This window comes from Lactuca serriola, chromosome 4 (genome assembly GCF_051521515.1).
Source record: "Lactuca serriola cultivar US96UC23 chromosome 4, Lser_US96UC23_V15, whole genome shotgun sequence".
Taxonomy (NCBI): domain Eukaryota; kingdom Viridiplantae; phylum Streptophyta; class Magnoliopsida; order Asterales; family Asteraceae; genus Lactuca; species Lactuca serriola.
Genome location: NC_136411.1, coordinates 238,370,624 through 238,514,802, shown reverse-complemented (window position 1 = coordinate 238,514,802; position 144,179 = coordinate 238,370,624).

Here is a 144,179-nt window from a genome sequence, read left to right as displayed (position 1 = left end):
CTAAATAATAAGTTAAAATCCCAAAGTAAATAAGTATCTATTTCTTATGGGAGTTTGCCCCACTATTACCGATATCAGGCATAACTTTTCTTATTACACTACCTATTGGAGACTCACTAATATACCTTTACAACAAATGGTTTTAAATGAAGATAAGTACATGCAACTTAAAGGCTTTCACTTACAAGGTATTTTCGGGAAAATATAGGATTTTCTAGGGTTTTCTACTACTTACGAATGTAAACTGCAGCTTTTCACACTATCTACACTAATACATTTTATACTAAAATTTACATTGAACTCTTATGAACTCACCAGCCTTATGTTGATACTCGTTTTCAAAATAACTTGTATCCTCAGGTCAAAGATAGACAGGTACAGGTGCAACATTTTGTAGAAGGTGGAGCATACAAGATCCATCTCTTATTTTTGTATTACTTTTGGTGTTTGATGAACATTACAGAACATACTTGTAATTAAACTCACTATGTAAATGAAATGGTTGCATGTTTCTTCTTTTTACTATTATACAATTGTGATGATACTGTACATGACGTCCTCCACCCCGAAACGTATTCCGCCGTTACCGGTTTTGGGGTGTGACAGATTGGTATCAGAGCATTGTTTATAGTGAATCAAGTATATCAACCTATAAAAGATATACGAACTATAAACACTTCGGGACTAAAACACTCTGACCAAGAATATATACTGTTAAGCATCTAAAAGATTTAACTAAGTGTATATATATATATATATATATGCACACATCTCTATAAAACACAGAAGTCAGTATCACACTAGAACAAAACAAAAGTATTAAGATTGTTGGACAGCACAATTGGGCTTAGAGACATATAGTCACAGTTAGGGGGATGTAGCCTGATCAACTACGTTTCCCTAGGAGTGAATAGCATGTGCCTAAGCTTGGTTGTGGTGTTGCAACAAGTCTAAAACTTACCAACACTACCACAATAACGTCAGTATAAGAATACTATAGGAGTATTCTGTATATCTAAAACATACATATGTGAGAACTAAAAAGGGTCGTTACTAGTGGAGCAATGGTTGCTAAATGGATACTTTCCGGTTACCTGTGATTAGGGCGTTATAGACTTAGAATTTGTGATATTTGCTTTACTTCCTGTTCCTTGTTTGGTTGTGGATTTAGAGTTAGGGTCACTTATTCGACGGACTATCCTGCCCCGATCGCATGTAATTAGTATGCATTATGCAAATATTGGTCTAACTCGTGACGATCATCTTATAAGTAATTTAGGTTAGTACGTCTATTAATCTTCTTTTCCCCTTTCTCGCATAGATAGCATGGCTGGCTTCCATCATCCCGGTGATCCGTACTATCCAAACCAGGGCAATGGAGGACGGCTCGATGAGGAGTCAGATGATGATCACCCGATCCCTTTGGATGATCATCATGATGAAGGCTTCTCGGATAGCTCCAGCTCCGAACCAGAAGTTAACAACCTACCTCCTGAAGCTCCGAACCCCAACCCTCGTCCGGCATTTCAGGGACCCACTCCTATGTGGGCCATATCCTTGCACCGATGGAGCAAGGAGCAGGGCCAGCCTTTACCTTACAATGGAGACCGAAGCTACTACAACATAAGCGAAGGAGGATCCGCGGACCGAGTTCTGCCCATCATGATCCGAAGGATTGCCAGGAATGTCGAGCAGGGTCAAGCAGCCATTGGTCGAGTTGTAGAAGTGGATGCCAACTCGAATCTCAACACTGTTCGCATCCGCCAACTTGAAGAAGCCATGGACAGGACAAGGAGGACCAACGAGGCTCTGCAGCAACAACTAGCTGCATCCCGAGCTGAAGTTAGGGAACTCCGAGCACGTCAAAGGATTCATGATCGACACCTTCAGGAAGCTATGCGTCGACTAGCGGATCTGAGGGTTCGCCCAACAAGTAACCGTCACTAGTAGAAGACATCTAGTTACCTCACTCTTTTGTCTAAAGGACTAGCCTTTTCTCTCAATGTTCTGTAGATCTTTTGTCTCTAAACTTTCCTAGCCTTAAAAGTACTCTAACTAGACCTCTAAACTGCCAACATTTTCCCTTATGGTTTGATGTAAGACCTACTGTTAGGTCAATTTTCATGAACTTGTATTACATCATCAATACCAGTATATTGGCAGCTAACTACTCTATTACTATGACTCTCATTCTGATCCTTGGATTATGTTGAATTAATCCGTGAAACACTCTATTCTTATTTCGCAATAGACTCTTACTATTGCTATCATTCCTATGATCTTCCAGTAAAAGTTGCCTCCATGAAAGCGTTCAAGCAGAGGAAGACCAACAACTCAAACCCCTCCTCCACCACCTCCTCCTCCGTAGTTCGATCCAGTGCTGTTCCAAACGGCTGTGACCGCGGCTGTGATAGCAGCCATGGCTCAAATGAACTCCAGGGACGCGAGCGGTGGTAACTCTAGATTTGGTGAAGTCCATCAAAGAGTACAGGGATGCACTTATAAGGACTTCATGAACTGTAAACCTACCTTCTTCGATGGTACTGGAGGAATTCTGGCATTATCCCAATGGTTCGAAAGAACCGAAGCTGTATTCGATATGTGCTCTTGCCCCGAAGAGAGCAAAATCAAGTTCGCTACTGTCACCCTCACTAACAGGGCTTTGACATGGTGGAACGGCCATGTCAGTGCACTCTCCTTGGTCACAACCAATGCCATGGGCTGGGACACTTTAAAGGATCTCATGACAAAGGAGTACTGCCCAAGGGGCGAAATTCAGAAACTTGAGGAGGAACTCTAGAACCTCAAGATGGTAGGGACTGACATAATAGCTTACACGGCCAGGTTCTGCGACTTGGCGGCTATGTGTCCCAACATGATCCCATCTGAAAGCAAGAAGATTGAACGATACATCTGGGGTCTAGTGCCCCCATATCGAGGAAATGTTCTAGCCTCACACCCTACCACATTTGACAGTGCCAAGGAATTGGCCCAGAGTCTGATCAACCATGAAGTCTCTTCCACTCCAGCAACAGCAACCACAACTACCATTGCACCACTTGATTCATCTGACAGAAAGAGGAAGTGATGGGATAAGAAGAAAGGCAAGAAAACTGAAACCTCCTCCAAGGACCAACAAATCGTGGCGGTCCATGCTGCTATTACTCCAGCCACTCCTGCACCGCCAAAGGCTTATAGTGGGAATCTGCCCAAGTGTCCCAAGTGCCCTTTCCACCACAACGGCACCTGCCGTGAATTGTAGTGTTCCAACTGCGGTCGGAAGGGCCATACTGTGCGATTCTACAAGGCCCCTCCCAAACCTATCTCACAAGTTTCCGTTTCGGGAGTGACCCCGACGTGTTATGGCTGTGGTGAAGCTGGTCATTTCAAGAAGAACTGTCCGAAGACTGCGAATGCTGGGGGAACTGGTAGGCTACTCGCTATTGGTCACAACGAGGCGGTAGCGGATCCCACAGTAGTCACGGGTACGTTTCTTCTCAATAACTCTTATGCCTGTGTCTTATTCGATAGTGGTGCAGAAAGAAGCTTCATAGATCAAAACTTTAAACACTTACTCAAACAATCCCCTCAACCACTAAAAGAAATATTCGTCGTAGAAATGGCTAACGGGAAAACTGAAAGCTCTAACGATATACATAGGTTGTACCCTCACGTTAGACGATCACTCATTTCCAATCGATCTCATACCAGTCTCTATCAAAAGTTTCGATGTCATTGTCGGTATGGACTGGTTGAGTCTCCACCGTGCCGATATCCAATGCTTCAACAAAGCCATTCGCCTGAATCTTCCAAACCACGAAACTCTATTGATCTATGGAGATAAAACCGGTATGAGCCTTCGTATCATCTCTAGTATTCAGGCTCAGAAATACTTGCGTAAGGAATACCGCGCCTTTCTTGCTCACGTAGTCGACACAAGCCAGAAATCGAAAAATCCAAAAGACATTCCTGTTGTATGCGAATTCCCTGATGTTTTCCCAGAGGATCTTCCAGGTCTACCTCCCAAACGTCAGGTTGAGTTTAGGATCGACCTAGTCCCAGGAGCTACTCCCGTAGCTAAGTTGCCTTATCGTTTAGCGCCTGCAGAGATGCAAGAACTATCCGGTCAACTTAACGAACTGCTCAGCAAGGGCTTTATAAGACCAAGCTTCTCACCCTGGGGAGCTCCGGTCTTGTTCGTAAAGAAGAAAGACGGGTCGTTCCGTATGTGCATCGATTATAGGGAGCTCAACAAACTCACTGTCAAAAATCGCTACCCTCTCCCTTGTATCGACGACCTATTCGACCAACTGCAAGGAGCGAGTTACTTCTCCAAGATTGATCTTAGGTCCGGGTATCACCAGTTACGGGTGCTTGAGGAAGATGTTCCGAAGACAGCTTTCCGAACCCGTTACGGGCACTTCGATTTCGTAGTAATGCCCTTTGGACTGACTAACGCTCCCACAGTATTCATGGACTTAATGAATAGGGTATGTCGTCCGTATCTAGATCAATTCGTCATCGTCTTTATTGATGATATACTCGTCTACTCTCGGAGCGAGGAAGAACATAAGGATCACCTGCGACGAGTCCTGGAAACACTGCGATCAGAGAAGTTATATGCGAAGTTCTCTAAATGCGAGTTTTGGATCCGAAGAGTTGAATTCTTAGGACACGTGGTTAGTGAAGAAGGAATCCACGTGGACCCCTCTAAAATTAAAGCTATTGAGAACTGGTCAGCACCGAAGACGCCTACGGAGATTCGTCAATTTCTAGGCCTCGCTGGCTACTACCGCAGATTGATTCAAAACTTCTCTAGGATTGCGAAGCCTCTCACCATGTTGACCCAGAAGGGCGTATCATTCGACTGGGAAGAGAAACAGGAGAAGACATTCCAGACCCTGAAGCGAGCCCTATGCACCGCACCAATATTATCCCTTCCCGAAGGAACAGAAGGCTTCGTGGTATACTGTGATGCATCGAATCAGGGACTCGGCTGTGTCTTGATGCAACGAGGTAAAGTCATCGCTTATGCCTCAAGACAACTAAAGACGCATGAGGTGAACTACACTACTCACGACCTTGAGCTAGGAGCGGTCGTCTTCGCACTAAAAATTTGGAGACACTACTTGTATGGAACGAAGAGCGTAGTGTACACTGATCATAAAAGCCTCAAATACTTACTGAACCAGAAAGAGCTCAACATGAGACAACGCCGATGGGTCGAACTACTTAACGATTACGACTGCGAAATTCGATATCACCCGGGGAAAGCCAACGTGGTAGCAGACGCCCTGAGTAGGAAAGAGTATTCTGGTCGAAGAACCAAGTCATTAACAATGACTATCCATTCGCATCTATCCGCACAGATCAAGGAGGCTCAGCTTGAAGCCTTAAAGCCTGAGAATGTGATGGGAGAATCCCTGCGCGGAATGGATAAGAGTTTGGAGGTTAAGGGTGATGAAGTTTACTACCTTATGGACCGAATCTGGACTCCACGCCACGGAGGTTTCAGAGAGGTAGTCATGAAGGAAGCTCACAACACTCGATACTCCATCCACCCAGGTTCGGATAAGATGTATCTGGATCTCAAGAAGCTATACTGGTGGCCTAACATGAAAGTAGAGATCGCTACCTTCGTGAGTAAGTGCCTTACATGCGTGAAGGTCAAGGTCGAATATCTAAAGCCATCTGGACTCCTCCAACAACCAGAGATACCGGAATGGAAGTGGGAGCGGATTACAATGGACTTTATAACCAAACTTCCCAAGACAACGGGTGGGTTGGATACCATTTGGGTCATCGTCGACAGATTGACCAAGTCTGCACACTTCCTACCCATCAAGGAAACGGACAAGATGGAGAAGCTCACGAGAACATACCTTAAGGAAATAGTACAGCTACATGGCGTCCCTATATCTATTATCTCAGACAGAGATAGTAGATTTACCTCGAGATTTTGGCAATCACTACAAAAGGCTCTAGGGACGAGGCTGGACATGAGTACAGCTTACCATCCGCAGACAGATGGACAAAGTGAGAGGACGATCCAAACTTTAGAAGACATGCTGCGAGTTTGTGTGATCAACTTTGGTAAATCGTGGGATACACACTTACCTCTTGTGGAATTTTCCTACAATAATAGTTACCATACGAGCATCAAGGCAGCTCCATTCGAAGCCCTTTATGGCCGAAAGTGTAGATCCCCTCTATGCTGGGTGAGGTGGGTGACACTCAGTTGGCTAAAGGACGAGTTCCTGACAGCGTTCTCACTGGTCCGGAGATCATTTGAGAAACGACTGAGAAGATTGTACAGATTCGTGAACGATTAAAACCCGCTAGGGATCGACAGAAAAGCTACGCGGACAAACGAAGAAAACCCTTGGAGTTTTAGGTAGGAGACCGAGTCCTTTTGAAGGTCTCGCCCTGGAAGGGCACGATACGCTTCGGAAAGCGTGGAAAGCTGAACCCAAGGTACATAAGGCCTTTCGAGATTCTTGCTAGAATCGGTCCTGTAGCATACAAACTCAAATTACCCCACGAGCTAAGTAACATACATCCTACCTTCCACGTCTCAAACTTGAAGAAATGCCTGTCCGACGAGACTCTCGTGATTCCCCTCGACGAGATCGAGGTCAATGAGAGCCTCAGCTTCATGGAGGAGCCTGCAGAGATTATGGACCGAGAAGTGAAACGAACGAAAACAAGCCGCATCCCAATTGTGAAGGTTCGGTGGAACGCCAAGCGAGGACCGGAATTCACTTGGGAGCGCGAGGATCAAACGAAACTCAAATATCCCCAACTTTTTGCATAGTAGTTCTGTAATTACCCTCTGTAGGAATTCTAAATTTCGGGACGAAATTCCCTCTAACGGGGGGATAATGTGACAACCCGAAACTTTCATCCTATGTAATTGGTCCGCGTATTGTCTTTAAATCTTGAATTCATCATCCTTTGTAAATCTTGTGGTACCAAATGCGTGTTTTGGACATAATATAGTCTAGTTATGGGTCTTAGGAGGCGTTGGAAAGTGTTTTGCATCATGAAATTGGATCAAACACATCAAAAGAGGTGTGTACGGCCAAACACCCATGTGTGCGGCCGCACACCCAACCGCACACCCTCCAGCCTCACACCCAAACATATATATAGATGGATACCCACTTCATTCATTCATTTGGATGCTCCTTACTCTCTCTCTACTTTCTCTCTCTAAAATCTTCAACCAAGAACACCTTGAAGGCCTCATATTTGTGATCTAGTTCATCTTCAAGCTTATTAGTGGTAAACACTTGAATCCCAAGCTTTAAAACTCATCATGTTCATCATATTCATGGTTCCTTGAAGGTGTACGGCCGCACACCTTCATGAGGGGGCAACACACATTCAAATCTCCTTAGTGTGAAGAGCAAACACTTCATTTGGACTCACAAGAGGAGTGTACGGCCGCACACACACCCTGAACAGCCGCACACACTTGTGTGCAGCCTCATACACCCTTCTGGCCGCACACCTCAGCCGCACACTCAATTTCAAGGCCATGCACTCACTCAAATGCTCACTTTTGGCCCTAAACTTGCATGAATCATTAAGTATGGATCATGAGACACTTGTACTCAGTAATGCCGAGCCCTAAGGATGTTTTTCCATCATGTTTAAGCATGAAACACCCTAGTTCTAACCCAATTATGTGTCATCACATGATTTATAGGGACCATTGGCATTCAGGGCATCCGTTGACACGCGAACCCTACGATAAACTGTGAGTTTATACCCCTTTAATGAACCTTTCAAATGTTTTTAATGTTTTAGGGGGGATACAAGTCAAATATACATGTTTATGAAAATTAATTACATGTGATTCACTATCCGTAGTTCAAATCATATGTGATTTATCACTATTCCTTATAAAAGAACTTTGCGTTTTCAAAACTATTTTGGATAAATAAACTATTTTCTAAATGTTCCCTTTTGACAAGATTTTTATTAAATATATTTTCTTATAAAATGTAACCACACTAATATATTTATATAAGTAAGACTTGAAGGACTTAGGACCGATAGCTCGCCTTATTTCCTGTTCTTGTTTGATTGTGGGCTTAGGGTAGTTGTTATCCGTCCGACTGTCGTTGATTTCTTAATTATATATCATGTATATTGGTGTTGGATACGAGTATTTTAATTACATTCGATGCCTATACTACTAAAATGCCAAGAACCATACACACTAAGTTAACTATAATAGGTATAGTTAAGGTCACTACTACTCGTTACTGCCACTACTTTATATACTATAATACACACTATTACGAGACGACACACTAATAAGAGGACTCACTACGAGCTATACAAAAGACTACTACACTATAATACAAGAGAAAGCACTAATCAGTGGATAACACACTAACTCACTACAAGATACGCTATTCGCTACATACTATGCCCAGAGTTTTCCAACAGGAAGACGACGCTACATGTATAGATCTATACGGGGCAGACACTATTACATCCCGACTGTTAACCTCAGTCCGAGCCGTGCAGGCCCAGGGATGCCGCTACTTCTCTACACTATGCATGACCGGGAAGGTCATGGGGTACTCTATTACTCACACTATCAGTAGCATACAAGGAATACACTACATTCACACTAAAATACTAACACTAAATAATAAGTTAAAATCCCAAAGTAAATAAGTATCTATTTCTTATGGGAGTTTGCCCCACTATTACCGATATCAGGCATAACTTTTCTTATTACACTACCTATTGGAGACTCACTGATATACCTTTACAACAAATGGTTTTAAATGAAGATAAGTACATGCAACTTAAAGGCTTTCACTTACAAGGTATTTTCGGGAAAATATAGGATTTTCTAGGGTTTTCTACTACTTACGAATGTAAACTGCAGCTTTTCACACTATCTGTACTAATACATTTTATACTAAAATTTACACTGAACTCTTATGAACTCACCAGCCTTATGCTGATACTCGTTTTCAAAATAACTTGTATCCTCAGGTCAAAGATAGACAGGTACAGGTGCAACATTTTGTAGAAGGTGGAGCATACAAGATCCATCTCTTATTTTTGTATTACTTTTGGTGTTTGATGAACATTACAGAACACACTTGTAATTAAAATCACTATGTAAATGAAATGGTTGCATGTTTCTTCTTTTTACTATTATAAAATTGTGATGATACTGTACATGACGTCCTCCACCCCGAAACGTATTCCGCCGTTACCGGTTTTGGGGTGTGACAGTGGTCTACGTGGCCACGATAGTGATCCATGCACACCAACCCTGTATCTCGTGGTCGGTCGTGCCCGTTAAGCCTCGTGCTCCGAATAACTGACGAAAACGATGAGCAGGAGAAGAGGAACACAATTAGCCGTGGAACGGCTACATTTTTTAAACAATTTTTTTAACAACTTCTATTTTTACCTATAAGTACCACATTTTTACACTCAATTTTTACATCATTCTTTTCTTTCTCTATACATTTCATATAAATCAAAAATGGATCCCAACCAAACCCCCCCCCCCCACAAACTTTAGAAATCGCAAACCCGATAACGCGTTTGCGTTAGACACAATCCCTCACTAATTCACGATCATAGAATCACCTTAAGGTGGTTTTGTCAGTTTGCTTCAAACTGGTTCCCCTATCGAACAAATAACACTTTTTCAACAACAATATCAACCTTTCCCTGCCTTCCAACAACAACAACTTCAACAACATCAAGCTTTCCAACAATTCCAACCACAACCATCACAACCCCCTCATTCGTCGGATTTTGTTTCGGAAACTCAACCTTCACCACCACTTCAACCTAAAAAGAAAAAAGGAAAAAAATCGGTCTGACACAACGCCACCCAAGAAAGGGTCCCATGGACAAAAGACAAAGAAGAAAATCTAGCCAAAGAATGGATTTCGGCTTCCCAAAACCCGATTGAAGGCGATAGTCAAACGTTCGGTTGTTTTTGGGAGAAAGTTCGCACAGTGTTTTATGAGTTAACGGGAAGTGAAAATCGAAATCCAAATCAAATTTGCTCCAAGTGGCACGGTATTCAACTCAAATGCACCCAATTTGGAGGAATTTACAACAACCTCCTAAACATACAAAAAAGTGGGTGAAATGATTTTGATGTTTTCAAGGCGACTTTGGACCAATTTGAAAAAACGACGACAACTCGCAAAGCTTTTCTGTATGTGAACTACCTTGGCTAAAGTTGAAATATGCTCTGAAATGGAAAGAGCAAACAGAAGGAAGTTCACAATCTTCTAGTGCAAAGCGTTCAAGAAACCCCGATGCAACGTCTCAACAATCGGACGGGCTAATACATTTCGACATCAACGAAGAACCGCTCGATCTTGAAGACGAGCAACCTCTTCGTCGGCCCGTTGGAAGAAATAAAGCAAAAACAGCGACTTTAATGGCTTCGAGATCTAGTCTTATGGATCAATTTGGAGAGAAATTTGATCGTTATGTGTACGTTCAAGAAACGAAGACGAAGATGTTGAGTCGAGTAGAACAAAAAATGATAGAAACACAATCAGTGATTCAAACAAAAACCAATATGGAAAATCTTGAAAATGAAAGCGGATGACCTCGAAGGCAAACATTTGGAGCTATTTTTCACGATGAAGGAGTCCATTCGAGTCCGATGTAGGAATAGGTGATAGTTTTTTAGTTAAGCTTGGTAATTTTAGGTAGTTTTTTTAGTTAAGCTTGATAATTTTAGATTTTTTGTTTTTAATGTTATTTATTATTTTTTTTATTTTAATTAATGTTATTTTTATTTTTTTTATTTTAATCAATGTAGTTTTTATTTCTAATGTTATTTTTATTTTTTTTATTTTAATTAATGTAATTTGGTATTTTAAATTAATGAAAACTAGTATTTAAAAAAAATTATATGATTTTTATGTATTTTTGATTTAAATTTAATTAAAAAAATAAGTTGGAGTGGTGTGTTTAGTGGTGGTATCTTATGGTTAGTGGTAGGTATCTCATGGTTAATGATAAGGAGTGTGATAATGATGTGGCACCCACCACTATAATGATTAATGGTGGATATAACAGATGACCTAACTTAGAAGATCGGTTAAAAAAAACTTATGAAGCCAAATTAAACCCAATAATATAAAGAGTTTTTCTCGAGAAATACATGTGTATAGAAAAATGGAGTGATTATAATTACGAAAGAAACTGTATACTTATATATTTCCTCTCTTTCTTTTAAACAATATATTTATATATTTATTTGTTTTAAGTTAAGTTTTTTATAATTTTTTTTCACATTTGTTACTTTTAAAATATCAAGTATGAATGAAGATTGAATTTAATTTCATTATTATGATATTAAAAAAATAGATCATATATTTTCACCCTACATCTTATACATTTATTATTATTATTTTATAATAGAAGAAAACAAATATATATCATATGACAATATAGTTATTTATAATGTTAAAGATTTTATATAAAATGAAAATGGGTATTAAAGATTTCACCCACTTCGATATCTTTCAACCAGTATTGGGTTTATTTCACCATCTTTGGTATATTTCAACCAATATTGGGTCTATTTCATCCATTCGGTATCTTTCAACCGGTACTAGTTCTATTTCAACCCTTTCAGTATATTTTAACCACTAGCTATCAGGTATACTTCACCCCTACAACTAAGTATGCAATCAAATCAGCAAGAGTCACAAAGACATCAAGCACATGAAGACATAATAATAAGTGTCACAAAGAGAGCTATCATTCTACAAACATAATCCATTGGGTCGGCATTGATGCCTTCGACCCACGAGTATAATGAGGAAAAACTCACCTTAGTCTGAAGATAACAAATCACACTCGGGCCGGCGAATTGTGAAGTCATCTCACTAAATAACAAATAATAGAACCCTAATTAGCAATTAGGTCATTAACCCTACCAGATAGTCTGAATCCTAAACCGCAACTTCAAGGTTAACAGGCTGCTTAGCCCTTCCCTTATTGGGCCTACATACCGAGGCCCAAATCCAAACTAGCCCAAAGTCCAAAAGACATTACATGCCCAATATGGGCCGAAGTCTATAAAGGCCCAACACAGAAAGTCTTGTGGCCTAACAAGGGCCCAAATCCCTAAGCCCAAGGTGACTCAAAACTGAAAGCCCAAAAACTCCTCTGGTGAGTACGCTAAGCATACCATCGGTAGTTCTCGAGTGCTTCACATGATTGGGACCCTAGGCGTATACGCGCAACGTATACTTGCATACGCTCTAGTTGGCCAAACTATCATTGTTAGGTCTTAATCCGTTAAGACGTAATATCCAAATTCAGATCTAGCCTCCTAGGGATGTCCTTTACCATAAAGTTGGCAACTTTATCCCTTTGCATGCCATCATGGGACTCATGTCATAGATTTGGCATTCTACTTCCATTAAGTGGTCACTAATTCATGCATGATTGATCTTAAACTTCCAAGATCCGATTTTTATGATTCCATGCACTCCTAAGTGCTCAAAAGGACAGCTCAAATGGTCTGGAGTAGTCCATACTCCATAAGACCAAAGCCATGGGACCAAAAGCTCCTAAATCTACTCATTAATGAGATCTAATCAAGGAACTATCAAGGTAAGAACTTTCTACCTCCAGAAGATTGCAATGAAGAAGATAGTTCTTGATCTTGAAGCTCCAACTCCAACAATGCACCACCACCAAGTCTCTTCTTCTTCAAAAGCAAGAAAGAACAAAAAAACTCTTAATAAACTCAACAAACACACTAAATATGGCTAGGGTTTCGAGGTATAGCTCACAAGAGGCAATGGAGGCTTATTAGGTGAAAACTTTGGGGACTTAATGTGCTTAAATAGGGTCTAAACCCTAAAAATTAGGGTTTGCCCCTGACTGACGTACGCACTGCGTACGCATGGGTATGTGTGAAGAAAGAATGGGAAAGGTGTGAAGAAAATGAGGGTGGGAGAGGTTCTATTTATAGGGTGAAATATGGCTAAACTTGGTGCCACATGTCACCATCTGGTGGCAAGACTTGAGGAGAAAGCAATGGCCAAGATTGTGCCACGTCACCCATTTTCGCACAACACACTTCTGACTTCTAAAATCCGTAACTTTCGCATACGAGATCCGTTTTCGACGTTCTTTATATCCACGCATAGGTAAAAATAAGATCTATAACTTTCCTTTTGGCTTCGTCGGCTAGTTCTCGACCTATCTTAAATTTAACAGTAAAATGTGACTACACTGTTAAATGTCCGCGTAAAATTCATAACTTCTACATACAGACTTCGATTTTGTCTGTCTTTTTGTCGTTGAGTTCCTATTAATGAGATCTTCAATTCTCATTTAGGTCGCGTTGGCCAAAAACCGCTTGATCTAGAATTCGAGTTTCGAGTCGTGCACTGCTAGACCAAATCTTAGAAAAATCATAACTTCCTCATATAAAGTCAGATTTGGGCGTTCTTTTTATGCACACTCTCGGTTTAACGTATACTATAACTTTTGTTTAGATCACTAAGGCCAAAATTTTCTCTATCGTAAATTCACTATTTACGTCGCGTAGTGTCGTGCCAGTTTTGTCGCGAAACTTCAACATGCCATAACTTCTTCGTTATAACTCGGATTTTGACATTCTTTATATGTACGGAACCCTTGTGACATATTCTAAAACTTGGTTAAGATTAATCCTTCTAAATAATATTCCATCAAAAACTAATTTTTGATGCTCATTGTCTCTAAATTGACTAGCCCGGATCTACGGGCGTTACATTATGCCCAACGTACCAGGGGGATACACCGTCTCATGCATGCTTTAGAGTATGTCTGGCGTACCTTATGTATGCCTAACATACTCAGGTCCTAGTTTCCAAAAGAAAAGAAATCAATTAACAAACATTTACCTATTATATCGGGTGTTACAATTCCATAGAGAGAGTTTGTGAGGGAGTTTTCATCCTTGGAGTTTCGACATGATTAAAGTGAAGTGTGGTGAATTTGGAAGCATTTTTGGTGGATTTTGGAGGTCTTGTGGTGACATCCTTCCTCATCATCTGATTCTTTGAAGTTTTCTAGAGCTTCTAAAGATTGGTACTTCGCCCATAATCCATCCAATTCTTTTTTATTCCATAGGAATTGGTTATTATAGAGGCTAATCTGAACGGAAATGGACAAATCACAAGAGACAAAGAGTTGTAGGAATCAAGTCTAGTTTCTAGGGACTCTAATATCAGTTTGTTTGGAGCTTAAATCTTGATTTATCCTCAAAATACTAGACAAGGTTCAGATTGTGATAATTTAAAAATATGAAAGTTAGATTTTGTTTTCAATTTTGATTGCTCGTTTTTTATAGTGCTTTTGTGCAATTGTTTAAGGTGTTTAGTAGAAGTGTTGGAAGGTTTTTTTGTTTATTGCTCACTAGTATTGGATTTTAGGTGAGTTGGTCTCTTCCAAATTTAATACATTGTCTCGAACTTACAATTCTTGAAAACGAATAGATTGATTCAAATTAGTGTATCTTATATGTGAATTCACATGCTGATAAATGTGACATATGTGTGCTAGTATTGTATTATATTGATGTGGTATGAGTTTTCAGATGTCATAGTATGCTAGATGATATTATGATGATGCAGTATCTTTTGTGTTCTTGAATTCATGCTAGCTGGTAGATGATGGATTAATATATTATTGAGAATGTTTGCATACTAGTTGCTAGAATTACTTTATCTATGATGATGAGGAAAAATACATGCTAGTGATGGAATCTGAATTGTTAAAGTTATGAAATACTATGCATAATAGTTGTGAATGAAATATGTGAAAATGGATTCCCTTGGTATGTAACTAACGATGAATTATAATTAATAATATGGGGATCATACTTAAAGGGGCAATGGTAGAAAACTAAACTAGGTGAGTACCCTATCTAGATTGTAAAATAACCTATAGGTTGAAAGAGGACATGTAGGAAAGAGCTTAAGCAAATAACAAAGTCAGAGTGGTACTCTAGGAATCATTTCGGTGTATAGATCACATGTGGCGTATTGGAGTGATGTTGGCTATTTGATGGAGCCAACATAAGCATCACATTTGGATTCGGAGGTGTTATGGATGTATCAAAACCATTCATATCAATCCGTAATGACATCATGGAATACTTATGTTTCACAAAGTCAGAGTAGCGAATGCAATGAATCGGGCGACAATGCCATAGGTGAGAGTTGTGCCTCAGTTGGAGCATTTGTTGAGCCGACCAAGCTAGTAGTGAATGAGGCTATTCCATGTGGTTAGTGATGAAAGAACACATATAAAAATGGTAAACGATGAAAGATAATAGTAATATTACAATAAGGAATGAGGATAAGTAATTACAATGGTGAATCAAACGAGGAATAATATGTAATATATTATTATAGCGATGAATATTGATAGTATATGATGTTATGTACTATATGAAGTTGAAAACTTGTTATGTGATGATAAATGGTTGACCTATTAGAGGATTAATATAGTTCAATTGGGATCTTTGTCCATCTTACAAATTTAATGCACTACTGGACAATGTCTACTCCAATGTGATTAGAAGTATCCCAATTACATCATATTAGAGGACATAATTCTCTTGGGTCCATTTGTTGAATTAGGTGTTTAAGCCCATAACTATTATTGGTATGCACTTGATCCGAGAGTAGCATGGTCCATTTGGGTTGCATGACATCGGAACAATTTGGATATACTTTTGTGAGAAGAAGATATTTATGATTTGTTAATATATTATAAGTTCTAATATATTATTATCAAATCATATATTTAATTAGTATTGATTAAGAATTAGTTTGGAATTAATTTTGTGATCAAAAGAGGCTAATTAAATAAATGGGGATTGATTTGGTAAATCAATCATTCTTATAAAGTGGGCTTATGATCCATAGTGCTTCACGTTGGGCTAAACCCATGTGGTGACCCATGGATACTCCATGGAGGTTAAAACCCATGGATCATGAGGAATGTGGAAAGTCATGAGTTACATGGTGTAACCTTAATGTGCACACTATATAAGACGCCTCATAGTTCATGAAATTGGCACTTAAGTGATCACCTTTAAGTGACAAGAAGTGAGGGCTAGCCGATTTGTGAAGCAAGTGTTCTTCTCCCAAGTTATTCCAATTGTTGGTGGTGTTGTGTGATTCCATTTGAGGTGCAACACTTGGGGCACTAAGTTCTTAAAGGTCCAAGGCTTCCAATTACAAGAAAAGGTATGTTATCTAACTTGTTTTATTACCCATGTATAAAATTTTGTATGCTAGTTAGGGTAATACCTTGGAAAGTTCAAGTTTGCATGTATAATAGAGAAAACATAGATCCAAGGTATTTAGGGTTGCATGCACACCTTAGGAGTATTAGAATGGTCAAAACCCAACAGTGGTATCAGAGACTAGGCTTGTTTTGAATTATACTTGATGCTACTTGCTTGGAAATGCCTTAAAAATCGATTTTCTGTTGTTCTGGACGAGTCCACTGATGGACTCACTGAGTCCAAGGCCAAAACTGACCAACTCACCGAGTTTGTTCATACACTCGACGCGTTGGTGCTCCAAAATGTAGATTTTTGAGGTTTTTGGCTATAATTGGACTAGGATCATTACCCTAAACTATTTTTGGAGTTATAAACCTGTTTTTGATGTGGTACTGATCATGTTTATCCAATTTAGAAGATAATTGTCAAAGTTTCATGTCTTGTATTAGTTTATATGATTTGGCTAAATACATGAAGTTTGTTTGATATGAATTGTTTAAGTGCATATGAGTTTAATTTAGATAATTTGATTGTTTTGTAAGTTACAATTTTGATCCAAATGTTTTTAGATGAATTCCATAACTTGTCCTCATGTTATGGAAAGTGAAAAGTCTCTTTTAAATGCAATCATAAAATAGTTTTATGTCTTCCATAACTTGTCCTCAAGTTATGGAACTTAAATGGTCATACATAAATATTTTTATGAACTCCATAACTTGTCGTCAAGTTATGGAATGTCAAGAATCTTTTTCATAAAATCTTTATTAAACTCATAAGTTATGGATTCCAAAAGTTTTGAAAGTTACAAAACTTGCCCTCAAGTTTTGGAATTTGTAAATGCGAAGTCTTACTTTGAAACATTTAGTTCCAAACCCTAGAATTTTAAGAGTTTAAAATTCAAAACTTGGGGCACTAAGTTCTTAAAATGGCAGTTTAATGGTAAAGTCAGTATTACCGTTAGTAGGCCTCATTCACGAAGCCGGTCTATAAGGGGGGTATAAGGCTGGTTTCTATAAAATGGCAGTTTAATGGGTGTCCACTCTCACCCACTGCTTCCTTGACTGGTGGAGGGTCGTTAGCCGAACGGGTAGGATAGGACTCTAATTCTCCCTTCATTAAAAGTATAATGATAAATATAAAGTAACTAATTAAACACTTATAAATTCCCAATCTTAGTTACTTTAGGAAAATGTGAATATGGTGCTAACCCATGAAATTGCACTTTGCACCTTGTTAAGCCGTTAGTGGATCGTGTGTGGTTAACCGGCACACTAATATGGACTGACAGTGCATGGCAAAGGGTAGATTGATGCTAATCATAGATCAATGGAGCGTGTGTGGTTAACCAACACATTGATTAGGTGGTTGTAACATTGGGTGTACCAATCTAATTTGCATGGTTATTCACACCTTGTTTGTGATCCTCAACATCCCAGTTACAAACTTGAAGGGAAAAATCGAGATATAAACATGCCATTGAAAGTTTTCAATGAATCCTAAAGGATATAGGAGTTTCAATTCATTTAAAACCTAAAATTCTTTTTTCGTTTTTCGTGGTGGAAATTGGTAAATCATCATTTACCTACCTTCAAATATTTTGCAGTTTGGATTACGACATCCCTCTTCCAAATTGTAAACTTTTGTTTTGGGTCCTAGCCTTAATATTTCATTTGGGTGTTATATTAAGGACTTAAATCAACTAACTTGAATTTCTCCCATTGTAGATGTCTAGTTCAGACAACTATGGTCTTCCCAAATCTCTTGGAACAAGTTTTCATCTTGAAGATGGTGTTCCGCGGTTGGATCGTGGAAGTGATACTTCACTTCCTCCACCTCCTCCAACTATTCTTCCTAACCCACAAGTTCAAAGTCTTGAAAAATTCAAGGTCACTCAAGCCCTACTTGCAATGAAACATCAAGATGGAAGGCCTGTGTGCACTCATGTCTTGGAGATGAAGTCACATAATGACAGGCTGAGGGTATTCGGTGTCGAAGTCTCGAGGAAGTTGGCTATTGACTGGGTTCTTCAATAACTTCCCGAGTCATATGGTGAGTTCATTAAGGACTACTATGTGACAGAGCACGACAGGAGCCTTATTGATCTTACCTATTTGCTTGTTGCTGCTAAATCAACAATGATTTGGCACACAGGAAAAGCAAATTTGATTGGCAGATATGCTCCCCAAACTTCCATGGATGTTGACAATGGAAACATTGGAAGTCCAGAAAAGATTTTTCGTTCCAAGGGAAAGAGAAATGCTAAGTCTGAGATTGTCCCGTGTACCATTCTCAAAGAGTCTATATGTTTCTGTTGCCAAGAAAAGAGGCATTGGTTGCGAAGCTGCCCTGACTACCTGAAAGATCTGAGAAAAGGTCGAATCGAAAAGTTTGACTCTGCTTTAGGTAAGTCTACTATCTAACTCTATTAAGTTCTTAATTGTTGATTCTTAATACATGATGTGACATGGTTGCATTTTGATATTTTGTAGGATCAAAGGAAGCTTAAAGGAAGAGTATGCTGAATCTGATCGCGAAGATGGATTTCAATCGCATGGTTCGAAGGTCGTATTTTTGAGCTGCTGCTTAGGAGTTATGATAGATTGCTAGGAAATATGTAATAACATAGTTTTTATTTGTAATTGCATTGTAAGGAAAAGGTTTTTTCTACATTTTATAAATAAATAAAACTTTGTTTTATTTTATATTATTTCTCCTTACAATGGCATTTATGAAAAATCGATGTTTGTATCTTTCTATGTTAGCAATATGAGTTTGATTCTTTCGTTTGTAGTAGTGTCTAAATTTACCAAATAAGGAAAGATTCTCATCACCCAAGTTTCAGTTGGACAGAAACTTGGAATCATGCAACTTGTATTGTGTGACGAGTAAGAAATTTCATCTTTGGTAAATTAGGACTGATTCCTTGTTCACATGTATATGTGAGTCAAGTGAAGGACTAGGGGATCCGGTACATTGGGTGTGTGCTGGTCAGGTCTACCACAAAGATCGATAAGACTACTCGTCATGATTTACTAAAGTTTAGAAAACATGGTTATGCTTACAAGTTTAAATATAATTCTAAAACATTGGAAAAGTTTCAATGTATGACAGAACGAATGAGAAGAATCAAATTAGGCAGAAAGATAAAGGTTTCTCCAATATGGAAAAATGGGAGAGTACTTTAGTATCATGTTTTATGATCATCTTAATGGTTATGGAAAACCATATCACAATTGATCCTTTAAGGACATCTTAGTGCATTCTTTGACTAAAAAGAGGAATCATAAACTGTTGAAATGGTTAAATTAAGAAGATGAGTCATACTTTATTCCAAATCATGTCTTAGAGTCATACTCCAAGATTGATCCTTGAGTGACATAATCTTAAGAAATGTTTATAACACTTATCAAATGTAGAGTAAAATGATTTCTACTCTTGTACATTTGAAATTGGTAAGTTGTGATGTCTTGGTAAGGAGAAAGACCAACTAAGACTAATTATGTGAAATGTTTATCTTGATAAGAATCCACACTAACTCTTGAATATTTGTTTTATCATGGAATGATTCTTGACAATAGAATTTTATATGTCAAGAGGTGAGTGGGAGTCTTAAATATCTTGACAAGTTTTAAAAACTAATCAAGAATAAAACTTATTGTTTATCACTAGCACATGACTTGAGGTTTGTAACCTATTGTGACAACGTCAATTTCTAGTCAAGTTGAAGTCAAATAAAGTCAACAAGTCAAACCGGTCAACTCAATTAACCCCTGTATATTAAGTTTTACATTATGTTTACTATTGTACAACAAACTATCTTAATGCAAAGTATCACTTTGAGTTTTCATGTGTTTAGAAAAATCTAACCCTGATCAGGGTAAGCGATGGAACTACTCGATAAAACATTATTACATATCTTCCAGGGGCGTATAACACTCATAACGAGGCTTAATGGGGTTTAAAAACCTTGCATTTCGAAGCTAAACACTCGCAAAGGTCACAAACAAAGTCTCTCTTAATCTCTCTCGCTCTCTCTCTCTCTCTCTCCATCTCTCTCCTAAATCTCTCTCAAATGTCTCCCAAATCTATCTCACAACCTCTCCCAAACTTTTTATAATCACTTGGGGCATCCCAACCCTTAACTTATTCAAAAATCACTCGAAACGGGAAGATTTATGGAAAAACAACTTAAAGGGGGCGAAGCCTCTTAGGACCGAAGCTACTCTTAAAGAACTAAAACTAAATTGATGGACTGAAGCCCTAATAGAACCGAACCTCCCTTAAAGAACCGAAGCCTCCTAGATCCAAAACCTCTTAGGAACCGAACCCGCCTAAGAGCCGAACTCACCTTCGGTTCGGATCGTTCACTTCGGTTCAGATCCAGTCCCTTCGGACCGAAGCTCCGTCTGTTCTCGGTTCATTTCGCCTTCGCTTCCCTTACACTTTCACCTACGAGCTTCTCGGACCGAACCTCCCTTTGGTCCTCAGCAGCATAAACCGAACCCTCGCAGGTTCGCTTCCGTCTTCCCGGTTTTCGAGTAGTTTAACGTTTTAGGCCCGTTTTTCATGATTTTAACGTGGGATTTTCACCCAAACCCATATTTTATAATTTTCAACCCTCTAACATCAGGTTTTATCCATATTTTGGAGCTTTCTAAGATAAAATCCATCATATTGATTAGAATAAAGTGCAAGTACAAGAAGGTACTTTTGACCTTCCCCATAAAGCTAGGACAACAAGTCATCCCCATACCCACTCAAGGACAACCTCCAGTCACTATTCACACCTTACCATATCAAATCAATGTCCTTTTTGCACCCTCCAACACTCTATATGATTTTCTAACCAAATCTTAGACAAACCTTAACCCTTCCCCTCTAAGACTTCATTCTTTCATAAAAAAAAGCACACTCATCTCTCTCTCATTTCCTCTCTCTCAAAACTCGAGATTTCAAGGGCTGATCTCAAGCTTTTCATCCAATTTTGGTAAGTGTCTTCATCCTACACTTGAACATTCCACACAACTTCACTCGAATCATGGATTGCTTACATAAATATCGACATATTTGTCCTTAGGATCTTCAAATCCTCAAGCTTTCTTCAAGTGTTCTTGACTTGGAAACCTCTTCTCTTCAACATCCATCTCAAGGAATCACTCAATGTGAGTTCATAACCCCACATTTTCATGTTTTCTTCAAGTTTTAGGGGGGGGGGGGAATACAAGTTAAATCACCTTAACATAACTCAAACTCATACTTTAGATTTTCACAGAAAAGTTGAGTTCTCTTCACGGACTATTTTGACAGTCTTAAACTCCATAACTTTCAAAACTATTCAATACGCAAATATTTCAGGTTTATACCTTTAAAATGAATACTTGCACATGTTCATAAGATTTTTTTACAATTTATGGTGATTTTTACAAAACTGACTACCACTGTAGCTATGATTTCAGACCAGTCAATGAAAATGGTCATTTTGACACAAATTAGAGACCACTAAAAATCATAATAAAAATTATGAACAAACTAGATAGATTTTCTAAACTCTCAGAGTTTGCGGATTCAGTTTTCGACTTCGTATGATTTTTCTAAAACCGTGCAGAAAGGTTAAAAACTAGCTAAGCAACTTACAATTTTTATTATAACACTTTGTAACATGTTGAGAGAAGTGTATATCTTTGATGACTTCAAATTTTACATGTGTTTGCTGTTAAGTTACATTTAAATAACAAAAATTACTCACGGATTGTAAGAGTCCTTAGTCATTACAAACATATAAGATGAAACATAATAAGTATAGTTATGTTTTACTAAACTACTACTCACTATGAAAAGGTTTTACTCTCAATACAAATGGGTTTTCATTTACCACATGATAAACTATAATAAGTATAGTTTATGGATTTTACATTATAAACTTACTACATGAAAGGGGATTCAATTCCACCACAGAAAAGGTTTTACACACACACTACACGTAAACTTGTTAACATAAATTGTGAGACATTCTTCTTTGTACTATTAGAGTACGAGTTAAAATTCCTATAAGTTATAGCCAGAGTCTCTTGTAGGAAAAGTGTGATAATTGTATATAGATCTATATTGGGATTGACAACCCACACCCTATCTGTTTGCAACAGCCCGACCGGCCGGTCGGGGGTGACAGATGTCATATCTATTTCGACACCTGAAGAACGTCGCAACAGGTCTTATTTGTCATAGTATGGTTATAGCGACTCACATATGGAGATAACGACACATATAGTTTATGGGAATTTCTACTTTAAAAGGGATTTTTATTTATTTAAATCTGCATACGCTATTACAAGTACGAAGTAACACACATACACTCGGTCTTGGGATTTAAGACTACATATCATTTTATAAGGAAAATATTGGGTTTTTCTTGAGTATACACTGCTTTTACAAACAAAGGTTTTACAAACTCTACATCCAAAAGCTTATGCACTCACCAACTTAATTGTTGACTCTCTTTCAAATTTACTTGTATTCTCAGGTAATCAATAGAAATTGGTGACTACTAGCTTTTAAGGATGGAACGCTTTGGAATAAATCAAACATTTTGTCATTATATTGTAATCGATTTTGAAACATGTAACTTGTGAAATCATGTAACTTTCTCGATTATATTTATAATGGTTTTATTTACTTTGAGCACTATTATACTCGTTGTTGTGATACTATACATGAATTCCTCCATCCCCAGACGTTTCCGCCATCCTTGGTTCGGGGGTGTGACACCTATCGTGTTGACATATTATTATTTTTGTTCCCATTCCAGTTAAAAGTTGACTATGCATGTGAGTTCTATGAGTTCTCAATTTTATACATAACAACTTGGAAGACTTGGTAGGCCCTTGTGCTGCCAGGTGGCAATAAATTAAGATTGAACAAGTTCAGTCCATATGAGTTTGGATTTGTTACTAACATTTTCTCATGATTATGGTTATGAGAAATTCACATGGATAGGAACACATACACTATAAAATCTAAGTGTCATATGGTTTCTCCCCAATTCATGAAAATGATTGTGAGGAAACGCTTTCACTAAAGTAGATTTTAAGGAGACAACAGTTGTGATATTTGCATTCTCAAATTCGATTATGATTATGTCATCGCTTTTCATAACTCGAATTGTAAGAAATGGAAAAAGGTCTAAACAATTGAGACTTATTGGTGTAAGTTCTTAAAATGTTTAGACACACATGTGAGCTATTTAAAGAAAGGTGTATGAGTTTGAGGCACTTAGATAAAATCTTATCAAAGGATCTCATATCAGAGATCTAAACTTTGGTAATAAAGTCAACAAAGTGTTGATTTCTAGAAGTCCAGCTGATTTCTGAGTACATGTCAAAGATAGTTGGATCATAAGTATTATGCTAATAAGGATGTAATTATTATGCTAATGGGAACATAATCAATTATGGTAAATGTTGCAAGTTAGCAATGTTTATTATGGAAAACAAAAGGTTTCAATTTCCAAGTTGCAGTGTTTGAAAAGTTGTTTTGTTATAATTAAGGGAGAGGAAATTATACTTCATTTCAATTCTAAAAGCTTAGATTGAGATTTTAATCACATTTAGTCAAATATATATGAATGTTATGAAGGAATGATTCAACATAAGGAAATTCTATATATGGAAATGATAGTTGCGTTCTCAAAATTTGGTTATGATTACGGCATCCCTCTTCATAATCAAATTTTTTAGAACATGGCAAATAGAAATATTATAGCAAAAGACTGATCAAGTATCATGTCTTTATGTTAGACATTATGAATCGTGCCCCATATGCTTCGGGTATAGGATCGATTGCATATGATATAATATTCTCATGTTCTAAATTTTTCCAAATGCCTAGGGCATTAAGAGGGAAAAAGGACTAGAACCGGTTATGACTAAAATGGTTGAGCAACTTTTAAGGACAATCTAAGGTTCGCCAAGGATTGGTCGCTTAAGTATAGTCGGAAGTATAGTAATGGATGGACCATATTGACATTATTATGAATAGACAGGAGTCTATTAATAATGAATTGTTGTATGGAAAATATGGAATGTTTCCATATTGGGAGACGAGAAAGTTAGAAACTTTTATGCAAGAAGGATGTTCAAAGGAATGTATTTTGAATTTGAGACTTCATTTCCATGGAATTGTCCTGTAACAATCTCCAAAGGAATATTTTGTTATATCATTGGTCAAGTCTCTGTGACTTTTGGTACCTAGACATTACTAAAGAATCATTGCATGGTAGTTTAGAATCTAACATTTTCTAGCAGTGACAAGAATTTGGAATTCTTACTCTTGCAATAAGGATTTTGAATTTTGAAATGAGCATCATTGAAATGTTTTTCAATTGATCTATTTCACGAATTAATGACCATAGACAAATGTAGTGTGCATGCTTGGTGCATGGCATAATTATCATTTAGAAAACATAGTGTGTATGCTTGGAGCATGGGACAACTATTGTTTTAATTCAAGTATTAACTTGATTATTCGAAACATTATACAATGAATAATAAGTAATCAATATGACTCAAAAGTTTTTGGGCCATATAAGATTATTATTATTCTTGTGTTTCACTTTGCATGTTTTGACTTCCCGACTAACTAGGTTATTCAAACTATCCATAGTCGATCATACTTTGGAAGTAGGTATTGAGGCAAGACTGTCATGAATTGGTCTGTAGTTTGTTTGGGACAAAGTGGTTGCAGTGTTCATGAGTCCTCCTAGAATAAAATTCTAGTATTGGATTCAACCCACGCTCATTTGAATCACTTCATGGATTTTATCACGAGTGATCATGAGACGATAATATCTTATATTCTTCAAGCTGAGACGTGTGAGTTGTAGTTGCGAGTCGATTGAACATTGACATATGTAAACGCACCAATAACTTGGATGTTATAAAACATATCATTGTGTGTAATTTGATGAGTAAGTACAAGCGAGCATTTGGGTCGAAATTTATCCGTTCCTTTTATCCCATGTGAATAAAAGCGATATATATGGGCCCCTCGATGATTTAGTGATGACACCAGACCTGGACGGATTTGATTTGTTCAATTAGTCGGTCGTCATAAATCGGAAATTGGGAAACAACAGATAGATAGAGAGAATGATTATAATCCATGTCTCAGTCCATATGATATCTAGAATGGAGGAATATATGATCCCTTATCTAATGGACACATCATTGACTAGGTCAGAGTTCGACAGCGACTTTTAAGAGCTACGATTGCTAGTTGGGTTAGAGTCATGCTTGCGATAATAGTTATTAGACTTATCCAAATGGGAGACTGTTGGATTAGGTGTTTAAGTCCATAACTATTATTGATATGTACTTGACCCGAAGGTAGCATGGTCCATTTGGGTTGTATGGCATTGGAACAATTTGGATAGACTTTTGTGAGAAGAAGATATTTATGATTTATTAATATATTATAAGTTCTAATATATTAATATGAAATCATATTATTTAATTAGTATTGATCAAGAATTAGTTTGGAATGAATTTTGTGATTAAAAGAGACTAATTAAATAAATTTGGATTGATTTGGTAAATCATTCATTCTTATAAAGTGGGCTTATGATCCATAGTTCTTCATGTTGGGCTAAACACATGTGGTGACCCATGGATACTCCATGGAGGTTAAAACCCATGGATCATGAGGAATGTGGAAAGTCATGAGTTACATGGTGTAACCCTAATGTTCAAACTACATAAGAAGCCTCACAGTTCATGAAATTGGCACTTAAGTGATCACCGTTAAGTGACAAGAAGTGAGGGCTAGCCGATTTGTGAAGTGAGTGTTCTTCTCTCAAGTTATTCCAATTGTTGGTGGTGTTGTGTGATTCCATTTGAGGTGCAACATTTGGGGCACTAAGTTCTTAAAGGTCCAAGGCTTCTAACTATAAGAAAAGGTATGTTATCTAACTTGTTTTATTACCCATGTATAAACTTTTGTAGCTAGTTAGGGTAATACCTTGGAAAGTTCAAGTTTGCATGTATAATAGAGAAAACATAGCTCCAAGGTATTTAGGGTTGCATGCACACCTTTGGAGTGTTAGAATGCTCAAAACCCAACACCATTAGCAGGACCCACAATCAAGGTGAGGAAGTGGCTAAGATAGAAGGACCGACCGAGTTGGTCTGAACTGGCCAAGGTGGGAGCATCGACTAACCTTGAGTGAATTGGCCGAGCTAGGTAAAACTATCCAAGGTACACTAAACTGGCTAAAGTGGCAAGACCTGTCATTGCGACCACATTCTGGGACCACTAGCAAAATCTGAATTTTTTTGTCCCCATAAGATGAAGAGTGTGTACATGGTTTTCCCCATTTGTCCTTGTTGTGCCCTCTCTATGGACCTATAAATAAAGCACTATATCCACTATTTGAACGATTCCCTGATCTTGACACCTTATATTCTCCACACATACACATATTCCTTGTTACACCATGATGGTTCACTCCATTCAGAAGAAACAATCTCCACTTATATACCGATCTAACTTGATCATCAGAGGCTACTCCCAAAACACATGTATGAGGGCAGTCCTAAGTCCTAACGATCTTCTTCTATGCTGACAACTAGTAACCAAGTCGAAAACTAGATAATAGCTCATAGAGCCAAAACATGTGATCAAAGTCCATTTCCATGACCCCATCAAGATTCTATGTTGCATCATTTGGCGTCATTTGTTGGATCGACATTTATCTTGCTCACATTTCCTCAGCATTATTAAGATATATTGCTATTTGTGTGAAAGTATCAACGCTTGATTTAATGGTATTGAATAAAATATCATGTATGAAATATATTTGTTTATTGTCGACATAAAATTATGAATATGTACAATAAAGTAAAAAAAGTTTGATTTTGTTGTTTGAATGGGGAATGCGACTTTTAATGTTATTGAGATACAAAGTCTAGTTTTTATTTTTATTTTTTATAAATGTGCAATTTTCACTTGTTCCCAAGGGCCAAGGCAATGAGAATGACATATATGACGAAGCATTGATGCCCTACATATCTTTTTGGTGCCCCTTCGGATATCGCCAGCTATTTGGTATCCATTTTGTATTCATGTTTCATCTAGTGTGGAAAAGGATTGAGAAATCTTGGACATACTTTTACTTACATGCGGAGATAAAACCCTAGCTCTAATTTCTTGGGTCTACTTTTCAACATTTTATATGGAACAATTATGCCCATGTGTACATTGGTGTAATTTCTGTTTATAGAACAAGATTTAATCTTATAAATTATATACAAATATATTTATTTTTACTTAATATAGAAATAATAATTTAAAAAATAGGTAACAAAAAATTCTTGATAGAAATAATAATTTGATAAAATAGGTAACAAAAATTTCTTTTTCATTAATTCATTGTTGTTTACATATATTCTCATTTATTTCTTTGTTAAATTTGCTCATGCGTCGTTTGTTTATCGAATATTTTTTATTACATTAATATTTATATCAAACAAAATTTGTTTATTATCAACGTAAAACATTTTGAAATAAGAAATTAAATATCATCCTACAATTTATTTCTACCATCTTCCTACTCATGTCAAATGATTGATTGATATATATATATATATATATATATATATATATATATATATATATATATATATATATATATAATATTTTAATCTAGTTGTCACCATTTAACATGAATAGAAAGATAAATAGAAAGAAATTGTAGAAAAATATTTAATATCTCGAATTTGTAATATTATACTCAACTAGGGGTAATTCCTCCGTATGTTGATCAGAAACTTTTTTCTATGTAAAATTTTATGAAAGAAGTGAGGTGTTCGTTTCTAAAATGGAAAGAATCATGCAAAAACGAAAATGTAATACTTTTAAAAACAAACTTGTAAAATAAGATTTGAAAGAAGATATCCAATTTAAAAGCATAATAAAATGAATTAAAAAAAAATCAAAAACAAAGTTATAAAAAAGTTACGTAAACATTAGAAAAATTACATAAATGGTCCCTATAGTGTGGCAAAATAGGCACATATAGTCCACCTTCAATAAAATAGACAAACTCGATCCTTCTGCTTTGTCAATATTGCAGAAATGGTACTTCCAATGACGTAAAAAAAATGCCGCTAAATTCTATAAAATGATATATTTTATCCTTTTTTCTTCATATTTTCATATTTTCACATTTTATTGTTACTTCTCAAAATTGTATGGAGCATTTATGTAATTTTAAACATAATTTAGTATTCTTGGTAACCGTGATCATCTAACCACCATTATCATCATTATCTAAATAACCATTCAAACCATGTTTATCTTCGAACACTCAAAAGATCAAAAAAGAAATTTATGAACATGTAAACTAAAGAACACTGCAAGAAAAATGACCTTTAATGACATGCATTGCGTGTTATAAAGGGTACATATGACACACAAATACATGTCATTAAAGCCTCTGTCATAAAGGAAGAGGACACGTATTTCCGTGTCGTGGCCTTACAATGCATATTTGCATGTCATAACCTTACGATGCGCATTTATGACACACATTTACGACACAAAATGTGTATCATAAAGGCATATAGATGACACACAATGTGTATCATTGAAGTCCCCGTCATAAGGAAGACGACACACATTTGCGTGTCATAACCTTACAATGCGCTTTTACGACATGCATTGCGTGTCATGAAATCCATGTTATAAAGGAAGACGACAAACATTTTTGTGAGTCGTACTTTTAAATGTTTCAAAAAATATATATTTTTATAGATTTACTAATTTTTCAAATAAAATTACAATTAATGCTCCATAATACATGTAACGATCCAATTTTACAAAGAAAGTTTTCATTTTTAGTTAATAAACACACTTTCTTAAACCATGAAATTCCAACATAATTGTTTTCAAATCCACATTCATTACAACTTGTTTAAATTCAGAGCGTCCCAAAACGTATTAGTGAAAAAGAGATAGATTGCACACCGCACCATCACGCCTTGCCCTTGTCATTGGGCTCAGATGTACCTGAAACAAATCTACAAACGGTAAGTTTGAAAGCTTAGTGAGTTCCCCGGAGCACACCCACACACAAACACGTACAACATATCATACTAGCTAATCAGCTATACAGAACACATAAGCCTTGCATACCAACACATAAGGAAGACCTGGAAACCCTCCAGGATCTTACTCTGGGTGCCATGGGAACCCCCACATGGTCTTAGCCCAATGCTCCAGGAATCCCCCAGGGTCTTTGACCTAGGATGCCAAGGAAACCCTCCAAGGTCTTACACCTAAGTGCCTCGGGAACCCACCAGAGGTCTTTAACCTAGGATGCCAAGGAAACCCTCCAAGGTCTTACACCTAAGTGCCTCGGGAACCCCCAAGGTCTTCCATACAAACACACAATCACATAGTATATCAAATCACAGAATGACTAACACATATATCATAATCACATAATGGGCCAGCCTTGGTGCCATCGACCCATTAGTATGGTGAGGAGACTCACCTCTGCCTGCTGAATACAAAAGATGCTCTCCTAACAGTCCGGAATCTCCCGTGCTGAATAATAATATTAATCAATGTTAGGACCTTAGATTAGTCAAAGGAAAAACCCAAACTCGAAACCCATCCACGAGCCCCAATTATCCTTCCCTTGCTAATGGGCCCAAAATCCAAGTCCAAAAATTACTAATGGGCCTCTTGGCCTAATTAGGACCAACCAATATATCCATGGACCACAACATATGAAACAGCCCATAATTCACAGAATACAACCAATCTAATAACCAAAATGAGGCCCAAAAGCTAAAAGTCCAAAACAGATTCGACCCAATCTGTAACGCATACGCTCGGCGTACCATTCTGGTATGCTCAGCGTACTGGGGTCTTAAGGACTACACGCAGCGTACATTGAGTACGCCAAGCATTCTTCCAGATTAAGCACTTTCTCCATTAAGTTCTTAATACCCGATTCCTATACGTCCAAAAGCCAGATCTGGGTTGTTTAATACGTCCTAAGGCATAAAGTTGGCAACTTTTTGCCTTTGCATGCTTCCTAAACACCCAACATCCCCATTAATACCTTTCAAAGACCTTTAACCCATGCATGAGGTCAAAACTCCCACCAAGACTCCATTTTTATGTTGGTAAAGGACTAAGGGACCTTAGATCTGTCATTTCCATCTTCTGGAGTTGCTCAATTCACAAGAAAAGGGTCCAAGATCAACTAAAGGGACAAAACTAGAAACCCTAGCTAGATCTAGAGGTTTAAGATGAAAGATGCAAGCTTTTTACCTCCAGAAGCTTTGCAAGATGACTATGATGCATGATCTTGAAGCACCACCTCGTTCCAAGCTTTCTTAACCACCTCTTCCGCTTGAAATGAACACTAAAAGGCCATAAATGCACTTTTTAAAGCTCAAAATGGTCTCACAAGGTTCTCTGGAGTGTAAGGACATTTTAAGGCTGTGGAGGCTCTCTAGGGTTAAGTCCAACGGACTTAAGGTCGTTTAAATAGGCCTCATGCCTGAAAATTAGGGTTTTGGACACCTAGCACGTACGCCCAGTGTACGTCAAACTTCTCCGCGACAAGCCATGCATAGTATGCTAAGTGTACACTTAAGTACGACCAGCGTACTTAAAGGACCATTTACGCTATAAAAAATAATTCTTTTAGGGTTTCAAGACATACCAGTTTTAGGGTGTTACAACTCTCCCCCACTTGAACTAGACTTCGTCCTCGGAGTCCGTAGCTGTAAACAGTTCGGGGTAATGCTCCCACATCTCCTCTTCTGGCTCCCAAGTCCATTCGGAGCCTTTCGGGTGTTGCCATTGGACCTTTACCAACTTCTCTTCTTTGTTCCGAAGACCCTTCGTCTTCCTATCGAAGACGGCGACCGACTTCTCGACATAATTCATGCTCCTATCCACCTAAATGTCATCCAAGGAAATAACTACGGACTCGGCAGTAATACACTTCCGATGCTGAGACACATGGAATGTGTTGTGAATCTGACTAAGCTCCTCTGACAGCTCTAGACGATAAACCACCTTGCTCACTCGAGCCGTGATCCTGAATGGGTCTATGAACCGAGGCCCCAACTTGCCCCTCTTTCGAAACTTGATAATCCCCTTCCAGGGCGACACCTTCAGCAGTACAAAGTATCCTACCTGGAACTCAAGATCTAATCGTCGTCGATCCACATAACTCTTCTGGAGACTTTGCGTGACTCACAACCGGTCGCGCACCTACTGAATCAACCCGGTAGTCTTGAGCACTACCTCTATGCTCCCTATTACCCGATGCCAAATCTCGTCCCAACACACTGGGGTCCTACACCTCCGACCATATAACATTTCGAATGGAGTTTGGTCCGTACTGGCATGATAACTGTTATTGTATGAAAACTCTGTCAGTGGGAGGTACGTATCCCAACTCCCTCCAAAATCCAGCACGCATGCTCGAAGCATGTCCTCCAGCGTCTAGATTGTCCTCTCACTCTGACCGTCAGTCTGCGGGTGATATGTCGTGCTGAAATGTAGCTGAGTACCCAGTTCCTCGTGGAACTTCTTCCAAAACCTAGATGTAAACCGAACATCCCTATCAGAAACCACCGACACTGGAAATCCATGCCTAGCCACCACCTCTCGAACATAAATATCTGCCAACTTTTCTGCGGATATACTCTTGGAAATCGGAATAAAGTGGACACTCTTCGTCAACCTGTCCACGATAAACCATATGACATCCATACCCCTCGCTGTCCTCAGAAACTTTGTAATGAAATTTATAGTGATCTCTTCCCATTTCCACGTAGGGATGAGCAACTGATGAACCTTTCCATGAGGCCGCTGATGCTCAGCCTTGACCTTCCTGCAGGTTAAGCACCGTTCCACAAACCATGCGATCTCCCGCTTCATGCAGGGCCACCAATAACTCAGTCTCAAGTCTCGATACATTTTCGTAGCTCCTAGGTGTATAGAGAACTTAGACTTGTGCGCCTCCTCTAATATCCTCTGCCTCATTCCCCCCGTCACTGGTACCCATACCTGACCACACTGCATCAAAAGGCCGCAACTATCCTGTACAAACAAAGGACATTGTCCCCATATTTTCTCTATCTTCCAATTCTCTTTCTTCGCCCCCTCGACCTGAGACTCCCAGATCATATCCAACAAAGGCGAAATCACAGTCATCCTCATAAAAATGTCCCTAATCCGGGACCCCGCCGTCTTGCGGCTCAATGCATCAGCCACCATGTTGGCCTTCCCTGGGTGGTATAGAATCTCGCAATCATAATCTTTCAACACATCCAGCCACCTCCTCTGTCGCATGTTGAGGTTCTGCTGATCCATCAGATATTTTAGACTCTTGTGATCGGTATAGATAATGAACTAAACTCCATATAAATAGTGCCTCCAAATCTTGAGGGAAAACACCACTGCCCCCAACTCCAGGTCATGTGTGGGGTAATTCGCCTCATGAGGCTTTAACTGCCTTAAAGCGTAAACAATCATGTGCCCCATCTGCATCAGTACTGCACCTAACCCTGAAATTGATGCGTCACAGTACACCACCAAATCATCCAACCCCTCGGGTAGTACTAGAATCGGAGACTCACATAATCTCCGTATCAGGGTCTCAAAAGCCATCTGCTGATCTGCACCCCACCGAAAAGTCAAATTCTTCTTGGTCAAACGGGTCAAAGGCGCCGCAATCTTGGAGAAATCCTGAATAAATCTCTGTTAATAGCCCGCTAAACCCAAGAAGCTACGAATCTCTGATGCATTCCTTGGCACTCTCCACTGCATTACAACCTCCACCTTACGTCCTAGGGCATAAAGTTGGCAACTTTACACCTTTGCATGCTTCCTAAACACCCAACATACCCATTAAGACCTTTCAAAGGCCTTTAAGCCATGCATGAGGTCAAAAAACCCACCAAGACTCCATTTTTATGTTGGTAAAGGACTAAGGGACCTTAGATCTGTCATTTCCATCTTCTGGAGTTGCTCAACTCACAAGAAAAGGGTCCAAGATCAAATAAAGGGACAAAACTAGAAACCCTAGCTAGATCTAGAGATTTAAGATGAAAGATCCAAGCTTTTTACCTCCAGAAGCTTTGCAAGATGACTATGATGTAGGATCTTGAAGCACCACCTCGTTCCAAGCTTGCTTAACCACCTCTTCCTCTTGAAATAAACACTAAAAGGCCACAAATGCACTTTTTAAAGCTCAAAATGGTCTCACAAGGTTCTCTGGAGTGTAAGGGCATTCTAAGGCCATGTAGGCTCTCTAGGGTTAAGTCTAACGGACTTAAGGTCGTTTAAATAGGCCTCATGCCCAAAATTAGGGTTTTGGACCCCTGGCACGTACACCCAATGTACGGCTTGGTACGCCCAACGTACCTCAAACTTCTCCGCGACCAACCATAGAACGGGAGGTCTGAAGTTTTTTATCCTCCTGGCGTCAAGCTATTTTTCCGCAAGACCTCATCAAAAAAAATATATGACTTCCGCTTACTGGTCATCGGTTCGATTCCGATAGTCGGCTTGCATAGTACGCTAAGCGTACACTTAAGTACGCCCAACATACTTAAAGGATCATTTATGCTAAAAAAATAATTCTTTTAGGGTTTCAAGACATATCTGTTTTAGGGTGTTATAAAAAAACATATCATACAAAAAAAGACAATCCATTTTACATTATATAGTATTTCAAATAGAAATAATCACTCAAATGATAAATAAGTGTAATACATTGCATGTTTTACATATCATGTCAAAAAAATCATCGGTGTCATTGGTTTGCCACCAGGTGTACTAGGTAAAAATGTTGAACTTGGTGTCATAGGTGGCTCTCCACCAGGTGGTATGGATGACAAGTAAGCACTCGGAGGATTAGCTAGTTGTTATGCTATTTAGTGTACCTTATTAATCAATTAATGTTAACTAATATAAAACAAGTAATGAACTTACTATTAAGCCAAGAAAGAAACTAACCTTATTGTACTTTGAAAAAGGCTAGATCATAGCATTGTACTTCAAAAGAAAATCTTATTAGGTGTTTTACTTATAATAAGTTGTAATCCAGCTATGAAACTAGGATGCTATAATAAACAAATCAATGAATATGTATTATTTTGTTACAAGTGATGACGAGTAATTAGATGTTAGTAGTCGCACAATAAGGGACTAAGCTCCTTCAGAGGTATTGATTTTGGGGAAGAATATTCCCAATGTTCATAGAGTGCTTCATGGAAAACACGACCATATCTACTAATTGGTCAACGTTCATGAAAAATGCAAGGGAAGCAATAAAGATTCTGGTTGCAATTGTACTTTTGACTAGAACATGATTTTGTTTGTTAACATCTACATAGAAAGATGGGAGTAAACCATCTTTTTCTATTGCCTTTAGGATCCTTGACTAGAAATGGCAACAAAATAATGATTAAATATAAAAAAATTCAAAATGAATTGTTAAAAAGTGATGCATATACGCGAGGAAGGATTCCATCGATTAAAGCAACACAAAGATCAGTAACACATACAATTGTTATGCCATATCTAAAATCATGATGATGGTGCAAAATGTAATTAAAGTAATATGTAATGAAATTTTATTAAATAAAAGCAAATTACAGAAAAAACCATTGTTATATATATATATATATATATATCAAAATTTTAACCTAGAAAAATGTGATGCTTACACTGCTCCATTCATTACATAACTAGAAAAATCAAAGACAACACCTGTATTAGGGTCTAATTGAGAACATGGCCGTAATCCAATCACAACAACAAATACATGCATATGCAGAACACAACATATAAACAATGATATCCAAGTCTTTATGGTCCATCAAAGGAAAGCTCAAATGATTAAAGCAACTCATGACCCAAACAACCACCTTCATGGTGATCCATAAAGGGGAGTTTTGTCATTTGTATTTTTTAATTATATGTTTATTATGTCTAGACCATCATTTGTATGAAAGAGGGGCACGACAATAGGGGACAATCTTTTGTGGTTTGTTGTCCTTGTGCCCCATATTACTAGGTATATATCCTTTGTTTTCTGTTCTAGAAGGAGGCTAATTTTCGGTGAATACTTTTTTTTTGGAGAGCCCATACCTCTTGAATGTATGGTTTTATGTCACGAAATTGAAGTTATTGACTTCTTTATTTATTTGAATACATTTGTTCTTGAAGCTGTTTGTATTCGGTGTTCAAGGCTTATCAAATAACCCAATAGCAATAGGTAAATATCTTTGAAGATTCTTCACCTGAAATAGCAAGATGAAATTACATTTGTAAGATGAGTAGATATAGTGGTAGTGAAAAAATTCTTGAAGATTAGCTAGCTCCCTAGGTATTTGTTAAATAGACTATGTTATTTCAAACTAAAATTGACTTTATTGTTGTTTTAATTTAATTTATTATTTATGTATATTTGTTTTTTTAAATGTGTTGGTTGTTATTAGTTGAAGGTCATACATGTATGTTGAATATATACTCGTGGGTAGAGAAGGGGTTTTGGATAGCCATGGGTCATTGATTGGATCATATATATTGTGCATCTGGACTTTGTCTAAAAGAGTGAACAACACACACAAGTTATCATTATTGAAGTTCTCTCTCAATTAGGGTTTCAGTGTTCAATGTTTTCATCTGTAATCATGATATTCATTTGTTCTTGATAATTCTTAAGAGAGTAGATTTAGGTGAGTGTAGTGAAGGAATGTGTAGTGAGGTTGTCTATGTAAAAGTAGTTCAAACGAACTGATGTATCATTAATAAATAGGTTGTTCATGTTGGGAAATTACTTTTGTTAAATTGTTCATGGTATCAGAGCAAGGTGATTTCGTCTGAACTGTTCAATCGCTCGTTCATGTTTTTCTCTTTGATTGATGGTGTTCTAAAGGTTAGGGTTATTCTTTCCCTTTCTTTGTGTTTTTGGTTTTTCACCGTCTGTTTTTTGAATCTTATCCTATTATCAACTTATGTAGTGTTGATCTAAGATTCTGATTAGAGCTTTGTATCCCTTCCACCTTTGGTGTTTATCTAGGTTTTTTTTTTTGTGTTCCTTTATTTTTTCCTTAAGATCTCGGCTACTGCGAACTCGTGTTTCATTTGCAGATAGGTTGCTTTGGTGTTTCGTCGATCTATCTATGGTCAACAAAAACCTGTAAAGTCCGATTAACTCTTTAGAGAACGGAAGCTAGAAGTTCTGAAATAACTCTGAAGATAACGGATTCATTCTCATATGATAAACTCTATTAAAGAGTAGAACCTAGAAGTTCTGATATTACTCTAAGAGATCTGTAATTTGCGGATATGTGTCTTTAAATTTTGTGGATTCTTCATTGTTATTTTTCGAATATTGAATCTGCCACTGTAAGTCTTCTTCCTTTTTCTTTCTGTTCACGATTGGTCATGGTAGTCTATGTTCTAGTTCATTATTTGCGTTATTGCTTATGCTCTCTCTATTATCTACAGTTTTATCTTGAGACTGCATGTGTTACGACTCTTAGTTCACCATCTTATTGGCTGAATACTCTGATTTTGTATCTCCATTCCTCTGTGTCCTTTGTATGTTCTCTTTTATTGTCTCCTTGATTATTATCCATGGCTGCTGGAGAGACTCCTGGTGGATCAGGGACAAAGTCCACTAAAACACCAGATGTTGATGATCCTTTGTATATCTATCCAACCGATACACTTACTGGAACCATTATCTCTTTCAAATTGCTTGGAATTGAAAACTTTAGAGTTTGGAAAAGTGCTATTACTAGGGTTGTGAAAGCCAAAAATAAACTTGGCTTTGTTGATGGAACTGTTATTAAAGTTGAAAATGATCCCATTAAGTCTCTTAAGTGGGAAGAACCAATGACGTCGTGTGTTCTTGGTTACTTGGGTCCATCTCAGAGACCATTTATGCAGGACATGCTGGCTCAGGAAAGGCTGTTGAAATTTGGAATGACTTGAATGAAACGTATTTTAAATGTGATGGGTTTGTTATCTTCAATATTCATCAAAAAATTAACTCACTAACTCAAAATGAATTTTTTGTTCAGACTACTATAACAAAATTTATTCCTTATGGAAGGAATTTGATGGGTTAACAAACTTAACTGGACATGCTTGTCCTGCTTTTGCTCAACTTTATAATCATTCTAAGCTTATGAAACTTATGCAGTTTATAAGTGGTCTTGATAACTGTTACAATCAAGTCAAAAGTCATATTCTTTTAACTGATCCCCTTCCTAATGTTAGATATGCTTTTGTTATTATATCAAGAGAATAATCTTTTCAGAAAAATGGTTCCATGTCTAATGCTTCTAATAACAGTAAATCTCAAACTACTGTTGTTTTAAATAGTAAATTCAATGATAATAAAAGGAACAAAGGTTCTAATCAAGGACTTCAGTGTAAACATTGTGGCATCAAAGGGCATACTATAGAAAAGTGTTACAATCTTGTTGGATATGCCAAGGATTTTAAACCTAGAAATGGTGGTAATAAGTATTCTAATAACCATAACAACAATAATTTTTCTATTAAAAATAGTTATGAGAGATCCTTTTCTGGGAACAATGTTGTTTCTCTTAACACTGATACTTGTTCTTTTAGTGTTAATATTTCTGATTTTAGATCTCTCACTCAAGAACAATTCAACAAGCTACTTCAGCTTATTAGTGAGAAACAATCTATGGATGAAACAACTGTCGGTGCAAATATGGCAGGCACTTCATGCAATTTTTTTTACAAATTCTCTTATATCTGCTAAGTGGATTGTGGATTCTACAACTAATCAACATATGACTTCCTCAGGGTACAATTTAAATGATCTTGTTAATGTGTCTAATCTTAATCTCAGAGTAAATCATCCCAATGGATCTACTGCAAAAATCCACAAAATTGGAAATTTGAACTTATCGAATGAAGTCACTTTATTTGAAGTATTTGTGGTCACTGAATTCAATGTTAATTTGTTGTCTATTCAGAAGTTATGTAAGGATAGTAAATGTAAGGTTCTCTTTGATGAATATAAATGCATGGTGTCAGATTCACAGTCCATGGAGACTGGTAATGAGGGAGGGGGACTTTATTATCTCAATAGTACTCATTCAGGCAAGTCTTCCTGCAATTCTAGTGTTGTTAAGTGTTTTGTGTCCAAACTAACTTGGCATAGCAGACTTGGTCATCCATTTGTTTAAGCTCTTAATGCTTTAAAAGGAAAATTAAATTTTAATAACAATACTTTGCCCCCTTGTGAAGTTTGTCATAAAGCTAAACAAGAGAACCTTTTCCTAAAAATATTCATTCCTAAAGAAAACTTGGTGATCTGGTTCATTTTGATGTTTGGGGGCCTTATAAAACTCATTATGTTGGGAACTTTAGATCATTCTTGACTACTGTTGATGATTTTACTAGAGGCACATGGGTTTATTTCTTAAAGTCTAAAGAATAAGTTTTTTTTCCCGAGTTTTAAGTTTTTTAAATCTTGTTGAAAATCAGTTTTCTATTAAAATAAAATTTGTTAGATCAGACAATGGAACAGAATTTATAAAACATAAAATTAAAGATTTGTTTGATTCAAAAGGGATTATGAATCAGAATCTTGTGTTTACACTCCACAACATAATGATATTGTGGAGAGAAAACACAGACATATATTAAACATATCTAGGTCCTTGCTTTTTGAATATGGATTACCTGTTAAATTTTGGGGAGATGTCGTTATGACTGCAATTTTTTTGTTGATAAATCGTATTCCTACTTCTATTTTAAATGGTTTATCTCCTTTTGAGAAGATATACAACCAATCTCCAAAATTTGACAACGTGAGAGAGTTTTGGTGTCTATGTTTTGCAATAAAGTTGAACATTATTGATAAATTTTCTCCTATGTTTGAGAAATGTGTTTTAATTGGTTATTATAATGAGAAAAAGGGTTATAAACTTTTGAGTCTTGATACTAGTCTTATTTTCTTTTCCAGGGATGTGAAATTTTATGAAAATGTGTTTCGTTTTAAGATGAATACTTCCCCTGCTTCTCTTAAAACCTTTGTTCACAATGGTCGTCATTCATTCACTTTGTTTGGATCCCTTTTCCTATGATGAGTCTGTGATTAATAGCTCAAATTCAGATGACTTGGGAGTGACCCATCAAAATGACGATGTAGATGATCCTTAGTGTACTACTGATGATAGTTCGTATACTATAGTAGATGATTCATCTATGCCTTAGTTTGGTGACGATGTTCCCAGTACATCTGATCAGACTGATGAAAATATTCATGTTTCTTCTTCTTCTAGACCTTTAAGAACTCCCAAAATGCCATCTGGATTTAATGGTTATATTATAGAAGGGAAGTACAAATATGGAGTTGAGAAATCTGTTAACTATTCCAATCTTGCTACCGAAACAAATGTTTTATCTCTAACTTGAATAAAACTCTTGAACCTCAAACTTATAATGAAGCCTATAATGATCCAAACTGGATCAAAGCCATGAATCAGGAAATGGAGGACTTATATAGAAATAACACCTGGGATGTAACTAAATGACCCAAAAATAGAAAACCTATTGGTTGTAGGTGGATTTATAAGATTAAATATAAATCAAATGGAGAAATTGATAGGTACAAGGTTAGACTTGTAGCTAAGGGCTATAATCAGAGAGAAGGTCTTGACTACTTTGAGATTTTTTCACCTGTTGCAAAATTGGTTACTGTTAGAATTGTGATTTCTTTGGCTATTAATAATAATTAGGATTTATTTCAACTGGACATAAATAATGCTTTTTTGTATGGTAGCTTGGATTACGATGTTTATATGACATTACTCCAAGACTATCATACAAAGCGGGACAATCGTGTTTGTAAACTTAAAAGATCTTTATATGATTTAAAACAAGCTCCTTGTAAGTGGAATTAAAAATTGTGCAATTCTTTAGCTGATTTTGGTTTTTCTCAAAGTATCAATGATTTTCTTTAATTTTTCATATTAAAAATGGATCCACTGTCATTCTTTTGGTTTATGTTGATGATATAATAGCTATATGAGACAAAATAAATGAGATTGAAAGTGTTAAGTCTTTTTTAAAGTGGATTTTTTGATAAAGGATTTGGGAAAATTATAATATTTACTTGGGAGTAAGGTTATTAACACAAATTCTGGTGTCTGTCTTACACATAAAAAGTACTAACTTGAGTACTTCATGAGTTTGGTCTTCTTGGTTGTAAACCTGTTAAAATTCCTCTCTATCCTTGTTCTAAAATTTTTAAAGATGGTATTGATAGTTCTAATATTTTTTTAACTAATATTACTGAGCTTCAAAAATTAAGAGGAAAATTAATATATTTGACTATTACTAGACCAAACATTTCTTATACTGTGCATACTTTGAGTCAATTTATGCATAATCCTAGGAAGTTTTATCTGGAAACTGCCATTAGACTTTTAAGGTATCTTATACTGTGCAAACATTTCTTATACCGTGCATTTTGATGAGGAATTGGTCATTGACATGGTCTTGAACTCGTTGCCTGATTGTTATGGTTAGTTCATCCTAACTTACCATTTGAACAACACCGAGCAGACATTGGCCCAATTGCACAACTTGTTGCAGACAGTTGAGGCAGGGATGAAGGATAAAAGTATAGCCTCCACTCCTGTTAGTGCCCTCGTCTCAGCTATTAGATAGGGAAAGGGGAAAAAGAGGAAATGTCCTCCTAAGAAAAACTAGAAGGGAAAGGCCCAAGCTGGGTCATCTGGTAGTTTCCCAAAGGCCAAGCCCAATACTGTCATTCCTTATGTTTCCGACCCAAAAGATTTCGATTGCTTTTATTGCAATGACAAGGGGCACTAGAAACGAAGCCGCCCAAAATATTTGTAGGACATCAAGGATGGAAAAGTGAAGCCATCTTCATCAGACATTTACATTATTTCTTCAAATAACTCATTGTCTTCCCGTTCTTGGGTCCTTGATACAAGATGTGGTTTTCACATATGTTCTGGTTTTTAGGGGCTAAAAGAAAGTGAAGAGGTGGAGCGAGGTAGGATAAACTTGATCATGGGAAACATAAAGTCTTCACCAGTAACCAAGATCAAAGTTTATCAACTTTTTCTTAATAATGATGTTAGATTAGATTTATTTAATTGTTGCTATTCGTCAGAAATGATGTAGTACGTTACATCATTTCATGCATTGTTCAAACAAGGTTTCAAGTATTCTTTTAATGATTTGAATGGTTCAATTTATGTTTATAAGAATGGCATTTTTGTGTTTGAAGCTTTACCTTGTGATGGTGTGTATGAAACAATGACTTGTAGTGATAGCTTAGAAAATAGTGTGTTTAATATTGACTTATCTAATAGTGTAGACAAGGCATGCTTGTGGCATTGTCGTCTTGGACACATTAACAAGAAATGAATAGCCCAAATCCAAAAGGATGGAGTGTTGGAATCATTTGACCTACAATCAGATGATATGTATGACTCTTGTCTTTTGGGAAATATGAAAAAATCACCTTTCACAGGATCATTTGAAAGAGGTGAAGGTTTGTTGGATCTCATACATACTGACGTGTGTGGACCATTCAGATCAACCACAAGGGATGCTAACCGATTCTATGTAAGTTTCACTGATTATTATAGCAGATATGGATATATCTACTTAATCAAGCATAAGTCAAAAACCTTTGAAAAGTTCAAGGAGTTTAAACACGAAGTCGAGAATCAATTGGGCAGGAAGATAAAGATACTTAGATCTGATAGAGGCAAGGAGTATCTTAGTATCAAGTTCAACGACTATTTAAAGGAATGTGGAATAGTTTGACAATTAACTCCTCCCAGGACACCATAATTAAATGGTGTGGTTGAGAGGCGTAATCGAACCTTGTTGGACATGATTCATTCTATGATGAGTTGTGCTTCACTTCCTATTCATTTTTGGGGGTATGCCTTAGAGATAGTCTCCCACATACTCATTCTTGTCCTTACAAAGAAGGTTTCCAAAACACCTCACGAGATGTGGATGGGGAAAGTTCCCTCGTTAGCACACATTAAAGTCTGGGGTTGTGAGGCTTTTGTAAGATGTGAGACTCACGACAAGCTAGCTGCTAGAAGTGAGCAATGTGTTTTCATTGGTTACCCAAGACAATCTTTTTTGGATATTTGTTCTATAGACCTAGTGAAAATGTGGTCTTTGTAGCACGAAGAGAAGTCTTTCTAAAAAGAGAGCTCATATTCAAAGAGGATAGTGGGAGTACCATTGACCTTGAAGAAATTCAAGAGTTAGCCGATGAAGGAACCTTAGATGACACTAGCACCCAACCAGAGGAAACAGTTCCTGTTGAACCAGTTGATAATTCATTACCTCTTCGGAGATCCACTTGGGTTAGTGTGGTACTTGACTTATATAGTTTCCATATTACTTCAGACGGTGACACAGTCATCAGTGATATGACACGGGTGAATCTGGATGAACCAGTTAACTACAAGGAAGCAATGGTAGAACCAAAAGCTTCCAAGTGGAAAGAGGCAATGGACAGCGAGATAAAGTCGATGTATGACTACCAAGTTTGTAATTTGGTTGATAATGTACCAAGTCGGAGGACAGTTGGGTGCAAATAGATATTCAAAAAGAAGATTGACATGGATGGAAATGTGCACATATTCAAGGCTCGACTGGTTGCAAAAGGTTTCACTCAAACCCTAAGGGTTGACTATGATGAGACCTTCTCATCAATATCCAAGATTAAATCTATTAGGATATTACTTGCCATAGCTTCCTTTCATGACTATGAAATCTGGCAGATGGATGTCAAGACTGCTTTCCTTAACGGGAAGTTGGCTGAGGATGTTTACATGAATCAGCCAGAGGGTTTTGTTGATGTAAAGTTTCCTAATAGAGTTTGCAAGCTTGAGAAATCCATTTATGGATTGAAACAAGCATCTCGCAACTAGAATCTTTACTTCCATGAGAAAGTCAAAGAATTTGGTTTCTCTAGGAGTGAAGATGAGTCCTGCGTGTATATTAAGGCTAGTGGGAGTATAGTAACTTTTCTGGTATTATATGCCGATGACATATTACTCATTGATAATGACATTCCAACCTTGAAAGATGTTAAGTCTTGGCTTGGTAAGTGTTTTTCCATGAAAGACCTTGGAGAAGCTGCCTATATCTTTAGTATTAGAAAATTTAGAGATAGAAAGAAGAGACTAATTGGACTTAGTCAGAGCACATACTTGGACAAGGTACTAAAGAGGTTTAGTATGGAAAATTCCAAGAAGAGAGAGCTACCTATCTAGAGCAATACCAAATTGAGTAAGACTCAATTCCCGAGTACATATGAGGAAATAGATGACATGAGTTGTGTACCTTATGCTTCCGTTGTCGGAGTGATCATGTACGCTATGACATGTACTCATCCTGACATGGCTTTTGCTTTGAGCATGGTAAGCCGTTATCAGGGCAATCCAGGTAGAGCTCATTGGATAACGGTTAAGAATATACTTAAGTATTTGCGAAAGACAAAGGAGTGGGTCCTTGTACTTGGTGGCAATGATACTTTGAGAGTAGATAGTTAGAGTGATGCCAACTTTCAAATAGATAGAGACAACTTCCGCTCTCAATCTGGCTGAGTATTTCTACTGAACAAAGGAGCAGTTACTTGGAAAAGTTCGAAGCAAGATATGGTGGCTGATTCTACTTGTGAATCAGATTACATAGCAGCGAGTGAAGCATCGAAAGAAGCAGCTTGGTTGAGGAACTTCATCGGAGATCTTGGAACTGTTCCAACCATCCAGGAGCCTATAAAACTGTTCTATGATAATGAAGGAGCAGTTGCCTTAACAAAGAAACCTAAAGATCATGGTAAAACCAAATAAATCGACAAAAAGTATCATTTCATCAGACATAGAGTAGAAGATGGCTATCTTTTTGTAAAGAAGCTATCATCTGAGGATAACCCAACAAACCCCCTCACAAAGCTCTGAGTAGGGTTAAGCATATTCAGCATGCTCGAAGCATTAGACTGAGAGATGATATTAGTTTTAGCAGTTAGATTAGTTTGTTCCGAAACTTGTAACAAAGTAAATGTAGTTGACTTTTGGTGATTAAATAATAAAGTATTATTTATGAGTTTGTTTACTGCCTCTTGTCAATTGTTTATTATTGTGTTACTTATTTTGCATGTTTTACTTCCTGAATAATAAGATTATTCAAATTCCACAGTCGCTCGTACTTTTAGAAGTAAGTATAGAACTAAGACTGTCATGAATTGGATTGCAGATTGTCTAAGGGAGTTAGACATAGCAATATAATTGCTGCAATGTTCATTAGTACTTAGAAATGGAGATTTGGGTATTGGATAAACCCTCGCTCAGAGTATTACTTCATGGAATTCATCACGAGTAATACTGAGACGATAATATCTTATAATATTAAAACTGAGAAATATGAGTTGTAATTTACAAGTTGGTTATACATTGGTGATACAAAAACGCATCAGTAACTTGGTGTTATAAAACATATTGTCATGTATAGTTTGATGATTAAAAGATACAAGCATATGAGTCAAAGTTTATTCGTTCCTTTTGCTTAATGGGAAAAGCGATATCTGTGGGCCCCTCGATGATTTAGTGTTGACTTATGTGTTGGGCCATCTAGGACTGAATTGATGTGTTCAATTAGAAGTCCTACATCATCACAAATCAGAAATCGGGAAACATAGATTTTGGAAAAAGTGATTGATTGCATTCCATGTCTTATGTCCAGGGATATCTAGCAGAATGAAGGATTATATGATCACTTATCTTAGGACATGTAACTGACTGGGTCAGAGTTCGACAACAACTTTTGGAAGCTACAATTTGCTGGTCGATTTAGAGGTCATACTAAAAATTATAGTTATGGACTTATCCAAGTGGGAGACGGTTTGATTAGGTGTCTACGCCCATAACTATAATTGGTATGTACTTCAACACAATCCTTTTGGGTTGCCCTCAAACCTAGCAACTGGACAAGGAAATTATGAAAAGAGAGAGATTTATTTAATATAAGGTTAATAAATTAATATACATTATTTATTAATATGATATGAAAATAATATATTAATTAGAAATCATAATATTTAATTAATAGTTATCTAGAAATTAATTGGGATTGATTTTAATTATATTAATTATAAAGTACAGGGATGTAACAACCCATCATTTCAGGTCCTTGAAATTCGAGTCTTGTAACCTCTTTGAAAAGGTAATTAGAATATCATCGAAAAATGAAGTATTCAAAGGCTCTGTTTGGAGTACGCTATGTAATAGATATCGTCTTAAGGTTTCCAAGCATATAAAGAACACTAAAATCCGAGTTATAACGAAGAAGTTATGACCATTCTAAGTTTTTCCGACAAAAACTAGCAATACGAAGTTATGTAAAAACTCGAATCGGAGATCGAGCGACTTTTGGCCAGAATGACCTAAACGAGAATCGAAGGTCTCATCAATGGTATTTCAGCGGTAAAAAGTCTGGCAAAAACCGACGTCAGATAAAGAAGTTATGAATTTTTGAAGAAATTCCTTAATCACGTCATTTTTATAAATAAATAATAAAAATAATTTCATAATTTGCCAACGGAATCTAAACGAAAGTTGTAGATCTTAGTCTCACCTACGCGTGGATATAAAGAACGTCGAAAACGGAGTTCGTATGAAGGAGATATGAATTTTAGAAGTTTATTTAAAAATAAAAATAAAAATAAATAAAAACTCTTGATAATATCCGAAGAGGAGTCAGCGGATAGGACCGGAGTACGCCCTGCGTACCCTCGTACGCCCCGCACACTCAAATCAAGGGCTTCGAACTGTCCACGTCGCTCCGATGTTTCTTTCGAGGATGTGGTAAGCAGTGACGTCTCGTACGCCCTGCGTACGAGCGTACGGCCCGCGTACGCGAGGCTTCCAGGCCCTATAAAAGGGGTGCGAGGGTGCCGGCCAAAATTGCTAATTTCTTTCCTTTCTCGCGCCGAAGCTCTGCGTTTCAACCCTCGGAGTCATCGCAAAGGCCCGGTTTTCATATCCAAGGTGGGGAGAAAGTTTTACATTCCCGAGATTCCCGAGAATCCCGAGAAAAATCCGTTTCCCGAGACGAAACTCTGCCCGGTTTTCTGCTCGCTTTCTTCAAACCTTCAAGTGAGTTCATACCCCTGCAAACACCCTTTAAATACGTTTTTAAATGCTTTTTATACTCTTTTAGGGGGGGGGGGGAATACAAGTAAACACACGACTAAAATCATGTGAAACATCGATCTTTTGATATACTTTTCATACTGTTGTTTTAACTATCTTATGAAGTTATTATGATGCAAAACACCTCACAACACAGCTTTACCCTCTTGGGATACAATATGTTTATAAATAGAAATATGTTTTATTTATACGTTTACATAAAAATACATCATATCAAGGGTAACATTCTTTACTAAATCATTTTATGCATCCAAAGAACTTATGATTTATGCTTTGTCAAACATTGTGAAAAAGGATAAACTTTGTATACAAACTACTACTTTAATACAAACTTAGTTGAGAATCCATGAGACGTGTACATCTTCAAACACTGCCTTTTTGAGAAAAGGTATCGCTACAAGTCCTGTCTATAACCAGAGTCTCCCGTTCGGAGAACGTGTCAAATGTGTATAGATCTATACGGGAAGTCATGATCCCGCGCCCTGACTGTTAGCTACAGTCCGTCTTTTGGGGTGACAGTTGTCATAACGCTACGACGCCTGAAGAACGTCACAATAGGCATATTATGTTTAGTATGGTTATAAAACTCACCGGATATACAATTATTATGGTATTATGCTTTTATGAACGAGTAGCTATTAAAACTATTCTTCATCTAACAAGTGCGATCTTCGTATAGCTTTACTATGTAAAACTATGACACAACTTACAAGCACGTCGGTTGCTTGCGATTTTCGGTCTTGGAGACTGCCAGTTATGTCAGGAAAATAAGGGTTTTTCCTGTATACAAACCAAACAACTAATAGGAAAATAAGGGATTTTCTTGGTGCAACCATTTACAACTTATAACACGAACATTCATATGCATTTCATACTTTTATAAGAAAATAAGGGTTTTTCTTGGAAAACACAACAATTCATATCTCAACCATTAGGGAAAATATGGGATTTTTCTGGATCTAATACATTCATTTTCAACACAACAAATCATAACTCTTTACATTTGAAACACTGCGTTTTCTGGAAAACATACACGAACTTTCGAATGGCGTACATTTTCTCAAAACACTACTCATGAACTCACCAATTTAAATGTTGACACTTTTTCTTTGAAATAACTTGTATTCTCAGGGAACCGCTAAGCAGATTTGGAAATCAACTTTTGGAGATCAACGTGCTGACGTCAATTACTTCTTTTGAAAGATGTTTATGTATTTAACTTTTGAACATGTAACGGATACAATTATGTAAACGTTTTGGAAACTTTAATATATATGGTGGTGTGTACTTTCCTTTCTATGAACTGTTATGATACTGAATATGACGTCCTCCGCCCCCGAACGTTTCCGCCGTTCTGGTTTGGGGGTGTGACAAGGGACTAGTTTGCAATTATTAATAGTTGGAAGGAACATTCCAGAACCTCCTTGGAGGGGGGTGTGCGAAATTCTTAGGGGAAACCCTAATGATTTCATCCAAGGGCCTTGGATAAGGCCTCTAGATTAGCTTGGGCCTTAAGTAAATGAACATTAGGGTTTTCCCTTAAACCCTAGCTTCCTCAGCTATATAAAGAGCCCTTTGGCTCCCGAATTCATCCACCACTTCTCTTGAAGAAACCTTAGGCCAAAAAATTAGATACCCTAGCCTCCCTCCTCATAAGTTTCCTTCTTGCTAGCTCTTGGGTGTGCTTCCAGTTTCCAAGAAGATCAAGATCAAGTATTACCAATTGTTTACTATAACAATTGAAAGGTATGTGATTCTAAAACCCTAATTATTTATTTTCGAAAATAGCCTCCTCTATTAGGGTTCTTGTTTTGCAATTCAAAGTTATATGTTCAATACTTAAAACATAGATCCAAAGTATGTTGCATGTGAACTTAGAAATTGTTTTCTAGTTTATTTGTTTTACCCAAAACCCACCATTAGCATTATTAAATCATATTTTTATTCTCTTACTGGTTATGTTGATTCTGACCGGGCAAAATGCTTGTATTCCAGAAGATATGTAACTGGTTATTGTATTTTTCTTGGTAATACTCTTATCTCTTGGAGGAGTAAGAAGCAAATACTGTTTGTAGATCCTCCACTGAATCTGAATATAGAGCTTAAGGCTCTATAACTTGTGAAATCATCTGGCTTACTAAACTCTTGTTTGATCTTGGAATCAAAATTTCAAATCCTTATGATATTTTTTTATGATAATGACTCTGCAATAAAATTAGCTCATAATCCTGTATTTCATGAGAGAATTATATATATATATATATATATATATATATATATATATATATATATATATATATATTTGTTTTTTGGGCTATATGTGTTGGTTGTTATTAGTTGAAGGTCATACAGGTATGTTGAATATATACTCGCGGGTAGAGACCGAGTTTTCGATAATCCTGTTGGTCATTGATTGGCTTATATATATATATATATATATATATATATATATATATATATATATATATATATATATATATTGTGCATGTGGCCTTTGTCTAAAAGAGTGAACCACACACATAAGTTATCATCTATCGAAGTTCTCTCTCAATTAGGGTTTCAGTGTTCAATGTTTTCATCTGTAATATTGATATTCATTTGTTCTTAATAATTCTTGAGAGAGTAGATTTAGGTGAGTGTAGTGATGTTTTATATGTAAAAGTAGTTGAAACGAACTGATCTCTCATTAATAAATAGATTGTTCATGTTGGAAAATTACTTTTGTGAAATTGTTCAGTATTCCCCCTTTGAAGTTATTGACACTTAAGTACATGTAGTCATATAGTTAAAGAATTGAATCAGATGTTCATCTCATAGAGAATATATCCAAAAAGGAACAACTTCAAGTAAAAATGTTGCTCTCGTTTATATGTGTATAACCCTGTTTGGAACAACTTCAAGTAAAAATGCTCAGAAAAAACTTAGAACCGTTCAGGAATCTTAAATGTGCAAGTGTAAGATGCACACAACCAACTTTAACTAGTTGAATATTCCATGAAGGTATTCACTTTTAAATTTTTTTTTTCAATCTTAGACTTCCCAAGAAAATGGTCTTACGTTGTGCAGCTTGTGCTCTACCAAGCCTAGTTTTTATAGAAAATGGTCTTATGTTGTGCAGCTAATTGGATTATTTTGCTAGGAATCACTTCCAAGCAAAACCGGATGGATTGTTGTTATTATTATTGCTAACAATTTATCAACAATGATTCTACATTAATATGTAATATTAAGCACCAACCCCCACTAATGCATTGTTAGAGAAAACGTCAAAACAGCACCAAGAATGCCCCTGGTGATGAAAAAAGAAGTCAAAAAGACATTTTTTTATCCTAAAATTGTACACTACAGTGAAGATATATAAGATGATAACTTACGTACTCCATCTATGGATACTCCTTTCCTTGTTGATCTTTATAGGGGTAACAAGGACCTTTTACTAGAAGGAACAGGTCACACGAAAGTGAGACTGCACAGGGGACAAAAACAGCTTAGTGACAAGAAGGGTAAAACTAGAAAAATGCAGCCTTTTATCTCTGCACGGTGAACAAGAAGAAGCACAAAAAACAGGTGAAGGCACAGGGGATAATATGAGGCAAAGTACTCTTTATTCACTGAACAGGGAAAACAATAAACTGGGATATAATCCAACGTTACACTTGCCATCAATTTAAACTAAGACTTTGCAGAAAAAATAGGAAACTAACTGCCTACTTGCTAAAGACCAGGAATTATCTGCCACATGGTCTTGATTTATTCAACAAGGAAAAACTAACTAATACTTATTAAACTTGTGCAGAAAAGACCCCTCATCTCTGAATTATTTCAACATTTTCCCTCCTAATTCAGAGTTCTCAATCTTCTTAATACCAATCAGCTTGCACATTTCCTCATGTTTTACTCTAGTCAAAGCTTTTGTGAGTAAATCTGCCTTCTGTTCCTTTCCATCTATATGTGCAACTGTGATGTCACCATTCTCCACACACTCCCTGATAAAATGAAATCTTATATCTATGTACTTGCTTCTTCCATGAAAAACAGGGTTCTTCATGAGTTCAAGTGCTGATTTGTTATCCACATACATTGTCACTGGTGGGATGTTTTGACCTGTTATTGATGACAAGAGCCTTCGCAGCCAAATGCCTTGACATGCAGTCATAGTGGCTGCCATAAATTCAGCCTCACATGAAGATAGAGCCACACATCTTTGTTTTTGTGATGACCAAGAAACTAGGTTTCCATTCACATATAACACCATCCCTCCTGTACTTCTTCTATCGTCCACATCTTTTGAATGATCACTATCCGAATACCCTGCAATATTGATTTTCTTTTCACCTCTTGTATAGATCAGGCCATGGTCTAAAGTACCCTTTATGTACCTGAGAATCCCTTTCACAGCTTGTAGATGAACCATGGTAGGTTTCTCCATAAAGCGGCTCACTACTCCAACTGCAAATGCCAAGTCTGGACGGGTATGGGTCAAGTACGTTAGTCCACCCACTATACTCCTGTACTCAGTGGGGTTGACCAGCTCTCCTTCTCCTTTTTTTAGTCAGCTGAATCTTGTGTTCCATGGGACTTTTGGTGGGATTACACTCTAGCATACGAGTCTTTGCTAGTAGGTTTCTAGCATATGCCTCTTGCTTCAAAGAAATAGAGTTCTTGTGTTGACTTACTTCAATTCCCAGGTAATAAGTTAATAGACCAAGATCAATCATTTCGAATTTTGCCTTCATCTCCTTCTTGAATTCTTTCACATCATCAATGGAGCTTCCTGTTACCAACAGATCATCTACGTAAACTCCAATGACTAGAGTGTTTCCCTTCTTCATTCTGGTGTACACGGAGTATTCCTGGGGGAACCTTTTAAATCCAATACTTTTCAAGTAAGCATCCAAACACGAGTTCCATGCCCTAGGCGCCTGCTTTAGACCATAGAGTGCTTTTGACAGCTTGTAAACCTTATTTGCTTCACCTTTTTTCACAAACCCTTCTGGTTGCGTAACATATACTTCTTCTTCTAGCCTTCCATTCAAGAAAGCTGACTTCACGTCAAGGTGATGAACACCCCAGCCATTCGAACCAGCAAGAGCAAGGATAACACGGACAGTTTGAATTCTAGCAACAGGGGCAAATACCTCATCATAGTCGATTCCATATTTCTGCACATAGCCTTTTGCCACGATCCTGGCTTTGTGCTTCATTATCCTTCCAATCGGGTCTCTTTTTGTTTTGAAGACCCACTTCAATCCAATTGGCTTCCGATTTCTTGGGAGTTCGACTAAAGACCAGGTTTTGTTTCTTTCAATCGAGGCTATTTCAGCCTCCATCGCCTGTACCCACTCTTTCTGGCGACTGGCCTTAGTGTAGGTTGAAGGTTCATCTTCACTGCTTACCGTCATTAATTGTTCTGGTGGCAATTCAATTTCTTCGGTATTCTCATATAAATCCATGAGCAATCTGTAACGTTTTGGTGCTCCACCACCTGTGGAGCTCGAAGCGCTATCTGGTGTTAATACCAGAATTTGTCGATCAGGGTTAATTGATGAACCGAGTGAATCAGGTGGCGTACCAATGGATGTATCGTAATAACTTGAGCGGCCTGGTGAGTTTGTGGGCTGTGGCGATTCAGCCCAAGTGTTATTAGTATGCGATGGCCCAATCTCATCCTCGGGTATATTTGACCCACTTTCATGGTCAGGTGTATCCGACACCCGTTCTTGTTGATCGCTATTTACCTCGTCCCCGAAGTCAAAGCCTTCAACATTGAACGTCATCTTAGGTGTCGGTTTGATCTTAGACGTAACCTCCCATACCCATCTCCGATTTTCTTCAAAGATTACATCCCTGCTTACATATATCACGCCTGAATTAGGGTCCAGAAGCCTGTGAGCCTTTGTGCCTTTCTCTGTTCCAAGATACATCAGTTTCTTGCTTCGATCATCCAACTTCTTGAGGTGCCCCTTTGCTATTTTCATGTGAGCAACACAGCCAAAAATTCTCAGGTGACCGACATGTGGCATTCTTCCGGTCCATAGTTCATATGGAGTAGCTCCATTTAGAGCTTTTGTGCTTAATCGGTTTAGCATATAGACTGCGTGACTCACTGCCTCGCCCCATAGTACATCGGGTACCATCATTGACTTCAGACAGCTCCGAGCCATCTCAAGCACCGTCCGATTCCGCCTCTCCACCACCCCATTTTGCTGTGGAGAGTAGGGTGCAGTGTAGTGGTGTTCCAATCCGATTTCTTCACAGTAATCTTCAAATTGCTTTGACAAAAACTCACCTCCACGATCTGTTCTAAGTACTTTTAGCTTCTCACCGGTTTCATTCTCAACTTTGCTCCTGAAGTTCTTGAAGGTATGAAAGGCTTCATCTTTAGGTTTCATTAGATATACCCACATGACCCTGCTGTAGTCATCAACTAAAAGCATGAAATATCTGTTGCCTGCAGGTGTTGGAGGTGAGACTGGTCCACAAAGATCCCCATGGACTAGTTCCAATTTCTTCTTAGCCCTAAAACTTGTGCTTGCTGGGAACAGATTTCTTGATTGCTTCCCTTTCAAACATCCTTCACAAGGTTCTGATGGTATTACCATCTTGGGGATCCCATCAATTAATCCCTTTTTAGACATAAACTTCAAGGAGGTAAAATTTACATGGCCTAGCCTTGTGTGCCACAACCATGTTGGATCACTTAGGTTGGCCAGTAAACACCTTGGTGCAACCTCTTCTAGTTGGAGTTTGTAGAGCCTATTTGGAGACTTCTTCACCTTCATTAGCAGCCTACCAGTGTCATCATGTACCCATAGGAAAGGCTCCTTGATTCTGATCTCATCACCTCCTTCAGAGAGCTGCCCAAGGCTGATTATGTTGCTACAAAGGTCAGGTATGTAGTACACATCTCTCAATTTTCTTTCTTTCCATTCTTACACTGGAGTAGAATCGATCCTTTCCCTTTGATTCTTACTTTGGACTCATTCCCAAATTTCACAACCCCATGAACTTTCTTGTCCAGTGTCTGAAACTTTTCTTTGTCCCCAGTCATGTGGTTACTTGCCCCAGTGTCAAGATACCATACCTTTGACTGATTCAAGGCTCCCCCATTTGGCTTTACTTCAGGCTTCACTCTTTCTTCATTTAAAAACACTTCCCCTGACTCTTCAAAGGCTGCCAACAGTAAGGCTGGTTCATTATCATCATGGACCAGGTTAACCTCTTGATTCCTTTCTTTCTTTGGGTTCTTGCACTCTGCTGCATAGTGCCCGAACTCCTGGCAATTGTAGCACTGCACACCACTTTTATCTTGACTGCTAGAAGTTCCTTGGCCTCCCTGATTATGGTGACCACCTCTGCCACGACCACCGAGACCTCTTCCTCTGCCACGTGAACCATTAAAGCCACCCCGGTTTGTCTTTGCCTTTGAGTCACTATCACTTTTCTTCTTGTTCTTCTCTGACCATTGTTGATAAGTCATGAGGAGCTTTCTATCTTCTGGCTCAGCATGACATTTCATCCGTTCTTCATAGGTTTTAAGCCTTCCTATTACTTCTTCAACGGATATGGAGTTGATATCTCCAAATTGCTCAATTGTTGAAGCAATTTGGAGAAACTTGGATGGTACTGCCCTCAACAGTTTCTTCACAATGTAAGACTCCTCTATAGTGTCCCCAAGGGTGCGCATGGTGCTCACAATGTTGCATACTTTTGCAGCAAAGTCATCTATCCCTTCTGTCTCCTTCATTGTCATGGTCTCAAACTCTGTCTTCAATGTCTGTATTCTGGCTGTCTTCACCCTATCTGCTCCCATAAACATGGTTTTCAAGGCATCCCATGTCTCTTTGGCTGTCTTCTTCTCTGCCAAAGAGAGTAACAAATCTTCAGGAATACCTTGATAGATGGCTGCCAGAGCCATCTTATCTTTCTTAACTTCCACCACTGTGTTCTGAGTCCTGGGCTCCACTGCTTCCCAAACTCCTTGAGCTTGCATGAAGACTTTCATTTTTATAGCCCATGCACCATAATTACTTCTGGAAAGCATTGGGTAATGAAGAGTGATCTGACCTTCCTTTTCACCATTTCCATTATTTCCAGACATCTCTTCTCGTGACTGGTATTTGGGCATACACCTGGAAGATCTGATACCAGATGTTGATCTTTACAGGGGTAACAAGGACCTTTTACTAGAAGGAACAGGTCACAAGAAAGTGAGACTGCACAGGGGACAAAAACAGCTTAGTGACAAGAAGGGTAAAACTAGAAAAATGCAGCCTTTTATCTCTACACGGTGAACAAGAAGAAGCACAGAAAATAGGTGAAGGCACAAGGGATAATATGAGGCAAAGTACTCTTTATTCACTAAACAGGGAAAACAATAAACTAGGATACAATCCAACGTTACACTTGCCATCAATTTAAACTAAGACTTTGCAGAAAAAATAGGAAACTAACTGCCTACTTGCTAAAGACGAAGAAAAAATAGGAAACTAACTGCCTACTTGCTAAAGACCAGGAATTATCTGCCACATGGTCTTGATTTATTCAACAAGGAAAAACTAACTAATACTTATTAAACTTGTGCAGAAAAGACCCCTCATCTCTGAATTATTTCAACATTCCCATCACTACCAAGTCATGAGTGCTGATGCGGCATTTGCAAAACCAATACAAAACCAAAGCTAATGTTGAATTTTTGCTTCAGGGAGTAAGCAAAAACCAAGTGCAGTGGTAAAAGTGGAGTTTGATTCTTTAGAGAAGATAAAGGCTTTGTCCAATGAGGTAACAATCACATATTGACCAAGTGTTTTGGTGTCTTGTGTCAATATCTATTGGTCTGTTCCTATTTCATAGTGCAAGGAATGTATTGATGAGGAAAAAGAATATATAGCTAGATTTATAGACATGGTAAATCATATTTGTCTAACACAAAGAATACATATTACCTTTTGCAACCACATTTTCTTCAGGTTGGACTCGTATTTTATCCTCAAGATCCTCATTTTCCTTCTCTTTGTGTTTATCCTTATCTCTTTCTCTTCTCTTTCTCTCTCTCCCTTTCCATTTCCCTCTCTATCAAGATGCCCCACCAGTTTGAAAAGATGGAACCTTTTCCACCATGCTCTGAATCTGAACATAGCAGATTAACAATTAAGATTACTAACAGACTGAAGCTGGCGTTAGGGATATAATAAATTTGACTTACATCAAGCAGGTAAAAGCTGAAAAAGACAGGGACTTGGATGAAAAGCCTGGTCAATTGAGTATACATACCAGAAAAATACCTGCATAAATATTGAGTTCCAATAAGATTAAAGTTATGTCTATTATCATGCAAAAAGAAAGGCTTAACATCATGTCAACGTCATAGTAAGGAACAAGGGACAGGTGAACTGCAGCAAAACAACCACAAGAATCTTAATAAGATTTCCATTTAAATTATATTGTTAAAACTCAAACAAAGAAAGCAGTAAGCATCAAAAAGCCCTAAACCATGGATAGAGATAACGGTAACAACTATTTTTGTTAATCATTTTTTTTCTTATTCTCCATTGCAATTTCGTTAGATGGCTAACATAATATTTCATATTGTTGCCACGTTACTATAAATTTGATGAAAGTCGAAGAAAAGATGTGTAATGACTTGGCTAGGTATCGTTATAAGGAACTTTAAAAGAAAAGTATAAGAAAAGGACGTATAGCGCCCCACTTATTAACCAACCCCACAAAACTAGCAAAAAAACCCTAAACGATATTGTACTTTCATTCTTAAGCAAGAGCGTTGGGACAATTACGTAAAACATACACAATCAGACAAATTTAAGGTCTAATTCGCAAATTTCTTCTTTATCTTTGGTTTTATTATTTTTTTTTAATTGAAAATAAGCTTATGATATCTTAGATATTTATTACTATAAAAGGTTGTGTCGAAAAAGAATGAATTAGTCCGCGGCAATTTAGGTTATCAACATCGGATTGGACGTTTATGTGTGTTTTTTTAATGAATAAAGTGATTAACATTGCAGTTTTTGAGCTTTTAAAAATTATAATATGCTTATTTTTTTTAGTAATTGTTGTTTTTTTTTTTCGTAAATGACCACATGGTTTGTTGAAATATATATTCTCTTATTCAAACTTAACATTAATTAAGAAAAGGTAAGGTTTGTATTTTTTACTATTCTATAGGGTGTATTGTGAAATATAGTGTGCAGGTGTGATCTTCGGGTTTACTCGCAGAGTCTATTCGGGTGTGGGTGCTCCATGGAGCTGCTTGCTCCAAGAGTATTTAACGTCTTAATCATGTTCAGTTGCGAAGTTGTCTAGATATTTTAGTGTTCTCTCTTTCTCTCTAGATTAGGGTTTCTGTAAGGGTTTCGTTCCAGAGCTTTAGATCTGTAATAACTTGTTATCAGGTTTCTTGTTTGATTGTAAGAGAGTTTGATGTAGTGAGTTTTCTTTTGTATTTGTTTGATGTAAACCAACTGTTTCATAGTGAATGAAATGTTGATGTTGGGAAATTGTTGAGTTTATCTTTTCGTACATGGTATCAGAGCTTAAGGCTCCTTCATCCTGTTCATCGGTGTTTTTCGAAGGATTACGACTCAGAACAACATTTTAAAAGGTTGTTTCTAACTCCTTTTCTTTTCTTTGGTTATTTCTGGTTGATCGATCGATTTAGGTTTTTATCTCTTTTCTTTATGATCTTTATGATCCTGGTACTGTGAGAGTTTTTTGTGGTTCATTGCAGGTGTTCGTGGCTGATACTTGTTCTGGTCGCTTGATAATTGAACATCGATCACTTTTCTATGACTCTTCTTCAAACGATTAATCTGTTTAGTCTGAAATAACTCACTAGGGGTCGGATTTCATCACCGATAAACCCTACATTGAGAACGGACAAACATAGTCGATTCGTCTTCGTCTCGTCCTTCAAAGCACTATGAGGGTTTTCTTGTTCCCTATTTTCTCTTTTATATCTTGTGATTGGGAGATCCTGGTTGTTTTGTATACACTAGTTGTTTTTTGCTTTTCCTTTGACTCTGTATTGATTGTCTTGGGCCCCGAGAAACGTGGTGACCATCTGGACTCTAAGTCAATGCATGCGTCTGATTTCTGTCTGGTTTTGTATTTCTTGTTTTCCTAATTAACTGGCTATTTTCTATTGAGTCAGTCTTGGTTGCTTGAAAGATCATATTGTCTGTTTGTTTGTTCTTTGTGTTGTTCTTATGGATGGTCCTACTAAGTCTCCTGGTAGTAGTGGAAAGGATGATCAAGTTAATTTTAATGATCCTCTTTTTGTTCATCCTTCTGATAATTCTGTTGCTACTACTGTTACAATAAAATTAACTGGTAATGAGAATTTTAGACTATGGAAAACTTCTATGTCTAGAGCACTTAAGGCTAGAAATAAACTTGGTTTTGTAGATGGTACTTTTCAGAAAACTAAGGTAGATGAGTATAAAAGTTCTAAATGGGATAGAGCCAATGTTGTAGTTTGTTCTTGGCTTCTGTCATCTATATCCGATTCCATCTATCAGAGTCAAGCTTATTTTGATGTAGCTGAGGATATTTGGAACAGTCTTTTTGAAACCTATAATAAGTTAGATGGATCTGTTGTTTTTAATATTCATCAACAGATCAATACTTTAAAACAAAACGGAATTTCACTTTCAGACTACTTTAATAAACTTGACTCTCTTTGGAAGGAATTTGATGGTCTTACTAGTCTTACTGAGTGTACATGTGAAGCATCTGTTAAACGTAAGGATCATTCTAATCTTATGAAACTTATGCAGTTTCTTAGTGGTCTAGATGATTCCTATAGTCAAGTCAAGAGTCATATTCTTCTCATGGAACCTTTACCTAATGTCAAAACTGCTTTTTACATATTGTCTAGAGAAGAGTCACTTCAAAGAAATGGTTCTTTGTCTTCTCTTCAGACCTCTAAGTCTCAGCCTACTGCTTTCAATAGTAGGTTTAATAATAGATTTAACTCAAACAACTCTAATAAGAGTAAAAATCAAGTTTTTCAATGTAAAAATTGTAGTATTAAAGGTCATTCAATTGAGAAATGCTATAAGATAATTGGGTATCCAAAAGATTTTAAACAAAAAATTGAGTCAAACAGTCAAAAGGGTTTTTCTGCTAATTCTGTGACCACCACTTCTGTGGGTTCTAATACTCCTGTCTTAGCTAATCCTGTTGGAAATTCTGAGTTTCATCAGCTTACTAAGGAACAATACATCAAGTTTTTGCAATTAATAAATGATAAACAAATCTGTGAGGAAGCACCTGCAAGTGCTAACATGGCAGGTACTTGCTTGTTTCAAGCTTTTAATTCTTCTTTTGATTGTCAAAAATGGATTGTTGATTCTGGAGCCAATCAACATATGATTGCTTCTGAATCATTTCTTCATGACACTTTGGATGTGTCTAAATTGAATCTTCTTGTAAGTCACCCTAATGGTACTTCTGCTAAGATTGAAAAGATTGGTAATATGAACATATCTAATTCTTTAACTTTGTTTGATGTTTTTGCTGTACCAGATTTTAATGTGAACTTGTTGTCTGTCCATAAAGTTTGTAAAGATAGTAATTGTGAGGTCATTTTTAATGAGCATAGTTGTAAAATTCAGGGTTTACAATCAAAGGAGATGGTGGGGAATGGTAAAAAATCTGGAGGTCTCTATTATGTGAATAGTGTGCCTTCAGGTAATTTTCTTAATGCTAATGATTCCTTATCTATTTGTTGCGTGTCTAAGTTTACATGGTATAATAGGCTTGGACACCCCTCTGACCAAGCTTTAGTATCTCTGAAACATAAACTTAATTTTGAAAATGGTGTCCTTCCTCCTTGTGATGTGTGTCATAGGGCTAAACAAACTCGAGAGTCTTTCCCTGTTAGTCAACATGTCACATCTAGTCTTGGTGAATTAATTCATCTAGATGTGTGGGGTCCTTATAGAGTGATCACATCAGAAGGGTTTAGATATTTCTTTACCATTGTGGATGATTACACTAGAGCTACGTGGGTTTATTTGTAAAGACTAAGGAAGAAGTTTTAGGATGTGTTTCTGTGTTTCTTAATATTTTGCTCAATCAATTTGAAGTTAAAGTCAAAACTGTTAGGTCAGATAATGGAACTGAGTTTTTGAATCATAAGATGAAACAATTGTTTGAGTCTAAAGGAGTTTTACATCCAACATCATGTGTTCATACTCCACAACAAAATGGTATTGTAGAAAGGAAACACAGACACATTTTAAATGTTGCAAGGTCTTTAATTTTTCAATCTGGTTTACCTTTGAAATACTGGGGAGAAGCTGTTTTAACATCTGTTTTTTTAATCAATAGAACACCTACATCAGTTTTAAATGGTGCTTCTCCGTATGAATTGGTCTATAAATCTTCTCCTATATTTGATAAACTTAGAGTTTTTGGATGTTTATGTTTTGCAGCAAAATTGAATAATTCAGATAAATTTTCTGAAAGAGCTGATAAATGTGTTTTTCTTGGTTATTCTTCTAATAAAAAGGGATATAGAGTACTTAGTCTTGATAGAAATCTTATTTTTGTTTCCAGGGATGTAAAGTTTTATGAACCAGTGTTTCCTTTCAAATTGAAGTTTTCATCTGTGAATGATAAATTGAATGTTCCTGTGTGCTCTAGTGATCCTTTTTCCTATGATGAGTCTTTGTATTCTAGTTCTTTACTTGATAATCCTGGTAATGATAACTTTAGAAATGTCCATCAGTTGGATGGTGCTAGTGCAGACCAATACTTGGATGAGACTAATTCCTTTGATGTCAGCAACCAGTTTGGTGAGACACATATGCCTTCATCTGGTGAGATGATTCCTAGTTCTTCTACATTGACTGAGGAAAGTGGTCGAAATAATACAAATCCTTCTGATGATCAGTCTTCTAGGACTACTAGGTCTGGACGTGCTATACATTTACCAGCTAGGTTTAGTGATTATGTTGTTGAAGGGAAGCATAAGTACGGGATTGAAAGATCAATTAACTATTCTTATCTTAATAATGAAACTTATTGTTTTGTTTCAAATCTTAATAAAACATTAGAACCAAAAACTTATAATGAGGATGCTTTAGACCCAAATTGGGTAAAGGCAATGAATGAGGAAATGGAGGCCCTATATAGAAATAATACCTGGGAAATAACTGATCATCCTAAAGGAAGAAAAGCTATTGGTTGTCGTTGGATATATAAAATTAAATATAAGTCTAATGGTGAAATATATAGGTATAAAGCTAGACTTGTAGGAAAAGGTTACAGTCAAAGGGAAGGTATTGATTATGAGGAGACTTTCTCTCTAGTAGCTAAAAAGGTCTCTATAAGAATAGTTTTGTCTCTAGCTGTTCATCATTCATGGCCATTATATCAGCTTGACATACATAATGCTTTTTTATATGGTGATTTTTCTGAAAATGTTTATATGCAACTTCCTGAAGGATATCATTCTAAGAATGATATTAGAGTTTGTAGACTTATAAAGTCTCTTTATGGTCTTAAACAAGCTCCCAGAAAGTGGAATGAAAAATTGTGTCAATCTCTTTCAACTTTTGGTTTTAAACAAAGCATAAATGATTATTCCTTGTTTATTAGAAATTATGAAAACACAGTTGTAATTTTGCTGGTTTATGTGGATGATATTGTCATTACTGGAAATTGTGTTTCAGAGTTGGAAAAGGTCAAAGTTTTTTTGAAGTCACAATTTTTTATAAAAGATTTAGGAGAGTTAAAATATTTTTTGGGAATTGAAGTTATTAAAACTGAAAAAGGATTGTTCTAAATCAAATAAAATATTGTTTGGAATTGTTAAATGATTTTGGGATGCTTGCTTGTAAACCAGTTAAAACTCCACTTGAAGCAAATTTAGTTATGAAAAGAGAGTCTGATTTGGATAGTTCTGATTATATTTTTAATATAACTGAGTTTTAAAAGTTAACTGGCAAATTAATCTATCTAACTATGACTAGACCAGACATCTCTTATGTTGTTCAAATTTTGAGTCAGTACATGCATAAACCTTATAAATCTCATCTCAATATTGCTTTTAGACTCTTAAGGTATCTAAAAGATTGTCCAGGAAAGGGCATTCATATAACAAAAACTGATTGTCTAGATCTTAAAGCTTTTGTAGATGTAGATTGGGCAAAATGCTTGTTTAGTCGTAGATCAGTTACTGGTTTTCTAATATAATTTGGAGGATCTATTGTATCCTAGAAAAGCAAGAAACAAAGTACTGTTTCTCGTTCTTCAACTGAATCTGAATATAGGGCTCTAGGATCTGTGGCTTGTGAAGTTTTGTGGATCTTGAAATTACTATTTGATTTTGGAATAACAGGTTTAACTCCTATAAATGTTTTTTGTGACAATGAATCTGCTATTAAGTTGGCTTTGAATCCTGTGTTTCATGAAAAAACTAAAGATTTTGAAGTTGATCTTCATTTTATTTGTGAGAAAATTGAAAAAAGTATTTTCAAAATAAATAAGATTGAGTCATCAAATCAAACTGCAGACATTTTGACTAAAGCTTTGGGTGTTAGTCAACATGAGTTTTTCTCTAATAGACTTGGTCTTATTAATGTTTTTAAAAAAATAAGTGATTAATTTAATATAATTAACGTTTAGTTTGTGGGGGGGGGGGGTGTTAAAATATATATTCTCTTATTCAAACTTAACATTAATTAAGAAAATGTAAGGTTTGTATTTTTTACTATTCTATAGGGTGTATTGTGAAATGTAATGTGCAGGTGTGATCTTCGGGTTTACACGCGGACTCTATTCGGGTGTGGGTGCTCCATGGAGCTGCTTGCTCCGAGAGTATTTAACGTGTTAATCATGTTTAGTTGCGAAGTTGTCTAGATATTTTAGTGTTCTCTCTTTCTCTCTAGATTAGGGTTTCTGTTAGGGTTTCGTTCCAGAGCTTTAGATCTGTAATAACTTGTTATCAGGTTTCTTGTTTGAGTGTAAGAGAGTTTGATGTAGTGAGTTTTCTTTTGTATTTGTTTGATGTAAACCAACTGTTTCATAGTGAATGAAATATTGATGTTGGGAAATTGTTGAGTTTATCTTTTCGTACATGGTTCAAACTGAAGTAATGGAGGAAGATGATCAATGTTGGTTACGTAAATAGCCCCCACAGATCATCAATGTGGTTTAAAGCATATCAAAACAAAACATATAAAATTTTAGATGCTAATGTCAAAGTCATTGTAGATAAGCCTGTAAGTTTAATAGAACTTTCTACTTTTTTCTTACTTACAACTTTCCAAGTTTCACCGTTCCATTTCTTTTTTTCTTTCTTTCTTTCTTTTTTTTTTTTTTACTATTTTGCCCATGCTAACCCTTATTTGGGTTTGTGACCATGACATGTTATTTTAACCAATATCTTTAACATGACATGTTATTTTAACTAATATCTTTAATGAAACACATGGTGACATGGACCATTTCTTTATTGTTGTTTTACACTATTATACAGAGACATTTTAGTTTACTATGGCATAAATAATTGGAGGAGATAAAATGTGATCTATCTATATTAGAACCTAAAAATGTTGTTTCCCATGGTACCGTTTACTTATCACCATAAAATCAATCTGTTCATAAAGTTCCACGATGAGATGGTACCGTTTACTTATCACAATAAAATCAATGTGTTCATAAAGTTCCACAACGAGATGACTCCTACAAGGTGTCTATTGATAAAGTGGAAATTAAGTTTGCATTTTTACCATATGAAACCCTCGAACACCAAATAGTTGGGGGTGACAACTAATACGTTTGTGGCTTGGCCAAGATACATTTTCAAATTTCTTGGAAATATTTGTTTATTCTATTACATCTTTTTAATTTTTTATGTTTTCAAATTTGTTCCAATGTTTGATGATACCTACAAATTGTGTTGCTACACATCTATTAGATACAACTTAAACTCAAAATGTTAATCTTCAAAAGTCTAAGAATGGTAATCTTCCATTACTTTATTCATGTGGTTTTTATTATTCTTATTATTATTATTTTATTAAAAGTATAAATAAGTATACTATTTTTAAAATTTGTTATTATAAATATTGTTAATAATACATATAAATACATTTAAATGAAAAAAAATAGTAAAGACATTTTTTAAAGGTGAAGGTAGAGCGGATGGTAATGCTTTTAACATTAAAATCATGACTGTTTACTTGTATATTCTCACTTTGCATATGGTCATTTCACATTTGTTATTATTGTTTTTAATTTAGAATATTAACATTTAGCAATTTAAAAGAAGTTATCGATTTTTAAATTTTTTTATAAATAGTGTGTGCTATTGGTGTATGTTTTGTGTGTAAGTATTTGAATTACCAACATGTGTGTTGTAATTTTCCATTACTTTATTCATGCGGTTTTTTGGAATCATTGCAGATATAGTGTGATAAAGCAAAACATGTCATATTACATTTTATTAAACAAAATATTGTAATTAATACTGTTGAATTTTGATATGTGCTACCTATGTAGATGTTTATAGTGGATCTATTGGATTTGAAAAGAAATCGTTCTACTTTAAACAATTTTATATACAAAGTGAGAAATCATTTTATATTAAAATATTTATAAACAATTTTACAAATAAACAACTTTTTTTAAATTGTTAAGTGTTAATATTTTGAACTGAAAACAATAATAATAAATGTGAAATGACCATACATAAAGTAAGAATATACAAGCACACATTTACGTTTTCAGTTAATGTTTAAAGCATCACCATCACATCCACCTTCACCTTTAAAATTCTTTTTAGTATATTTTTTTATTTAAACATATTTATATGTATTATTAAAAATATTAATAATAAAAAATTTAAAAAATAGTATACTTATTTATATTTTTAATAAAATAATAATAATAATAATAATAATAATAATAATAATAATAATAATAATAATAATAATAAGGTTTTTGTTTGTAGAAATGTTTTAATATTTTTGTTGTAGAAAAGTCACAATATTTTGGGTCGGTTTACGAAATAGTCCCAAATTAATTTGTTACCGGTTCTAACTGGTCAAAAATGGTCAAACTGTAAATTTTTGTCTGTTTGTAGGAGTTTTTCGTAAACAAAAATTAGTTTATGTCTAAAACGTAAACTGGCCCAAAATTTTAAGGCTTTATTGAAGATTTCCCCATTATATATGTCTAAAACGAAACAATGGTCACATTTTTTTTTCTTTTTGTGTCTTGATGATATCATCTGTTATGGTATAAAATAAATTAATGTCAGTAAAGGATAAACAATAGTCACAACATAAAAGATAGGACCACATAACTATTATTTATGTAACATCCTAAAATATAGATTAAGTTTTCATTTTTAATTATAAAACCAACCCAAGTTTCATACCAAATAAATGATAGTTATCATACGAGTTCAAGCTCCAAAACTAGTAAAATGAAGTCATAAAATGCGGAATCTCTAATGGATGTGAAATAATCAAATTGTGTACTTCCCTTTGTTATCAAAATTACATGAAACATTTTAAAATAAAATCTGTAAGTACAAAGGTTAGTGAATTCCCTAGGATACTGCACACAACATACAATAATGGGCACAAACCTTGGGGTATATTTCAACCCAATGGGCCCAACCCTCGTGAATGATGTGATCCAACCATACTCTTACAGTCACTTATGTTGCTACAGCCCAACTGCAGTTTTTCCTGCTATGATCCAACTATAGTCTTTCATGCAAGTCATAAAGATAAACAATCATACAATGAAACCTAGTGTCCTACATAGTAATGTGAGAAGACTCACTTGATCACAGATAAATCCCAAGAAGTCACAGACATAGCTACATGCACCACCAAACCTAACTAGTGGTCAAATCTAAGTCTACAATCTAAATCCCTAAGTTGAAAAAAAGTCAGCTGGTCCAAAAAGTTAATGATCAAGTAAAAGTGAATGATCAACAAAAGTCAACGGTCCATGTCATTCATGTCGTGACATTCTACAAGTCAGGTTGTGAGTCGCTAGCCAAAAAAATAGTTGCGACAATCTTAGATTTTCGCCATGAATCTTAAGGTGTTCGTGCCACTACTTCTGACTTAATATCCACCTTTTTCCTTATGTCTTAATGATTCAATACATACATTCAAACCTTCCATGGCTTATCAAAACATGGTTTTAATGGGTAATGTACCAAACTTTATCCATTTGGTAGTCCCAAAAGATTTGATCTTCAACCTATGTCATAATGGGGACCAAAGTGAGCTCATGGTCTTGCATGGCTTCAAATGCAAGACAACTCTCCATATTTTCAAACCAAAAGGGTTCACAATACCATCATAAACAACCTTTGGTTTTGGAGTTTCCCAAACTGCACCCGGTCCACACGAAGGGACCAAAAACTAAGCCATAAACCTAGATCTAACTAGCCATAAACATAAAGCAATGTACTTGAATACACACAAAGATCCAACACATAGAAAAAAGGTTGCTAGCTATTGGAAATGACCGGAACAACAACTTCTTGCAATTAAAAGACTCCTTCAAGCTAAACTAAGGGAGAAAATAATTAAAATCACAAAATGAGGCTAGGGTTTTTCATGAGAGAGGTTCTCAGGGGTGGAGGTTGATGAAATGATGTAACCCTAGGGGTGAGAGTATAAACAAAAATCACAATATAATAAAATATGATTCTATAACTATAAATTGGAGATTGTTTAAACATCTATATATATTTACTAGCAAACAATGTCCACTTTGATTTCATTAGTTGTTTCATGTGGATCTAAATAATAGAAAATGTTATGGTCTAACATAAACGAATGTGATTAAAATGTAATGACTAACCACACATATAATTAATTATGTGTCTATAATTATGATATGGTCAATTTTTATTTTATTACGTGTCAATAAATTCGAAAGATCTATATGCTTAAGAATCATTATAGAATGATATTTTCTAACTAAGTATGATATTATAGGATGACACCTTATATCAAGTAGTCACTTATTGATTAAATATTATAATTTTATTATTAATAAATACTATCAACTCTTGTATTTAATTGAGAAATTATTATTTTATGAAAATATTATATTTAGAGGGTATAACTTGTTATTATATGATATGGTATGTTTTATATATTGTGTACATTATTTTGTAATAGTTAGAGTTCATTTATATAATGCTACATAAAAATTACACATAATAGAATAAGACGAAGAGTAAAACACACTCATAGTCCACATGTTGCTAGTCAACGTCATGGACTTCCTTCTTGGAAGGAAGGTTCAGTGTCTTCCATGATCTTAAACTCCCATACTTTTCATTTGTACCACACTTTCATTTAATTCAAGCATGATATTATGTATGTATGTGTTAGTATATAAATGAGTGAATGTCTAGTTGTTTGATTGCTTCTTTCTTTTTCTTTTCTTTGTAGAAAGCCAAGAGCATGAAGCTCTCATTTCCTCTTCTCTCTTGAAATTTGTAGTGTAGACTTTAAGTCCTTAAGTGCTTATCTTTTGAAAATATATGGTGTTTAGTTCTTAAAGGATTAAGAATTAATTAATACAAAAGAAGAATAACATCTTTGGCAAGTAATATGTACTTGGGTGGATACATATAGAGGAGTTCTACGTTGGAGCTCTACAAAGGTTTTTATTCTTTTAATTATATGGTTGGTTTAATTTTTCTATGAATGTAAAAGGATCCTTGGTGGGTTAAAATGGTTTTGAATTTATTCAAATTTTAATCATTCTGTTTCCATATTTAGCATTTTTGGAAAATGATTTTTTACTAAAACTCAACAATTAGTATCAGAACCATTTTGGCATGCATGGTTAGATTATAGGTTTATTTGGATAATCTTTGCTTTTGGAAAAAATGGATGATTCTATTTTTTAAGAAAATATGATACATATTTTCTCTATGACAACTTTAAAATTTTAGTGACCAAAATTTTAACATGCATTTTGTGGTCATAAAAGTTGTTTTAGAAAACCAAACTAAAGTGTTGATTTATATTTAAATATGTATGTTTAGTGCATAATTATGCATCATCTATTTGTGATGTTGTTTGTGTTGATTTGTTAAAATGGTTGTAATATTTATTTATTCATATGGTATATAACAATTAAATAGATAATTTTCTTATTATTTTATATTTTTAAGTAGTAGATCAGTTTTAGAAAAGTTTTTTTTTATAAAAAAATGTAGCAATACTGAAAATGGTGGCCATTTTGAAGATCAAATATTCATACACTTGATTTTGGTAAAGTTTGATAAACTTTATAAATCATTTAATGAACTTGTTATAAGATGTTGAAGCAAATGGGAGCATGAAGAACATCATAGATGTTTTTGGTCCCCTATGTCCCTTAGGAAAGGACTTGGTATTTGTGTGATGACTCACAAAGTCACTAGCTTATGTTTGGTTTATGCACATATATTTTATGCTTATGTAACTTGTTTTATGTTAATAGTATGCATATTTGTAAAATAAGATTTTAAATACTACATAATATTTTAAACATAAAAATGATTGCATGGAGTTTGGTTTTATTAAAATTTGTCTTTAAACATAAGATAATATAAAAGGATTTTAAAATAAAATATGTTTTTTTGTTGAAAGCTCTAATACAACAAATTTTGATGATTAAAATTTTTAAGTTTATAATTGGGATTTTAGTGACTTATCAAACCCTAAACCTTATACAATAAAAGGAAAATTTTATTAAAAGGTTTATAAATGTTTTTTTAGTGTTTAAATGTTAAACCTTAATATAAGATATTAATTTTATAATTTAGGGAAATCTCCAATAAAGTCCTAAAATTTTGGCATGGTTTACGTTTTAGTTCTAAACTAATTTTTGCTTACGAAAAAATCCTAAAAACCGGGAAAAATATGCATTTTGACCCTTTTTGACTGGTTGGAACCGGAAACAAATTAATTTGGGACTATTTCATAAACTGACCCAAAATATTGTGACTATATCACAAAATGACCCAAAATATTGCGACTTTTTTGCAAAAAAATATTAGGACTTTTCTACAAACAAAAACCTTATTATTATTATTATTATTATTATTATTATTATTATTATTATTATTATTATTATTATTATTGTTATTATTATTATTATATTAAAAATACAAACAAGTATACTAATTTTAAATTCATTATTATTAATATTTTTAATAATACATATAAATACACTTAAATAAAAAATATACTAAAGAAATTATTTGAAGGTAAGGTGGTGGTGATGGTAATGCTTTAAGCATTGAAATCATGAATATCTGTTTGTATGTCATCACTTTGTATATGATAATTTCACATTTCTTATTATTGTTTTCAATTCAAAATATTAACACTTAACAATTTAAAAGAAGTTGCCTATTTGTAAAATTGTGTATAAATAGTTTAAGATAAAAGAATTTATCACTTTGTATATAAAATTTCTTAAGGTAGAATAATTTGTTTTCAAAACCAACAGATCCACAATAGTTTAAGATAATAGAATTTCTCACTTTGTATATAAAATTTCTTAAGGTAGAATGATTTCTTTTCAAATCCAACGGATCCACAATAACTATTTACATTGGTGGCCCACATCAAAATTCGAAAATATTAATTAAAATATATTGTTTAATAGAAAGTAATATGACTTGTTTGACTTTATCACACTATAACTGCTATGTTTCCAAAAAAACCACAAGGATGAAGCAATGAAAAAGAGCAACACACATGTTGGTAATTCAAATACTTACACACAAGACATACACGCATATCACACACTCACTATTTGTAAACAATTTGAAAAATCAGTAGCTTCTTTTAAATTGTTAAATGTTAATATTCTGAATTAAAAACAATAGTAACAAATGTGAAATGACCATATATAAAGTTAGAATATACAAAGAGACATTCATGATTTCAAAGCTTAAAACATTATTATCCGCTCAACCTTCACCTTTATAAAATGTTTTTAATATTTTTTTTATTTAAATGTATTTATATGTATTATTAACAATATTAATAATAACAAATTTAAAAAATAGTATACTTATTTATATTTTTAATATAATAATAATAATAATAATAATAATAATAATGATAATAATAATAATAATAATAATAATAAGGTTTTTGTTTGCAGAAAAACCCTAATATTTTTTGTTTTAGCAGAAAAATCCCAATATTTTGTGTCAATTTATGAAATAGTCCCAAATTAATTTGTTTCCGGTTCCAACCAGTCAAAAATGGTCAAAATGCAAACTTTTGCCGGTTTTTGGGACTTTTTCGTAAACAAAAATTAGTTTAGGACTAAAACATAAACCGGGCCAAAACTTTGGGACTTTATTGGAGATTTCCCTATAATTTAATCGCATCGAAAATATAAAATTGAAATTTATAAATAACAGTGCAATAAAATGTGATTTTAAAAAAGTAGTGCCATGGATTATTGGATGCTGCAATAACCATGATATCATATGTTTTAAAAACTAGAACTATAAAACATATAAATACCCCTTTTAAAATAGAAGTCTATGTCGTCCATTTTGAAAACATTTGCCCCCCTCTTGTATAATACTTGTAGGATAAAGGGTACCTAACCACTTGTACTTATCTTTTGAGGATGAGGTGTATTTGCAATTCCTATAATTATCTATTGGCTGATTACACTAGTTCCTCAAAGTGGATGACTTAATTAATAATCTTTTATGATAAAGGATACATAAGTTTAAGAGACTCGAAGTGTAGATGATATCAAACATGTCTATTAACAAAATCTGTTAGCGACCCCATTCCGCTAGGAATTATATTCTAGAATATAATTGATAATCGACTTCTACCTTGTTGAATTACTTAAATAGGGAAAGGGATACCTGACCATTTATTTATTTTGCAACTTGTATCCTAGAATTTGATAATTAATATTTTAAAAACTTAAAGTGTATTAACTATTGAAAATAATAAATCATCTTGTAGATTAAAAAAAGTTCACTCTTACGACCATGTATCATCCTTCTCTTGTTGATCTACACGAGACCGTAACATTCGATGGTTATAATTTTAACGAATGGTTTCGTGCTTTAAAAATTGTTCTAAAGAATGATAAGAAATTGTATATATTCTTAGAGATGCCATTCTTAAACAACTTGCACTAACCAACAAATCCGATCATGATGCTTGTTAGAAGCTTCACTGTGATGCTGATGATGTATCTCACACCATGTTGGGAACAATAATCCTCCACCTTCGGAAGGACTTGGAAAATTTAGAAGCATATTATACGTTTTTTCGAGTTAAGCATATATTCCATCTGTATAGTGATGTATGGTACAAACCTATTCATACGTTGGATTCCAGAAAGGTCAAAAAGAGTCACAATGTTTGCTCTAACATGCCCATAGTTTAGAAAAGGGACATATGTAAAAGGACCAATCCCAAGAAATCAATAAAGGCTCTTAAAGATGGATCATGTTTCTATTATGGAGAAACATTTCATTAGAAGAGGAATAGATCATTTTATCTTACTAATTTAAGTAAGTCTGGTGAGAACAACACTTTAGTTATATATATGATAGAACTTATAGTTTTCATTTAACACTTTAGTACTTGATAGTAAGTGTAATCTAATATTTGCAAACATGTTACATATATTTTAGAAGAGTAAGAAACTGATAACAAGCATGTTGGAACTTCACTTTTGAAGTTTATTATTAATGTTTTGATCATAAAAGACTTGTATTGTAAAAAATGTTTGTTTGGAACATTGTATGTTGAATTTAGTTTTACTAATTATATGTATTAGTTAATTCTTTATATTATTAATTATTTTCTTAATCATTTTTCATAATGATCACATTCATATTCTAAAATGATTATTCTTATTTTGAGAGTTAGATCTATTTATTAGAACAATAAAGTAAATATCGATGTTTGTCTAAACGATAGTTGTATAAGCAAGCACCTTTTGACTCAAATATGATTTGAATAAACTTATCTATGACATTATCATGTATATCACATAAATAATATATACATATTCCAACTTCAAAAGATGGATTTTTGAAAGCAATTAAACATAGTTTATTTGACATATGTGAATCTTATTTATAAAAGATGAGTTATTTTATTTCCTCTAATAGTAGAAAAAATAGTTATTAGGAACTATACATAGTGATATATTTCTTCTCTTCTAATGAATGTCTAGTTTTAATACAAGATACTTCATCAACTTAATGAATAACTATAGTTTTTATGGTTATATTTTATATGATAAATGATAAATGTGAAACATTTTGAAGTTTTCAAATATGAAGTTGAGAAACAAATCAATTGAACCATCAAAGGCCTTAGAAATAATTAAGGATGAACCAAACCTTATCATATATGGTTTACTTTCTAATAAGTATAAATGATCTTCCTTTATCATTTTGGGATTATAACTTAATCTCTATCGTTTTGAAAACAATACCGACTAAGAAGTATATAAAACATTGCAAGATTTAGCATGAAATGGTTCCATCCTTAGCTTACTTAATGATGTATTGATAAGGATATTCTGTAAGAGAAGAAGCTTCTATAAAACGTCAACCTAATATCTACTAAATACATTTTTAAAGAATATCCTAAAGGTCATCTAGGTTATTGTTTATACAAACTCATTAAGGATAATATCTCTTATTCTTCTGAAAGTTGAGTTATTAGAAAGCAAGCATCTAGCACAAAGCATATAAGAGGCACATGGAACTTGAAGTGGATCAAGAACCACATCCTATTGGTGATAGTTTTAAATAAGAAGTTGTTGCACAATAATAATAGTTATTCATAACGACAAATTGTTCACATATATGGTAGAAATCATCTACAACCTGAGAAATATGGAATTTCTCATTGATGAATTTTATTGATGGTTTTTGGAAAATATGTCAACTAACAAAAGGCTATTTTAGATTTTGAATCTAACTAATGACTTGGAGCCATGAACACTGGGATGCAATCCATGTATAATAAATAAGTATGGGCTTGATAAATCTTACTCTATAGCTAGGATAAATGGATTAGTGATTTTTTTTTCAGAAAGAAAAAATATGGATGGAAATCTATACACATATAATTAGATCAACTGAGATATTATTTACCATAACTACATATTATGATTATGAGGTATGGAAAATAGATTTCAAAAAAATTGATTTCATTAATAGACACCTAATAGAAGATTTTTATATAGTTTAGCCTAGAGATTTTATTAATCAAATATATGCTAGGTTTTATTAGCATCAATACACTGTCCAAAGGTAGCAGAAAAAATCAAAGATTTACTTAAGTATACATTTACCCTAGATATAGGTTTTAGTAGTTACAACAATGAACTTTAAAAATCAACCAAACACAAACATACTAACCTTTTAATTGCTCGATTAGGATCTCTTACTTGCTAGTGCTTTCAATGTATGAAGGATCTAAGGTAGAACCCCTCTAATGTAGGCAGACCCACAAACACCAAAAGAAAAAAAGGAAGAACCCTTGTCAAGGGTTTATTCAAAATTCCCTAACTCTAGGAGAGGGGTTAGAATTTTGTATATGGAGAGAGAGGGGGAGTAATTGGATTAATTATATGATAGGAAATAGTAGGTAGGGTTTGACCCCAAGCAGTTTATTTATAAGCAACTGATAAATCCCTAAATAATACAAATTCTTAGGGTTTGCCTTTACCTTATTTGAAAATTTCCTTATCCCTATCTAGGACGTCTACAAAACCGTCAACCATAAGCTCTCCAGGAGCTTCTGGAATATTCCAATTAATCTCTTGGATTAATTAATATTCAAGCTATATAATTAATTAAAATAACTTAATTAATTACTAAACAATTTCAAATTAGTTTATTAATTCCTTAAGTCCTTAATAACTTATTTATCTCCATTTCCGTATTGCTATTTGGGTCACCAGGCGAACCCAAAAGGACCTTGCTATTATTATAAATATTATTAATTCAGTTAACGACCTTGGACACTATTTCCAACAGCCTCCCACTTGGACAAGTCATTAACTTTTAGGATCAAAATGTTTCACTAACAAATTAACAGAGATTAGTAATCTAATGCAACTATCAACTTGGCCAATCAAACTATACTCATAACAGTCTTAATTCACTCACTCACCTCTTAGAGTGTGTCCGACCATGGAGGTTTGAAAATAATTAAACATTTGGGAAGTATGTTCAAAACATGCAAAATTGAAGTATAGTCTTTGAATTAACACAACTTTGATAGCAACGTAAAACTCTTTTTTAAGTCACTATGAAATAAACATCAAAATGGTTACAATTCATACTCTTATATATTCTAGAATAATTCAAACTAAAATAACTAATATATTACATCATATTACTATCTAGACTCATGTCAATTGTTCTGGCATGACAATCATGTAACATCTGGATTCCCAGGTATATTATTTTACTTATTTATTTTTGAGGTTTATTGAGCAACTCAACGAGTTGGTGCTACAACTCGCCGAGTAGTGTCGGGTGTGGCCACGTGGGATTAATGATCTACTCGACGAGTTTGAGATTCGACTTGTCGAGTAGGCGTTGTGTGAGGAAACCCTAATTCCATAGATCTGGGGCCTATATAAGAACACTTATAGCCTCATTTGCGGCTCCCCATCTGCTTCCCTTACCTGAGAGAAACCCTAATCGCCTCTAGTGCTTTTGAGAGAATATTTAGCCATTATTTAAGATCTTTGGTGCCTTTTTGGTAGAGAAGAAGAGGATTTCAAGCAAGGATCATGAAGAGGCTGTTAGATCTGTTGCTGAACATCTAGGAGCTTCTGTTTAAGGTATAAAGTTCGGATCTTTTCATTAGTATGGGTAGATCTCATGATGTTAGAGTTCAGGGCTTCTTTTCCATCTTATTTTGGGACCTTGAAGGTTTTGAGCACCTTTTTAGAAATGGTCATCAGATCTGAACCTTGTAAGGTCCCTAGAGTCGAAAGTCCCCTACTTTATTCAACCATGTTAGCTCCTTGAATGGGAAACTTCTTCTCAAGCATGTTCTTTGCACTTCTAGCCCTAAAGTGTTATGCATGAATGTAAAGCTCGTGGCTTTACGTGATATTCAAGCCTTGAGAGCTTATATCTAGATTGTGATAGGGTTTTCTGCCATAAAATCGTATGAATTCCATTTGGGTCTGAATGGACTTGCCGAGTTGATGAGCCGACTCGACGAGTCGGTTAGGTTTGTCCCGATGAGTTGGACGATGCGATGGCTCGAGAGGTTAGGGGTTAACTCGACGAGCTAGACTTTCATGAGACTACTGAGAAATGTTGGGACTCAATGAGTCGCATAAGTGCACTCGGCAAGTCAGTTCAATTTGGACAGTTGACTCGACTTTGACTTTCGTTGACTTTAAAAGTTGGTTAAAATAAACAATGGAGATCAGGGAGGGGTAAAATGGTCTTTTACGCATTCCTATGGCTAGATTAAAAGAGAGAAGAAGTTTTGGTGTATTTGAGTATGAGTAGAGTATTGATTAGAGATACTTATCCTATGTGGTAGGCGGAGGCTAGATTGAGGGTTCTGAGTACGAGACTTTTACTTGCTAGCTTACGAGGTGAGTCTTTTCACTATACTTTACCTAGAGTGGTATTTATGTGTGACCAGAAGGTCTTATGTGCTTACTTGAGTTATGCATTTTTCTATGATATTGTATGCTATATTATGTGTTACTGAGACCGGACCGGAGGGTCCAACGAGTTGTGAGACCAGAGGGTCCTCACTAAGACCGGACTGGAGGGTCCAACGAGCTGTGAGACCAGAGGTTCCTCACTAAGACCAGACCAGAGCGTACAACAAACCATGGGACTGGAGGGTCCCACTAAGACACATAGACCGGAGGGTTTTAGAGAGTTTCAGCCTCGATTGGATAATGCGTTGTATGTGGTATTTTGGGTAACTCACTAACCTTCGTGCTTACCGTGTTATGTGTTATGTGTTTTAGGTACCTCTCAGGATCATGGGAAGGCGCCGACATGATTATACACACACATCAAAGTTTGAGTTATGATTGAGTAGAGCCTGGAGTTTTATATATATACAGTTTCTGACTATAAGTTTTGATGTTTTGACATTGTGACGTCTTGGGAGTTTGTTACTATGATAATTGTGTTTTATTTTTAAACTGAAAAATTTTGGTTTGAAAATTTTATGTCGTTAGAAGTTGGTATCAGAGCCTTGGTTTGAGGGATTCGGATGGACCTTCGAGTATGTTTGGACTCAAACTGAGGATTTGAGAAAAAATTTCAAGAGAAACAATTTTTCTAAAACGAGTAAGAGTTTCTAGGAGAAAAACGAGAAAGCACAGTGTGTACAATCAGCCAGAGCCCGAACGGTGATTTTCCAAAATACCCTTGCTTTCTGTGTTATGAGATATTATGAGATATATTATGCATGCTAGAGAGAAGGTTAGGTTTTCATACTTTATGACTAGAGTGCCCTGATTTGTGATGCCTTAGCCTAGGAGTTACTGCTAACAGTGATTTGCTTTGAGTACGAGTATGTAGCAGAGATGAGCTTATGAGAGGCCTACTAAGAGAGTAGTATGTGTTGGGTGAGATATAGAGTACTTGCGATCTGGGATCCTAGGAGGAGGACTTGGGGTGAATACAGATGATGTGTGGAAGGTCGTATTGGGCTCGTACTAATGGAAACACCGGATCGGTGAGCAATCCAAGTAAGAATGCTTAGGATGCTAAGGAACAAGTAGGGGCGAGTGATCGAGCGTATGTATACTCAAGTGTGTCTCTGATTATTTTGTGTTGTGTTTCAGAGACATCATGGTGGGTACGCGCCATAACCCTGAGAGCAGTGGAGTTAGCGATGATGAGATTCACAGGATGATTCACGACAAGGTGGCCGCAACCATCCGAGAGGATATTCCGAAGATGTTTGGGTCTATCAAGACCACCTTGATCGAGACGTTTGATTAGCGATATGTTGTTGTTACCGAGGTGGCTGGTGCTGCAGCCACCGTAGCTGTCGTTGCTATGAGACCACAGGGGCGTGACTCGTTGTTGTACCGGGAGTTCAGCAACACGAAGCCACCAGAGTTTGATGAGACTCAAGATCCAATTGCCGTGATGAGATGGATCTCTAATATCGAGGGGTGTTTCTACACTTGTTCATATCCAGAGCATTTGAGGGTATGGTTTGCGCTGAACCAGCTTCGCTTGGGGGCGAAGGACTGGTGGAAGTTTGTGATAGCCAGATACACTTTTGCAGAGCTCACTACAGTGACCTGAGAGAGGTTTACTGTAATGTTTCAAGATGAGTATGTTCCTCACATGGAGAGGGAACGGTTGGCCCAAGAGTTTGTGTCCCTCAAGTAGAGGACAAAGTTAGTGACAGTGATTACAACGATGTTCCATGAGAGGGCGATGTTCTGCTGTGACATCCCCATTTTCATAGCCAGAAAAGACCGATTTTGTTTATGCTTTATAAAAATCAGAGTACCTCTTTTAATAAAATTTTTGCAGAATTTGTTGCTAGAAAAACACGATAAATATGTTATCAAAGAATTTCTGGAGAATTGTATTTTTATCCATTTTAAAACATTTGGGATGTCATCGTCAATATAAAAACATAAGCATAAACAGAACTTATATTCATTTACACTAGTGATCTACATCTCTTTTATATCCCTCAGTGTAAAGTAGCTTCATATCGACACCTGTGATATAAATAAGCTTGAGTGGTTAGGTTGGGAAAACTGGTGAGTACATAGGGTTTTCAACCCATAATTATATAATTATTATGTTAAATGTCAAACAATCAACCCAATTACCCATCCCCATTATCTTCTTTGCTCTTAAGGATCTACCCTAAGATTCAGCTATTCCTCGTAATTCATTCCTAAGGAGTATCCTAAGGAATCGACACTAAGTCTGCATAGTCGCTAGGGTTTATCTCGTTTATTGACAGTATCATTTTCGAGAGTCTAGTCGCAATACCTGTCAATGGGTTTTTAGAGTACATTGGGTGAACACATTGTTCACAACACCTCCAGGTTGCGAGCCTGCTAGTGTTCCACTAGACTGTCTAGAATAGTCTGTGGTTGTCATCCATACTCTGCTAGATGACAACGCCATCGCTTGGGTCATCATTTGGCTCATCGTTTGGCACATCGTTTTGGCTCATCATTTTGGCTCATCGCATTGGCTCGTCGTTTTGGCTCATCTCTTAGGTCATTGCCTCACACCATTTTTATCACTCATATATCATCGATCAACATTCACCTCATCTTTCATCGCTCATCACTTATCTCATCTTTCATCGCTCATCATTTATCTCATCTTTCATCGCTCATCATTTATCTCACCTCTAATATACTCATGTTTTACCCAACACATTTTGTAGATATAAAATATCAGTACAGTTTAGATCATTTAAAACATGTATAAAACGTTTCATCCAACATAGACAACAAGTACTTAGACAGTATACACACACAACACGTAATTTATATAAAATACTTCATATCTATGTGTAAGATGAAAGTAACTATGCACTCACTTGTTAAAATGATGATTCCAAACTCGGGCAACACTTCACTTTTAAAGATTCTATTTTCCTTCGACGAAACGACAGGTTATATTAAAAACCGGGCTCCGCTGGAGCAGAGCTTCTGAGCCGAAAAGTTCTTTTTCTCGGAGCCTTCGTGCGCTTCGGGGCTTTCTTCTAGCGCTAGGGAAGTTTCTTAGGCTTTAGGGGGTTTGGGGAGTCTAGACAGAAGTTAGAGAGAGAAAGAAAGGCTTATGGTGTGAAAAAAATATAAAGAGTTCATCTCTTATTTATAGGGGTTTTATCGTAGAGTAGGCCTTAAGTTTATTCCGTATCTTCCTCGTAAGAGCTTCGTTTTCTTCCTTATTTATATCCACGCAATTTTATTTATGAGTACTACAAGTTTCGTTTAGATCCCGTCAGCTAATTCTCATTCTATCTCAGATTTATAAAAGTGTATCGAATTCGCCGCGCTCGAAGAGTAGGGACCAAGTTTCGTTCGTATCTTTCGCATACGAGCTCCGTTTTCAACTGTATTTTTATCGTTGAGCTCCTATAATGAGATATTCAATTATCGTTTAGACTATTTTGGTTAAAAATTGACCGATCTAAAATTTGAATTTCGAGCTATGCACTACATTGCTAAATCTTAGAAAAATCATAACTTCCTCGTACGAAGTCAAATTTGGACGTTATTTTTATGCACACTCTTGGTTTAACATATAGTACAAATTTCATTTAGATTGCTAAGGCTAGAAAGTATTTTTATCATAAATTCACTTTTTACGATTCCCGGTGTCGTGCCGATTTTGTCGTAAAACTTCGACGGGTCATAACTTCTTCGTTATAACTCGAATTTCGGCGTTCTTTATATGTACAGAACCTTTGTTACATATACTATAACTTGGTTAAGATTATTTATTCTAAATAATCTTCTATTATAAAGTCATTTTTGACGCTTATTGTCTCTAAATTGACTAGCTCGGATCTGCGGGCGTTACATCTGCCCTGAGCACGTGTCTACCAAGCAGGCACATATGGGTCGGTATTTGAACATTCTGAGGAGGGATATTCACGAGTTTGTGATGAATTCGACTTATAGGACATTTTCCGAGCTTCAGGAAAATGCACGAAAGAGGGAGATTGAGTTGGAGACTCAAGCCAGGGAGGAGGTGGAGTCTCAAGGGAGGGATCGGCGACCGGTACAATCTCATCCAGTTGCCAAGCGGGCAAAGCACGCTGATTCGAGACGTGGAGGCTAGAAGGGTCGCACTTGTGGGAAGTGTGGCAAGATTCATGAGGGGGTGTGTCGAGCGGGTGTTTGCTACAATTGTGGCAAAGAGGGACATATCGTGAGGGATTGCCCGAAGAGGTTTGCAGTCTATTTTCACTATAACTAGACCAGCTATCGGAAGGCCAAGTGCCAACAGCTGCTATAGGGATCAGCACAGGGATTTGACCCTGCCGCTATACGAGCTACAGAGTGTTGACCAGTGAAGGCCGAGGTACCGAGGGTTCGCGGGAGAGCCTTTCAGCTTAACAGCGGAGGAGGTCTGCACAACACCTGATGTCGTGGCAGGTATGTATTCCTTTACACATTTTATTTTGAGTTATTTGTGCTTATATTGTGATATGTTTAGGTACTTTTCTTGTGAGTTTTGTACCTGCCTTGATGTTATTCGACTCGGGTGCGAGTCGATCCTTCGTATATTTAGCGTTTAGTCGCCACATTAGTATCCGATGAGAGGCGTTGTGTCAACCTATGAGAGTTTCTATAGTCGATGAGCATGCGGTGTTTGCTACTAATGTGATCCGAGGATGTGTGCTCGAGATTTTTGGTGTTGAGTTTCCGATAGATCTGGTACCTATCGCGATGGGTGAGGTCTGTGTCATTGTAGGCATGGACTGGCTGAGTCAATTCGGAGCTATGATCGACTGCTAGCGTCAGCTTGTGACTGTTCGATACCCTAGTGGGGGAGTGCTTACAGTATATGGCGAGGGTAACCGATATGGTTCAGCATTCTGCTCTGCTGCCAGGGCGAGGCAGAGTCTACAGCAGAGTTGTAGGGGTTTTGTAGCATATGTGATGGATACGAGGATTGTTACCGAGAGACCGAGGTCTATCGCTGAGGTTCCAATAGTGAGTGAGTTCCCGGATTTTTTCCCGAGGAGTTACTGGGTGTGCCTCCCGAGAGGCAGATGGAGTTCCGGATTGATTTGGTTCCGGGAGCGGCGCCTATCGCCAAGGCACCTTATCGCCTTGCATCGCCTGGGATGCAAGAGTTATCCTCACAACTCCAGGAGCTGTTGGGGAAGGGCTTTATCCGACTGAGTAGCTCGTCGTGAGGAGTGCCGATCCTTTTTGTCAAGAAAAAGATAGTTCACACCGGATGTGCATTGATTACAAGGAGTTGAACAAGCTAACAGTCAAGAACCGTTATCCACTTCCAAGGTTCGATGATCTGTTTGATCAGTTGCAGGGTGCGTATTGGTTTTCCAAGATCGATTTGAGGTCTGGATATCATTAAATGAGTGTCCATGTGGAGCATATCCAGAAGACGACCTTTAGGACTCGTTATGGGCATTACGATTTCGTGGTGATGCCTTTTGGACTCACCAACGCATCGGCAGCGTTCATGGATCTCATGAACCAGGTGTGCAGGCCTATGTTGGACTGATCGGTGATCGTGTTCATCGATGATATCTTGGCATATTCGAGATCCAGAGAGTAGCACGAGGAGCATTTGAGAGAGATTCTTGGAGTATTGATATCGAAGAGGCTTTATGCCAAATTCTCCAAGTTTGATTTCTGGTTACGAGAGGTCCAGTTCCTAGGAAACCTCGTTAATCAGAATGGGATTTTGGTCGATCCAGCCGAGATTGAGGCCGTTATGAGATGGGAGGTGCCGAGATCAGGAGTTTTCTGGGATTGACCAGCTACTATCGGAGATTTACCAGAGATTTCTCCAAGATCGCTTTCCCCCTCACCAGGTTGACCCGGAAGGGTATTATTTTTATTTGGGGTCCCGAGCAGCAGACCTCTTTTGAGACTCTTCGCCAGAGGTTGTGCGAAGCCCCGATGTTAACTCTTCCTAAGGGAGTGGATGACTTTATGGTTTACTGTGATGCATCTATATCAGGGTTGGGTGCGGTGCTGATGCAGAAAGGGCATGTGATAACATACGCATCAAGGCAGTGGAAGCCTTATGAGACGAGATATCCCACCCATGATCTAGATCTAGGGTGGTGGTGTTCGCCCTTAAGATCTAGCTCCATTATTTGTACGGGGTTCGGTGTACCATATATACGGACCACAAGAGCCTAAAGTATCTCATGGACTAGCCCAACCTAAATATACGACATATGAGATGGTTAGATGTGGTGAAAGACTATTCCTGTGAGATTTTGTATCATCCAGGAAAGGCTAATATGGTAGCCGACACCCTAAGCCGCAGAGCAGAGAGTGCCCCGATTCGAGATGTATGTATTAGGATGACGATGATGACTCCAGTCTTGGATACCATTCGAGAGGCCCAGTCGGAGGCCATGAGACCGGAGAACTGCAAGAGGGAGCAGGTGATTGGGCAGATGTCCGAGTTTGTAAGGGATAGCCGAGGGCTTATGACTTTCCAATGGCGGATTTGTGTGCCCTATACAGGTGGAGCTCGACATATACTGATGGAGGAGGCACATAGATCAAGATTCTCGATCCATCCGGGGGCCACTAAGATGTATTTGGACCTGTAGAGAGATTACTGGTGGCCCTGTATGAAGAGGGATGTTATTTGGGTTGTTAAGAGGTGCTTGACCTGCCATCGAGTCTAGGCAGAGCACTAGCGTCCACATGGTCCATTGCAGCCTCTGGAGATTCCCCAGTGGAAGTGGGGACAAATATCGATGGACTATCACCAAGTTACCTAGGACTACGCGTGGAGTTGACGTGATTTGGGTGATTGTGGATTGACTGACGAAGAGTGCTCAATTCCTTGCTATTAGTGAGAGCTCTTCTGTAGAGAGATTGGTCGGGATCTATGTGAGAGAGGTGGTATCTTGGCATGGAGTGTCGATCTCAATACTGTTGGATCGAGACGTGCGTTTCACTTCTAGGTTTTGGAAGAAATTTCATGAAAAGTTGGGCACGCGCTTGCATTTCAGCACTGCGTATCACCTGCTCACGGACATGCAGAGTGATCAGACAATTCCGACGCTTGAGGACATGCTACGTACATGTGTCATGGACTTCGGAGGAAGTCGGGACACCTAGATACCATGGCTGAGTTTTCTTACAAAAACAAGTATCATTCGAGTATTGGTATGCCTCCTTTTGAGCTTCTGTATGGGGGGACGTATCGGACTCCCATTTGCTGGGGAGAAGTGGGACAGAGAGTGATGAGTGGCATGGAGATAGTGCTGAAAACGACTGAGCAGATTTAGCAGGTCAGGCAGAGGTTGCTGACGGAACAGAGTTGCCTGAAGATTTATGCGGACCGGTGACGGTCCAAGCTAGAATTTTAGGTCTGAGATTTTGTGCTCCTGAAGGTATCCCAATGGAAAGGGGTGATCCGATTCCTGAAGAGGGGTAAGCTGGTACCCCGTTAAATCAGTCCTTTCAAAGTGACCGCCAGAGTGGGTAGAGTAGCATACCAGTTGGAGCTACCTGCGGAGTTGAGTCAGATCCATAACACCTTCCACGTGTCCCAGTTGAGGAAGTGTGTAGCCGATGAGACGACATTGGTACCACTGGAGGACATTCAGGTAGATGCGAGCCTGAATTATATTGAGGGGCAGATCGCAATTTTGGATCAAAAGGAAAAGTTTCTGAGGAAAAAGGAAGTTCCCCTGGTTCAGGTCCAGTGGATACATCGAAAAGGGTCTGATTTGACTTAGGAGTCAGAGTTAGAGATGCGGGAGCAACATCCAGAATTATTTGCCGAGCATGACTTCGAGGGGGAAGTCTGATTCTAGTGGGTGAGAATTATAACATCCGGATTTCCAGGTATATATTATTTTACTTATTTATTTTTGATGTTTATTGAGCAACTCGAAGAGTTGGTGCTACAACTTGCTGAGTAGAGTCGGGTGTGGCCACGTGGGATTAATGATCTACTTGACGAGTCCGAGAGTCAACTCGCCGAGTAGGCGCTGTGTGAGGAAACCCTATATCCCCGGGTTTGGGGCCTATATAAGGACACTTATAATCTCATTTACAACTCCCCATGTGCTTCCCTTCCCTAAGAGAAACCCTATCGTCCCCAAGTACTTTTGAGAGAGTATTGAGCCATTATTTGAGATCTTTGGTGCATTTTTGGTAGAGAAGAAGAGTTTTTCAAGAAAGGATCGTGAAGAGGCTATTATATCTATTGCTAAACATCCAGGAGCTTTTGTTTAAGGTATAAAGTTCGTATCTTTTCATTAGTATGGGTAGATCTCATGAAGTTAGAGTTTAGGGCTTCTTTTCCTTCGTATTTTGGGACCTTGAAGGTTTTGAGCACCTTTTTAGAAATCGACATCAGATCTGGACCTTGTGAGGTCCCTAGAGTCGAAAGTCCCCTGCTTTATTCAACCATGTTAGTTCCTTGAATGAGAAACTTCTTCTCCAGCATGTTCTTGGCACTTCTAGCCCTAAAGTGCCACACATGAACGTAAAGCTCGTGGCTTTACGTGATATTCAAGCCTTGAGAGCTTCGATATAGAGTGTGAGAGCGTTTTCTGCCTTAAATTCTTCTGAATTCCATTTGGGTCTGAATGGACTCATCGAGTTGATGAGCCGACTCAACGAGTCGGTTAGGGTTATCCCGATGAGCTGGACGATGCGATGGCTCGGCGAGTTAGTGGTTAACTCGACGAGCTGGACTTTCATGAGACTACTAAGAAATGTTGGGACTCGACGAGTTGCACGAGTGCACTCGACGAGTCAGGTCAATTTGGACTATTTACTCGACATTGACTTATGTTGACTTTAAAGGTTGGTCAAAAAGAGGGAGGGGTAAAATGGTCTTTTACCCATTCCTAGAGCTAGAGTGAAAGCGAGAACAACGTTTGGAGTATTTTGAGTATGAGTAGAGTATTAATTAGAGATAATTGTCCTATGTGGTAGGTGGAGGCTAAATCGAGGGTTCTGAGTACGAGACTTTTACTTGCTATCTTACTAGGTGAGTCTTCTCACTATACTTTACCTAGAAGGATATTTATGTGTGACCTGAAGGACTTATGTGCTTACTTGAGATATGCGTTTGTCTGTGTGATATGTATGCTATATTATGTGTTACTAAGACCGGACCGGAGGGTCCAACGTGCTGTGAGACCAGAGGGTCCTCACTAAGACCGGACCAGAAGGTCTAACGAGCCGTGGGACTGGAGGGTCCCACTAAGACACATAGACCGGAGGGTCTTACAGAGTTTCAGCCTCGAGTGGCTAATGTGTTGTTTGTTGTATTTTAAGGAACTCACTAAGCTTCGTGCTTACCATGTTATGTGTTATGTGTTTCAGGTACCTCTCAGGATCATGGGAAGGCGCCGACATGATTTTACCCACAGATCAGAGTTTGAGTTATGATTGAGTAGATCCTGGAGTTGTATATATATATACGGTTTCTGACTATGGGTTTTGATGTTTTGACATTGTGACGTCTTGGGATTTTGTTACTATGATAATTGTGTTTTATTTTTAAATTAAAAAAATTGGTTTGAAAAATTTACGTCGTTACAAATAATTTTTCTCGCTTGACAATGGATTCGTGAATGGATCAGTGGGATTCTCCTCAGATGATACCCTATTCATGATGATGTCTCTGTCTTCCACTCTATTTCGAATGTAGTGGTATTTTTTTTAGTATACGTCTTAAGTTACCATGGTCCTTGTGTTCCTTAGTCAAAGTGACTGCACCTTCATTATCATAAAATTATTTCCAAAGGATCTTTGATGCTTGGTACAACTCCAAGATCACCGGCGAAGTTCTTCAACCATGTAGTTTCCTTTTCTACTTCACTAGCTGCAATATCCTCTACGTTGCACGTCGACTATGCTACTATCTTCCATTTGGAACCTTTCTCTGTAATCATTCCCCAATTCAACAAAAACACCCAACTTTATTGGGAACACAAGCTATCCATGTTTCCATCTATATAACCTGTAACTCGCTACTCTTTTCTATCACAATATACTAAGAACATATCCTTAGTTATTTTTAGATACTTGAGGATATTCTTTACAACCATCCAATGACTATCTCTAGGATTGTCTTGATATCCATTCATAATGCTCAAAGCATATGAGATATCTGGTCTATTACATATCAAGGCATACATGATCGATCCAATAGTAGAAGTATATGGGACTCGACTCATTCCTTCCATTTATTCTTAAGTTGTAGGTGATTGATCCTTACGCATTCTTATACCATGTTGCATGGGTAGATACCCTTTCTTAGAATCTTTCATTTTGAATTTTTTTCAAAACATTATCTAAGTATGTACTTTGGTTTAGTCCAATTAAGCATTAGATCTTTCTCTATAGATCCTTATGCCTAACATATAAGCTGTTTCTCCTACGTTCTTCTTAGAGAAAATTTTTTCAAGGAATGTCTTTACCCACTTCAAGGTTGGTATATCGTTTCCTATAAAGAGTATGTCATCAACATACAATACTAGGAAGTACAGACTTAGATCTATTAAGGCTCATTCTCACACAAAAACACCCCCAACCTTAGAGAGAAGAGGCTCCAACAATTTTTGAAGAAGGTGTTGGATTAATGTCTAAGACCATAACTATATTTGGTATGTACTTGACCCGACTTGGCATGGTCTATTTAGGGTTTCATGTACACTTAGGAGTGTTAGAATGCTCAAAACCCAACAGTGGTATCAGAGACTAGGTTTATTTTCTTGTTATACTTGCAAATTTAGCTGAAAAATTGAATTTTGTTGCTGTCTGCACAGCAGACTCGCCGAGTCCATGAAGGGACTCGACGAGTACAAGGCAAAAAGCATCCAACTCGCCGAGTTGATTCATGCACTCGACGAGTTGTGTAGCCTTAATTATTTCCATAAGTTACAAAAGAAGAAGAGTTACATTCTTTAATAGTTTAAAGTCTTCCATAACTTGTCCTCAAGTTATGGAACTTGAAGAGTTTTAATTAAAACTACTTTAAACTCATAAGTTGTGGAATTAATTAGTTCTGAATAGTTTCAAAACTTGCCCTCAAGTTTTGGAATTTGAAAAGTTCACTTATGAATACTTTAATTCCAAGTTAGCCCTTAGAATTTTAAAAGTTAAAATTCAACCCTTATACTTTATAGTATTATAAGTTGATAATAAATATATGTATATGAGCAAGTCAATCATACCGTTAGTAGGCCTCATTCACGAAGCCGGTCTATAAGGGGGTATGAGGTTGTTGCCTATAAAATGGCAACTTAATGGGTGTCCATTCTCACCCACCGCTTCCTTGACTGGTGGAGGGTCGTTAGCCGAACGGGTAGGACAAGGACTATAATTCTCCCTTCATTAAAAGTATTAATGATAAGTACTAAGTAACTAAACATTTATAAATTCCCAATCTTAGTTACTTAGGAAAATGTGAATAAGGTGCTAATCCATGAAATTACACTTTGCACTTTGCTTAAGTCGGTTAGTCGAGCGTGTGTGGTTAACCGGCACACTAGCTTGATTTAACAAAGTAGGCAAAGGGTAACTTAATTCTTATCATAGCATCGGTGGAGCGTGTGTGGTTAACCGACACATCGACCGAGGGGTAAATATTAAGGGCACCAAGTATATTTGCATGGTTATTCACACGTTGTTTTGTGATCCTTGGCATCCCAGTCACAAAACTTGAAGGGCACACTCGAGATTGAAACATGTCTTTGAAAAGTTGTTAAAACCTAATAATACATTTCGTTTATCTTGGTGGAAATTGGTGAATCGTCATTCACATACCTTCAAATATTTTATAGCTTGGATTACGACATCCCTCTTCCAAGTTATAAAATAGTTTGTTAGGTCCTAGCCTTAATATTTCATATTGGGTGTTATATTAAGGACTTTAGATCAACTATCTTGAATATCTCCCAAAAGTTGTCTGGTTTAGACATCTATGATCCTCCCAAATATCTTGGAACTTCACTTCCTCCACCTCCTCCAATTATTCTCCCTAACCCACAAGTTCAAAGTCACTCAAGCCCTATTTGCAAGCAAGGTCTATGTGTGATCGCATCTTGGAGATAAAGTCACATATTAACAAGCCGTTAGAGTTGGGTGTCAAAGTCTTGAGAAAGTTGGATGTCCAATCACTTTCTAAGTCACATAGTGATTTCCTTTGGGACTCCTATGAAATAGACTATGACAAGACCCTTAATGATCTTATGTATTTGCTAAGATCAACTTCCTAAAATTTTGTGGACATTGACAATGATGACATTGGAAATCTAGAAAAATCATTCGCTTCCCAATGGAAAGGGGTTGGCCATAGTCGACTAGGTTGACCAAATGGTAAAGAGAAATGCTAAGTCTGTGATAGTCCCATTACCACAGAGTCCATATGTTAATTTGCCAAAGGAAGGGGCATTAATTAAGAAGCTGCCAAATTTACCTAAGGATGTTCGACTCTACTTCAGGTAAAGTCCACTATCTAACTCTGTTAAGTTTCTATTCTGAGATTCCTGTTACATGATGTGACTAGGTCACATGTTGATGTTTTAAGAATCAAAGAAAAGTGAAGAAACTTAAAGAAAGAGTATGATGAATCTGATCGTGTAGATGGATTTCTATCGCATAGTTTGAAGATCGGATTCTTGAGCTACTTCTTATGAGTTATTATATATTGCTGGAATAGATAACAACAAAGTTTTCATGTGCTTTTGCACTATAAGGATAGTTTTTTACGCAAAGATTTTAGAATAAAAAGAGAAAAAAAATTATTTATTTTAAAATATCCTTACAATGACATTTGTGGAAAAAAATTATTGCTTATATGATTCCATTAATAGCAAGAGTGGAAATATGAATTTGATTCTTTCATTTGTGTTAGTGTCTAAATTTACCAAATAAAGAAAGTTTCTCATCACCCAAGTTTCAATTGGACCGAAACTTGGAATCATGCAAGTTATATAGTATGATGGATGAGAACTATCATCATTGGAAAATTAAGACTAATTCCTTGTTCACATGGATGTGTGAGTCAAGTGAAAGGAATAAGGGATCGAGTACACACTCTTGTTCACTGGTCAAGTCAACCACAAAGATCGATAAGTCTATTCGACATGATTTACTAAAGTTTAGTAAATATGGTTATACTTACAAGTTGAAGTATAATTCTGAAACATTGGAAAAGATTCAATGTATGGCAGAATAAATAAGAAGAATCAAATTAGGCAGAAGGATAAAAGTTTCTCAAATCTAAAAAGATGGGAGAGTACTTTAGTATCATGTTTGTGATCATCTTATTGATTTAGAAATCATATCACAATTAGTCCTCTAAGGTCATCTTAGTGCATTCCGAGAGCTAAGAAGAGGAGTTATGAATTGTTGAAGTGGTTAAATCAAGAAGATGATTCATACTTCGTTCCAAAAACAATTCTCAGAGTCATACTCCAAGATTGTAACTTGAGTGACACATCTTAAAGAAGGTTTATTAACACTAGTCAAATGTAAGAGTAAAAGTTTTTCTACTCTTGTACATTTGAATTTGGTAAGTTGAGATGTTTTGGACAAAACAAAGACAAACGAAGGCCAATTGAGTGAAGTGTTTGTCTTGATAAAGAATCCAAACTATCTCTTGAATATTTGACAAGAGAGTCTTATATGTCAAGAGGACAGTGGGAGTCTTAAAGATCTTGAAAGTCTCAAGAACTAATCAAGAATAAAACCTGAAGTTCTTCACTAACACACAACTTGAGGTTTATAACCTATTGTGTTGACATATTCTATGCCCATTCCAGTTAAAGTTGGCTTTGAATATGAGTTCTGATTGTTCTCAATTGGTTGTATAACAACTTGGAAGCAATGGTAGGCCCCTGTATTGCCAGGTGGCAAGGAGTTAAGATTGCATAAGTTTAGTCCATATGAGTTTGGATTTGTCACTAACCTAGTCTTGTGATTATGGTTTTGACAAATTCACGAGGATAAGAACACATACACCATAAAATCTAAGGGTCATAACGTTTCTCCTCGATTCATGAAAATGATGGTGAGAAAACACTTCCACCAAGCAGATTTTAAGTAGATAGCAATCTTTGCATTCTCAAAGTCGTTAGTAGAGCACACTAACATGGACTTATGAGAAATAGCAAAGGTCTAAACAATTGAGACTATGATTACGGCATCCCTTTTCATAGTTCTGAAACTGTTTAGACACACATGTGAGCTATCTAAGATAAGGTGTATGATTTTGATAATGTATTATCAAAGCAATCTCATATCAGAAATCTGAACTTTTGTAAGAAAGTCAATAAAGTATTGACTTCTAGAAGTCCAGTTGTTTCTGGATACATGTCAAAGCTATTGGGAGCATAAGTGTTATGCTAATAATCATCATGTTAGTGGGAGCATGATAATTATGATAAGTATTGCAAGTTAGCAATTTTAATTACAGAAAACAAAAGTTTCAATTTGTGAGGTTGGAGGGGTTGAAAAAGTTGTTTTGCTATAATTAAGGGAGAGGAGATTATACTTCATGTCAATTCTAAAAGGCTTAGAGTGAGATGTTAAGCTTATATTGAGATTTTAATCATCTTTAGTCAAGAATATATATATATATATATATATATATATATATATATATATATATATATGAATTTCATGTTGGATTGGTTCAACTTAAGGAAATTCTATATATTGCGTTCTCAAAATTCGATTATGATTACCACATCCCTCTTCATAGTCAAATCTTGAGAACATGGCAAATAAAAAATATTGTAGCAAAAGACTAGTCTAGAATCATGTCTTTATGTGAAACATCATGAAACGTGTCTCGTTTGCTTTGGGTAGAGGATCGATTGCATGTGCTATAATATTTATTCATTCTAAATTTTCCAAATGCCCAAGGGCATTAAGAAGGGAAAAAGGTCTAGAATTGGATATGACTAAAGTGATTGAGCAATTGTCAAGGACAATCTAAGGTTTACCAAAGATTGGTTGCTCAGGGAGAGTTGGAAGTATAGTGTTAATTTTGGAAGGACCATATTGACATATTCTGAGAAGAGGAAACTCTTGTTCAGAAGTGATAGTCAAAATGGGAATATGGAAATGCTTCCATAGGTGGAAGTTATTCATTAAATTTGTGTAAGATTAGAAAAACTTATTGCAAGTAGGATGTTTCCATGGATTTGATCTTCATTGGAATACTCTGTAATGTCTGTTGACAAGTCTTTGTGACTTTGTGCATAATCGTTACAAGAAGACCAATGCATATACGTTTAGAATCTAACAGATTCCGGTAAAAGTCATGAATTTGGAATTCTTGCATTTGTCGTAAGGATTTGGGACTGTGAAATTAGAATCATTGAAATTATATTCAATTGGTTTATTTCACAAAGTAAGGATCATAGACAAACATAGTATGCATACTTGGTGTATGGCATGACTAGTGTTTAGAAAAACATAGTGTACATGCTTGGAGCATGGGAAAACTATTGTTTTAATTCAAGTATAAAGTTGATAGTTTGAAACATTATGTAATGAATAATAGGTAATCAATATGGTGATAAATAAAAGGTGTTTTATTTATATCATAAGTTTTGATACAATATTGGATTCAATTATTCTTGTGTTTCATTTTGCATGTTTTGACTTCCAGAATAACTAGGTCGTTCTTCCTAAATGACTAAGATATTCAAACCATCCACAGTCGGTCATATGTTGGAAGTAGATATGAATCAAGACTGTCATGGGTTGGGCTTGTAGAGGTCTAAGATGTTGGACAAGGTGGTGCTACAACACTCATGAGTGCTCATAAGTTCTGAGTATTGGATTCAACCCACGCTCATTTGAATCACTTCATGGATTTTATCACAAGTGATCATGAGAAGATAATATCTTATATTCTTCAAACCTAGAGATAGGAGTTGTTACTATAAGTTGGTTGTACATTGATTGCACGAAAACACATTCGGTAACTCGATGTTATAAAACGTGCCTTTGTTTATGATTCAACAAGTAGTAGAACAAGGCATATGAGTCAAAGTTTATCCATTCCTTTTACGTTCGGGATAAAAGCGATATCTGTGGGCCTCTCGATGGTTTTGTGATGACACATGTGAGTGCTTGGCCAAGCCAGGACTGATTTGATTTGTTCAATCAGTCAGTCGTCATAAATTGGAAATCGGGAAACAACAGATGGACATAGATAATGATTTATAATCCATGTCTTTGTCCATATGATATCTAGATTATAGGAATATATGATCCCTTATCTAATGGACAAGTCAATGACAAAGTTCAGAGATTATCGGCAATGTCAGAGTTCGACAGAAGCTTTTGAGAGCTACGATTTCCAATTAGGTTTTCAAGTCATACTCAATAATAGTTTTAGAGTTATCCAAGTGGGAGACTATTGGATTAATTTCTAAGTCCATAAGTATAATTGGTATGTACTTTACACGACTTGGCATGGTCCATTTGGGTTGCATGGCATCATGCATTTGGATAGATTAAAATGAGAGAAATAACACTTAAGGTTTATTAATATATTATAAGTTCTAATATATTAATAAGATTATTTAATTAGTATTGATCAAGAATTAATTTGGAATTAATTAAGTGATCAAAAGAAGACTAATTAAATATATAGATTGATTGTGTAAATCATTCATTCTTATATATGTGGGCTTGTGATCCAAGATTCCTTATGTTGGACTAAGTCCATGGGGTGACCCATGGATACTTCATGGAGGTTAAATTCCATGGAGCATAAGGAATGGGTAAAGTTATGAGTTACATGGTGTAACCCTAATAGCCACCATATAAAAGAATCCCATGGCTCAAGAAATCAGGCAATAGTGTGTGAATATGAGGGCTAGACGATTTCAAGGAGTGGTAAATTTCTCTCAAGTCATTTCCATGTGCATTTTGGTGTTATGTGAACCATTTGAGGTGTCACACTTCGGGTACTAGGCACTCAAGCTTCATGAAGGCAAGTTACAACAACAAGGTATGTTTTCTAACTTGTTTTATTACCCAAGTATCATAAATTGTATGCTAGATAGTGTAATACCTTGGAATATTCATATTTGCATGTATAATAGAGAAAACATAGATCCAAGGTATTTAGGGTTGCATATACACTTAGGAGTGTTAGAATACTCAAAACCCAACATAACGAAGGTTAGGTGGCACTCAAAAGAGAAGATAAGAAGGATTGATGTCTCTTAACTTATGAAGGTTGTGGCCAATGAAGAGTTGGATTCCTCTAAAAGAGGCATCGAAATAGGCTGGAAGTAGGCTGCCTTTCTATTCAAAGAGGTTCAGGTAGCAAGCCCTAGTGAGAAGCGGACTTGGGAAACAGACAGAAAATGGACTAGATTTTCATTTGATGTCTTTATTCTTATTGTTTTAATGATGGCTAGGATATAATTGGTACACCCGTACATGTTTTCTAGAAATACTTTTGAAGATTTTTGAAATACTCGTTTTTTAAACAATGTCAAATACTCTAATATTTTCCAGAAATCTTATTTTAAATGTTTTATGAAAATACGGGAGTTAATTGGTATCCAAGCCATATTTTGTGCGAATTAGGTTGGACTGTACCCAAACTAGGCTTAAACTGTGAGTGACAAAAAATGAACCAGAGTTTTTTGGTTTATTACCATTAATATTAATGTAATTTTATATGCTATAGTTGCATGAATTAGTATATTCATGCTAATGGTTTATGATTTCATTAATTGTTCGTACCAAAAGTGTTGTTGATACAAAATTAGAGAGTGAATGGAATTTTATGCCGAGAAGGGATCCCCATCCATTTACTATGGAAGTTATAAAGAGGTTTCTAGAGGATATGAAAGAGGAGAATTGTCAATAGATGAATTGGTTACTTGGTACCCATCTGGGTGCATCTATTCAATAACCTACAGAGATCCCTGAGGTTACACCATCTGTTGCAGGTACACCATCTTTTGAGGGTATGCTATCTGTTAGTGGTGCACAACATGTTGTACATGTATCCAAAAATCAAAAATCCTCTCTTGTTGTTCGTCCCCAAGGGGATCCAAAGAAGTGATGTTCCTTCAAGTTGTTTATAACGTGAAAACCTAGTGAGTATAAAGGGATTCGTCATCCAAAGGTGACTATGAATTGGCTCAGCAAAAATAATCAATTCTTAGAGATAGTGGTTATCATGATGACCAGAAAGTGATCTATGCTTCTTAGGCGCTTAGGGGTCAAGCCTTTATTTGGTTAGAAAGAATATGTTTGACTTTAGGAGATGATGGAGAAGCTAATATGTCTTAGGAAGAGTTTGTAAAACACATCACGGTGAAGTATTGTTCTCATCGTGACATTAAGAATTTGGTAGATGATTTCTTTGACTTAGAGAAAGGAGAGTTGACTGTGGAGCAATATGCGAAGGAGTTCTCTGATAGGATGATATTTATAGGGGATACGCCTCCAATAAAAAGGGGTCACACCATCTGTTTTATGAAGGGTTTACTTGTTGATTATGAAGTGCAAGTGAAGAAAGCTGATTCTCTGGATGATGAAATAGTGGCTGCTCAAAACATATAAGACTTGATTTTAAGGAAGACTAGAGAGCAACATAAGAGGGGAGGGAAAAGATCTCAGTCATAGCAAGGTGTTTCTATAAAGAAGACTCGTTTTTCAAGTGGTATCTCTAAGAAGGGGGAGATTCTGAGTTACAGGAATTATGGAAAGCTTCATTCTGGTGAGTGCAAGTTTGGGAGTAAAGCATGTTACAAGTATGGAGACCTCAATTGTAAGTCATTTGAGTGTAAGAAAAATATAAAGGATGTGGAATTCTATTCTTAAATGAGAAGGGACATATCAACACTAATTACCCGAAGAAGAAGAATAAGAGAGCAGCTCGGAGTGCTAGTAAGAAATTAGAACCAATGAAGGTTAGAGCTCGTGTATTTTAGTTGACTATAAATGAAACTAAAGAGGTACATGATGTTGTGTCAGACACGATACTTGTAAACTCCCTAATTGGAAGTGTTTTATTTGACTCGAGTGCAGATGCTTCTTTTATGTATCATAACTTCTGAAAGAAATTTGATATGACTTTAGTCCCCCTTGGTGAGATTTATATAGTATAGGTACCAACCAGAGAGCATGTTATGATATGTCAAGGTTACCCGAATTATAGAGTTGCAATAGAGGGGGAAAAGTTATAATAAGGATATTGTCGATAGGGGTGAGTGGTTTTGAGTGCTTGGAATGGATTGACTGTCAATATATCATGTAAATATTTCCTTTGATAATAAGCTTGTTTTTGTTAGAACTTTGGAAGGAAAGAAGATAATGGTTTATGGATAAATGAATCACAGAATGCAAAGTATTATCATAACAATTAAATCCATGAAGTGTGTAAGTAAAGGTTATGAGTCACTCTCAGAATATATTCTTGATTTGAGAAAAGAAAGAAGAGGTTAGAATATGAAAAGATAGTTAGAGATTTTATGGAAGTGTTTCCGAATGAGTTGCCTAACTTGCCACTAGAAAGATAAGTTGATTTTAGTCTTGATTTAGTTCCTGATGCTAGCCCGATTTCCAAATATCCATATAGATTTGCCCCTTAGAAAAGGTAAGAGTTAATGTCTCAAATGCAAGAGTTTCTAGATAAACGATTTATCTTTCCTACTTCTTCACCATGGGGTTCTACGATGTTGTTTGTGAAGAAGAAATACGTTTCAATGCAAATGTCTATTGATTGTTGGGAGCTTAATAAGGTTAATATAAAGAATCATTATCCACTACCGAGAATAGATGATTTGTTGGATCGGTTGCAAGGAGCTGATTATTTTTCAAAGTTTGATATCTACTCAGGATATCATCAAGTTCGGGTGACAGAAAGTGATGTCACAAATACAACATTTAGAACCTGATTTGGTCCTTATGAACTCTTAGTGATGCCTTTTGGTCTTTCAAATACCCCTACAATATTTATGGATATCATGAATAGATTTTTTAGACTTTTCCTTGATAGATTGATTACCATTTTCATTGATGATATTCTAATTTATTCACATATAGAGAAAGAGCACGGAAAGTATATTCGTGAAGTATTGCAAGGATTGAGAGCTGAGAAGTTGTATGCTAAGTTTTCGAAGTGTGAATTTTGGTTGCAAAAAGTTTAATTTATTGGGTTTATCGTATCCCATGTTGGAATTATGGTAGACCCTGTTAGGATTGAAGTGATTATGAAGTGGGAACCTTCGAACACATTTGCATAAATGTGTAGTTTACTTGGTCTATAAGGATATTACAATCGTTTTATCAAATATTTTTCTTGTATTTCTAGTTCCCTTACCAATTTAGTGAGAAAAGAATTGAAGTTTGTGTGGGGTCAACAATAAGAAGACGAGTTTATGGTTTTGAAGAAGAATTATATGAAGTGCAAACTCTAGATTTTCCTGATGGGACGGAAGATTTTGTCATCTATAGTGAGGTTTCGATAAAAGGTCTTAGATGCGTTTTGATGCAGCATGGAAAGGTTATTTCCTATTATTCTTAGAAACTAAAAGAAGTCGAAATGAAATACACGAATCACAATCTAGAGTTGGCAGCGATAGTTTTTTCTTTGGATATATGGAGACATTACTTGTATGGTATGCAATGCAAGTTGTATACAGATCAAAAGAGTCTTCAACACGTGTTCATACATAGAGATTTGAATATGCGGCAGAGAAGGTGGATTGAGTTAATTAGTGATTATGATTGTGAGATAATCTAACATGCTAGCAAGACGAATGTAGTAGCGAATTCTATTAGCCGGAAGACGCCAAACGTCTGCATTAGAGGAAGGTTCTTGAGAATAGAGTCCGTATCCTTCGTATTGGATCAGATTAAAGTAGACCAAGTGGAGACATTGAAGGCCAAGAATGTCAAGGAAGATAACTTGTAGAAAAATATAGAGTTCAAAGATAATGATTGGGGTTTGAAAACATATAAATCGAGTTTGGGTACCCGTATTTGGAGATACTCAAAGAATGATATTAGAAGAAGGGCATAAGTCTTAGTATTCCATTTACCATGGGATTACAAAGACGTATAGAGATCTTAGAGGGATGTATTGGTGGCCCTAGATAAAGTCAGCAATAACCAAATTTATATTAGAATGTTTGACTTGTGCTTAAATCAAATTTGAGAATTAAGCTTCGTATGGTTAGACATAATCCCTTCAGATTCCAACCGAAAAGTAGGATGAGATCACTATGGATGTTATTATGGGGCTGGCGAGATCCAACTGAGGTCATGATGCCATTTGGATAATTATTAACCAATTGAAAAAGAGTGTGTTGTCTTTGGAAATTAGAGAAGCAACTCCTTTAGAGCAGTTGGAAAAGTTGTATGTAGAAGAAGTGGTAAGACCTCTTTGATTTCCTTTAAAAATAATGTTATATTGTGATCCAATGTTCACTTCTATGTTTCAGCATGCATTGCAATAAGATTTGGGGACAAGAATCCTTATGAGTACAACTTATCATCCACAAACCCATCGCCAAAGTAAATGAACAATCCAAACGGTTGAAGATATGTTATGGGCATGTGTTATTAATTTTACTGGTAGATGGGACGAGCATTTGCCACTTGTAAAGTTTTCCTATAATAATAGTTACCACTTGAGCATTAGAATGCCTCCATGTAAGGCATTGTATGGAAGGAAGTGTAAAACACCTTTGTGTTGGCTTGAAACAGATGAGAAGAGGCTTACGGGGCCGGAGTTAGTGAGAATTACCAATGAGAAGATAAAGGTTATCCAATATCACATGAAAGCGGACCAAGATCAGCAAAGAAGTTATGCTAATTTAAAGAAAAGACCTTTTTGAAATGAATCTGGGGTACTTGGTAATATTGAAAATATCACCATGGAAAGGAGTGATGCATTTTAGAAAGAAGGGTAATTTAAGTCTAAATTATATCTGACCATTCATGATTTCGAAGAAGATTGAAACCCTAGCTTTTAAGTTAGATTTAGCTCTGGAATACATGATATATTTGATGTATGTTATTTGAAGAATTACTTTGGGAGGGAAAAAGAGATCATTCATCTAAATGATTTGCGTGTAGAGGCTTCGAATCGGTTGATTGAAGAGTCGGAATCAATAATTGGATCCCAAACAAGAGAGTTAAGAAATGAAAAAATTGAACTTGTTTTGGTTAAATGGAAGCGTTCTTCAGGACCCGACCAAACTTGGGAGACGAAAGAAGAAATAAAGAAATGATACCCTCATTTAGATATAGATAAGATTCCAAGGATATAATTTTCTCAAGGGAGGGAGATTGTACGAAATCAAAATTTTTGTATAAGTATTCTATACTGTTATTTTGAGTTTAAGGGCATTGTGGTCATTTGGCAAAACATATTTTGGAGAATGGTATTAAGTGCCTTTTATATGTTGTTAGATATTCGAAGTAATGATGTATATTGTTATGTATGGAGAAAGGATTTGGAGTTGATTGGTATAAGGTATGGGTATTGAAATGTATTAAAAAATAACTCAAAAGCTAATTTCATCTCTACTGTAGCGCGATGGCTAAGGTGTTGCAGCGTGGTGGTTAAAGCGGTTATTTGGTGAATATCTTCTGTAAGTGAGGGTAATATAATTTTCACCGTGGTGTGGTCTATGGGGACCCACGGTATGATGGCCAAAGTGAGATGCTATTGAGAATTGGCACCATGAAGCTATTTAGAGAGACCATGGATTCACTTGAAAGTTTTGCGACATAGTAAGGGTTAGGCCATGGGGCGGTTTAGAGAGAAGATTAAAGATATTTTAAGTCTCATTCTCATACAAAAACACTCCAAAAGTTAAAGAGAAGAAGCTTCGACAATTTTTGAAGAAGAAGTAAGGTTAGCTAGTGTAATGCCTGCAGATTCGGGCTAGTCAATTTAGAGACATTAAGTGTCAAAAATGATTTTTTGATAGAAGATTATTTAAAATAAATAATATTTAAAAAGTTATAGTATATGTCATAAGGGTTCCATACATATAAAAACGCCAAAGTCCGACTTATAACGGATAAGTTAAGACCTGTCAAAGTTTTACGACAAAACCAGCACGACACCGCGTAACATAAAAAGTGAAGTTTTGATAAACTACTTTTTAGCCTTAGAGATCTAAATGAAAGTTGTAGTATACATCAAACCGAGAGCGTTCAAAAAACAACGCCCAAATCTGACTTTATATGAGGAAGTTATGATTTTTCTAAGATTTGGCATAGTAGTGTACAACCTGTAATTCAAATTTTAGATCGATCTATTTTTGGCCAACACAACCTAAATGTGAATTGAAGATCTCATTAATAGGAGATCAACGATAAAAAGACAGTTGAAAACGGAGTCCATATGTAGAAGTTATGAATTTTACACGATCATTTAACAATGTAATTTTCTCATACTGTTAAATTTAAAATTGGTTGAGAATTAGCCAATAGAGTCAAAAGGAAAGTTATAGATCTTGTCAATATCTATGCGTGGATATAAAGAACGTCAAAAACAGAGATCGTATGCAAAAGTTATGGATTTTTAAAGATTGGTTGTTTATCTGCGTCCGACACCACGTGTCAGCACCAAACTTCGCCTTGGAGCCAACGCAAGACTAACGACGTGAGCACCCTTTTTCATGACTTGAATCTGCCCAGACAGTCTATAAATAGAGGCGTAAATCAACCCCCATGACTCACACCTTTCAAACTCTTTCTCTCCCATTACCCCCTTCCCTAACAACTTCTAAGAGCTAGAGGTAAGTCTCAGAGCGCCAGAAGTCTTTGAGAAGAAAAGCTTTTGACTAAGAAGTTCTGCCCTCGCAAAGCCCGACTCCTAACCAAACCCCTAGTAAGTGAGTTATTCTTACCCTACTTTAAGTATAACTTATGTTTAAGTTCATTATCGTTATAATGAACCTATAAAAAAGATTTATCAATGATTCCAAGTCGTTATATTGATTGATCTACTTACGGGGATGATGTCCAGGCTGTGATTTAGTGAGGTGGTTAAAGTGGGATTTACAAACAGTATACTTTGTATACCAAATGGACCCTGCCTCCAATATGATCCTACCTGGTTGTTCCTTACTTGATAGATCATGAAAGTAGACTTTGAGTTAATGATGAATCTAGACTAATTAGTGGCAATAAACATTAGACTAAAATATAGTGGTAATAATACTAGGTTTTTTTTGAAGGAAATCATATTGTTAAGAAGCGAAGCGCTGCTCGCATTTCGAGTCGTCACTTTAACAAGTAAGTGCATAGTTACTTTCATCTTACGCATAGATATGAAGTATTTAATATAAATTACGTGTTGTGAGTGCATAGTTACTTTCTTCTTACACATAGATATGAAGTATTTTATATAAATTGTGTGCTATGTGTGCATATTATCTGTATACTTGCTATCTATGTTGGATGAACGATTTTATACATGTTTTAAATTATTTAAAGCATATATGTATTTTATATCTACAAAATATGTTGCGTAAAACATGGGTAGATAAATGATAAGGGATGAAAACTGATATAGAGGAACATTAGCAGTATGGACATTGCGACCTATAGGTGAACATTAGTAGCAATAGAATTAGAACCCTATAGATGAGCATTGGCAGTTACGCCACAACATGTAGATGTTTTTGATCTACAATGTACTCTAAACGTCCTAGCAGTTGCGCTATTGGCAGTTGTGCCTAATAGAGAATATCACAACCCTAGAAGCTACGCTTAAAGGATAATATCGACAGCTGTGCCTCATAGAGAATGTCACAAGTCTGGCAGCTGTGCATAAATGGTAATATTGGCAGCTATGATTGATGAAGTGTTAATCGAGTAAAAATAATCAAATTAGAGTAAAAACGATATGAAATGAACATGCGATGTAAATATAATCTTGTTTCAGCTCAATTATAGTTTCAATGTTTAACAGAGAGTAAAAAGACAAGTTCTGTAAAGACTCTTATCTAACTCTAAGTAATGACCCTATTTATAGGAAATAAGAAAGTAGACAAAAAATACTAAGGCATTGTATTAAGCTTCGGACAAAATGAACCTTAGTAAATAAATTACAGCAAATATGAAGGCTACAAACTTCGACTCATTACAATATAATTTCGACCCTTACAATGCTTAATAGATAATATTGACAGCTGTGTCATGGGCAACAATGGACTACGTGCTTATTCCTTAGGACAATCCTTAGGAATGAATGAATGAAGAATAGATGATTCTTAGGGTAGATCCTTAGGAGTAAAGAAGATAATGGGAATGGGTAATTGGGTTGACTATTTGATGTTTAAACATAATAACTATATTACTGTGGGTTGAAAACCCTTTGTACTCATCAGGTTTTCCATCCTGACCCACTCAAGTTTATTTGTATCACGGGTGTCGATATGAAGCTACTTTACACTAAGAGATTTAAAAGAGATTTAGATCACTAGTGTAAATGAATGTAAGTTCTATTTATGCTTATGTTTCTATATTGAAGATGACATCCCAATGTTTTGAAAATGAATAAAAATACATTTCTCCGGAAATGTTTTGATAACGTATTTATCATGTTTTTCTGGGAACAAATTCCACAACATATTTCTTTAAAAGATACTCTGATTTTCAAAATAAAGCATAAACAAATCAGTCTTTTCTGGCCGTGAAAATGGGGATGTCACAGCTGACGATTAAAAGGGAAAAAAATCAAGGATGGATATCAATAAAATTTTAAAGGTTGTGGCCAAGGAGGAGTTGGAGTTCTCCAAATGAGGTGTTGAAGAAGGTTGGAAGTAGGCTGCCTTTCACTTCATAGAGGTGTTGGTAGCAAGTCCTAGTAAGAGTGGACTTGGAAGCATTAAGAACATGGCTTGGATTTTCTTTTCATGTTTTTATTCTTGTTGCTTTAATTATGGTAAGGGTATGATTGGCATGCCCGTACATGCTTTTTGCAAATACTTTTGAATATTTTTGAAACTCTAGTTTTGTAAACAAAGTTAAATACTTTTATATTTTCCACAAATATTATGTTAAATGTTTTACGAAAATATGGTTCGTTAAACAAGTTCCCTAACCTGTCAATGTACGACATCATTTTCTGAACGTGTGCACACACATAATTCCCACCGTGATGTTTACAAGACATCAAGGATTTAAATGATCTTGAACCTTTCTTTTGGATCCTGATCTTGGAACATTTACTTGAGAATATCAATAATTTCAAATGCCCCAAGGCTCTCAAAATTATTTTGGAGTTCGGGAGACATGGTTGAAAATATTAAGCAAGAAACTTTAGCAGATTCATTGTCATGCTTGTGATAAGCAAGTATTTCTTATTCTGAGGATTTTGTTGGGTTTTTTTATTCAAAATTAGTTTCAACAACATGAATTTAGGCAATTGAAGACTTGATAATTTGAATAATATAAAAAAAGTTAACACCCACTTACGATCATCTTGAAAGTTGTAGCAAGATTAAACACCAACCAAATAAGAGATGAAGAAATAACAACATTTGTAGTTCTTTGGGTCTTGCTGGGAAGCTTGGAAGTTGATGAACAATGATGATCTTTAGAGACATAAATAATGGTTCAACTTGATGTAGATGCTAGTCCAAAACTCTTTACTTTTAAGCTTGAAGTTCATAACAACTATGAACTTCAAGAGAGTAAAAGAAATACAAGTGTTCTTCAAGAAAAGATGAACCAAATGGAGAGTGTAACGTGTTCTAAGAATATTATGGTTTTCATGTCTAAAAGACTCAGCAAGTGAAAGCCTATTTATGTCTTGTTAAATTAGAAAGTTAACCTAAGGGTCTTTAACCATTATGCCCTTATGATACTAGAAAAGGATGTTCCCCATGCATGCAAGCCACGCTTAATCCTTTCGATTAAACAATCAAAAATGCCATACTCCCTTATCCCATCTCTATTTTAAGATTTTATTATAAAAAAGGAAGCATGGGTTTTTAATTTTATAAAATATAAACTCTAACTTTTTGGTAAAAGACAAAAGAATTTATCTAGTCCAGAAAGTTGTGCATGACTTAATAATTCATACCATATAAATTATGTAATGTTACTTGCTAATGAAAATCATTATTTCCATAAAATAAATAATTTTCATTTAATTATAAGAATTTATTGAATATTTATTAAAAACAATTTCTAATAAACAACCAATTGTATCAAGTTGTTGTTAGTGTGACCCATTGGTATCATATATTAATTAGAAATACCACTAAATATGATTCTTGAACATACAAGATCCTTTAATTTCCTACTTGCGCAAGACTTGTATTAGACTGATATGGACAGTAGTAAACGTCTAGCAACATTTCGCTACCCCTATTAAAATATGACTTTGTGTCATTCTATTAGCGCCCAATTCCCAAAAAGCTAAAAACTACAATTGGTGTTTTAGATAAGTTTATCAGCTATCCCTTTGTCATTGAGATCACATCGTACATGAGATACAGATCGTGATCAATCTTATTTGGTGTTCAACTTTTGGTAAGGCGCCTTAGATTTCTAATTGTCAATAGATAGGAGGAAAAAAATCATATCTTGCCTACATAAGCTTCTCGCATAGTTCACACCTTACCTAAAAATGGCTTTTATAGCTGCCCGGTTATGGACCAGCGTTTAACCCTATCTTATCACAGTACTCACTCAACTTAAGTCTCACTATGTATCTCAGGCATTAAGGATACAAAGATAGTACCTTTTAGTCAAGTATCACTCATGATAGCGATCCATGAGATGATCTTGATGCAGATAAGTTCAATACTAGTTCTCTGAAACGTACCTATGAAACTTGGTTTCAACCAATTGCCTACCTTTATCTGGTTAAAGTCAACCAATCAAATTCATATTTGTCTTACTTCATAATTGCTCCGACAATTATAACTGACTATGAACTTTTATAATAATAATATTATTCATGGATTAAACATGTTAATATAGAACACAATAAATATCGATGTTATGATCATTTCCCAGTATATCAAAACATTATATAATAGTTGTTGTCATAATGTTCCAATATACAAATACTAAATCCAAATCAAATTCCCATTTCTAGAATAATAAAGTCTTACAGCTGAAGTGTGACCATTCGTACTTACCTCAAAAGACAAACTTTATTAATGGGTTCGACTAAACTTAATTTGTGTGAATTTTGCAAATACTATCATCTCCTTTTTTGAATTTACTTTAGGTATAGTTAAATATCTTGGAGTATATGATTGGTGTTCTTTCATGACATAGAGTCTCTTATCTCGATTAAGTATACACTCAAAGGCACAACGATTTCTATGTGATCCTTGAATGACATAAATCAACATAGTTTTTCCATGAACTCATTCATCCAATCATATTAGATTTCAACTTCTAAAGTAGTGTATTCTTATTTTATATTAGATTGTGTTATTTTGTTTTTCTTGGACCTCATCCTAACTAAACGTACTCTTCATCCCATAATGAATTCATAAATCAATTACAACTCATAATTATTTATATTTTCTTAGAAATCAGAATCTTATGTAGCTCTTCTCATGAATATTTTATTCTAAACTAATTATCTCATATACATTCTCTTAGTTCTTTTAAAGTACTCTTAAAATGTTCCTACAACCATCCTATGATTTAACCCTGTATTTGACTGGTATATTATGATATGCTCATATCATGATCAAATACCAAGTCTTAATCATAATATGGCATAAATGATGGATTAATTTGCCAAGAAAATCAAATATAAATCATTTAATCTATTTTAAACCTACGAGCTAGGTCCTTTGGAGGCTGACTCAAAGTTATTTCCATGTAACAATACCAAGATTCTTCCAATGGAATTTTGTGTCTTGATCCCTTTCAAGATACTGTATATATTTTCATAAAGATATAAAGTTGTTAACATTCATTTTATCTATCTCTATAGATTTTACATTCCAAAAATGTATCTTGTTCTTCCTCAGTATTTCATTTTAGAAAAATATTCTGAGTCAAGCTTAAAATCTTGCCATGGTCAGAATGTAATTTCTCATGATTCAGTATATCTCACTCATACAAGATTTGGAATGTCACTATGTTCCCACTAGTTCTTAGTAAACACATATTTTCTATTAATTTCGATATAAAAGCATACCATGTGATTTTATATTAAAAAAATGAGTGTCACCTAGAAATATTTGCTTTATATCCACATGTGGATCTCAAGTTCTACACATTTTTCTAGGAAAACATGGATTAAGAAAACCTCCAAGCTAATATGTATAGACATCTTCTAGTTAATGTCTATTAAAAAGCGGTCTGTTTTGAAATTTATTTGCTATATATCATATTAAGAATATGATTTATAATAAATAATATCCTTGTTGATATAATCATATCTACTTGTGAAAAAGGTTTGATCATAGTCAATGTCATGAGTATAATAAGGGCCATAGTCAATGACATTCCTATGAAAAAATCCATTTATAATAAGTCTTTCTTTAAATGTGTATGGTTATCCATGTACTGTATCCTTTCTAGAAGAATCACCTTGTCCTTCTAGCCTTGCTATAGAGATAAAGTTCAATCAAGACGATACTATATTACGATACATGTATTACGTCTCAAGTTCATAAATATAAGTCATTAATCAGATTCGAGATCTGACATGGCATCTTGGTATTTCATGGATTTGCCAGAAACCATCAATAAAATCTCATCAATGAGAGATTCCACATTTCTCAAGTCATAAATGATTTCTACCACTAATGCAAGCAATTTTGTGTTTGTAAATAACTATTATTCAAGTTTAACAATCCCCTGTTAAAACTAGTGCCAACTGTAACTACATCAGGTTATGGTTCTTAAGCTGCTTCAAGTGTCATGTACCTCCCTCTCGCTTTGTCATTAGAAGCTTGATCTCTGCTAACACAACTATCAGAGGAATAAGAAAAATTATTCATGGTGGGTTTGTATATAATAATCTAAACTAGATTTAGAGTATGATACAAATATGTATATAGTAGATTTTAGGTTTAAAAGCTTTAGTCCAACATAGGGTTTAAATCTACAAAAAATTTAATACGATAAGGATGGAGCCTTTCCATACAAAATCTTATAAAGAAAAATAGTATTTCTACTTATTAGTTGGTATTTATACTCAAGGTACAATTGATAGTATTATAGGCGTTATCCCAAGGAAATAAAATCAAGATATTTCTACCGATTTAGAAAGTAAATCATACCAAGCAAGATTTAATTCATCCTTTATTATTATTAAGCTTTTAGATAGTTCTTACTAGTTTGTATCCCAAATTTATATTGGAAAACTTAAACAAAGGTCTCATAATTACGCTTTAGCATGTAAAATATAATTAAAACTACTAAAGTTGTTAATAAAGTTGATTTGGTATCTTGTGCTAAATGCTAGGCATTCATTAGAAAGGAAGTCATACACCATAGTATATGGTTCCTTAATAATTATTTTTCTCTTCTACTTAGTGAAAATATTATTATGAATCCTTTATATATAAATAAGATTTCCATATGTCAAATAAGTGCCGTTATTTACTTTATAAAATCCATTTCTTGAAGTTATAATATGTGAATTTTATTTATATAAGAAATATAACAATGACAAAGACGAGTTTGATTTAAAGCAAGCTTAAGTCAAAAGTACTTTGCATATATAACTTGTTGTTTATAAAATATTGATATTTACTTTATAATTATTATTCATAGATCTAGTCTCATAATAAAAATTTTAATCATTTCTGAATATGAAGGTGATTGTCATGAAAAACGATTTAAGTAAATAGTCAATCATTATAAAATTACAATAACTGAGACATATCTTAGACAAGCAAAATCAAAACATGCATTGTTCCAAAACAAACATTGTTTTATTTTACAAGTACATTATGTTCCTAGCATAATTAATAAACTAAACTCCGAGAGTGTAGCTCCAACTTGATTGTGTTCAACTGGTTACTCTTTTGTAATATTTACAAGCCAATTAAAAATACTAAATTAACATTTAAGTACCAAGTACCTAAGTGTTATATGAAAATTATAAGTTCTATCTAGTAGATACCTGAACTAGTAGTCTTTTCCATACTTTCTTTCCAGATAAGAGGAGCAGTTCCTCTTCTAGTGTCATGTTTAGGTTAATTGCTCAAAGCAAATAATTTAGGACTAGGATGGTTAAGAGTATACAATTTCATATCTATCACGGGATTTTCTCTAAAGACATCAACACGTTCATTGAAGTTGTATCTAGTGAATGTTATTGTTTCATTAAGTCATTAAAGAAAATTATAATTTCATGGTAATGAGAATGGATTATTTAACTACAAAATTTTAACAAAATTAATTTAGTATTTTCAATATTTAAACTCTTTAATAATTAATATTGCTTTAGTTTCTAAAAAGATTAATTATTAAAGTCTAGGATCCAAGTTGCAAAAAACCAATAAATGGTTAGGTGAGCTTTATCGCTAATAATAAATTTAGTTAGACATGTTTGATCCCATCTATGCCTCAGAACTCTCTTGCTTAGGTGAGCTTTATCATAAAAGATTTTTGATCAAATCATCCAATTTGAAAACCATGTGTAATCAACCTATAACTTGGTTATAGAAATTGCGAGGACACCCCGACCATCAAAAGATAACACTAAGCGGTTAGGTGAGCTTTATCACACTAGTGAATAAAAAAGATGTGCGAGTGTTCTTCAAGATGGATTGCATATATTTGAGGTTTGAAAAGGTCTTTTATATGTTTTATTATTCTAGTTTTAAAAAAATAAGGTATCATGGTTATTACATGCATATAATAAACCATGCTACCAATTTTCAAAAGGAAATCACTTTTAAAGGTTATATATAAAAAGCTAGTTTTTATATAATTTAATGTGATACAATTTTAATAAACAATATTAAGTTTTAGTGCATTTGAACCTTTTCTATCTATAATAAAACTTCCGTTTATTATATATATATATATATATATATATATATATATATATATATATATATATATATTGGAGTTTGTATAAGTTACAAAAATAAACATTTTAAAACTTATATTTGAGTATTTCAAAATTTAATGTTATTAACATTTTTATAAAACCGAATTTTATTTTAAAACATTAACTTGTATAAATTTTGAAAACCAAACTCCATGTGATGTTTGTTTTGTTCAAAAATTAGTTTAGCATGTAAAAAACTAATTTATCAACCACACATAATAATTAAATAAAATACATAACACAAACATGCATAAAAATATATGCATAAACATAACCAACTAATAACATTTTTTATGAATGAACACAAAAAATATCAAGTCCATACCTAAATGGACATTTTAGGAGACAAAAAATATTCTTGTAATGTTGTTGTAGAAGTTTCCACTTGTGACAACACTCAAGTCCATATCTCATTAGCCCCCAACCAGTCCGTCCCGACAACCACCTTCAGCCCGCGTGTAAAGTCCAAATAACAGATCTTACCAGAGATCAATAGCAAACACAATCACACAAAGCAATAATAAAAGCAGAAGGAGAAGAAACCAAGCTTGCACACGTTTTATATCAATAAACGTCTGGTACAACTTGATGGAAGCCGTGAACACTAAAGCAACAACAACCACAAAACGTCTGAGTAACCCACTATTTATATAGACCATGACCGGGAAGAGTTTACGGTCGTTAACTCATTACAACTATAAACCGTCAAGATTATACTACCAATACACTCCCTACTATTACATCGTAAAGCCTAGACCAAACCACTAAATTGAGCCCTTCAATCTCCCCCTTGGTTTGGACTAGCTCGAAGTTAACCTTTGGTAACCACCATGACGTCCGCTTGCCCCATCGCCCCATTCCACATCCGTTTGTTGAGAATCTCTGCAACCATAGTTATGTAAACCTTCGCAGCATCTTCAAAAACATCTTCTGCAACCAAAATCTGAAAGTTGCTAAGATGATGAATATCCCATTTTCGAAACTGTAACAAATCTCTTCGATTGTAGACGTGAATGCACCCATTCTTGAGCATGATGACCACACCAGAAGTAATCTCATCAAAAACACAACACTCCATGGAACCGAGAGATCCGTCTTGATAATTCTGAAGCACTGGGAATTGCTTGACCTGTTTAGTTGCAGGCCACATCACCACTTACAAAGGCTTATCAGTTTTGGGATCGACAATATCAGGATGCTCAAATATCACGGATTCAGCAGTTTGCATTGTAGGGAACCCTCTTTTAACTTGATTTTCAAGAAAGTGCTTGAACTGGGTCACTTGCGGATTGTTTGTAAGATTTGAAAAGGGAGCTCGTGACAATTCAGTCAAGTCAACCCTAGTCCATGAACTGAAATCGTGACTGTCTCTGTAAAGTTCAGAGTTTCCACTTTTCTGCAGCACGATCCACATCTTGAGAGGATCATGAAATCCCCAAGAAACAATTCCTGACCTATCACCAAAAGTATCTCTGAAACGAACGACTTACAGATCAATCATTGTAACTGAGGGTTCATCCCAAGAGGCATTTTGATTAGGGTTCCTTTTAAACAATAATTGCCCTTTCTTAACCGCTTCCTCCTGAGCATCACGAATGGTTGCTGAAACATGGGGGGCTTGAGGAGGCTCGTCATCAACACGATTAACAACTCCGGATGATTGACCAGTAGGCAAAGTAACTGGAAAGGCTTGGACATGAAGATTAATCTTGTACTCTTCTGCAAACGTCTAGTACTTATCTCCAAAGTCTTCCTCAAGCTTCCTTTTCAATTCAATGTAACTTGAAGTCATTAGATTGAAGTGATCTTGGAGATCGGAAATCTCTTTGGATTTCAGCTCTTTATCCTTAGAAAGATCAGCTACTTGCACACCAAGGTTTGACTTATCAGACTGAAGTTCAAACACTTAAACACTAAGCCTTGCATTTTCAGCTCGAAGTTATGACACTTGGATATCAAGCTCAATATTTTTATGACTCAGTACTGATATCTCCTTTTGGAGTCCAGAAATAGTTAGGTTGTCTCCTCTAGAACCACCACCTCCTATAGAAACACCTTTACCACGAGGGGAAGGCATCAAAAATTTCTCCTCAGCTATATGTAAAGATAATCTCTCAGAAGCATCATCACGATCAGATCGAGGAGGAGTAAAACCTAGTGGAACAAAGGGGCCACCAACATCAAAAGCAGTACATGAACCCGTAGCAAACAGTTTGGTTGTGGTGAGACCGGTAGTAGTAGTAGTAGTAGTAGTAGGTGGTACTGGGAGGCCGCTAACAAGACTTGCAATTAGCTCAGTTTGCCTCGAATCCCTTCTTAGTTTTTCAACGGGGGTTGGTCAGATTGTTTCGTTGTAAAAAAACTCACAAATGGCTCATAGGTAGGAGAAACAGAAACAGGAGGGGAACATCCCATAACTATCTCCATTGGAATGGAAACACTTTCCATTTGACCTAAAGTAGGGGTTGCAGTCTCAAAAACATCATCTGTCTCCCTTGTCTCAGTTGTCGAAAGAACAACATCATCGACATTGTTAAAGATAGTGTCAAGATTCTCATTTGACACCAAGTTAGCACTACTGGCTAAATAAGCTGCAATATCATCGTGATCAAAACCAGTAAGATCAAGATCACTAAGGCAATCATTTTTATCTCTCTCAACGTTCTCCTCAAACTCAACATTCATTTCTAAATCATCATCTTGAGCACGATTAGACACTTTTCCTTGCTCCACAGCCACATAAGCATTAGAAGTGGGAGTATCTTCATTTTCAGTGCTTTCATCCTCAGATACATCAATAACAATGTTGTTTGGAGAAGACTTCTCAGTAGATGCTGGCTCAAAAGAAGCTTAGTCAGATGAGCCATAAGATTCTATAGGTTCATCCAGTTCAGTAAACTTCCTAAACTTTTCAAGAGGGTACAATCCTCGAAAAACAACTTTTCCTTTTCGATTTTGCTTGATGAGTCCTACAGTGTGAGGACCCAAAGACTTCATATCCAGAGTTTCACCATCTTTTCTCACTTTTGGAAATTGAGTGTTGATAAAGAACTGAATAAATCTGGGATATAACAAGAAAGTATCTCGAGTTGAAGCTCTGATGTTTATAACAAACACATCCAAGATGAATCTTGAAAAATTGAATTTCACTCCTGCAACAAGAGAAACGAGTGCACCAGTAGTTCTTTGAAAATTTCATCTGCTCCCGATCTTCTCCCTGAAACACAGCTGACGAACACATGGGCTAAAAATCTCCAATATGGATGCAAAAGCTTCTTTAAGGTTGGAGGTGAAGTGCCTTCGTAACTCATTCTCCTGAGAAATCTTTGAGTATCTTCAATCCCAATCTCCGTAGGGAAATTAGGTTGATCGTCAATTAGCAGCGTGTCTCTGATAAAGCTTTCATTGATCACAATTTCACGTCCTTGAACCATAGCTTTAACAGTAAAATGACCTTCATTAACCATATTCATGTTGGCAGATGCCTAGAATTCTCTGATTAAATTCTGGTAAACAACTAGGTTTACTGTAATAGCAGATGCCAGACAACACTCCCGAAGTCTGTGAATCACTGATCAAAAATCCGAATGAACAGCTGGAGGATCCGCAAGAACAATAGCAAGATTGTACATATCCGTAAATTTCAGGTTCGCCATTTTCCTGCACTCAACCATACTAAGTAAGACACAACAGTTCACGGTCAACAACAGTTCACGGCCCAAGAACAGAGTTTGCGGCCGTGAAACTGTGTTTACGGCCGATGAACATGAACTTCGATCAAAACATGAAAAATGCATTTAATCAAGAGAATACGGTCACAAAACAACACAATAAACAATCAAAGTTTGCGGTCGCAATCCATTCACGGTCAAAATACGTTTACTGCCCAAGAACAGAGTTTGCGGCCCAAGCTTGGGCCGTAAACTCCGTCGAATCTCTTTCTTCGATTTCTGCTCAAAGGACACGGTGAATCACGCAATAAAATACATATTTATGATCTAGAACTCATTACCTTCAAGATTGTCGGATTAGATTTGCGAGATTTGACGAATTTTTTTTTTTTGAGGAGAGAGAGGGTGGGAGAGTAGTTTGCGGCCGAAATCTTGAGAATGAGGAGATTCCGGCTGTAAACTCCTTTATTTACCTTTTTTACCATTTACCTGATAACTACACAGTATTAAGCAGATTCCAACACAGTTAAATTAAAAATAATACTTTCTGAGGATTTTTACTAAGGAAAAATTAAAAATAAAAATAAATAAAAGAAACTTAATTTTGTACAAGAAAATAAAAGTAAAAATAAAACTAAAATTTTAAAAAACTTAAAAAATTTTAATTGCTAAAAATTAAATTAAAAATTAAAAATAAAATAAGAAATAAAATAATTTAACTTCAACTAAAATATAATCTCAAAAATTTAACTACTGTGACTAAGTTTGTGACGTTGGGATCAAAGTTGTTGGACAGTCTTATTCTACTTGTCGGTACCCTTATCTTCACATCTTCGTCTGATCGATCGCCAGTATTGTGGTCTACTTAAACACGAAAAATTTGTGACAGTTTTGGACAATTTACCAATGTCATGATACATGCATATATCTAATTGTAACATTATTATCATGATTGGCCCTAATTCTTAAATAAACTTTTCTTATGACCATTTAACTGACTACAACCAGGGATATTGTTGTCCACCTAAATCGAGCAACGATATCTACAAACAATCTGTATGTGTTTAATTTTTAAGTGTACTAGAACGTGTTTCCCGCTTCCTGATATGCCCCAGCCATCAAGAACTTCCAGAGTACTCCTAACACCGGGTGAGCAGACAATCATTCAGAGAGAAGATAGATTCAGAATTCTATAACTTATTGCTTTAGAGGGATTGAGAAGTAGAAGGTTGCATATGTTGTGTACTAGGTCGGATTGGAAGTCACGCAAAGGAGAAAACATATGGCTAACAGATAAGAGGAATTTCATATATATAACATGCAGAGAAATAGAGTTGCATATGTTACAGTCCAGGTCGGATCTCCCGATCAAGTAGAGGAGGCAACATATGACTACCAGACAGAAAGAAAGAAAACAATTTTCTACAGACCTAATTTATCGGAATTTACCAGTCGCCTCATCCAACCTGAATTAAGGACAGAATCCGCACATCGAGGAAAAGTGAATCCACAGTTCTAGATACGGGTTATTTAATGTGACCGGTAGATTCCCATGTATATCTCCCTGCTCAACCTATCCGAGCGTCGTGAAATCAGGTTAAACGGATCTAACTAGGTCAAAGTTTGTCAAGTCCTTAAATTCATTAGGTTCAACTTTCCCTAGTCAAATCCATTTAGAATCTTTTGCGCCTACCAGCGCATCGAACACAGAGCATAGATGATTCAACTTAGGTATGTTACGCTGATTCAGATTGCCCGTTATCACTTGCTAATTTCATTTCCCGTCACAACACCTACAAACGAAAATGTCAGCAAAATTTTTAATTTTCTGGGCTTTTTATTGTTTTTGGATTTTTGATTTTTTTTATTGTTTTTGGATTTTTGATTATTTCTCCCCCTAAATTTGTGCATGGGTGAGAATAAAAATAAAAGAAAACAAAATGCGCAAATTTAATCTATCCTAAGGAAACAAGAAGCAAAAAGAAATTAAAAATAAAAATAAAAATAAAAAAATAAAATTGAAAATTGAGTTGAAGAAAAAATAAAAAAATAAAAAAAACTTAATCCTCAAAATGAAAACGAATCATTTTCAGAAATCCTACAAGCACATCGAAGCGAGCTTTGTTAAATGGCTTTGTGAATAAGTCCGCCACATTATTATCAGTGTGGATCTGTTCCAGCCGGATTAGCGAACGTTCATAACAGTCTCTGATGAAATGAATTTTAATGTCGATGTGCTTGGTTTTAGAGTGTTGGACTGAGTTTTTGGCAATTTGAATGGCAGCTTCATTATCACAATAAATGGGGGTTTCGAAATAATTCAAACCATAGTCCAACAGCTGATGTTGGATCGAGATAACTTGAGAGCAGCAAGCCGATGTAGCAACGTATTCCGCCTCTGCTGTGGAAGTTGAGACAGTGTGTTGCTTCTTGCATTGCCACGAAACTAGTATGTCACCTAAGTACTGACATCCTCCTCAGGTTGATTTCCTGTCAAGCTCATAGCCTCCATAATTACTGTCAGTAAAAGCATAAAGATCAAATTCAGAATTCTTCGGATACCAAAGACCCAATTTTGGGCTCCCTTTGATATACCGAAAAATTCTTTTGACAGCAATAAGATGTGAAAGTTTAGGATTAGCCTGATAATGTGCGCATTGACAAACTGCAAACATGATGTCAGGTCGGCTTGCAGTAAGATACATCAGTGATCCGATCATCGATCGATAATGAGACTGATCTACGGATTCGCCTTCAGGATCTGGAGTCAGAAGAGGTCATTCAGCCATTGGTGTTGAAGCAGATTTAGCATCGTGAAACTCGAACTTCTCAAGAATATCTTCCACATACTTGGCTTGATATAGCATGATTCCGGTTCAATTCTGTTTAACCTGAAGCCCCAAAAAACATGGTCATTTCTCCCAACGAACTCATTTCGAACCGTTTCTTCATTACACCTTCAAATTCTTTGCAGAGCTGCGGACTGGTTGACCCAAAGATAATGTCGTCAACATAGATCTGTACAAGCATCTGGTCATTGTTGACATGCTTGATAAACAGGGTCTGATCGATAGTGCCACGAGAGTAACCATGTTCGAGCAAGTGCTTTGTTAGATTTGCATACCACGCTCTAGGAGCTTGATGTAACCCATACAACGCCTTATCCAACTTGTAGACATGATTTGGAAACTTCGAGTCAACGAACCCAGGAGGTTGATCAACGTAGATTTCTTCCTTCACCTTGCCATACAAGAAGGCGGTCTTGACGTCCATTTGATAAACGGTAAAGTTCATGTAAGAAGCATATGCTAGGAAGATACGAATAGCCTCCAGGCAAGCTACTGGAGCATAAATTTCAGTGTAATCAAGACCCTCGACTTGTCGAAACCCACAAACCATCAATCGAGCTTTATTTCGCACAATAACCCTTGAATCGTCCTGCTTATTGTGATAAACCTATCGTGTATCAAGAGACTTCTTGCCCTTTGGTAACTCAACTAACTTCCAAACACCGAGTTTTTCAAATTGGTGCAGTTCCTCATGCATTGCATCTACCTAGCTAGGTTCATTTAGAGCCATTTCAACATTCTTGGGCTCGATTTGAGAAATGAAGCAAGAGTAAAGACAAGCATTAATGTCTCCACTCTGACTCCTGGTTTTAACACCATCACCTAGCTGACCAATGACGTTGTCGATCGGATGATCGCGTTGGATCCTTGAAGGCATTTCTTGGCTGATGTCATTGAGAGAGACAGAAAAAGTGTGAATATTGATACCTCCTTCATTTGCTGATTGAGTCGCTCCAGACGGCTCTGCTACAAACTCATTTGAGATAAGTTCAGGAAAGAGTAGTTCCATAAAAGTTGAAGAGACAGCGGAAGCATCATTAGGGAATAACTCTTTCTCTATTGAAATATGAGGTGTAGTTTCAGCATCTGGAGAATCAGTTTGGACTAAAGATTTAGGACTATCATGTTGCATAGACGAATCCCCCTGAGGTGTAGCAGAGGACTCCCCCTTAGGTGTAGCATAGGACTCCCCTTCAGGTGTAGCAGCGGACTCCCCCTCAGGTGTAGCAGAGGACTCCCCCTTAGGTGTAGCAGAAGACTCCCCCTTATGTGAAATAGAGGACTCCACCTCAGGTATAACTTTGGACTTCCCCTTCGATGAAGAAGAGGATGTAGATAAAGGTTTGTACACAACTTCTTCGTCTTCATCTTCAGAAATACTCTTCCAATAAGAAACAGGTCTAGATAAGCCACTTGAAGACACATTTAAGGATTTGAAAAGCGATGTGTAATCAAACAACCAATACGGACCCATTCTAGCGTCCGTCTCATTTTCTTCCAACCAACGCATGTCATAAGATTCCACAATCTGTTTGGTTTTCTTATTGTAGACTCTATAGGCAGTGCGAGCATCATACCCTACGAAGTAACAGTCATCAGCCTTGGCATTAAACTTCGGGTTGGTATCTAAGTGCCGAAGGGTGCAAGGACAGGCAAATACACGGAAATGACTGACTGATGGCTTGTGACCATAGAGAATTTCATATGGGTTTTTCATCTGAGCTTTGTTGATTAAAACTCGATTCTGAACATAATAGGCAATGTTTATCGCCTCAGCCCATAAGAAAACTGGTAGTTTTGAATCACACAGCATCGTTCTTGCGGCGTCCTTTAACGATCTGTTCCTTCTTTCAGCAACACCATTTTGTTGGGGTGTATGAGCAGAACTGAATTGACGCAGGATACCCTTTTCTGTGCAAAAATGACTGAGAACGGAATTCTTAAACTCTGTTCCGTTGTCGGTACGAAGCGCCTTCACCCGATTGTTAGTTTGGTTCTCAACTAATACAATGAACTTCTTGATCAAATCAGCAACTCCAACTTTGTTGGATAGAAAGAAAATCCATGTAAACAGAGAGAAATCATCAATCACAACAAGACAATAAGAACTTCTGTTGATGTTGAGGATGTTTACTGGACCAAACAAATCCATATGTAGCAATTGAAGCACTTGGCTAATTGAGTTGACTTGTTTTGGCTGGTGTGGCTTTCTATGATGCTTTCCTTGTGCACATGACACACATTTTTCAAAGATAATGAAGTCTTTGACATGCAATCCACGGACCATATCATTGGCGTTAGCATGACCTAGTCTTCTGTGCCACAACATTGCAGTCTGTTCGGAGATCTTCGAGAAAAGACACGTAACTTGTTCTGGAAGATTGCTATTCACATAAGTGATATAGGCATTCCCATACCTTTTAGATTTTACAAGAATCCACTCTTCTGGGATGACAAAGCCTGGCTTGAGAATCATGCATTCCATGTCAGTGAAATGCGTAGAATAGCCATTGTCACAGATCTGAGAAACACTTAACAAACTATGCTTCAATTCGGAAGCAAAATTAACATTCTCGAAACTTAAAACCCCATTTGAAATAGTTCCTCTTTGAGAGATTTTGCCACCTTCTCCACCCGCAAAGGAGATATACCCCCCATTAAATGACTAAATGTTGTGCAGTTGGGCGATATCTCCCGTCATATGTCGGGAACAACCGTTGTCGACGAACCAGGGTCTGACAACATTTCCCCGCAACTGTCCCTGCAAAATGTACGGGTTTAATTAGATTTGGGAACCCAGGTCATTACCTTCCTGGGTGATCCCGATGCTTTTTTAGATTGATAACATTTGGATTTCTCATAGGATACAAATGATAAATTGGGAGTCAGTTTGGGCAGCCATTGATAATTTGATTTTCTAAAAGTCCTGGTTGATTTTGAAATTGAATGTTTATCATTTTGCTTAAAGCCTGTGAGTTTTCTACCAGAGTTGATTGAAGACCCACTGTAGCTTCGAATCTGACCTTGGCTTGGTCGTGCTCGGTTTTGGCAAACTGCCTGGGACTTGGTGTTGATAAACATTTTTATGTTTTTGAAAAACAGCCCGTTTTCTACTTCGTTCATTTGCCCAATCATCATTTCGAGAATGATTTCTAGAGGACTTTCTATTTAAAGACCTTCCTCTGAATTTGTTCTCTCCTCTTGGAAGTTTGAAATGTACAAACATACGATTTTGACAATTTCTAGCGATATGACCACCAGTACCACAATTAAAACAAATCTGTTTGTTATTGTTATAACTTCTACTACATTGATCAGATTTGCTTTCCATACTCAAACCCTTGTTTCTCTCATAGGAACAAGAAACATTATTAGGTTGTGAGGCAAGTGAGGGTATGTTAGATGGAGAGGATTGTGACACTAGTGGTGTTTCAACATTTTAATTACAAACATCAAAATTGCCAACCACACTATTCAAAATAGTATCAGACATTCAAAAATCATTCAAAATAGTATCAGAAGAAACATAAACATCACAAAAACCATCGCCACTTAAAACATTAGAAAAAATATTGTCTTTAATTAAATCTAAAACTTCAGGTTTGGACTCAGTTATATTTTCAGAAACAGATCCTTCAACTTCGTGCTTTGAATGATACAAGGATTGATCTGCAGGAGAAGTAAAAATATTAGTATCTTCAACATTAATAAATCCTCCCGAAACAAAACCAGAAGGTTTTTCATAAACCATGAATGTTTCATTGGCAATCTCTTCTTTGGACAAAGGCTTGTGTAGATATGAATGATTGAAGGGAGGGGGCACATGATTATACCCTAGACCTTTTGATTGATTTTTCTTAAATTGCATGATGTGGTCTATTATATTTGCAACTAACTCACTTGAAAAATCATATTTTCTAACATCAAGCTTGGCAGTTTCAAATTTTCCCTTTAAATATTCAATTTCAGCCACTAGTTCAGCGTTCTGTTTCACTACATAATCATAATTTTCACATTTATTATTGTAGTCTTCCTGAAGTCTCCTAAAGTCCTTAATTTTTTTATTCCAATTGAGCTTTAAGTGGTTTTTGACCTTTTCTAAGTTGGTACCCTTCATATCTAAGGTCTTCTACTTCCCTTTTTAATTTGTCATTAAGTTCACGAAGAATCTTAAGGCTTTCTAGTTGACTTCCTAATGTCTCAATTTTCTCATGCAGAGTTTTAACATAATCAATACATGCTTGAGAGCATGATGTTAGACTTACCTCGGTTGAATTAGGTTCACGAGAAGAGGATACCATCAATGCAAACTGCAGCTTCATTACATTATCTTCAGCTGCTACAATCTCTGTTGGAACATCATCACTGACCTGTGCCAGGTGGGCATTTTCAGGTCCAGATAAGTTCAGGGCCTGTATATGATCCTCCCAATCGAACTATTGTGCAACCATAGCCTTCTCATTGTTTTTCTGAGCACCACTTCGACTGTTCCAAACTGCAACTATTGTCCTGTTGTTATTTAATCTTCTGTCTGGATGTGGGCAATCACGAGCAAAATGCCCTGGCTCGTGGCAGTTGAAACATCGCAGTTTTCCCTTGCTGAACCCAACCTTCTTATCAGCACTCATCCCCCAGTTGTTCTTCCCAGTCTTTTTGGCAAACTGTTTTTCCCTAAACACTGCCATGGTGATTTGCCATGTAATGTCCATCTCTTCAACGTCTTCAGGGTGAATCTGATCAAGATCAGCAAATGACAGTTGGGGTGGAAGCTCCCCGGCTACAAGTGCATCGTAACAATTGACAAGCCCTAATGCAAAAATGAGATTTTCATCACCCTCCTTTCCTCTTGAAGAAGAAGCCACATTTGAGGATGAAATAGCTTGAGTAGCCACGAACAATTGGTTCTGTGAATAAGGCATGACTGATGCAGAGGAAGCTGATGGGTGGGAGAGAGTCTGAATCTGATTTTGCGGAGTACTAAATGATAAACATGTAGAAGAAAAAGAGAAAGAGGAAAGAGCATTGTTAGACGAGATGCCAAGATTCACAGCTGAAGATAAGTTCACATGATTGATTTCCCGCTGCTTGTCATCAATATCACACGCTTTGATGACTGCCATCACTTCAGCGAGAGAGAGACGGCTGAGATCCTTAGTCTTCTTAATGACCGCTACATTCATGTTCCAAGATTTTGGGAGTGCATCTAGTAGCTTCTTGTTTATTTCTAACTTTGTATAGAAAATCCCAGCAACTGTCATTTCTGTACTAAGAGTTGTGAACCGCTGCAGTTTTGCTTCAAGAGTCTCTCCAGGTACATAATTGAACATATTGAATCGTTGTCGCAACATGTCTTGGCGACTCTATCACATGTCTTCGTTCCCTTCATACACCTCAATTAGGGCTTCCCACAAAGCTTTAGCAGACGTATACTCTCAGAACCCTTGAGCAATATCTGGTGACAAGGCCATGGTCAAGATGGCCAATGCCTTCTCCTGCTCTTCCACACTTTCAAAGTCTTCATCAGTGTAATTTTCTATTTTCTTATCAACCACTTGCCCCGCAACTGTAGTGGTTATTCTGACTGGATCCTTGATGATGCATTTCCATATCTTGAAATCTTTCATTTTTATGTACTTCTCTATTCTGTACTTCCACTCGGGAAACCCATCAGCAGACATTAACCTTGGAATTCATGTAGTGGTGCCCATGACAGCATCAAGTTCTTGAAAATGAGTTTGACTTTGAGATTCCATTATTAAGAATTAATTAAAATTCAAATTAAAATATAATTAAATTGATTTTTTTGTCACATTTAAAATCCGATTTACTGTCAAAAGGGGTTCACTGCCCAAAATTGGTTTGCGGCCGTAAACACTAAGTTTTTGGCCGTAAACTCTTTTCGGTCGAAAAGAAAATACGGTTCAAGGTTCACGGTGCAAGAATACTTAGTCTTCTATTCCGGGTTTACGGTTCAAGAAAGTAGTTCACGGTTGAGGAACTATGAAGAACTATGATGAGATTGCGGCCGTAAATAAGGATTACGGCCGTAAGCTCTAGCCGTAAACAACGATTATTGCAGTTTCTCGATGAAACCAAAAACCCTTTTGCAGAAAAACATGAACTTGGTCTCAAGCTAATAAGAACTCGCTCCAAAATCGATTGTAAAATGCCTTTGATGCTGGTTCTGCTCTGATACCAATTGTAAAGAGTCCAAATAATGGATCTTACCAGAGATCAATAGCAAACACAATCACACAAAGCAATAATAAAAGCAAAAGGAGAAGAAACCAAGCTTGCACACGTTTTATATCAATAAACGTCTGGTACAACTTGATGGAAGCCGTGAACACTAAAGCAACAACAACCACAAAATGTCTGACTAACCCACTATTATATAGACCACGACCGAGAAGAGTTTACGGCCGTAAACTCATTACAATCGTAAACCGTCAAGATTATTCTACCAACACACTCCCTACTATTACATTGTAAAGCCTAGACCAAACCACTAAATTGAGCCCTTCACCGCATAATGGTATTAGGACCAGATCAACACGAAATATATCCCCAAGCGCATTCCGAACACAGTCCCAATACACCCTTGCAACACTCATGGTGCGGTTATCCACAATCTCAACCTCAATCGTGGAATCCAAAGTCCCTGGGGCATCCCGAAACTTCTTGCTAAGAGCAAAAGATACAAACAATCGGGTAGCTCCTGAATTAAACAAAACATGGGCAGAGATACCATTAACCAAAAAGGTCACTATACATGATCACGAATACACACATAAGAATTACAAATAAATATAGAATGGAAAGTAAATACATACCAGCCACAACGTCTGGCACTAACCGAGCCTCCTCGGTAGTCAACTGAAGCGTGCGACTCTTTACCACTGGAGCATCCACCTTAGTAGGGTGTCCATTAGTAATCCTTAGTGTGGCGGGTGCAGGCACCGTCACTGCTCCTCCACCCAGAAAGCTCGGACAATCGGCTCGTTTGTGGCTAGTCTGGTTATAGTGGAAACAAAGCAAGCCCTTCTTGGGGCAATCCCTGATCACTTGCCTGACTGTCCACATGCGTAGCATCCCGATCCTACCACTCGACAAGCCCCACTATGTATTTTACCCCACTTGACACACCAGGCACGACCCGGCTGACCCCTACTAGAAAAATCTGAGGTCTTAGGCTTTTTTAGCCTAACCTACTGTTGTCCGTGCCTGCTCAAGCTTCTGCTTGGTGCAGAAATCCAACTCCATCTCCCACTCACGGGCCTTCTCCACCATCTCAATCAGGGTCTTGCACCATGTAAGGCTCATAAACTCTCGAATATCATCCCTCAGCATGGAATGATACCTCGTCCTCCTCATATCCCCATATGTAGCATACTATAGGATCAACAGTGTTGGTTCTTGAAGCTTGGCGGTGATTTCTGCCACTGAATCGGTGGTCTGCTGGAGCTAATGAAACTCCCTCATTTCCCATGTCATCTCAGCCACACCGGCTGCTCCCACTTGGCTAGTCACCTCTCCCCACCAATCCCATGCTCGATCCCTCAGCATACACAAAGTGAACTGGATCAGGGCAAGAAATCGTGTTCTGGGCATTCTTTATATCCGCCACCCAACATTGGCTAACTATGGTGTCCCTGGCCCAAAAAAAGTGTTGGATTAGGTGTCTAAGCCCATAACTATTATTGGTATGTAGTTGACCCGAGAGTAGCATGGTCAATTTGGATTATATGGCATCAGAACAATTTAGATAGACTTTGGTGAGAAGAGGGTATTTATGATTTATTAATATATTATAAGTTCTAATATACTAATATGAAATCATATTATTTACTTAGTATTGACCAAGAATTAGTTTGGAATTAGTTTTGTGATCAAAAGAAACTAATTCAATAAATGGGGATTGATTTGGTAAATCATTCATTCTTATATAGTGTGCACATTAGGGTTACACCACATAACTCATGACTTTCCATATTCCTCATGATCCATGGGTTTTAACCTCCATGGATTATCCATGGGTCACCACATGGATTTAGCCTAACATGAAGAACTATGGATCATAAGCCCACTATATAAGAATGAATGATTTACCAAATCAACCCCCCATTTATTTATTTAGTCTTTTTTATCACAAAATTAATTCCAAACTAATTCTTGATCAATACTAATTAAATAATATGATTTCATATTAATATAGTAGAACTTATAATATATTAATAAATCATAATATCCTCTTCTCACAAAAAGTCTATCCAAATTGTTGTGATGCCATGCAACCCAAATGTACCATGCTACTCTCGGGTCAAGTACATACCAATACTAGTTATAGGCTTAGACAGCTAATCCAACAGTCTCCCACTTGGATAATTCTAATAACTATTATTTCAAGCATGACTCCAATCCGACTAGAAATTATAGCTCTTAAAATCCATTGTCAAACTCTGATCTAGTCAATGACGTGTCCATCAGATAAGTGATCATATATATTCCTCCATTCTAGATATCATATGGACCGAGACATGGATTATAATCATTCTCTCTGTCCATCTATTGTTTCCCGATTTTCGATTTGTAACGACCGACTAATTGAACAAATCAAATCAGTCCAGGCTGCCAAGCCCTTAGGGGTGTCATCATTAAATCATCGAAGGGCCCACATATATCGCTTTTATCCACGTGGAGTAAAAGGAACGGATAAACTTCGACCCAAATGGCCGCTTGTACTTACTCATCAAATTACACACAGCGATATGTTTTATTACAACCAAGTTACTGGTGCGTTTACATATGTCAATGTGCGACTGACTCGCAACTACAATTCACACGTCCGCGTTTCAAGAATATAAGATATTATCGTCTCATGATCACTCGTGATAAAATCCATGAAGTGATTCAAATGAGCATGGGTTGAATCCAATACTCGAATCTTATTCCAGGAGTATTCATGAACATTGCAGCCACTTTGTCTTAGACAAACTACAACCCCATTCATAACAGTCTTGCCTCAATACCTACTTCCAAAGTATGATCGACTGTGGATGGTTTGAATAACCTAGTTATTCGGGAATTCAAAACATGCAAAGTGAAACACAAGAATAATACTAATCCTATATGGCCCTAAAACTTTTGAGCCATATTAATTACTCATCATTCATTGTATAATGTTTCGAATAATCAACTTAATACTTGAATTAAAACAATAGTTATGTCGTGCTCCAAGCATGCACACTATGTTTTTCTATGGTCCTTAATTTGTGAAATATATCAAATGAAAAACATTTCAATGATGCTTATTTCAAAATTCCAAATCCTTATTGCAAGCGTAAGAATTCCAAATTCTTGTCACTTCTAGAATGTGTTAGATTCTAAACTATCATGCAATGATTCTATTGTAAAGTTCACGTTCCAAAAGTCACAGAGACTTGACCAATGTGTTGGAGCATGGAAATGATCTACAAATAATGGGTGGTAGTTAGGTTGTAATTTTCCCTTTATTGTATTGTTGGTGTATTTACTCTCCCTCATATATAAAGGGAGAGGTGGTCACTTTTTATGTAATTCTTACTTTTCTAAAATTTAATCCTAGAGAGAGAGAATTGGTGAGTTCTCTCCCACCAAGGGAGAGTTTCTCTCTCCCACCATGATCTTCATGAATAATATTTGTATCTCTCTTTCTTTCTCATCTTCTAAGAATTCTCATCATGTTCTTTATATTTTAAATTTTGAAACACGATAATTTATTGATATTTCTATTCCGCATCCACCGTTCGTTAAGAAAAATGGGTTCTATCAATTGGTACCTTGAAGGTTTAATCGACTAGTTTAAGGGAACGACTCTCGTTCGGTGATTATCTTGAAGTTTTTCGTGTTTTTGCAAGAATTTTCGGGTTTCAAACCGGAAATTTCTGATGATTTTTCTATTTTCTGGGTGATTTCTTCTTAGTAAAATAATTATGTTGCTACTACTTAATAAAATTTACTGCTAAAATTTTTTGTTCTTGGTGTTCTTAGTATTTCTCTGTTGAAGAAATGAAGAAAAATGGGAGTAGAAATTATTTTTTTGTGCTCTCCATATTGTTGAAGAAATTGTTCCAGAGAGTTCTTTTATTCTTGGATGAGAAGACACAAAATAATGGGCTTATTTTGTTGAAGAAAGTGGAGAAAAGGTTTTTTTTGGAGATTTTATCTTCCAGCAACTCTTATCATTATGAGGTATAAAGCTCCTTATTCTCATATTTTAGTTGCTTTAGATCTTCAAATTGAATTGTTTGGACGTGATAATTTGTTTGCAAAAATTCAATTGTCCTTGTTACTCTTTTGGGTAAAGAGTACTCCACTATTTACTCCCTCAAAAAGACAAAAACCATGTGACATTGTCCAATCCCATCACCTTTTGTCCTCAAAACCCACCTCCATACTTCTCATCTTTGCCTTCCGAAGACCCTTTTTGACTTAAAATGCTATAAAAAATATTCCCCTCGATAAAATATGAACAAATAGCCTTTGTGGTACCATTTTTTATTTAAAAAATTGCATTTTTCGTCATATATTCACCCCTTCTCGGAGCCCAGAACCGTAGCCAAAAACTACCTACCGGAGCCTCCTAAGAAGCCTCCCTGCAGCCCTTCTTAGCCTTGGTACCGTAGCCCCTCTCATGCCTAAGTATCGCAACCTCTTAGTGTAGCCAAGAAGCCCACAGTCTTCCCTTCTTCCTGACCGAGGATCTGAAGCCTTCCCTCTTAGCCTACTGACCGAAGTCCTTTAGCCCTACCGCAACTTCGGATCATTGCTTTGGTTCGGACCGCAGCCTCTCAACTTCGGTTCATACCGTAGGCTTCTTTCTCCACGTCGGACCGCAGCTGCTACCCGCAGTCTCGGACCGCAGCTCGCACCGCAGCTGGCCTCCTTGCACCACATCACAGCTACCACAGTCAGCCTAGCCCCGTCCGCACCCAAGACTCCCTTCACCCGCAATGGCTTGTTGTCTCGCCCTGCAATTGCCTACCCTCCTCATCCAAAGTTACCACCCATCTGATCTGCAACCATCCCATATCATCCGCACCCAAGCCAACCTCCATCTGCAACGCCACTCCATTAGCAGTCTCCTCCTTGACTCTGACCCTCCTTCTTCCTTCCAGCCTCCCCTCCTCCCCTCTCTTCTTCCTCCTCCCCCTTCTTTCCTCCTTCCCTTTTTCCTCCCCTATCATCAGCCCTCCCCCTTTCTTTTTTAACCCTCTTATTTTTTTTAAACTTCATTTTTTTTATTATTCAGCCATTTTTTTGTATTATTTTTTTTTCTTTCAATTAATTTTTTTTAGCGAATTATTTTTTTTTCAGCCAATTTTTTTTTATTTAGCCATTTTTTATTAAAACCAATTTTTTTAACACCAATTTTTGCCACAACCGAACCTTGGATTGTAACATTGGCTTATTTCTTTCCGGTTATTTTTGGAAGAATACTTCTACCACAGTCGGACTTCATATCATTTTTTTTGATGTTTGCACTGCAACGACGATTGATCAACAAAGTTGTTTCACATTTTTCACTTTATGGGATTTTATGACTTGTCGCTCTTGATTTTTGGTTGACGAATCATGTATCTTGAGCATGTGGACTTTATTCTCTATTGAATACCACTTTGAGAGTTCCGGTACCGCAGTTTGGGTATTTTGGTATGTTTTTGGCACAATAGAGATATTTTTCATGTGGTGATTCTTCGTACTTTGGTATTTGTTCGAGCAGGCTTCAGCAACTATATCACCCACCTTCTCATGATCATAGAGTATCTCTGTTACTCTATTTCTCGTGTCTTATCGAGACCCTTCATACATCTAGGGAGAGCTCTGTTGGCTCTTGGTATCCGATACTCTCCATCCGATGATTTGTTGATTTTTGATATCCAGTCATTGGTTATCAAAAATAGGGAGAGAATATCATCCGGATTTGGTTATTATGATTGTTTGAGTTTGGATTTTTGAAGACTTATGAAGAGGATTATGTATTTAGTGATGCGATGTGGCACTTATTTTTGGTCTTCACGGATCAAAATTTTGGCATTAGTCGATGTTTTCCGATTCAGATTATTTATTATTCGAACTTTACCACATGATGATTTTGTGTTTGCATCCAGTTCAGATCCTATGATTTCTCGAGTTTGGATTTGTGATATTTTGAAGACGAAGATTATTTGCCGAAGTGGCGTGACACTTATTTTTTATCTTTTGATCAAATTTTTGGCATTGCTGGACCATGTCTTTGGACTCACATTATTTTTATCCGGACTTCATTTTATGGATGCTTCACATTTTTAGCAGGTTATTCTTTGAAGAATTTTTGGTGTATTATGATTCGAGAACTCGAGATATTTTTATCCCAAGCTTTCTAAGAAAGGAGTAGTTCCTCCAAGCTCTGGATCCTTAACCAAACCGATACTCACTACGGGTAAAGGACGTTCAGGTGTTACTTATAAGGATTGAAATATTCTCCTTGATAGGACTCAGTTAAGACATCCAAACATAACCAAAGAAAAAATTAAATATGTCATTCTTGGCATGAGACATAGAGCACTCCGAAGCAAGCTTCCAATGATGTGTCCAACATATTTTAAACTTGACACTCTTCTTTCTAAATCCAACACACAATAAATCGCCGATGTTACCGCTCACTTGGATAATCCATCGACTAATGATGCAGAGAAGAATCTAAGTCAAGATGTTCCCGAACTAAAGCTTATTTTATAAGAACCTCCTCGGACCGATGAAGATCTTGTAGGAGATGTTCCTCCGACAACAAACTTCGTTCAGATAATTCTCCTCCACGTGATGATGATGATGATGATGATGATGATGATACTGGTATTTAGATTGCATTTGCAAATGTAAAAGTTCGTCTTTCAAGTGTTCTCCCCTCAATATCCAAGTTCCAATTCTTTCAAGCTTCTTTCTCCAGACCAGCAAATGATTTTGATCTTCTAACTTCATCTAAAGAGATGGATATTAGAGGAAATGATGTTACTCATGAAGATGAGGTTGATGGTGATAACAAAGGTCCTGGTGATTCTGATGATGATGAGAAGAATTCGGAAAGTGTACCCAGTTTGGAGACTGGATTTTCCAACGTGAACTTACGAGACCCATTTGCTATGCTAGAGATGCATGACCGGATTGATATAGTTGAACCCAAAGTTGAAAATTCCAATGCTCAGGTCATAATACTTGATTCAAAATTTGATTTGGTTCTCAAATCTCTTTCGGAAATCAAATCTGCTGCTACTTCACAACAAGACTGAGAACAACAACTTGATAAACTGATCTCTCTATAGTTAAAGTACACCTTAGAGGAAGCCGAGAAAAGATACAACGAAAAACTCAACCATCACATATTGACCATTACAACCATGCTGAAAGTTCATGCAAAAGGACAATAGGAATATAATCATGCAACAAATCCTGATCAAAGTAATTATGTCTGCACATCACTTTCTGGACATTCCGAATTACAAATTTGATGATGTATTGAAGATCTGTAAAGATGTTTTATCTACTCTTGAAGCTAACGCTCCGAATGTTGATGCCTTTGACAATCTCACCAAGATTTTCAACTTGAGCTTTTAAAGGTGTTTAATAAACCCGAACTTCTTGAAGAAGGTGTTGAGCTTGCATCCAATGTCAAGACTTTGGTTGCAAAAGGGGGAGAAAGAGCTAGTATTATTGAATTTCATTCAAAAAAACAAGTTTATACACTCCGAGATGAAACTTCAAAAGATGAAGATGATGATAAAATTGAATAGGATGATGAAGATGATGATGACATGGTTAATAGCGCTAAAGTAATTCTTGGACTCCAAATTGAGAAGGAGCAATCCTCTTTCACTAAAACCATTTCGAAAGAATAAAAACAAAATGGATTTCATGTGCATCCCGCCTTGCTGAAGAAACACGTCTAGGCATTCAAGCAGCTAAGTTGAAGACTCACGTGAGGGTGAACGAATTCCAACATTTCCGAATGGGAGCACCTCCAATTTATCCTCTAATCATCAATTCCATTGAAGAAGACACCCATGTCAAAAAAGATGATGATTTACCTACTCCATAGCTAACAATTTCTATTTCCTATGTATTCATCACTCCATTTGCCCAACAAATCATTCAAAACACCCCTGGAGCTCCATTCAAAGAAAAGGCAAGGAAATCTCATTTGAGCCAATTATCCCAATGAAGTCGTCAAGAAAGTATGAGGGCTGACCAAAAGATCAAATCAATAAAGCTATTAAAGAACCTCTATGAATTCAAGCTCAAAGAGGTTCTCCAAATCATTTGCTCAGAATCTCACCACTCTATCCAGAAGGAATGTTACACGAACATCACATGATTCCATGTATGAGCTATGATCTTCCTGTCTTGGATTTTGATCAACTTGACCTTCCAAAAATCTCCCTATGCAAAATTTTATGTCAAGTTCGCTTCGTTGCATCCAAACGACGATCACGAGATTCTCATCTGAATAGAAAGAGAAAGTTTAAATACTTTCTACACCACCAATGCTCTTCCAGAAAAAAAAAGTGTGGTCAAAAAGAAGAATTGCACAAATCAGTGTTTGTGGAATGAATGTACTTAATAAGTTCAGACAAGATTGCCTTCTCCATAATTACTACATCATTCGGAACTCCTAGAAGAAGCTGACAACCTCAGATTCTAACTTCCCGATAATCATTCCATATGATGTACTTATGATTGAAGCTCATCTTAAAGACAAATAAAATAGTGAAATAAGCATTGGATCCTATCTTGTAGCACTAAACTTCCTAAAAGATTATATTGCTTAATTCGGTCACTCAGATGTTGAACTTGCTCCCATGTTAAAGACTAAGAAGCTCTTTGCTCCAATTTACAGAGAGCTGGAAGTGGTTGATCGGTTAAACGAAGGTACTGTTTAAGAACTATAGATCAGATACATCTATAAGAAGAAGAACTCGAAAAAGAAGGAATTCTTCAAGGATGGATAAAAGCACTTGGTTCAAACCAGTGTGCTTCAGAAAATTCTTGCCAAAACTGCCAAATCTGATGCTTCCGAACAAGTCAAGGAACAATTAATCAAACAACTTCGTTGGTGAATTAAAGTTAGAAATTGGTTGCAAACTACAAATTTGTTTGTCTTTGGAGATCAAGACTAGAGTTTCTTTGTTGATTTGTCATCTTCAAGGCTTGACTAGTTCGTCCAGACTTGACTGGAAATATTATCAGCTTCCATTGTCGTGTTATATCTAAAGGTTTGAGTTTTCAAACCTTGTCCGCACAATCCTTTACACTCACAGAGAGGTGCTTGATCTTTCGGTTGGATTTTCTCGGGTTTGTTTTTTGTTTCTTGCTTGATCAAACGATTGAGGATTTTTGATTTCTGAACTGGGTGTTAATGGATTCTTCTGTTACTTAATTTCCCATTTTTATTTCTTCCTATTTCATTGTGATTTGTGTAAGGAAATGAAATGAAGCGGTGGTGATGATCGAATTTGGAGAGAGAGAGAGAGAGAGAGAGAGATTGTGGGTGTGTGTGTGCATGAGAAAGAGAGAGAGGAGGGCCCCTTTCTTTATTTATTTTAACATTGATATTTAAATAAAAGAAAAAATGTTTAAGAAAATGGAGAATTTTTTTTGAAAGGGAAGATTAGTTTTTTCATGTTTAACAAGGACCAACTTTATAACGAAACAAGCTGAAAATGACCACCAGTCCAAGAATGTTATTTTTTGAACCAAAGCCCAAAAAATATACATACCATTCGGACAAATATATATATATATATATATATATATATATATATATATATATATATATATATATATATATATATATATATATATTGTTGTTGAATATAGCTTATTCCGAGAATGGTTGGTAAGAATTAAGACTTTATATTAATTTAACATTAAACTATGAATTCAATAAACTGTCGTAATGAATGTAGTATTTAATTTTTTTTTGTAATAGAGGCTCTGACGGTGTCAAATTTCTTGTTTGAAAGAGTACACCACAAAGCATTCTCTTTGCATACAAAACAAGTGCCTTGTTTAAAAGTAAATGGTGGTCAACAAACAATTATGAGGATAGTGAAGTTGCATTAATGAGAAAATGGAGTGTTTTAAAGTACAACCTTAGAGCACATATGGTTGTGAGTTTGAGAAAGATCAAAAGCAATAAAAAACAACATTATCTCAACTCAGAGCTAAGTATGTCACGAAACTACTAGTAAATGATATCAACTTACTAAGTAAAAAAATAGTGGATGAAGGATTAGAATTTTAGAAAACACTAGCATATGTCAAAAAGATTGGTGTAGAATAGAATGAAGAACCATAAAAAAGGATTTAAGCTTATTGAATATATTTAGAAATTGCAAGAACAGGAACAAACAAGCCAATACCTATTAATTTAGCTTTTATTTTCTAAACAAATTTCTTCTATAATTTTCTTAACAATTTGCTTTGTTGTGGGATTTTATTTTATGCTAATTATGAAGTTTTGGGTATGGATGAATTTTGTATTTGGATAACTATGAATTTTGACTTTATGTAAATATTATATGATGATTTTACTTGAAAATTAAACTGTGAATAATAGAATGGACAATCTGCCTTATGTACTCAAACATAGAAAATAGTAAGAAGTATTGAATTATTAAATTGTGAATATTTGTTTTGAACATGTCTTAAAAACTTCCAAGAAAATGTTATATATTATTATTTTAACTTTAATCTTGTACATGGTATATAATTTTATTTTTGTAATCTTTAAACTACGAACACCAAAAATTATAGATTATGTCAAAAGTATTAGAAGCGACTAGTTGAAAAAATAAAATTTTCATATGATATAAATACGAAAAAAAGTTGAAAATGATAAAAAAAATTAAATGACCAAAGTTGCACAAATAATTATTATTTATATGAAACACTTAAGAATGAATATTAAATGAAATCATAATATATAAATATATTGCATACTATAAATATAATTTGTTTGAAATCGTTAAACTGTTAATACAAAAGTTATGAAATATCTAAAAATATTATATGAAAGTATTTTGTTAAAAATACAATATAAAAAGAAAAAATAAAAAATTATAGGAAAATCAAACGGTTAAAGGAATAAAATCATAACATATAAGCTTATTATAAAAAATTTATAGCATATATTTGTAACTTTTAGAAAAGAAAATGGTGCATTTAAGTAATATATATATATATATATATATATATATATATATATATATATATATATATATATATAAAATTTAAAATTATATACTGTATTTTTTATATCGAAAATAGTGTCAATGATCATTAATAGTTTTGTAATATTTATAATAATAACATGGTTCTTTTGGGTCGACCATATAATATAATTGGTTATATGTAAATGGAGAAAAATAAGTTATTAATTTATGAAGTAATTAAAATTAATTGGAAATTATTTTGGAATTAATTAAAGAGTTATAATTAATTAAAGAACTTAAATATCAACTAATTCTTCAAAATTAATTAAAATATTCCAGAAGCTCGTAGATAGATTGTGGGGACGGTTTTTTTGCTTTGTTAGATAGAGATAAGACATGTTTGAATAAGGTAATAATTATTGTAATAGCCCAAAGTTTCATTTCGTTAACGACGTTAGCTTTAGCTACTCAAATTAGTGTTTATGCAAATGATTTTGGTTTTAAGGTTATATAATGAAATAAATTAAATAAAAATGGCATTATTTAATATCTAAAAGAATAATAAAATAAATAAGAGAAAATAATTTAATGAGTGGTTTTGTGAAAAATAAGATATTTATATAATTCATTAAAAAGTTTAATTGAAATATAAGGGTTGAACTGTCATTAGAAGGAACTTAATATGTCAAGATGTTTAGGGGTAGGTTAGAAGAGTAACAAGGCTAGGAGTTGAGGGACTTAATAGGAAAAATCATGTACAACTCCAGATGAATGAGGTTTGATGTGGTTTTAAATTGCACTTGTCCGTTTTCATTTTGTTTGTGGCTTATACGAACTCATCAAGGAATCGATTACATCCTTTTTTTGGGTTGTACCTGCATCGTCGAAGACCAGGGAGAAAAAAAAAACGACATATTAACGTGAAGGAGGGATACGAGAAGAGAAAATAGTGAAGTGAGAGAATCGACGGGATTTTTTGGATCTTTGAGTCTGTGCGAAATCAATTATCTAGATTGGTAAAATTCTTAACGTCTTTCCTCTAATGTAATTAGTTTCAATTTCTAGTCTTATAAAAAAATTTATGAGGACATGTATTTGATGGGTTTTAGCCATAAGAACATCCTATGTGTTCATACAAACTCTAATGCTTGGATCTAGGTTTCTATATTATACATGCAATTCATCCAAGAATATAAGCCCTAGTTCTAGCATACAAGTAATCATATTAACATAAGAATGGGTTTAAGTTATTACCTTGATTGTTATGTAGTAATAACAATCCCAAATCCTCCTTATATTGACTTTAGAAAGCTTAGAGTCACAAATGTCACTCCTCTAATGGTTCACAAACACCAAGAGCAAGAGGATGAAGAGGAGAAGAGAAGGAGGCTGCCCAAAACGTGTGGAAACCGTAGAAGAAGTCTTGTCCACGTTTTTGGGCATAAGGGTTCTTTTAATAGTGAGGCGATTAGTGTTATCTAACAAAGAAACCCAAATTTGGATGCTTAAGCCCTAAGCAACCCATGGGCTCCCTCCTTAAAGGCCTCTGGACAAATTCTAATGGGTTTCCCCATAGAATTCGTCCACCCTTTTAATATGGAGTCCATTAGCTCAATATTCAACTATCACACAATTAACAGTTCTAGTCCCTTAAGTTTAATTAATCTCTTTTAGTCACAAAACTAATTACCAATTAATTCTTGACTAATATTAATTAAACTATATGATTTCTCCTTTAATATATTATCCTCATAATATATTAATAAATCATATTTAATCCTTTCTCTCCATAATTCATCCTATCAAGTTGCTTTGGTGAAGGCAACCCAAAAGGACCATGCACCATCGGGTCAAGTACATACCAAAATAGTTATGGACTTAGACACTAATCCAACAGTATTGTGTTTTGACAATATACTTTCACTTCAATTCCTTTAGCTTTATCGATGGCCGGTTTACAACCCAAATTGATGTGTTCGTGGTTGATTTTTACTATCAATATCTTTCCAAAATCACTCCCTCATATGTTATTAATGGTGTTAAAGAATTTAATAGAATTATGTAATCATTTGCCCCTAGAAGTCTTGCATTGTGCTTTAATATGTGGTTGTTTAATTGCTAAAAGATGTCAACATTTAGTTTGAAAAGCCATAAATGTTTTGGTAGTTTTGTCTTGTGTTCTTGTTCCCTCAAACCGTATCATAAGGGTTGAAATAGCCTCCTTGAAAGTCACACAAATCTTTCCTAGAGTTAGCCCAAAATACATCTCAATATGTCTCTTGACATGGAGCTTAATGAGCTCTTTAATGGTGGGTGTAGTGTTATGTGTTTGGTATGATTGTAGCATCCTACTTTCAATCATCATTTATCTAATTACTAGTCTGAGAATCAAATTTATGAAGAAATGGATTATCTTTTTGTGTTTTTAGATAATATAATTTCACTTCAATTACTTTGGCTCTATGGATAGCCAATTTCCAACCCTAATTGATGTATTCTTGGCTGATCTTTGCTGTCAAAATCTGTCATACCCCAAATTGCGGCGATAACGCTAGGGTTGCGGTGTAAATGTTGGATCAACGTTAAACAACATATATTGAATAATACAAACATTACATTCGTCAATAAATATGCTAAGAAGAACTACATTGTCATCAATTGTAACGTCCCGATTCTCAGGTATTGTTTTAGATAAGATTTCTTAGGTTAAGCCCTACTCGACGAGTTGGTTACCCTACTCGTCGAGTAGCAGCGGGGTGGTATCGCGTGTTAAGTGACCTACTCGACGAGTCCATATTGGGACTTGGCGAGTAGGAGCTGGCAGATGAAACCCTAAATCCCGAGGTTTTGCACCCTATTTAAAGGAACCTTAGCCTCCCTTGGGCCTCTTTACAGTTCTAGAGAGTCCTTTAGAACCCTAATTTGTGATATTCTCTACTTTGGTGTGCTCTTTAGCTTGGAAGAAGGAGTTGAGTGAGGAAAATTTGAGGGTCTAAGAGCTTTGAGCAATGAAGCAGTCGAGGATCTGAAGTTTATCTCAGTTTATCATCTTTTGGAGGTATTCATTCATCACCTTGAGCTTCTTCTAGTGAAACCCCTTTTCTATATTTGAGTGTGGGATCATTTCGGGGTTTTGGTGTTGCATTTCGAGTAAGGAGCCAAGATCTAAAGTTGTAACTTCAGATCTGGGCTCATCTTGGCCATCCTTATCCCAAAAACCCAGCTTTTAGCATGTTGATGGAGTCCTTTTTTGCCTAGAACCTTCTCTGTATCTCATTATGGGTCATTACATTGTTGCATGCACGTAAAGTTTGCAACTTTACGTGATAGACATGCCCTAGGAGCTTGGATCTGTGGTTTGGAGGCGTTGCATGACCTAATAAGCTTCTGTATGGATGAAGGACTAAATGGAATCGGTGAGTCGCAAGAAGATGGCCGTGGACTCGACGAGTTGAAGAACAACTCGGCGAGTCGGATGAGTTTTCTCCAGGATATGTATGCGTGTGTATCCGTCGAGTTGCAAGGAGGAAACTCGACGGGTGGCCTTAAAGATTGATCGAGAATCGAAGGAACTCGACGAGTCACCCCGATCACTCAAAGAGTTGGAATGCGCTTCAAGGAACTCGGCAAGTAGCTGAGGGTACTCAGTGAGTTGAGGTCAACATGGACTGTTGACCTTGACTGAGGACTTTGACTTTGACCAAGGGTTGACTGGTGGATTATGGAGAACCTTCTAAGTTTAAGGTCTTATGAGTATATTGTACTATGATCGTAGGTGGTGGAGCCTGTGTTAAGTGATCCGAGAGTTGGAATTTACCTTCTGAGTCGACATCTGCAAGGTGAGTTATCATCACTATATCGATAGGGTCTACGGCACCAAGGCCGGCCCTTTAGTTGTTATTGTTATGGTATGCTACATGTGGTTACGATCTGTTAGATCGGAATCAGGGTAGACAGTATGTTATGGTGACAACTCGAAATTTTCTATCTTGTACAGTCAAATACTTCATTGAAAGTCAAACTCATTCCTGCTATCGTTTAGCACAAATTGGAGTTTATTTGAGCATTCTGAGCCTTGTACACTTAAGGGATAAATGTCAGGGTTTATCTGCTGAAGTTATAGCTCAAAGAACAAGTCTGAAACCCCTTGACAAGGAGTTCACGGCCACCACAAGGGAGTTTACGGCCGTAAACTCCAAGTGGGCCGTAAACTCCTCCTATATGATGAAGTCTTGGCCATTTTGTTCATTCTTTTCCTCCCCTTGGCTAAAATCCTCTCAAGTATCATCCCAATCTTTGTCCCCGATCTTCAAAACTCGTAAGTTTCTTGTCCTAATTAGTTGATATTATACTTGATCTAGTGATCTTACATGATTTCATCCGTGAAATCATTCCATTTGTGTAGATCTTCAAGTTTCACCAAGAACACACTAGTGTTCTTGGCCAAAACCGACCATTCAAGCTCCTAGATCGTAAGTGCTCTTGTTCTAACTTATTGTACACTAGTTTTAACATGTTTAGGCCTTAGAAAACACCAATAAACACTTGATCAAAGGTGTTTACGGCCAAGGGATGTTCTTGGGCCGTAAACCATTCTAAGTGAGGTTAAATGCACCCTAGTCTCTTACCAAACCTAGGATACTAGTCTAGATCATATCCTTGATGTGCTTAGGACCTTAAAACATCAAAAGACCACGAATCATTAGAGTTTACGGCCGTAATCACATGGAGAAATGGTCCATGGGCCGTAAACTCCACAAAGGAGTGAAATGATGCCACAATCACTTCCAAAGGCTTAGACATGAAGTAGGAATGCATCTTTATGACTTATAGGCTTCAAGAAACAAAATGGTAGAAGTACCATGAGTTTACGCCTGTAAACTCATGAGTTTAGAACCATAAACGCCAAGGGAGTTGGTCCTAAAGCCGTAAACTCATAAGGAGTTTACCCTTGGACCCTAAACTAAAAGCCCTAGTCTGACAACCCTTAGATGCAATCCTTATGACTTATAGCACTTAAATCAAGTGTTTAGCATGTCTTAGAATGTTTTAACTTGTCTAATTAGTCTTATAATCACTAATTGTATATATATACATCTATCTTTATATGTTATTAGGATCATTGTACCAAGCACTTGCCCGACACTTCCATACGATCCACTCACATAAGGTGAGTTCATCCCCCTTAATTAACCTTTTAAATGTTTTTAAATGTTTATAAATGCTTTTATGGGGGGGGGAGAATACAAGTTGAATCATGTTAGTTATTATATTAATCACATGTGATTAATAACTAGCATACAAATGGATTTACTACACTTTTAGTTGTTTTACCAAACATATTACTTCAAATGACTTCAAACGTTTTTACATGTTAAAAACTCTTTATCAAACTGTCTTATATACTGTATGTTTCATTTCAAACTCTGTTACAATTGTGTTTCAAATAAAGGTTTTCTTATACTTAAAACGGTCTTATCAAACAAACTACTTTCAAATCGTTTTATAAATTGACATCAAGTCATCATTTCTTAGTTATGAAACTTTTCAAAGGTTTTACCAAACTTCTTTTATACATTTATATTGTCAAATCCATGCCTATATATGTATAGTTATATAAGTAATGTTTAAAGGACTTAGGACGGCTAGCTCGCTTTATTTCCTTTTCCTCGCTTGGATGTCGCCTTAGGGTATCGGTTATTTGTCCGAATGTCGTCTAAATATTAGTTATATATCATGTATACATATATAGACATAAAAAGTTGCATCAGTCAGTTCAATACCTTTGGGTAGCAAAGGCATACTTTCGGTTATACATGTACATTACTAGTAACTATAATAGGTATAGTTAGGAGATACTACTTACTATTCCAAGTACAAGGAATCACACAAGATTCAGTTAATTCATGAGTCTATACTAATACAATACATACTATATGAAGAGATACAATTACAGAAATACAATTACAATACACGATAACATAAGAGAGCACACAATAAAGAGAAACAGGGAGGAAGATACAATACACGATAACAGAACAAACATAATAAGGTGCTATAGCATGGAACAAGTACAGGATCTAACTATAACAATGAATCACTAACGCATTGTTCTAAACAAAAGGTGATAGTTATATTGGGTATACATGATCATAATAATGTGGATGTTCATAGCTTGCAAATTATTGCTGAGGTCGCGTGTGGTTCCCAAAATCTTCTGACAAGGAGAGCCTTTAGTATGAGAACTAGCCATCACATTATACCTTAATACTCATTTTAAGGCAATTAGTACAATAGTAGTCACTTATTACAAATACTACAGTACTTACACTTTACATACGACAAATACAAAAGAATACAATTTCAGTTATTATATTAATTTCCTTATTACATCTACTTTGTGTCACATTCACATAATCGATGAGGTAGATTAGGTTTGAATAAAAATAGTTGTACAAGGAAAAAACCTTCACTTAATTATAGGTTCATACTTTCAAAACAGTCAGGTCTTGGTAGAAGACTACTTTCAAAACAGTCGGGTCTTGGTAGAAGACTACTTTTTATACTAGTAGGAAATATGGGATTTTCTAGGGTTTTCAAATGTTTACAATTACTTACAAACATTTTCATACTTATACAAACTTTTCTTCAAAACAATTACAAGTTTTACAAGTCTTGCATTACAAGTTTTACAAGTCTTTCATTACAAGTTTTACAAGTCTTTCATTACAAGCCTTACAAATCAATGACACTGAAATACTTATGAATTCACCATCTTTATTGCTAATACTCGCTTTCAAAATAACTTGTATTCTCAGGTCACAAATAGACAGGTACGACGGCCAGGTTTTGTGAAGACAGAGCGGTCAAGACTCGTCTTTTATTTTGAATATTCGTTATGTTGTTTTATAATTTGAAAGAGCACACTTGTAATTAAAATTATACTATTAATGCAATGGATGATGTTGTTGCTTGTTTACTACTTTGCATTGTTGTGATACATTACATGACGTCCTCCGCCCCAGAACGTTTCCGCCGTTCTCGGATTTGGGTGTGACAGTTATGCTCTTATGATCTGTAGGGATTGGTATGTTAATGACCTGCTAGGTCGGTACTCTAGTTACGAGAGAATTCTATGATTGATGATCAGTGAGATAGATATGTTTGATGTTCATATATGCCAATGTATGATAGTTATGCGCACATGGTTATTTTCTTGTTGGTTAGGTTGAGGCGGTCCTGCTTTGTGCTGAAGGCCAACGTACCCTATGAACGGTCCGGGGAGACTGTAGGCCCACGTGGCGGACCAGTCATGTTGAAGGCTCAGGATAGATCTAGATAGACTGTAGGCCCATCAAAGCGGTCCAGTCAGGCCGATGGCCCAGTATGCATGTTGATTGGATTATTTCTACTGATATGGTATTGTCAGAGTGGTATTGGTATTTTGGGGGTAGTTCACTAAGCCCTCGAGCTTATAGTTTTCAGTTTATTGTTTCAGGTAATTCAGGAGATCATGGCAAGGCGAAGGCGTGACCGTACCGCTCCTCATCCTTATGATATGATTTTGGGACACTCTGATGGATAATGATTTGAAAACATTTTTGTAAAAAAATGCTGTTTGATTTATTTATGATTGAAAAAGTTTAAATTTGGCGTAACATTTATGGATGTTATAATCTCGCCGAGTACCCTCGGCTACTCGCCGAGTTCCTTGAAGCACATTCCAACTCGCCGAGTCATCGGGGTGACTCGTCGAGTTCCTTCGATTCTGGATCAATCTTTAAGGCCACCCGTTAAGTTTCCTCCTTGCAACTCGATGGATACACACGCATACATATCTTGGAGAAAACTCATCCGACTCGCCGAGTTGTTCTTCAACTCGTCGAGTCTATGGCAATATTCATCGGAGTCGTCGAGTTGTTCATCCAACTCGTCGAGTCCACGGCCATATTCATGTGACTCGCCGAGTCAACCTTGCGACTCGCCGCATCCATTTAGTCGCCGATTTGTTCATCCAACTCGTCTATAGCAACCTTGCGACTCGCCGAGTCAACCTAGGGCATGTCTATCACGTAAAGTTGCAAACTTTACGTGCATGCAATGAGGTAATGACCCATAATGAGATAAAGAGAAGGTTCTAGGCAAAAAGGACTCCATCAACATGCTAAAAGCTGGGTTCTTGCGATAATGATGGCCAAGATGAGCCCAGATCTGAAGTTACAACTTCAGATCTTGGCGCCTTACTCAAAATGCAACACCAAAACCCAGAAATGATCCCAAACTCAAATATAGAAAAGGGGTTTTACTAGAAGAAACTCAAGGTGATGAATGAATACCTCCAAAAGACGATAAACTGAGATAAACTTCAGATCCTCGACTGCTTCCTTGCTCAAAGCTCCTCGACCCTCAACTTTTCCTCACTCAACTCCTTCTTCCAAGCTAAAGAGCACACCAAGGTAGAGAATATCACGAATTAGGGTTCTCAAGGACTCTCTAGAATTGTAAAGAGGCCCAAGGGAGGCTAAGGTTCCTTTAAATAGGGTGCAAAACCCCGGGATTTAGGGTTTCATCTAGCAGCTTCTACTCACCGAGTCCCAATATGGACTCGTCGAGTAGGTCACTTAACACACGATCCCACCCTGCTGCTACTCGATGAGTTGGGCAACCAACTCGTCGAGTAGGGCATAACCCATGAAATCTTATCTAAAACAATACCTAAGAATCGGGGCGTTACAACTCTCCCCCACTTGAACTAGACTTCTCCCTCGAAGTCTGCTGGAATAAACAATGTCGGGTAATGCTCGCGCATCTCCGCCTCCGGCTCCCATGTCCACTCGGATCCCCTCCGATATTCCCATTGTACCTTTACTAAAGGTTTTTCCTTGTTCCATAGAATCTTCTTCTTCCTTTCCAAAATATCCACAGGCCTCTCCACATAGTTCAGGTGCTCATCGACCTGAATATCATCCAACGATACCACTGCCTCCTAGTCCATAATGCATTTTTGCAATTACGAAACATGAAATGTGTTGTGGATCCGGCTAAGCTCCTCCGGTAGCTCTAGCCTATAAGCCACCCTGCCAACCCTGGCAATAATCCTGAACGACCCAATGTAACGGGGACCCAATTTCCGCTCTTCCTGAAGCGGATCACACCCTTCCAGGGTGAGACCTTCAGGAGAACCATGTCACCCACCTGAAATTTCAGCTCAGATCGGCGTCAGTCGGCATAATTTTTCTACCGACTCTGAGCGATCTGCAGTCGCTGTCTAATCTGTTGTATCATCTCGGTAGTTTGTAGAACTACCTCTATCCGACCCATCACCCTGTGCCCAACCTCGACCAGCAGACTGGGGTCCTACACTTTCGCCCACACAACAGCTCGAAAGGAGGGGCGCCAATACTAAAATGATAGTTGCTGTTGTAAGAGAACTCTACAAGCAGTAGGTGGGAATCCCAACTCCTACCGAAATCAATGACACACGCCCTCAACATATCCTCGACGGTCTGAATGGTCCGCTCACTCTACCCATCAGTCTGCGGATGGAACGTCGTACTAAAATCCAGTCTCGTATCTAGTTCCTCGTGGAACTTCTGCCAAAAACGGGAAGTAAATCTGACATCCCGATCGGAAACAATGGAAACTGTGACCCCATGGCCAGAGAAAATCTCGCGGACGTACAGGTCGGCCAACTTCTCTGCCAACGAACTCTCTCGTATGGCTAGGAAATGGGAATTATTGGTCAATCGATCCACGATGAACCATATAGCATTGAACCCCTTTACAGTCTTCGGAAACTTCGTTATGAAATCCATCGCGATTCGTTCCCATTTCCACATGGGAATCTCCAGAGGCTGCAGCTTACCATGCGGCCTCTGATGCTCGGACTTGACCATCCTACATGTCAAGCACCTCTCAACAAACCAAGCGATATTTCGCTTCATACCAGGCCACCAATAACTCGAACTCAAATCACGGTACATCTTGGTGGCTCCCGAGTGAATAGAAAAACGAGACTTATGAGCCTCCTCCATCACTGTCTGTCGGACCCCTCCGAACATCGGAACCCAAACCCGACCGTAACGGGACAACAATCTGCGGCTATCCTGAACAAACCGGGCGCTTTCGCCCTTAATCCTCTCTAACTTCCAGTTCTCTGGTCTCATACCCTCAATCCGAGCATCCCTGACCAAATCCACCAGCGGGGAATCCACCGATATCCTCAAACACCTGGCTGGGGTAGAGGACCCATTTGACTTGTGGCCCAGAGCATCCGCAACCACATTCGCCTTAGCAGGATGGTAAAGGATCTCACAATCATAGTCCTTGACCACATCCAGCCACCTGCGCTGCCTCATGTTCAGGTTCGTCTGATCCATGATTTGTCTCAAACTCTTGTGATCCGTGTATATAGTGCAACGGACCCCGTACAAATAGTACATCCAAATCTTGAGAGCGAACACCACTGCTCCTAACTCAAGATCGTGTGTGGGGTATCTCGTCTCATGCGGCTTCAACTGTCTCGACGCATATGCTATTACTCGTCCCCTCTGCATGAGGACTGCCCCCAAGCCTATGATGGATGCATCACAAAATACCACAAAATCCTCAACTCTCTCGGGGAGTGTCATCACCGTCACCTCGCATAAACATCGCCGAAGGGTCTCAAATTCCCTCTGCTGCTCAGGGCCCCACCGGAAATCCACCCCTTCCTCGTTAGACGAGTGAGTGGTACGATAATCTTGGAGAAATCATGAATAAATCTCCGGTAGTACCCTGCTAAGTCCAAGAAACTTCTGATGTCTGAGGGAGATTTCGGAGTCTCCCACTGCATAGCTGCCTCCACCTTGGCAGGATCGACCAAAATCCCCTCTTGGTTAACGAGATGTCCGAGGAACTGGATCTCTTATAACCAAAACTTGCATTTCGAGAACTTGGCATATAGCCGTTCTCGCCTCAGAACCTCCAGTGGCTCCCTGAGATGGTCCTCATGCTACTCTCGGGTTTTGGAATACACCAAGATATCATCTATGAACACAATGACCGAGCGTTCAAGCATCGGTCTGCATACCCAGTTCATAAAATCCATGAACACTGTCGGCGTGTTGGTGAGCCCAAACAACATCACCACGAACTCATAAGGCCGGACGGAGTGGGTGCGTGAAAGGGGTGAGGGAAGCTTCCCTCACTCCTGCACACCACTCCGTGGGTGAGGGAAAGGTGAGGGAAAACATGTAAGGGAAAGAGATGGGGGGAGGGGTGCTGCACTCTCTCCCTTCATGCTATTGGTCAGGTTTTTTTTTTCTTTTTTCTTTTTTCTAATCTTTTTTAATATTTATAAAATTATATACCTACTAGAAAAATATAAAAAAGTATATCAAATTTCATGGTTTTTAATTCCCTACAAAATGAGTATAATAAATGTATGAAATATATTTAAAAAAAAAGTGAGGGAAGGGCTTCCCACCCATTCCTTGGCTTTTAGGTGAGGGAAAGAAAAGTGAGAGAAAGGAGGGTATGTCCCACAAAAAGTGAGGGAAGTTTCCCTCCCACACCCTCCAGTCTAATGACCATAGTGAGTCCGAAACGCGGTCTTCTCCATGTCTTCCTCCCTCACCCTGACATGGTGATATCCGGACCTCAAGTCGATCTTGGAAAACCAAGATGCACCCTGCAGCTGATCAAAAAGATCATCTATCCTCGGGAGTGGATAATGGTTCTTCACCGTTAACTTGTTCAACTCCCTATAGTCAATGCACATCCTGTGCGAACCGTCATTCTTCCTAACAAAAAGGATTGGTTCTTCAATTAATTCTTAAAAATTAATTAAAATATTCCAGAAGCTCGTAGATAGATGGTGGGGATGGTTTTTTGCATCGTTGACAGAGATAAGACATGTTTTGAATAAGGTAATGATTATTGTAACAACCCAAAATTTCATTTCGTTAAAAACGTTAGCTTCAGCTACTCGAATAAGTGTTTATGCAAATGATTTTGGTATTAAGGTTATATAATGAAATGAATTAAATAAAAATGGCATTATTTAATATCTAAAAGAATAATAAACTAATTTAATTAAGTGGTTTTGGGAAAAATAAAATATTTATTGTGACAACTAGAAAATTCTATCTTGTACAACCATTCAGTTCAATCAAAGTCAGACTTGGTTTTGCTATCTTTTCTTAGAAATATGGTTTAGTGGCACTTGGAAATCTGAGAATCGTGATAATCACTTTCAAATCGAAGTATTTTGGTGGTACTCCCAAAACCTCAATTGGATATGACTCAGATAAAATCAAATAGAAAGAAAGAGAGAATGAGATAGTGTAATTTCGTGAGTACCAGAAAACTGACTAAAAATTGGTTATAAACATTCATTGTGTGAAAAACTGCCAAAACTGTCATATAACAGTTTTTCTCAACAGTCAAAACTGTTATAAATCCGGGTTTGGTATAAGGATTAATGCAAAGTCAAAACCGAGTCAAATATTCAAAATTTAGATTTTCTGATGCATTTTTAATACAGCAATATAACCCAAATAAAAAAATTTGCCAGGGACTCTGCCCCTTGGACCCCGCCAGGGGCTGCTGCACCTTGGACCCTGCTCCCAGGGGCGCTGCCCCCGGACCCCCATTCGTTCAGAGGTTTCGCCCTTAAATGACAATATACTTTGATACTTGATCAAACTTAAACAAGTGTGTGTACTCCACACCTTCCTTACTTGTTTAATATTTATCAAGATCATTTTTAGTCAACAAAGCAATCCCATTACACTTAAATAACATTGATGATAACAAATCACCAACATCTTTTAGCCTTGTTAAGGGTTTGTTTGAATGTCTAAGCCTAGTATCTTCAAGAAGGAATGTTAGGAAGTGTATTCTGGAGTGCAGTGTGCAGCATACAAGCCGGAAACTCCAAGAATTGGAGTTTACGGCCATAAAAACCTCCTTGGCCGTAAACTCATACCCATATATGAGTTATGCCTTCATTTCTAGTCATTCCTTACACTTCCAAGTCAAGAAAAGTCAACTCTCT